At 38.9% G+C, this 126,475-nt stretch overlaps 2 protein-coding genes across 3 annotated transcripts; both read left to right on the forward strand.

The window, feature by feature from the left end:
• Positions 1-36,952: 36,952 nt before the first annotated feature.
• Positions 36,953-77,100, forward strand: LOC140242123 (uncharacterized). 2 transcript variants are annotated; one of them, XM_072321888.1, is made up of 5 exons: positions 36,953-37,092; positions 73,116-73,475; positions 74,022-74,491; positions 75,104-75,537; positions 76,048-77,100. In XM_072321888.1, the coding sequence occupies exons 2-5, from the start codon at positions 73,133-73,135 to the stop codon at positions 76,508-76,510; spliced, it is 1,710 nt and encodes a 569-aa protein (XP_072177989.1). In that variant the 5' UTR covers positions 36,953-37,092; positions 73,116-73,132; the 3' UTR covers positions 76,511-77,100. The 2 variants fall into 2 exon arrangements, with proteins under 2 accessions (XP_072177989.1, XP_072177991.1); XM_072321890.1 differs by lacking the exon at positions 36,953-37,092 and adding an exon at positions 58,271-58,286.
• Positions 77,101-99,075: 21,975 nt separating this feature from the next.
• LOC140242124 (uncharacterized) lies at positions 99,076-102,688 on the forward strand. The gene is made up of 4 exons (XM_072321891.1): positions 99,076-99,436; positions 99,927-100,396; positions 101,299-101,731; positions 102,218-102,688. Exons 1-4 carry the CDS (start codon positions 99,076-99,078, stop codon positions 102,682-102,684), a joined length of 1,731 nt encoding a protein of 576 aa, XP_072177992.1. The 3' UTR covers positions 102,685-102,688.
• Positions 102,689-126,475: the final 23,787 nt, after the last annotated feature.

The raw sequence follows: 126,475 nt of genomic DNA on the forward strand, positions 1-126,475 counted from the left end.
CATGTTATGATCTGCATACATATCGACAATGCATGCATAATTGTATACATACTGTACGTATCTATCCACCTACCTACCTACCGTACTATATACTTACACTTGCATGCATACATGCTTATTACATACATACTTGCATACATACACACACACACACACACATACAGATAAACAAGGTACATACGTACGTATATGCCCTTGTGCTATGGTCACATGCACCCCTTTGGTAGTTCAAGGCCGTGTATGAATTGCAATTGAGGAAACCCATGCAGCCAGCCCCACTCAAGGTTTGATGAGCTTTCAGGATTTCCATGGCCGCCGCAGACCACATGTCTGAAATTTCAAGCTTGCGCAAAATTGTGATTATGAAGTTGAAGCATTCCATGTTTCCATTTTTTTTTTCAGCTGTAGCTCTAATGAACTCGAACATCAGTGCTTGGAAACAAACTGATGGCTAAGAGTGCTAATTTCTCTACCAAACTGCTCAGTTATCATGGAATCTATCATATTCAAACTTATAGAATCTCTGCAGAAGTAACTTACTGGTCCTCATCTGGCCTACAGAGAAAACTCTAGCTGTCGCCTGATGAGGATCAGGCGCAGGGGTCGTGGAACGTTTTTCAGTAGGAGGAGGTGGAGAGGATGCAGGGGTTGTCAAGGTCAAGACAAAATTTTACTCTGAGTTTACAAGATTTCATAGTGCTCTATAAGTTCATAGTGATGTATTTTAAGTACAAATTACAATAAAGGGCACATTGATATACACTACAAATGCGTGCACAATTTATTTTCTTTTTTTTTTTTTTTTTTTGGTAAGATGTTAATGTGCGTTACAAAGTACTAGTATTTGACATTATTCTGAGTGGAACCATTACCTGACCTTTTTCAACCCTCACCCTAACCTTTCCATCAGGCGACAACATGTAGAATCTTTGCTATCAAACTGAAAGGTTTTTATCATAAACTAGCCTCTATTCACGCTTCATAGCAAACGGCAGAATGAACTCACCCAGGTCTCTCTGGCCTGGGGTCAGTGCAAATACAGTTTGCCAGTTATCATTTTTCTAGAGATATGACAATATATCTAGAGCTATTTGCCAGAGGCGTCCTTTTTTTTTTCTCTACCTTCCTTTCCAAGTTGATGATACTGCAAATAGGCTAAAGGTGTATCATCAACATCAATAGCGTGTAATCGGTATAATGCATTCTGTTATTGTTGGCGTTCACTATGCGACACTTTACAATCATTTACAAGAGTCAACTATTTACCCTCCCCCATTGGTCCGCAGCTCCCCACCCCCCCCCCAAAAAAAATCGTTTTGCGGCCCTGATTTAAAGTACATTCCACTCCATGTTCAAGTTGACTTTTATGGAGGGATTAAAATGTGACGACAGTGCAGTCAAAATCGAAGGTAGAACAAGACAATCGGGCTAAAGTTTTACAGGTTTAGCAAAAACAGTCGATCACAACACCAAGCAAATAAATTGAGGTGATAATTTTGTAGCCTCAGAATTATCCCAGTGACTGTCAAAATGTTTCATTTTCTATCCAAATAAGAATCAACTGAAAGATGCAAGAGGAATAATTTGTATCTTTCCTATTAAATTACTGGTGCATCTGCGCTCAAATAATTCCATGAGGAACGACGGCTTTTAGTGATTCAAAGACACCTTAATGTATAGCATGTCAGCTGTCAGATGAAGCAGAGTTCCTTCACAACTACCACCCCTTTGGAAATGGATATATTGCCCTTTTACGATTTTCTGGGATAGGCCTAAGTATGTATGCGGAACATGGTATTATTGTTACCATAAGTTCATTTACAGAACATACTAATCTATTCACAGCAAATGATGAAAGGCGATGGTTAAGGCTTCACATTAATAGCAAAAAGATGAAAGACACAAAGAGATAAATGAAATGCAAGTTCAAAAGAACATCGATTTTGAAACGAAATCATTACACACTGGCAATGATTGCAGTAATTCCAGTTATAATCGCCTTTTTTTTTTTTCCACCCAACGACCGCGCTCGCATGCGTGCGAGCGCACACACATATATATAGGCTACACACACAATTATTTCACACAATGAATCGACGCTCTTGCTGATCTAATGCCGACTGTTGCGACAAGGATTGTCGCCCCCGGCTCGGGGCGACAATCCTTGTAAGTAAGAAGGTGTTACATGATCCAAACCAATATATTCAAGGGATATAGGTTTGGTAGAACCCTACATGTCAAAACTTTCTCGTGAAGAAATTGTTAGTAGGGTTGGTCTTAGTCTGGTTTCCAGACCCTTTGCCAACTGGACTCCGCGGCGACGAAGTCGCCGCCCCGCGACGAAGTCGCCGCCTTTGCCGAAGGCAAAGGGTCTGGGCACATTCGCTTCAAGTGGGAGGAGCCTAAATTTACCCCCAGTGAGCGAGGGCGATCATTCTGTCATTACGTAATAAGGAAGAGGTCACGTTAGTGACCCCTGCATCCTCACCCAGAGGTCCCAAGGACACTCTCCATATACATTACATGCATGCATCCACTGTCCGTGGAGTATTTCCATGCACTGTTTACTGCATGGAAAGGTTTTCTGGTGCGATAATCCTGTTTCTGATAGGGCCTATTTAGTCACTATATCCACACTATGCACGGAGCTATACACCATGCCCAAGACACATGGCATCCAAAGAGCGAAAATTGAAGTCGAAAAAAGAAAGTGCAGCGGAGTATTGTGCAAAATTTTTTGTAAAAACTTTGTATGTGGAGATGAGTTGTGGGTGGGCGACCCATGTGATATATAATGCATTATTCTATGTACATGTATTTTTTATGTTCGTGTTTGCTGATGAATACGTTCAGTTGAGACCCTTCTTTCTATAACTTAATAGCAGCTAGTGAATAAAAAAGAAACAGATGATTAGCAACGTGCTCTTCCGATCAGTTCTTGTCTTCATAATATCGTGTCCCTCGATCTCGTGGAAACATTGCGGCAACTGACTAAACTTAAACACACATATGATAATCACCAAGATAATAACATCGGAATATGTATGAACCCACACAATAAAAATGAAGTACACTTGCATGTATACTCTCTAAAAAAATTCGAGTGAAAATTTTCACTCTAAAAAGAGTGAATACAAAAAAGAGTGAATTTCGAGTGAAATTGGAGTGAATTTTGAGGGAAAATGCTCATTTTCACTCATTTTGGAGTGACGTCAGGGATCACTCGAAGTGAATTTTGAGTGAAAATGCTCATTTTCACTCATTTTGAAGTGACGTCAGGGATCACTCGAAGATTCCAGACGTCACTCCAAAATGAGTGAAAATGAACATTTTCACTCAAAATTCACTCCAATTTCACTCGAAATTCACTCTTTTTTGTATTCACTCTTTTAAGAGTGAATATTTTCACTCGATTTTTTTTTAGAGAGTAGGTGAGGTGGGGTATTGTGGCCCCTCAACATAAGATGTCTTCATACACCATCTTCTATCCCTTGAAATAGCCCGCTTGATAGCAGTACAAGGTCACTTCTTACCACTATATGCTCCAACATCCATTCATTTAGCAATTATAGCATCTATAGGGGGACCAGTTTTTAAAAGAACGCGCGATAAGAGCCGCATCTATTCATTTCCAATTTATTTTTCATAAAGTCACGTGATGATAAAAACCTTGTCTGAAGTGGTTATGTATAATGAAACAAATAATTAAAAAAAAATATTTCTTTGACAGAAGGCCATTGTTTGAAGCATGATGCGCTTCGGGGCAATTATGCCCCCCCCCCCCCTTAAAAAGCTTTGTTTTGCTAAGAACATCCATGGGTATAATAATATGCAAGAAAGAATACTAATTATTTAGTTTAAGTCGCAATTAACATGGTTCATCGCTGGCATATCAAGTGGACGTATACAGTGCAATCATAATGAATTATCATTGCAGCTTGGTTTTGGATATTTTCAGCTGAAAGACTTCATTTCCCAAGGTCATCATGCAACAAAATTAACGGCCAAACGTTACAAACAATAATAGACTCTGACTTACAGTTTTTGTATTCACATAATTAAGATATGACAAGCTCTAGCATTTGATATAGATTTGTCCATGTAACTCATATATTTTTTCGGCTTATTGCAGATTTATCACTTGTATATAGGAAAGTATCGGTTTTGTGGAATATTTTGCCTCAATTCAAATTCTCAAAAGATGCTCATGTACTTTTTTTTCATTGTTTTTCATATGCTCAGAGACCCGTCCATATTAGTTAATCATAATAAACTTTCTATAAAAGAAACAGGTGCCAAGTTTATGGCAAATGATATGTTTAGAGACAATTATCACCACATCGTAAGACTATTAATTGTTTTTTTTTATTTCTATATACAAGAAGCAACGCAAGTTGGCTGCTTTTATTACCTCATTCAATGCAAAATGAAAATTGAGTGTAGATAAGTAGAGAACAGAAATAAGTTCGGTACTATATGGCACACCACAACCAATTATTAATTTTGGTCTCCATCCTGTAATTTTTGCTTTTTAATCCCTCGACGACAAACTTCTCCATTTCACCATATGCATGTCTTCAGTTGATATGCTCCTTGGACCTTATAGGATGTAAGCATGTAGGCCATATAGGTGGTATAACCAGGGAGGTGGGAAAACCGAGCACTTGTGTGACCTTTTGTAAATATTGATGTTGTTACATTCCTGATTCCGATAATTGAATGGTGAATGTGGCAAAGAATGGTTTATCTCGATGACGGTGTTGGCTATAGAGTATATGGGAAAGGTGGGATACGGAGGAAGAAGAGGAAATATTCGTTTTCTATCAATAATGCAATCCAAAATTCCAATTGTATTCCAGCGCTCTTCCCTTAAATTTCATTGCGTAATATTCTATAAAGTATCTTAACAATAACAACACTGCATTTCGCTGAAAAATAAAACATATTTTATTTTCGGAATTACGAATCCTATTTCATCACCAGATTGACGCGCCTTTGGAATAACGACCCTTCATTCATTTTGGGATAAACGAAACTTTGGAATAAAGAACCCAATTAAGTTTTTCGGAATAAGAAACATTATTCAATATCATCTGATGATATTGAATAATGTTCGTCATTCCGAAAAACATGATCTGATCAACAAACCTTCTGAAGAATTACGACTCTGCATTCATTTTGGGATTAATCATAACTTTTTGATTCACGAAACTTATTACATTTTAGCACTGACAAACTTTCGGAATAATGAACTTAATCATTCGCATTAGCGAACTTTGTTCTGAACGTAACGAATTATAACAATGAGAATTATACGTATGAAAGCATTGACAGAAATTTAAAGAATATAATATGTCCAATTCAGATACTTTTAGCTTGAATATTTTTATTTTTTATTTTTCCCGTGCACAGGTCATATTGAATCATAGCTCTTCTCCGAATATTAGCCTGCCTTATGCAATAATAATAGCTTGTCATCAACACTTTTACAGAGCATGTCGAAGCACTATACTTTTCAGATGGAGAAATTGTGTGTGTTTTTGTAATGTATCTCATCGTTCTGACTCTTAAGTATGAGTTTAACATTATACGAACAAATACAGCGGAAGGCGTTGTGCATCAATCAATATCGCCACAATCAAGTCTATTATACTTGCAGGGTTTTGTTGTTGTTGTTGTTGTTGTTGTTGTTGTTGTTGTTTTGCTTTTTTAGAGGGCCTCAATTTTTTCATCCACAAAGATGCCTGATTTTGAAACTCACAATTCCGGATACCTGATTTGGGAAACCTCTTTAGAGTTTTCATTGTTCGTCGAAAATGATCATTGATATCATGAGAACAATAATTATATCTCTCTAAGATTTATAATGTTTGTTTTTTGTTAAGTGCTGTCTGGGGCAAATTATTTGTATAGGGCCCCATTTTCTCTCTCTCTCTTCTTTCGTTCTTTAAAACAACAACAACAACAATAATGTCTACATGAATTGTTAACTTGTTTCTCTCTGAAAAAACCCAAACCATCCCCCCTTCCCCCCCCCCCCAAAAAAAAAAGCAGCAAATTAAAATACTTCACTGTTGATGCTGTTCATTTGGATATTTGAGCACCAATTCGCACATTGATGAATGTCGGAAAGATTTGGGACCTCAGATAATGTTCATTTACATTGAGCTGATGATTGCATTCCACGTCTATAGCACCTATAAAGGGACTGTACAGTACTGGTTGAGGTGGGCATTCATCTTTTGAACATTCCTAAGTGAGATAATGAAAAGCCTCTTATGAAATATGAAAGAGCATGTAATTTTAAGAAGGATTCAATGTTTATTTGATGAAAATTGGTTTTCAAATGGCTGAGATATCCAAAAAAAAAAGTGCTAATAATAAAAGGCGACATGCCACAACTTTATTAGGATCTCTTTGTTTCACCTTGTTTTTGGTTATCTCGGCCATTTCAAAACCGATTTTCATCGAATAAACTTTTGATACCCCTTAGAACTTAGAAGGTTTCTGAATATCTCGCAAAACGTTAAAAGCTATATCCTCACCACGACCAGAACTGTACACACCCTTTAAGATTAAATCATTGAAGTGAACTCAATATCACATATAGAAAAAAAAAATGTGTATCTGAAATTGCCAGTTTCTATCAAAATATGCATCCATTTTGTATTTTTTCATTAGTCAAAGATCCGTGAATTTTGCTTTATTTGTAGGATTCAGTATAGGCCTACTAGTAGTCAAATTAGACCGGTTTTTACATTCATACTTAAAGGCCTACTAAAAAAAGGTTAAAAAAAATGTTGCTAGTTTTCCCCAAGTCGAGCCTACAAAAGAAATCCATTAGACAACATAGTGGAAACGAGAAAACGACTCAGATGGTAATTGAGATACTTTGTAAAGGAAGGAAGGGAAATGTGGTTCGCAATTGTTAACTTTACTGATTGTATTGCACTATAGGCCCTACATTAGTTGAAAAAAAAAAAAACCCAGCACAAATGAAGAAACATACAAAAACAAATCTTCCTTGGACACCTATTCCTCATTGAGCTTACAACATAAGTAACAAGGATAATGTGATTTTTGATTTCGTCGATAGACACAATGACACAAAATGGTCTGCTTTAATTTTATTGGAAACATAGTTCACTTGACCATTGTGCGCATCTATAGTAGTAAACAGGAAAAAACGGGAGTAACAATCAAAAACATCGAAAACTTTTAGGAATACACATCATGGAGTACACACTGTCTACGATTGCCGATTCTTCCATCCGACCTTACTTTAGATCTTAGAAAAGTCCGAATGTTCGTGTGCAGAGAGGTGGAATATACGCCTCCCTGAATGTATACCATCACCCTCATCCTGCATACTACAGTATACAGCATCCACACCATTGGTACACACACGCCGCAAATGCCAACACACAGGTAGTAGGGAGAGTCCTCCCACCACCCGGCTCTGATAACACGCTGAGCAGGATAATTCGAATTTCGCGCTTCAGAGGACGGGAGCGCTGACAGATTTATGGATTCCGCCCAAAATCGGGCGGAATCCATTAACTCCAAGACGAATGCTTCCATACCCTCTGCGCGAGAAAATCAACTTAAACTATACTAGTTTTCGACGTTGAGGGCGTTAATATCATGGATAGCGAAATAGTATGGGCAGAGGGTCTGGAAGCCAGACTAGGTTGGTCTATAATCGAGTTATCTATGTTGAAGTGAGATTATTTGTGGTATAAATTGACAAATGGATTCGTTTGTGATTCGAATTGCCATTTGTAACGTTTTTGTTTATGTTACATCCAGAATGGGTCGCTTTATGAATGATTTGAATGAAATCAATTAATATCAAGGAAAACAATGAACATTGTTGAGGTGGTTTATTTGCATTATGAGGATTTGAGTGTTTGTTGGCGTTTGTTTACAATACGTACGTATTGGCGGTGTGCATATGACAAAGAATAGTGATATGGAAGTTATAGTTAAGACTGATGGAAGAATATGACTACAGTGAAAAAATGAACAAAGACAGATAACATTTGGGGAGGGTACCTCCCTCGTATGCCTTTTCTCTCGGTCTCTCTCTCCTAGCCCGCCTCACCGCTGAAATTGACACACCCATAAGTCAACGCTGCTGTGAACTCTATAAATACGTGCTCATACACGTTGAAGGCATTTTCATTGCCACAATAGTGCCTGCTGCTCAAAAAAGTTTGTTCGCACAAACATCAAAACACAAACACAAACAGACACACGTACGCATACAGACACACGTATACACACAGACAAACAAACCACTACCACTATACAACCACCACACATGCACAGTTTCTACATATTGTATCACAGTATTATACTCCAAACACAAACACACACACAAACACACACAGCTATACGGAAACTCATACACAAGTCACTTATTGTACGCACCTACAAATCATACACAGCACATACCATGCAGCTCCCAACAAACACAAACACACACACACACACACATCCACACACACACACACACACACACACACATACGCATAACTTACCAGTCATACCCATCCCACCAAAGCATAACACCAAAGCAACCACCCCTAGCCGGGGGCGACAATCTTTGACGAGGCGACAATCTTTGTCGCAACAATTTTTTTTTTTTTTTTTTTGCCATCATAGATTGTCGCCATCGAGGTCAAAAATTGGGAGCTGCACAAGCGTCACAGATTGTCGCCAGACGACAATCTCTGACGGGGCGACAATCCTTGGCGGAGTTGGCGTCAAGGATTGTCGCCCCGTCGCCCCGAGCCGGGGGCGACAATCCTTGTCGGGGCGACAATCCTTGTCGCAACAGCCGACCTTCCCCTTCTCAGTCCAGGGGCGATTGAGAGACAGTCTAGACACAGTCTGTTTCTTTTGACAAAAATAAAGGAGTAAGTCAAGCATGGAACTCTTATGTGTCTACAGTATGCGGCAGTGAAATGTGGGACAAGGGGAGGGTGATGAAGGATGGAGAGAGAGGGGAAGAGGGAGTTTGTGGTGATTTCGGTAACAAAAAAACAAAAACAAAAACCCACCTCAAAACTTTGCAAGGAAATTCGTCAGAAAGCTGAAACGATTGTATTGTTGGTCTGCTGTATTGCCGTTGCACTACTACGGGGCAGAGGGCAAGACGTGATTTTCCAACAATGGAGGCAGGGCGAGAGAATTCTCTTCATTTTCTTCACGCTTCCTTCAGGACCATAACTCAGGAACAGTCCTTTTGTTCTGTTTGTTTGCATCGAGTTTGACAAGGTCATTGTACTAGTGTTTTGTTCGCAATATGATTTGGGGCGAGACGTTTGCATTTATAGATTCATTATTTTCGTATGGTTGTGCATTCTGTCTGAACATCACCGTGGGTATCATCGACAGAACTTTGGAACTTTTGTTGTTGTTGTTGTAGAATCGACATTTTCATCATCATTTCATTTATTTTCACTTAATAAAACATGCATACATAAAATGTGACAATGGTATGACAAGTATAACATGACAATGTGACAAACAAACAAAGCAAACAAACAACCAAAGATATCAAGTGAAGGGGTTAGTGAGAAGGCAATGGGCCTCATTTAAAACTAACCCCGGGAAAGTAAATACAGCGTAAATACAGAGAAAAACGTTGGCACACACGCACACTCACACATACACACACATGCATATACAGACAAAAACATACACCAGCACATTAACAATACACAAGATGCCATTTTCACAAGCACACCCTATCTTGCTAGTCTCTTATAAATTCATAAAATGATATTGGTAACTTCCAGAATACCTTTCAAGTATAAAATACGCTTGAAAGCTTTCTTCAAACTTTGTACCGTTTTCTTCCATTTCACATCAGAGTGGATGGAATTCCAGATTAGAAGGCCTTGAAAAAATATTGACTTTTTGTAGGAGGATGTTCGAATCTGAGGTAAGTAAACATTTCTAAAATTTCTTGTGCCATAATTATGATTATCTTTGTTTAGTTTAGAATAACCAAGTAATTATACGGGTAAAATACCATTATAACATAAGAACATAATCACTGCACTCTGTAATAAATATATATCATACACAGTTAAAATAGACAAAGTAGGAAATATTGGCAAAGAAGGCGCGCTATACGGTCGGTGAATGCGAGACTATTCTAATAGCTCGCTTGTGCAGTTTAAACCGTCTCTGCATATTATACTCACTATAGATTTCCCCCATGCTAAAATACACTTGTGATAATTCAAATGTGGCTTCTCCAGTCTTTGTCTTCAATGGTGCAGTCTTGATGGCGGTGGGACCGATTGCAGCTTTAATGCTGTCGTACATGTCCCTTGTATTTCCGCTGACTGCAGCTGTCTGAATCCTGCGGCACAGGTTCAAAAAGTAGTCATTAGCACAACGGCGCGCAGTCTGTTGAACCTTGTTGCGAGCAGTTCTTAGGACATCGTGTGTGCTAGAGATGGGGTTCTGCTTGTAGGCCAGCAGGGCTTTCCTCTTGGCTTCAACATCTGATTGCATCACATCCCAGTGAGTTTCGTACCAGTCTTCGCTCCGACGTTCCTTCTTCCCGAACACAGAGAAGGCTGAGGAGTAGATAGTATCCCTAAGGTGGCACCATTTACTATCAATATCATTGTCATTTGGAATTGAAGTGATCATTTTCTCACTGAATGTGTCATGAAATCGTCGACATCTCTCGAGGTCGTTGATACAGCAGGTGTTGATGCGTGGGAGACCTTTGGTTTTGGTTCGATGTATTTTCTTTGTCATCAATCTCACTTTGCTACTGACGAGGGAGTGATCTGAGTCGCAGTCTGCGCTGTGATAGCTCCGTGTGTGGAGAACACTGCTAAGGTCTGTACGCTTGGTGATGACAAGATCAAGTTGGTGCCAGTGTTGAAAAAGGCCACGTACCCCAAGATATGCGTGATGCCAGTATCGTCACTGTCTACAAGAACAGGGGAGACCGCAGCGACTGCAACAACTATAGAGGCATCTCTCTCCTAAGTGTGTTGTGGGAAAAGTCTTCGCACGTGTAGTTCTGGCACGCCTGCAGTGTCTTGCCTCCCGGGTGTATCCAGAGTCACAGTGCGGCTTCAGGGCAGGCCGATCTACAGTAGACATGATCTTCTCACTACGCCAGCTGCAGGAGAAGTGCCGTGAGCAGCAAAAGCCGCTGTACATTGCCTTCATAGACCTGACGAAAGCCTTTGATTTGGTCAGCCGAAGTGGACTCTTTAGTCTCCTGCAGAAGATTGGATGCCCCCCGAGACTGCTCCAAATTATCATTTCCTTTCACGAGAACATGCAAAGTAGAGTCTGCTACAACGGGAGAACTTCTGATGCCTTCCCTGTGAACAGCGGTGTGAAGCAAGGCTGTGTCCTCGCACCGACACTTTTCGGAATCTTCTTCTCCATGCTCCTTCAGTACGCCTTTGTTGACTGCACAGAGGGAATCTACATCCGTACCAGAGCGGATGGGAAGCTATTCAACATCGCCCGACTGCATGCCAGAACCAAAGTTAGAGAGGTTCTTATCCAAGAAATGCTGTTTGCTGACGACGCTGCTCTGGTATCGCACACAGAAGCGGGATTGCAGAGGCTTGCTGATTGTCTGTCCCATGCCTGTAACGAATTTGGACTAACCATCAGCCTGAAAAAGACTAAGATCTTGACCCAAGGCACTGACTCTCCTCCAGACATCTCCATTAATGTCACACATCTGGAAGAAGTGGACTCTTTCACCTACCTTGGTTCAGCAATCTCCAGTTCCCTCTCCCTTGACAATGAGATAAGCAGTAGGATAGGGAAAGCTACTGCAGTCATGGCCAAACTGAACAGGCGCGTATGGAACAACAGTCAGCTGACCAAGAACACCAAGCTCTGCGTTTACCAAGCCTGCGTCCTCAGCACCCTGCTATACGGCTCTGAGTCCTGGGCAACATATGCTGGCCAGGAGAAGAGGCTCAACACCTTTCACCTCCGTTGCCTCAGACGACTCCTGCACATAAAATGGCAGGATAGGGTGACAAATGCAGAGGTCCTCCAGCGTGCCGGCATTCCCAGCATGTTTTCACTCCTCAGCCAGAGACGCCTGAAGTGGTTGGGTCATGTGCGTCGAATGGAACCAGGTCGCATCCCGAAGGACATGCTGTATGGAGAGCTAAGCGAGGGGTCTCGTCCCATGAGAAGGCCGCATCTCCGCTTCAAAGATGTGTGCAAACGTGACATGAAGACGATGGACATCAACACCAACACATGGGAAGGTGTAGCTGAAGATCGTCCGCTATGGAGAGGCACCGTCAGGGAGGGTGTTCAGAGAGCTGAAGCTGTAAGGCACGTACAGCAGACCGACAGGAGAGCTAAGAGAAAGGCACGGGCAGTCTTAGTATTGGCCCCAACAGACTTCATCTGCTGCAAGTGCTCTAAGGATTGCCACTCAAGAGTGGGGCTTTACAGCCACTCAAGGCAGTGCAAACTTCTTGCCTAGCTAGTGCTACGCCATCGTTTCTCGAGACGAATGGATGCCAACCAACCAACCAATTCAAATGTGGTAAAATAAGGGTGTTATATAATAGTAATAACAAAGATCTAGAGTATGACCGTAGTCTGTTTAAGATCCCGATACTTTTTGATATTTTGTTGCAGATGACACCAGTGTGTTCCTTCCAGGACAAACAGTCATCAATTTCAATCCCAAGAAATTTTACATGACAGGCACGTAATATTCTATTTTCATTAATATGAATCACAATTTCATATTTATTTATGAGCTTATTTGAATGCACCATATAATTTGTTTTATCTAAATTCAATGCCATTTATGTACTTGCAACCATTCCATAAGTTTACCTATCTCATGATTAAATGTATATTGTAAAATATCAGAATTACAGTGGGACAGAAACACACTTGTGTAATCAGCAAACTGATGAATAAATTCAAGCTTGTCTGAAATATTGTACATATCATTTACATATAATATGAATAATAATGGTCCAAGGATAGAACCCTAGGGCACTCTACACCTTATGGTTTTCTGTTCAGATTGTATATCATTTAACTGAACATGCATGCTTTCTGGCGATTAGATAACTTGTAAAACATTGTTACACCGCGAATTCCAGAATTATATAATTTTTTGTATCAATTGGTATGGTCCATCATATCAAAGGCCTTACTTAAATCAATAAATAAGCCAACCATTATTTCTTTTCTGTCAAAAACATCAACAACCTTATGTATGAATTCCAATAAAGTATGGGATGTGGAATGCCCACTTCTAAACCCATATTGATATGGCGATATTATATTACATTCGTTTAAAAAATTAGACAATCTGTTGTACACACATTTTTCTAAAACTTTGGAGAAAACAGGCAATATTGAAATGGGACGATAATTGGAAAGATCATCTTTCTTCCCTTTCTTATAAATAGGCACTAACCTGGCAATTTTTAATTTGTCTGAAACAACACCAGTAGATATAGACAAGTTATATATTTCTTTCAGTGGATAACAATTACATGAATTACTTTTTTTTTATCATATCAGCCTGTATTTCATCAAACCCAGAACTTTTACCATTTCAAAACAAGTTACACTCTCAATGATTTCTTTTGGAACAATGGGAGAAAAAGAAAAGCAGTGTGATCATTTATTATTACATATTTTTTGAAGTCATTCGAATGCTCAAATTGTGATGAAAGAGTAAAACCGATATCAGTGAAGTAATTGTTAAAAACATTACAAATATCATCAGTGGATTGCACTGGGTGATCATTCCACATTATCTTGGTAGGATAGGTACAATTACAATCCTTTTTGTGTAATAATTCATTGATAACATTCCACATTTTTTTCATGTTTCCATTAGCAGAAGTATATGTGTTCATATAATAATTCCTCTGGACAATCTTTACTTTATAATCAACAATGTTACGGTATGTTTTATATACACTCAGTCTATACTGGGTTCTGTTTTGTAAATATTTCCTATACAATACATGTTTCTTTTTGCACATCTTCTTACATTCCTTTGTAAACCATGGTTTATTCCTATGAACACTATCATATACAATTTTCTTCTTAGAGAAACATGAAGTATAAATACCCCAAAACCTTCTTTTTAGAAATAATTCATAAGCAATATTTGCATCCTGATTTGTCATCGTCAAATCAGCAACACTAACATCATGTACAAATTTCAACACATTTCTTTCATCATACTCCCGCACACTAAAATATGACTTCCCTTTGTCTTAATCTATAACATGATATTTTGTTATTAAAGATATTGGGAGATGATCACTAATATCCGTCAAAAATGTTCCAGAGTAAATATCATTAATATCGTTTGTGAAAACATTCTCTATAAGAGTTTGTGTAGTTTCCGTTATGCGAGTGGGACCGTAAATCAAAGGGGACAATGAGTATGTCATTAATACATCTAAAAGATCATTGACATTGTGGCAAGACAGAGCATTCAATAAATTCATGTTATTATCACCAACTGAATATAAGATCTTATTCTTTCTATTTGCAGCGTCTAAAATTGGCAAAAATTCATCAGAAAAGATTGCACAGAATAGGCAGGGGGCCGATATATCACTCCCAAATTATATGATATTTTTCGTTGAATGTACTATCTCATTAAAAATAGATTCTATAATATTTCTACTCACATCACATTCACGTCTTCTTTCAAAATGAACACTATCTGTTATATAAATGCCTACTCCACCACCTCTCCTACCTTCAGCTCTTCCATTTACAATGAAATTATAACCATCTATATCATGCAATATGTAGATGACCATGTTTCAGTTACACCAATAACAGTGAATTTCCTTTCAATACCATACAAAAACATATTCATATTATCAAAATTACCATCTATACTTCTACAATTTAAATGAACGCAAGGAAATTCATGAGCAGAAGAACTATTGACCTTGAATTGACTATCAAACTGATTATATTCATCTGGAGTAAAATAAGAAGACACAGGCCCATTTTCACACTCTGTATTATCTGTATGAGGAGATAATATTCTGAAAGACCATGAAAATCAGTACTGCTTAATGTATCTAAAATAGTAGCATGATAAGGCATCATATATCACATAAACAAGGGACAAGGTCACACAAGCAGACGAACACACACACCCACACACACACACACCTTACAGGGAGGGAACAGAAATACAATAAAAAGTCACTTATTCAAAAGAAAAAATGTTCACAAAAGATAATAAAATATGACGGAGTCCCTTTTTAAATCACGTAGTACATATGCGTAGAAGAAAAAAAAAATATTTACCACTATGTAAGATATTTGAGATCACTAAGGCAAGAGAAATATCTAGTTAGACATCTTAAGTGCTCCTTATTATCAATTAACTATTAGTCTCCCTTATACTGGCAAGCTGTGGATTGCCTTGCTAAGTAATGAATATTCATCGTTACAAGAACTCTTTAAGCTTGTGGATAGGCAGTAGTCCAGATTCTGGACGTTTTCTTTATCATTACGCATCCACGCGCGCTCCACAGCTTATCGCGCTATCCCCTGTAACCGCTCGATATCGATGAGGGCGCCAACAAACCTGTCCGAAAAAAACGTCCAGAATGGTTTGACAGTGCGTAGGGTCAAAAGTTCATATTAGGTATGCTGACGTAATGCCCTATCTCTCGCAAGCTCATTGCGTATGCATGAAAACTAAGGGATCGATCACAGAAAAGAGTTCTGTGGGATCGATCGATCTGCAGCCAGCTGTGTGCATTGCACCGTGAATACAGTGCGATCTGCAACAATTACTAATTATGTGCACAGAGATGCCTGCATTTTTGCACAACACACGATATCACAGTCAAAGAGCCAACTCTTTGATCACAATGCAATGCGGAACTCAGTACTTCAGTGATCCGTACCATGCATTGTTGCACAGCTGATTCGTGCAACGTTTTTGACTGGCTGAAAGTTTATATGGTTGCAGTCATCTAGGACCTACTTTCACGTTGTGTTTTGGACTTTGTTGTGCCCAGATTCGATGATGACTTGAATATTATTCTTGAGATTGGAAATGGCTAGCTACAAATCGCCAGCTCGCCGATATGATTTGTGATGTGCCACTTCTAACGTCCAAACACTACATAAAACTGCAAAGAACTCTGTGAAAGTCGTGAGGTGTGGACCTCAAGAAAAGTTGGAAGATTTGTTTGGCGATGTTATTGTTGGTAAAGGGGATCAATGTGTTTTTTGTTTGTTTGTTTTTTGGGGGATTGTGCCAATCATGTTCATTAAAGGAAATAATTTTGTCATTAATTATTCTTCATTAATAATATTGTATGATGAAATATTCAGAAATTAAAGAAATTCTTTAATTGACATAGGCACTTGTATGCACCTGATTTCAATATTATCTGGCCCACTAAGTAACAATGTAATTTTGGAATGTAAGCTCAAGGCTGTGAGATGTGGGTTCTATGAACCGTACTTAGCTATGGTATACAAGATATCAAGCATATTCAGTGGTGGGGAAAGTGAAGGGGATACATTACACAATTTGTAGTGCAAAGTTTTGAAGTACATGTAAGGAACCAGAAAATGCCTTTTTTTGTTTGTTCTTTTCCCCAAATGTTAGTAGAGAGCAGTCTAAATTTAAAGAATTGCGCTAAGTTTGCAGAGACTCCAACCCCAAGCACCTTCTGATCTGGAGATTCTCCCGCCCGAAACCCCTAGCAAACGGGAGACTCCAAGTTGATGTGTGCGAAGCGCGAATTTCCTAGGATTCTAGATGTTCTCTGGTGCTATCTAAGGCTTATTTTTTCAACATACGATAGAAATAAGTAAGAAATCCTTTCCACCGGGAGCCACAGAGCCAGGGCGGGAGAAATCAAATCTCAAACGGGAGAACGGGAGATTGTGCAAAAATGGGCTTTCGGCGGGAGATCTCCCGTCGAAAACGGGAGAGTTGGAGTCTCTGAGTTTGTAAAACTTTTATGATTTTATTACCACTTCATGTAGGGCCTACTGGGCAGTTAGACCGAAACTATTTGCTTTGATAATTTCTGTAACAGAGACAATCAGACCAATATCCCTGTTGTAAGAATACCCCGTCATTCAGTGTTTTGTCTGTTAGTCTTCACGATAATAAAGCTAAATTTAGTAAAGCAAGATGAAGACGCTTAAGGGCATTTTTGCTACAGAGATATTGGTAGATTGGTCTCTGCAATTACAGAAGTGATCAGTTTTGGTTGAACTGCCCTTCTGCATATGCATATATACATATATCCAATCATATCTTCCTTTTTTTTTGCAAACCATACCTGTATTTGCTCAAAATAGTAGCTCCATGTATATATACATTATTATATAAGTAGGCCTATTCATATCAAAAGACTGTATGACAGAGCAACTTGTTTGTTTCTAATTCACAAACATTTAAGGGGGATATCAGCATGAAATTATGCTTGGGAAATGTGTGGGCCATGCACACAACACACACAAACGCACACACGCATGTGCACACACACACACACACACACACACACACACTCACGTGTTAGCAATTTGATTAAACCCCCTATTACAATCCACATCAAAATTAAAACATTGTACATATACTTTGTACATACAGCTGTAATTACAATGTAGTAGACTTTACTTTTTTTTCCACGTTTATGGCGGCTGATTATTGGTAAATAAGTTAAGATTTGTTTTTCAGTGTTGAGGTGTGGTCAGGAAATACGTCAATTTATCACTGTTGTACTTTGAAATGTACAATGTACAGTGTACATGTACACTGTACATGTGCAATATATGTTCTGTTAAATACACTGTGTAGTCTTCATCATTTCATGTCCAGTAAGAGCAGACAGCAAAGTGAAAACAAATGGACTACAAGTAGTGTAATTTGAACATATAATTTGTACATTTTTTAATCACATTACTTCTTAAGCCTTCATTATAAAAATTTGGCCATGATGGTAAAACTGTTAACGTTGTACCAACTACCAAGGAAGTTTCAAAGCTAGCATCCCACTCCCAACTGCCAATAATGAGTTCAAAAAGTTGTCACTCTGGGAAGGACGTTCAAAATAATTCCTCAGGTGTATAAGTGCCTTTAAAGTTGGATACTCTGTGCCACCAAGTACTCATAAGGAACTGAAATTAAATGTTCTATAGTTTCTCCATGCTCTTGAAATTCCTTCATTATACACCGTTCTTTCATATGTACATGTACAAGTACTGTGATATCCAATACATTTACTATATATTCATGATAGTTCATGATCATTGTTCAATAACAGTGCATGATTTCAAACAAAATACATTGTAAACTGTTTGACTCTGAATTTTGATGTCAGAGAAATAATATTATATGTCACATTTCAGTCTCATTACCATGTGTAGTAGACTCTCATTACACATCAAAAACACAGGATTAACACAAAGTGGTTACAAGTTATGACAAAGAAATCTTCCTGGTCCCACTGTAGATTTTGTTTTTTCATTTGTTGTGTTTTACAACAATTCTTGGTAAAAAAAAATTGCTTCGAAGTTCAAAAAAAGAAAATAAATTCATTGCTACACAGTTCAACTACAGGTACAAATGTTCATGTGCATTAACAGAACTAGTTATATTTTTATCAAAATGGGCCAAAGAACATACTGTACTTCTCATGAATGATTTTGTATGTAAAGAAAGTATATGTAAACAAGTTCTTGGTAGTTGTACAACTCAAAAACATACCGTACACATGTGTACACTTGTATGTACATGTATGCATAGATAAATATGCAATGTACAATTACATGTGCAGATAAACGGCATAACAGTTCAATTTTCAAACACCCACCCAAACACCCAAAACACACAGCCCATCCCCACTTGGCATGGTCTGTATGTACATAATTATGTACATGTAATCCACTACATCACAAAAACACAACCTTGAACTAAAATATTTCAACTTTTCCATAATCTTATCACTTCTAATTACGATATGTACCCATCAACATGTCCAATGAAATTAAAATATTCATGCCTAAAAAACAAAGTACAGTATGAAAAGTAGGTGTGTACAAATGTACATTGCATTTGCTTCTATGAATAAGAGCAAGATACAGTACATGTAATTGCAGTGATAAAAAGAAAATTATTGTATATGTAGCGTGGAATTGCAAAAATTTAGGTGCACCAGAAACCAATGTACCAACCACTCACCATTACAAACCTTAAGGAGGAAAAACACCCACAGTGGATTCTTGTTTTAAAACAATCATATGAATTCTCTAAAGAACAATTTTCAAAGCCCAAAGGTACAAGCTACATGTACACGTGTATACGTAACATTTTTCAGTTTAAAAAACAAAAAAATCTTAGCTACGATGTACAACTGTACAGCTGTATATGATTCTTCATGTTACCAGTATATCTGATAAGGCCTGAAAATTGAGTGCTTTTAAAAAGTGGATATAATCGTCTAGATCACTTGGGCATCCAAACAAAACAGTACTGTGTACGCTGCTTACGTCAACACCCAGGCCAGACGCAATGCGAGCTATCAGAACTCTGATTTCACCATCTGTTGCCAACATGCTGTCAACCATTTCCTTTTGGATATCAGTTTCCGTGTTCCAGTGGTACACATTATAGACTTATTAACATACCTGTGGCAACCTTCTGGAAGCAGTGCCATAAAGGTCGCGTACACATTACTGCACAGTTTTCTCATCATCCTTTCACAACATGCACCATGAGTCTTCAAGTCATCTGCCAGCCACTTGAACATTGTATCTAAATCTCTTGCAGCAGACTTGACAACATGTTTTATATTTTGCTTGTCCGGCAACTGATTTACCCACACATAATTGCGAAGACCAAAGTTTTCGATGATACCGCTACGCACATCTCTGGTTGCAGTGGCTGTCAGGGCGACTGACGACTTGAGTTTCGATCGTTATTCACCCAATTTTCCCAATTGTCTCGATTGCTCCTCTGTGTAGAGGAGCAAAGTCGACGAGGCACAGGCTGTAGCTCACAGACTAAAGCTATGAAAAGGCAGTAGGCCTATATGTGTAATTGCATTTGTATGCGAGAAAGTTACAGTAGTTACTGTACTGTACAAAACAATTAAACCAGAGCAGTTACGGTGTTAACAATATATCACAATTACACAGGATTTAACTCTGTACACCTTGTAGGAACACTCATCACAAGATATAGTACTGTAGTAGAAGCCTGCCATGTGTTTACCCTACCCGGCCCAGAGGCCAGACATAAATAGTTTTACAATCATTTTTTGTTGTTCAACTGGGGGCCTACAGTTACAGTTTGTAATTCAAGACAAGAGACACGTAATGAAAGTTGCCTTGACGAATCATTTTTAGAAACTGGATAGATCTAAATTGATTAGCTTACCGCTAGGCCGCTTGAGTTTTTGACTTTGTCACGCAGGCCAAGCAAGATCCATAGCCCTGCTCATCTGGTCCGAAATTAATAAAGACTTCAAAGGCATGACAACAGGAGCCACGGCTTTCGGAGAGTCTGGTCCATCATGTAGATCTAGTTTGCGAAGAATATCAACGCATAACGGTGCAGCTTGGAAGTTGGAACACCACACTATTGCCGAAACCAGTCGGCAGGGAGATAAACAAATATAAAATCATGACCACGCACGGAGAGACGAGTACGTGTAGTAGGGACTTCTGAGTGGTTCTGCTGCTGCTCCCCGAAACCGTCAACGAATCCAAGCTTCTCAGTAGCACATTGCATTGAATGCTCTTCTCATTATCACAGTCAGAAAAGAGACGCAAATGTTGACATCCATTGATCATGTAAACAAGATTTGGAGGAAATACTTGAAATGCTGCACAGATTTTGGTCGGAAAACGCAAGACTCGGAATCAATACGAAAAGCACATTGCACAAGCTGTATGCTGTACACGCGATCCGGGGGATCCCCGATCGAGAAGTAAAAGCCACCTCGAAATTGACATGTATGATAGGTCACGATTCTCTAAATGAGCGAATATTTTTCTATACGAATTTATCAATTTTTAATTTTTAATTTTCAAATTATTATTTTTTTTTGTCGAAAATAGATCCAAAATGTTGATAATTATGATATTTATAATTTAATTTATAACAGTTATGGAAACGAGTAGAAGTTAGTCTTAATCTTACGCACGGTTTATGTACGTTCTAATTTCATTCTCCTCTTATGATCTCTAAGATATACTACTTGAGCAATTTTTAATAAAAAGAAAAATAATTTTGAAATGCCAGTAATATATGTTGAGATTAATACCAATATTGGTGTAAAATACGTATGTTATATTGCTAAGTGCAATGTACCTGTTTGCAATAAGACTACAAGATTAGAGATCGATCGACTTTTTTCGATCCCGCAAATTGCCTGCTGGATGCGATCTCATCGACCAATCAGGATGCTCGAAATGAATGAGCGGGTGGGGGTGGGGCCAATTTTTTCCGAAATATTTCGGGGAGACTTGGCAAACCAGACTGGACTGTTTTGGAGGTTGAGATGCGTGCGTGCGCGGCAAATTAATACAAGAGCGTACGGTGGAGCATACGCGTGCTGTAGCGGTGTGTGCGCGCGGTGAATGATCACACAAAACAGTCCAGGCAGTGGACTAGATAGGCAGCTGCTCAGCTACCTTAGAAGTAGCATCGGGTTCATCCCATGAGACCGACACCCACACGAGTCATATAACAGCCCACGAGTTCGACATTGAAAACAGGTCCATGAGTTATACAGCTCATGAGTCACACAGCCCATGAGTTCGACACTAGGTAAAACAGCCCACGAGTTCAACAGATCATACAACACGGGGTTTAATGTGTCGGTCTCGTGGGCCTTGTTTGCCTGGTGTCGAACTCATGGGCTGTATGACTCGTGAGCTGTACAAAGCATATCAAAAAAAAAAAAAAGGTAATCCAGCTTTGGAGGGTTGCCATTTCTAAATTGTCAGTTATGAAGAGCACAATGTTAATTGTAAGGAAAGGGGAACTCCTCTTTCCATTGATACCTAATTATGTTGACAATTATCATGCATGACTGAGCACATCGACTTTAAAGACAACAATAACAAATTGCACTTTTTCCAAGTTTGCGTGTTATTGTGAAGGAACAATGCATGTCTCACTGCATGGATGAGATCTGTCAATGAAAGTTGCCAAATAGACTAGCCTTTACGAATGCAGGTTTGTGTTTAGGACTTGTGTGTAGGGTTTGTGTTTAGGTTTTCTCCTAACATTTTATGGTCCATAACCTTTAACATGGCCTTTTGTCCGATAACTTGGTCGCTCCCACAGAGGCCAACCCACACAATCCATTTTTACACATTCAATACATAGCTCCCAGTGGCAAACCATGTCTTGAATGTGAAGAGAATAAAATGGATAATGGTTTCGGCTTAGTGGGAAGGACCAAGTTATCGACAACATGGCCATGTTGAAGGTTATGAACCATAAATCGTTAGAAGAAGCCATAAACATGGATCTGCAGTTGTGCAGGCTGGCCTGATGATTCGACCACTTTCATTGACAGATCTCATCCATGCAGTGAGACATGCATTGTTCCTTCACAATAACACGCAAACTTGGAAAAAGTGCAATTTGTCATTGTTGTCTTTAAAGACACCCAGTCGCGAGGATACATGGACATATTTCAGCCGCGGGCGGCAGCACGTTAACTCGCTTCCGAAGTTGCTACGAAGCGAAATGTGTGTGTGCGCAAGACATCCCTAAAGCAATGTATCGCGCTATAGTATCTCGTTTGCTCGCTTGATTGATCTGAGCGCGGGGAGTACGTTTTGTGTAATGTGAATTGAATGTACTAGTATGGTATACTGTATGTACTGTGTGATGCAATGTTCGCATGAGCTATAGTAGCTAGCTGCCTAGCCCCGGAGACCGCGCCGCTATGCGGCGGGGTCCTGGCGGCTACCTCGCAGTTTCGCTAAAGTGAGAACCACGAACAACTCCCTATTGCCACATACGGCGACTTCACGAATAAATTATGGGTAAATTTCTATTATAAACACAGTGACAATAAAAAATGAAGTACACATTACCCCATTGCCTTGGTTCTTTTCACCAATTTATCTGGAAACTGCAAAATTTTCCACATTTTTTAGGAGTAAGCGGCCTGCCCTAGTGGGAGAGCCGTGCTACCATTTTGAACGTGTATATCCATTAGTAAGCATCTGCGCATGTAGCGAGTAATACGTAGCCTTTTGTCAAGGCCCTCTCGCTGCGTGGTGTAGAGAGCCCAGCCGAGTAAGGTAGCGCGATTCGCTTCGCTCGTCCGTTCGCTCGTCCGTTACAGCGAGAGGGCCTTGCCAAAGGCTAGCATGCAACGTTAGTGAGCATCGGTGAGCTGAAGATAATTCGCCTTATAAGACAACATTTTCTGCATCATAAGCAATGAAATGCATCAAAAAGTCGCCGATTTGAATCATTTAGGTTTAATCGACCCATGTACGTATTCCTAGTAGTTTTTGTTGAAAAATTAAGGAAATATAGCGCCGCAACGGCACCCGTTTTGTACAACATTAAGATCTGAATGCGAAAACGGCGCAGCCCCAACGCTGCACGTTGGGGCTGGTCGCAGTTACTAGCTGCCTAGCTACGACGTGTACGCCTTCTCTTCATCGCACCGTCGATCGTCGTCACTCGTTAACTACACTGTAATCGTCAGATCAGATTATATATAGGTACAGGTAGGGTGGCCATCATGGACGATGACACATCGTCATGGGTAGCGGATATTACCGCCGAGTTGTCCATTCTGAACGCGGACGATTGGGTCGGAGACCCTGTGTCTTGTGTAGCCCTACTACATATCGACCACCCTTATTGAAACCGACCGCGTATAATTCGCGCACTGAACACTTAGTACGCACTTCTCTGCGCGCAAAGCACATAAAAATGGATTGGCTTTGAATGTAGGTGAGGATGGTGTGGGAAAACGCGATAATTCATTGTTCATTAATGGTTTTAATCAAGGACAAAATTTCGAATGAATATTTTCACCGAATCGTAATGACAGCACAATGTAATGTCTATGGAAGTTTCTAAAAGGCTTCTAAAAAGCTTCGTACAACACGGTGTTCAATACAACTCGGTTTGCGTGCATTGTCAATGCAAAAACAGCGGTCGATCCTATTAACGCGATTTACCGCGGGGAGCTGAAGCGAGGCCACGCAAGTTCGTCGGCGATATTTTTGCACTGAAACTTCGAATCGAAAACGGAACAACGGCATTTGATAGAGCTGGATTTTCTCAATCACGTAGGTCAAGTTTTTTTACGTGAATTTCAGTGTTAAATATTCTTATCAAGCAGATAAACATTAGGCGGTCGATTAGTAGTAGGTCCAACCATACTTGCCCTGGCGTGTGTAAATTCAGGACGGGGAAGCGACTGTGCCCGTGCAGGGCCAACGGCCACAGTTGCACTGCACAGTGTAACTGTGGCCGTGATAGAAGGGGGCCGTGCACCAACCGACATACCTTCAAGTCGAAGTAGGGCCTAAACTAGAATCTATTATTGTTAGATCTATCATCTTTGAACCTGGCTTTAGTTCCCCTGTTTAAACGTTAGAGTTCTACCAGATCTATTGGGTTAGACTACATGTATGATGGAGCTTGCGATAGATCTAACGTTATTCATTTTTTTAAAATTTATTTGCAAATCCTAAATCATATTCTTGGGGAATTTGCATAACATGACTGATATGAAAAACTTCTCATTTAATGGGACCAATGACATTAAACTGACCCAGCAAATGTCATTTCAATTACGGCATTATCATAATTTGACATAAACGAGAACGCGGAATTATACATAGAAAAATAGGCCTACTTGTCGATCAAACGCGAATGCCCTAAAGTTACTGATACTAGATTAGAAAAAGTCATTCCACTTCAATCACTGATTCATGTGTAGACTTCTACTTACACATTATCTGGATCTGGATTCCTTGAAGTTGTTGACTTGGCCAGCTGGGGTTGCTTGATTGGCGTAAGCCGTGGCAACACAATTCCACCGTGCATGTCGTAACACGAATTTGCACATTCTAAATAAAAATTCCTGCAAAACTGTTCATGCAACTCCAGCAAAGTGGAAAGCAAAATTTTCATCGGCACGCTGACGCTGAAGCCTCCCCCTCTGGTCTCTTACTTGTCCTCCAGCTAAGAACACGTCTCTCTGCGTTCTCCACTCGTCGATAGCGTCAAACAAGTAGATACGTTGCCTCGAGTTGGACGGCTGTTTGATCTCCATTGTGAGGTTTCATTACTAAACCAAAGCCAAGGCTAAGCCGAAACAGTACAGCACTTTTTATTGCAAACAGTACTCGCATACCACACACAATATTGATACTGACATACCGGTACCGACGACTTTCTATCAACTTTGTTATGTTACGATCCGGCCCAACGTACTGTAAGCTGTACGTATAACACATGCAGCTGACGCAGCAGACAACATTGCACGATTCGCGATGAGATCATAACAACCTGCCATATGGCCATATGCATTGCAACTTGCTATACATGAAGCTTAGAGTTTTAATATTTCTTCATCAAAGCATATTTATAAATACCAAATATTAAACAACGTAATATATGAATAATTTATGATATTGTTATATAATATTTTCAGACATTTTTAAATATTATTGCCTAGATTGCTGAAATTGGCACCATAGTGCATATAAACAGAGACTGGAGCCAGATACGTACGTACGTACACCCGACAGCTCTCACTACTTGTTGTGTCGCGGACCGGGAGAGATTTTCATGCGCATGGCTGTTGTGCGGTTTTGTGCATGCACCCATTCGGCCCCATTCGGTAGGTATTCGGGCGTCCATGTTGAAATTACAGTGGACAGCTCGCACGGCGCTCGTGCCCCATCAGGTTTTCGCTGGTGCGCTGCGTAGCGTCGTGTTCGGCATTCGGTACGTACGGGGATACAATAACGGGAGGAGCAGCTTGTCGTGCTTTTCTACTGAGCTGCGAATCGCCTGCGACGACCGGCTGCCTTTAAAGTCGATGTGCTCAGTCATGCATGATAGGCCCTATTTGTCAACATAATTAGGTATCAATGGAAAGAGGAAGAGTTCCCTTTCCTTACATCCAACATTGTGTTCTTCATAACTGACAATTTAAAAATTGTCAGTTATTTAGAAATTTTTAGATTTTTTTTTGATACGCTCTTTATAACTCGTGGGCTGTAAAACTCATGGGCTGTATGACTCGTAGGCTGTATGACTCGTTGGTGTCGGTCTCGTGACATGCACCCGTTACATCTAAGTCATTACAAGAAGAAGAAAAAGAAAAAGAAGAAGAAGAAGAAGAAAAGAAAAAAATAACAACGAACTTGGACCGTCGTGGGAATAAACAGGCTTTTGTACGTTTTGACGCCATGCGTGACAAAAGACCCGCAAGGTCCCTCATGCCCTATACCTCCCCTCGCTAACTTCCCCCAAACATTTATGCTCTATTTCACCTCCATACCTGTCTCTTCTGTCCTGCAAAGTCGTTTTAAAATCTAATGCATTTGCAATCAGTTACTGGTCCTTTCTCCAAAAGTGCAATCGAATTATGTTCATGTCATTATGGGCTTTATATTTAACGATCTTTGTTTCATAGACGGTTATCACGGAAGTGAGAACAGCATGTAACAATTTTGTTGACATTTGATATTTAAGGTCAGTATAATCCATTTTGTTTTTACGCGGTTGGTTGGCTTGTGGGACCCATGCTGCTCCAGTACGCCGTTGACTGCATGATAGCTTTTATTCATGTTCCATTTCATTTTTAGCTTTAATCATAAAAGACCAAGCAAAGAAGATAAACATATGAAAAGGGGTTATGTTTATTCAATCTTATCAGATTCTTCCTGAAAGTCGGGATTAAGGTACATTTAACAAGGATCATTGTTTAGTTACTGGAATCAATGCAGTTGTTTAATCCTGATTGGACCTCTATTTAAACGTTAACATTGCCAATAAGTTTCAGTTTCAGTTTCTGTTGGGCAAGATAGCTTCAAATTGATAAACCAGGAGTAAAAAGTGGGTATCTTATGGCGATGCTGGTGTATTTATGTTACGTAATGATACGGGCAGGATGAAACAGTAGTGCTCGCATACTATTAAAAAAAAGGCTTTGCTGGGTATAAGATGAGACCATGTCGTTGTCGTCATAGATGATGAGATCATTCTTCCTTATTTTATATCTGTTTTGATGAACATGTTAACGCGGAAGATATCTTTTACATGGTGATCTACCTTCGACGCTATTATTAAAAAAAAATTAACAATGCCAAAATTTGTCATTTTCATGAATGTTTCGCATTGAGTTCAAATTCTTAGACATGATAATTATATCATGGTTCCTCCTACCATTGCTTTTTCTATGTAACTTAATATCAATTGTAAACATGTACAATGATTATAATTGCATTAGATATGAAAATTTCATTCATTTATTCATTCATTCTCGTACCTTCTGAATATACCCCGTCTATTTCATAATCTGACTATCTTTATTTCATAGACGATTATCACGGAAGTGAGGAAGCCTGTAACATTTTTTGTTGACATTACATTTTGATATTTAAGGTCAGTATAGTCCATTTTGTTTTTACGCGGTTGATTGGCTTGTGGGACCCATGCTGCTCCAGTACGCCGTTGACTGCATGATAGTTTTTATTCATGTTCCATTTCATTTTTAGCTTTAATCATAAAAGATCAAGAAAGGAAAATAAACATGCGAAAAAGGGTCTGATGTTCATCCAATCTTTTCAGATTTTTCTTAAAAGTCGAAATTAAGGTAAATTTAGGGATCATATCTGTAGTTCAGTTCCTGGATTCAATGCAATTGTTTAATCCTGAGTGGACCTCTTTTTAAACGTTAACATTGATAATAAGTTTCAGTTTCAGTTTCAACTTATTTATTCATTCCACAGACACACACACACATTCACACACACAAATCAAATGGGTATTGTATGCAAATGTACCAACCTTTTATATTTAACGAGCTGCAAGAACGATAAAAAAAAATGAGTGATTTCTACCTTGATAGGCAAAGTCTTAAATGTTGATAGACAACGTCTTAAATGTGGAACACGCGGCCTTCCTTAGAGACCGGGAAGCACACAGAGAGATAATGACCTCGAGTAAACACTTGTATGTAAATACATGTATGCAAGTAGACTTTCAGCACACACAAAATTATTGAAAATACACAAGTAAAACAAACAAAGACGCCGACGGATATAATGTTTGTTCATGGTTGGACAATCGAATTTATATCATATCATAGTGAATGCACAAAATATGTAGGAGACGTTAATGCAATTTCATGTCATGATCTGATGACTGGCATTGGAAAAACTCCCCAAACATGCACTAACGAGTCAACAGAATTCCTTTTCACGGGATGTCCTGGGCATATATCTTAAGGCCTATTATCTTTCTCCCCCCCCCCCCACCCCTCTTTCACATACATCCGGGAAGAGCATAAAAATACGAGATAAAACTGTTACACTAGCCCTCTGAATTCCGTGAAAGTTTGTGCATGACAAAAATTTCAGTTCAATATTAATTAGTACTTTTTTTTTTCACTGGCAGGGAATGGAATTGTATATAGTGTGCCCGTATCACGATATGAACGATGTTCACTGAAACCTCCCCTGGGAGCTCATAATACGCAATGTCTACCTGAATGCGTCAGAAAAACTGTGTGTCTATATAGGTTGTTATCCATATTTTGTGTGTGTGTGTGTGTGTGTGTGTGTGCGCGCGTGTGTGTGTGTGTGTGCGTATGCGTGTGTGTTTGTGTGTGTGTGTGTAATTCAGAATCTTCTCTGCATAGATCTTTTTGTTCGATATGAAATATCATATTCTTGTGCTTGAACACCGAGATAAGAAGGAAGATCTGGAATTTTTATTAGAATGTTTTGGGATTGAATCCCATCACCCAGTGTGTTGCTGGGCAAGATGACTTCAAACTGATAAACCAGGAGTAAAAATTGGGTATCTTATGGCGATGCTGGTGTATTTATGTTACGGAATGATACGGGCCGGATGAAACAGTAGTGCTCGCATACTATTTAAAAATGGCTTTGCTGGGTATCAGATGAGACCATGTCGTTATCGTCATAGATGATATCATTTCTCCTTATTCAATATCTGTTTTGATGAACATTATCGCGGCAGATATCTTTTACGTGGTGATTACCTTCGACGCCATTATTAAGAAAGAATTAACAATGCCAAAATTTGTCTTTTTCATGAACGTTTCGTATTGAGTTAACCTGTTAGACATGATAATTATTTCATGGTTCCTAATACCATTGCTTTTTCTATGTAACTTAATATCAATTGTAAACATGTACAATGATTATAATTGCATTGGATATGAAAAAAAAAAATCATTAATTCATTCATTCATTCATTCATTCATGTACCTTCTGAATACCCCGTCTATTTCATAATATGACTATCTTTATTTCATAGACGGTTATCACGGAAGTGAGGAAAGCATGTAACATTTTTTGTCGACATTTGATATTTAAGGTCAGTATAATCCATTTTGTTTTTACGCGGTTGATTGGCTTGTGGGACCCATGCTGCTCCAGTACGCCATTGACTGCGTGATAGTTTTTATTCATGTTCCATTTCATGTTTGGCTTCAATCATAAAAGACCAAACAAAGAAGATAAACATGCGAAAAGGGATGTGATGTTTATTCAATTTTATCAGTTTCTTTTGTGAAGTCGAGATAAAGGTAAATTTAAGGATCATAGTTCATTTACTTCAATCAATGCAATTGTTAAACCCTGATTGAACCTCTTAAACGTTAGCATTGCCAATAAGTTTCAGTTTTAGGCTATTTATTCATTACACACACACACACACACACACACGCACACACACGCGCAATCAAATGGATATGCAAATGTAACAACTTGAAAATAAAGGTGCACAATGTACACCTATACCAACGTTATTATGAAATTGGATACTGCAAAAAAGTTAAGAAATCTATAATTAGGCCCTACCGGTTGCAAGATATAACGAGTGACATGTAGTGTTTAGTCATTGCTGCACGTCACGGATAGAAAATACATGCAAGGGAGACATAAACAAATTCACACACGTGTACACACATGCTAACACAAATGTCATACCTTCATCGTATTGCATAGCATTCAAACTAAAGACAGAGGAAAATGATATGTCTTCCTTAGTATGTAGCAATAAGAAGAGATATAAGCAGATTCAACGATTCATCCGTTGAACGAGACATTGGTAGTACACTTGGTTTGTGTGTTTATGATGTAAATTTATAGATTTTTTTTTTTAAATAGTCCTGGAACCATTCCCCAAAAATACCGCGTAAACGAAGTGAGTTAATTTTAGCTTAAAACATCAAATGCTTTTGATAGATGAAGAAACGGTCTGATTATAATGATTGTATGAAAACATGGTCTAAATTAACAAGGATAATAATCTCGAAGGCAAACACTACATGTCCACAAGATTCGTGTTTTTTAACCCATATCATTTAGAATTATTCGAATGATTGCAATTTATTAGCTTTTAAAAGCCTTTTGCAAATCAATATCTTCAGTTTCTTAGAAGCGCAGGTAAGTCATGAGTAATGCAGTTTGTCTAAAACTGAGTGTTTTTAATGTTTACACAAGAAAAAGGAACTATTATGTTAAAGCATAACAACAGCAAAATGATACCCTTCATCAATATCGTGATGACGCTTCTAAAGGCTTACAACAATGCTACCAGACAGTGATAGCTCACAATATCTATTAAAGGCCGTGTCACACCTTTCCGGGTAAGTCTTGCGTGCGACTTGCGAAGAACAATTTTTACTACCCGGAGGTCCCCACAGATGACCCGCACATGACAGTACCTAGCACGTATCTCACCCGTAGTCGCCCGGACGTGCGCACGCAAATCTTTTTACCCGCAACCATGTTTAGGCCCTGTCACACCTTTCCGGGCAAGCTACGCGGGATTGTTGCGTGTAGGGATTTTCCAGCATACCGGACAATTTCTGAGGGCGGGCAATGATTTGAGCGAGTTAGTGCATGTGTCTTACTTGCTGGACGCGTTCTACTACTTGAGGATATACTGTGTGACCTGTGTGCCAGGCGCGTGTGGGCTGACAACTCAGTGAAGGAATTCCTCTGAAGGAATGGCAGAAGTCCCACAGAATGTCACTATCTTGGCCGAATACAGGGAGTGCGAAGTACCTGCGTCCGGCGTTCTGCGTGGACCTCTCCGGGCATCCACGCGACTCACCCGGAAAAAGTTTTGGTCATGCTCAAAACTTGACTGCGGTCAAGGAGTAAGAAGAAGAAGAAGAAGAAGAAAAGAAGAAAAACAACAACAACGAACTGGGACCGTCGTGGGGATAAAAACGCTTTTGTACGTTTTGACGCCATGCATGACAAAAGACCCGCAAGGTCCCTCATGCCCTATACCTCCCCTCGCTAACTTCCCACAAATATTTATGCTCTATTTCACCTACATACCCGTCCTCTTCTGTCCTGCAAAGTCGTTATAAACTCTAATGCATTTGCAATCAATCACTGGTCCTTTCTCCATAGGTGCAATCGAATTATGTTCTTGTCGTTATGGGCTTTATATTTAACGATCTTTGTTTCATAGACGGTTATCACGGAAGTGAGAAAAGCATGTAACAATTTTGTTGACATTTGATATTTAAGGTCAGTATAATCTATTTTGTTTTTACGCGGTTGGTTGGCTTGTGGGACCCTGCTGCTCCAGTACGCCATTGACTGCATGATAGTTTTTATTCATGTTCCATTTCATTTTTAGCTTTAATCACAAAAGATCAAGAAAGGAAAATAAACATGCGAAAAAGGGTCTGATGTTTATTTATCCAATCTTTTCAGATTTTTCTTAAAAGTCGAAATTGAGGTAAATTTAGGGATCATATCTGTAGTTCAGTTCCTGGATTCAATGCAATTGTTTAATCCTGATTGGACCTCTATTTAAACGTTAACATTGATAATAAGTTTCAGTTTCAGTTTCAACTTATTTATTCATTCCACAGACACACACACACATTCACACACACAAATCAAATGGGTATTGTATGCAAATGTACCAACCTTTTACATTTAACGAGCTGCAAGAACGATAAAAAATGAGTGATTTCTACCTTGATAGGCAAAGTCTTAAATGTTGATAGACAACGTCTTAAATGTGGAACATGTGGCCTTCATTAGAGACTGGGAAGCACATAGAGAGATAATGACCTCGAGTAAACACTTGTGTGTAAATATGCAAGTAGACTTTGAGCACACACAAATTATTGAAAATACACAAGTGAAACATACAAAGACGCCGACGGATATAATGTTTGTTCATGGTTGGGCAATGGAATTGAAATCATATCATAAATTATAGTGAATGCACAAAATATGTAGGAGACGTTAATGCGATTTCATGTCATGATCTGATGATTGACATTGGAAAGGAACTCCCCAAACATGCACTAACGAGTCAACAGAATTCCTTTTCACGGGATGTCCTGGGCATATCTTCAGGCCTATTATCTCCCCCCCCCCCCTCCGACCCCTCTTTCACATACATCCGGGAAGAGCATAAAAATACGACACAAATTTGTTACACTAGCCCTCTGAATTCCGTGAAAGTTTGTGCATGAGAAAAATTTCAGTTCAATATCTTAATCAGTACTTTTTTTTCCACTGGCAGGGAATGGAATTGTATATAGTGTGCCCGTATCACGATATGAACGATGTTCACTGAAACCTCCCCTGGGAGCTCATAATACGCAATGTCTACCTGAATGCGTCAGAAAAACTGTGTGTCTATATAGGTTGTTATCCATACTTTGTGTGTGTGTGTGTGTGTGTGTGTGTGTGTATGTGTGTGTGTGTGTGTGTGTGTGTGCGCGCGCGCGCGCGCGTGTGTGTGTGTGTGTGTGTGTGTGTGTGTAATTCAGAATCTTCTCTGCATAGATTTTTTTTCGACATGAAATATCATATTCTTATGCTTGAACACCGAGATAAGAAGGAAGATCTGGGATTTTTATTAGAATGTTTTGGGATTGAATCCCATCACCCAGTGTGTTGCTGGGCAAGATGACTTCAAACTGATAAACCAGGAGTAAAAATTGGGAATCTTGTGGCGATGCTGGTGTACATGTATTTATGTTACGGAATGATACGGGCCGGATGAAACAGTAGTGCTCGCATACTATTTAAAAATGGCTTTGCTGGGTATAAGATGAGCCCATGTCGTTATCGTCATAGATGATATAATTTCTCCTTATTTAATATCTGTTTTGATGAACATGTTAAAGCGGCAGATATCTTTTACGTGGTGATTACCTTCGACGCTATTATTAAGAAAGAATTAACAATGCCAAAATTTGTCTTTCTCATGAACGTTTCGTATTGAGTTAAAACTGTTAGACATGATAATTATTTCATGGTTCCTAATACCATTGCTTTTTCTATGTAACTTAATATCAATTGCAAACATGTACAATGATTATAATTGCATTGGATATGAAAATTTCATTCATTTATTCATTCATTCTCGTACCTTCTGAATGTACCCCGTGTATTTCATAATCTGACTATCTTTATTTCATAGACGATTATCACGGAAGTGAGGAAGCCTGTAACATTTTTTGTTGACATTTGATATTTAAGGTCAGTATAATCCATTCTGTTTTTATGCGGTTGGTTGGCTTGCGGGATCCTGCTGCTCCAGTACGCCACTGACTGCATGATAGTTTTTATTCATGTTCCATTTCATTTTTAGCTTCAATCATATAAGGCCAAACAAAGAAGAGAAACATGCGAAAAGGAGTGTGCTATTTATTCAATTTTATCAGTTTCTTTTGTGAAGTAAAAAGTAAAAATAGATTTAAGGATTATAGTTTATTTACTTCAATCAATGCAATTGTTTAACCCTGATTTAACCTCTATTAAACGTTAGCATTGGCGATAAGTTTCAGTTTCAGTTTCAAGTTATTTATTCATTACACACACACAAACACAAACACACACACACATTCACACACACACACACACACACATATTCACACACACACACACACACACATTCACACATTCACACACACACACACACTCGCAATCAAATAGATAAGCAAATGTATCAACCTGAAAATAAACGGGTATAGCGTACACCTACATCCACGTAGTGAAATTGGATACTGCAAAAAAGTTAAGAAATTAAACTAAAGAAACCGAACCAAAGAAAGAGGAAAATGATTTGTCTTCCTTAGAAGTAGCAGTAAGAAAAAGATATAAGCAGATTCAACGATTGACCAGTTGAACGAGACATTAGTGGTACACTTTTTTGTTTGTGTATTTATGGTGTAAATTTGTATATACATTTTAATAGTCCTGGAACCATTCCCCAGGAATACCGAGTAAACAAAGTGAGGTAAGTTTAGCTTAAAACATCAAATACTCTTAAAAGATGAATTGAGAAACGTTCTTATTTCATGATTGCATGAAATCATGGTCTAAATTAACAAGGATATAATTACGAACGTAAACACTTCATCCCACAAGATTTCCTAATCCCTTATGATTTAGAGTTATTCTAATGATTGCAATTTATTAGCTTTAAAAAGTACCTAGCACGTCTCTCGCCGGTGGTTTCCGGGACGTGTGCACGCAAGTCCACTTTACCCGCAACCAAGATTTGAGCATGCGCCTGACACACATGCTACACGGAATACACGAGAAGAACGTAAGTAGCGCGGGTCCAGCAGGTAAGAAGCATGCAAAATTCGCCCAAATCCTTGTCCATCCGCAAAATTTGTCCTGCTTGCTGGAAGGTCCCCACAGCAACAATCCCGCGTAAGTTTGCTATAGGAAAGGCGTATAGGACTTGCGTGCGCAAGTCTGGGCAATTACGGGCGTGATACGTGCTAGTTGTGAGGGCCAGCTGCGGGAACCTCCGGGTAGCAAAAATTGTTCTTCGCAAGTCACACGCAAGACTTGCCCGAAAAGGTGAGGCAGGGCCTTTTCTTCCGTCGATGTGGGCCAATAAAACTCGCAATAAAACAATTGCAACTCAACATGAGTAACCAAGTGGTTAAATGTGCAGATAAGAGGATTGTTTGGAAAGGCAAAACCATGTTATAAGGCAGTGTTTTGTCTGGGTCTGTCTTAGACTGACTGAATTCCTAGTGATGGCTGATAATGGTTGCTATAAGATAGATAATAAAAGAGTTTATCACCTCATTTTGACATAAATATAATACTCAGGTGCTTTAGCTACAAGAGCTGTGATGCGTTTGTATTGATTATGATGGTGACTGATCCATTTAAAAGGGGTGGCTAGTAACTGATCAGTGGGAATCAGTGGGAATGCTGGGGGATGATTGTTCCAATCCCTGTGAGATTCATTTAAGAGTACATTTTATATATCTCCTGAAGAGATCCTTGCCATTTGATTGGTTGTTTGACATTGACCATTCGGTCCATTTCACTATGATGCCAATTGTGGCTCCATTTACAGTGCAATTTTGGATCCATACGATTTGCTCCATTGCACGCTCGCAGAGAGCCCGGCACACTGCGCGTGTTAAACGCGCTTGCGTTTGCAGTGTGTGTATGCGACAGCGCGCTATAAGTATTCAAAGCGCTCAGTGAGCACTCTCGCGATCTCAGATTTTCTCTTGTTTCTAAATTAATAAAACATCAGATGACAAGGATCTATTTTAGGCGTTATATAAAACAAATAATAAATGTTTTTCATTCTTGCGATGGACAGAATATTTCATTCGGTGAAAGATGAAATATACGCCTCGTTGAATGGATCATTTCATCTGTCACCTCATGAAATATACTGTCCATTGCACTCATATACATTCATTATTTGTATAATATTATCATAATTTATGATAATAATAATTAATCAATCTAATTATAATAATATGATAATATAATGTACTCTTAAATGAATCCCACAAGGATCGGAACAATCATCCCCCAGAATTCCCACTGATTCCCACTGATCAGATACTACACTAATTACCCAGTATCCCCTTTTGAGAGTTGTTGACAACGTTGAATGCTTAGTGCAGCTGTAGCACTCTTGTAGGATAAGAACAGACATCTAAGTTCGTTCGAAACTGAAACTAAAACGGCGTCATCTCACTCCTGAATAACATAATTTGGCAGATCCATGCGAGTCCCTGTTTAATCTTTTCTTTTTTGATAACAGAAATAAGAAGAAAAAAATGAAAGGATGCGCTGAACTCTTTTTTTTTCTTAGGTGTCAGCCGATTAACCCCGGAAGTGGTACGAGAAAATACCTGTTGATGTCTTTTTGTCTGCTTGTCAGCTGATAAAACCCGAAATTGGCACCAGAAACATTTTTCCCTACGCCCCACCCCCCCCCTTTTATACGGAATTCCTGGGTCTGCCCTGTTTTCATATCAAGTTCCCAACAATGATCGCAAATAAGAATGGAATATGCAATCAATTTAATTGACTGTTAGTCAACATATTCAATCCTTCAGAGATCAGCTAAAAGAGTGATATCTTTATCTCGCTCCTTTTCTTATCTTTTTTTTTCAACTTTTGTCGTAATACTGAACAGCTGGAAAGACAAATAATTACAGTTCAGCTAGTTTATATAGAAATGAAGGTCCTACTGAATAATGTTTATTCTTCTTCGTCTTATCGATAGCCTAGATTCTTGCAAATTTGGAGATGATCCCTAGCCAGTCATTTTGATGTCTAAATATTCAGGTCTGGAAGTCACTGGAAGTCTGGAATACCGAGTGGGTGTGACCCCAGAGTTCGCAAGCAATACTTAAAGTGCTGGCTGCAACAAGCGCAAGGCATTGTCTTCTCAGAACCCTGCTGGTGTGCTGTTCATCCACATACCCCCTTGCGCTACTCCGGAGCCCTGGACGGAACATCGGTAGTCGAGTGAAGCACTCACTGCCCCTTTTGACGTGTCTTAAAAAAGTGAGTCCTTTAGTATTATAGGCCTGATAAATCCCAGAATATAAAAAATCATAGTAAATGTGATCTGAATGTGTTGTTTCATATGAAAAAAAAAAATGACTGCCGCTTGGATTTTGCAGACTCGTGTTCTGGTAGAAACTCGAAACGTATTTTTGTTTTCATTTATTTTTCGTTAGTGTTTTCCAACCATTCCCCACCCTGCCTATGGTAAGCACATTTTCCGAATCTGTGAGAGCACTTGTATACAATTTACTATTCGCTTTCATAATGAAACAGTTCATGCTCTTTCACCGGGACAAACTCGTCAATAAGATAAGGATGTTCAGTAAATCTATATCTATGTGTACATATCTACATGATTTAAAATAGAATGGTATCATTTTCTGCAGTCAGAAATATTCCGGCCGTACTAAAATGTATAATCTCCATCTATACACACATCTAAAGAAACGAAAAGAAAATAATGGAGATAGAAGATAATCAACATAATGATACACTACATCTTTGTAGCTGGTCAGTTCTGCGGGCGTAGAGCGAGGTATACGAGCAAAATGCGTACATGCTGAGTGTTATAGTTACTGGCCCTCTTCAAATGCGAAACTCTCCAAATCCCTGACCGGCCGCAGAAATTGTCGTGCATGCTGGAAAACCACCAACACGCAACAAGCCCGCGTAGCTTGCCCAGAAACGTGTGGCGGAGCTTAAAGCCGTGTCACACCATAACGCGGGCTTGTGGCGAGGAGGTAGTTTCCAGCACGTAGAAGATTTTCAGCGGGCGAACAAGAATGTTTGCAATTTTCATTCATGCCTTGTCATACCGTACGGGGGAACTTCTGCGGCTTGACTTGCGGGGAAACAAATTTACTCCAAGGAGCTCTCCGCAGTTGGTCCGCACCTGACAGTATCTAGCGCGTAGTTGCCCGGAGGTGCTCACGCAAGTCCGATTTAACCGCAGCCAAGTTTTGAGCATGACAAAAACTTTTTCCGGGTGAGTCGCGGGAATGCCTGTAGAGGTCCACGCAGAACGCCAGTACGAGACCCTTAGCGGCAGTACTTCCCAGGCAATTCCCACGCAGGTACTTCGCAGTCCCGTATGCAGCCAAGATAATGAAATTCTGTGAGATTTCAGCCATTCCATTAGAGGAATTCCTTCACTAAGTTGTCAGCCCCCACGCGACTGGTACAAAGGTCACACAGTATACTCGCAAGTATAACGCGTCCAGCAAGTAAGACACATGCGCTGACTCAGGAATGTCCGGTATGCTAGAAAATCCCTACACGTAACAAGCCCGAGTAGCTTGCCCGGAAAGGTTTGACAGGGCCTAAACACGGTTGCGGGTAAAAAAATATGCGTGCGCACCTCCGGGCGACTACTTTTGAGATACATGCTAGGTACTGTCATGTGCGGATATCTACGGGGACCTCCGGGTAGTCAAAATTGTTCTTTGCAAGTCGCACGCAAGGCTGGTGTGACACGGCCTTTAAACTTAGCTACGGGTAAATAGGACTTGCGCGCGCACCTCCGGACAACTACGGGCGAGATACGTGCTAGGTACTGTCGTTGTCGGGCCATCTGCGGGGACCTCCGGGTAGCAAAAATTGTTCCCCGCAAGTCACTCGCAAGGCTTGCCCGGAAAGGTGTGACAGGGCCTTTATCCTATACCCTGCTAAAACAGTTTCCTCAAAATAATTCAAAGAAATATAACGAAGAATTTGGATTTCGTGTGCTTTAAAACAAAGGCAACAACCGCCAAGCTTAGATATTTTCCCTTTCTGTAGAGTACTAGAATTACATATTTTCACTCATCACTTTCTCTCTCTCTCTCTCCCCTCCCCATAAAGTATAAGAAAATCTGGAAATCTTCTGAGCATATTATCAAAGAACAAGAAATCCAAAACACATATCCCGAAAGTCCATATTCTCGAATGTATAGCATTAATAGATCAATTTGTGCTTGAAAGTACGAAAAATACAACAAAAAGTAGTTATACCCAAAATACCAAATCAAATGAGATTCAAGATGATTTCGCTTATCGGGAAAACAGAAAGAGTCATCAAATATATACAGGGCGTATAAAAAAAAAGGTAATCCAACTTTGGAGGGCTAGCTACGCTACCATTTCTTAATTATCAGCTATGAAGAGCAAAATGTTGGTTGTGAGGAAAGGGGACTCTTCTTCTTTCCGTTGATACCTAATTGTGTTGACAATTGTCATGCATGACTGAGCTCATGAACTTTAAAGACAACAGTGACAAATTGCACTTTTTCCAAGTTTACACGTTATCATAAAGGAACATTTGGGCCGGATGCATAAACGCTAGCAATTGCTTGTGCTAGCCTTTTACTCGAATCCGTATGCATAAAAACAAGCAATTGCTTGTGAGCAGAAGCTTTTGCTAGCAAGCACAAGCAATTGCTTGCTGCCCGCAAGCAATTGCTTTAGAGACCAATCATTTGCTTAATAACGTATGCATAAAACATACCTTTTACTGGTTCTTGTTATAAAATGGTTCAAGAATGGAAAGCCAATTGGAAGCGCTGAAATGAGTCACGTGTGCGTGCATTAATTTCTCACTAACATGCACGACCTGACGTCACAATGTTTACACTAGCAGTGCACACTCAATTGGAAGCGCTGAAATGAGTCACGTGTGCGTGCATTAATTTCTCACTAACATGCACGACCTGACGTCACAATGTTTACACTAGCAGTGCACACTCAATCAGTTGTTACAAGTGCGTCGCGCGCTACTATACGCGCTGTCAATCCTGTAAACAACTTCTAGTTCGGGCTTCCGGCCGGCCTTTCTTGTGTGTATAACATGTGTGGCGTACGTATACTCTTTTACGTACAGTACTTATATGTGCGGGATTTCCGAATGCGACGTACGTAAATGTTTGAGACGAACATCTACGGACATCTTGACTCTTGAGCGAGTGCTACATTAGTGTAGCTGACTGGTATTATAAAATGGGTTCAAGAATGTGGCCAATAGGAAGCGCTGAAATGAGTGACGTGTGCGTTGGTTATTTTAGTCCCATTGCACTGCGTGTTATCCTATTGCCGATCATCTGTGCGCACGGCGGCTCCTTTGAATTGCATGCATACGCGCTGTCAATCCTGTACAACTTCTAGTTCGGGCTGCCGGTGTAGCGGCAGATAGCGTTCCGCGGCGTTTTTTGTTCTAAAACAGTATCCGCCGGCAGATCGTGTCCTGACACTGGCGGATACTGTTCTGAAGCGCAGGTATCGTTAATATCGTTGCTTCTCACTGTGGTTTCTTCTTTTCGCTGCTTCTGCCAATGCGCCCCTGCTTGTTCGCTGCTTCCATTTCGAGTTTCACGTACAATACCTCTATATTTGCTGCTTCCGCCCCTCGCTGCTGCTGTTTCGCTGCCTCCACTTACACTCCAGACCGGTATTCCGTGGTTGATGTGGAGCAGCTAGCTCTGGTCCGCACGTATCTTTTTTTTTTTTTCGTAGCCATGCGAGAAATTATCTTATAAATATTCATTACGCAAGCAGGAAAAGCCTCGATTTTCGTCGAATACGTCTAGTTCTGCGCCGTATCCCTGTGTGTGTGTGTGTGTGTGTGTGTGTACGCGTGTACAAATCATTTGGCACTGTAGCTGTCTGCACCAACCGCGATCTGTTTTCTGGAAGTAAGAGTTCTCTTCCGCGGTTTGGGCAATGATGATTGTACCTCCATGGTAGAGCGATGGAGCTTCATACACGTGATACTGATATACGGGTGTGAAGTATAAGGCTATGAAGATATTGCTAAATTTGAAAATTTTCACTGACACGTTTAATAGAGGATTATAAATGTACTCCGGGGGGGGGGGGGGCATTTCATCAACGAGTTCGTCGGAGTTTTCACCGACAAATTTGCTATCAGCCAATCAGACGCAAGGATTTCATTAGCTTTTAACAGTTGTCAGATGTAAATGACAGGATATTGGCTCAGAATTGTGAAAGGTCAGGAGGGCAACACATTTTATTGATTTATCGTGGTTTTATTTTTGATATGCACAAAGATCAAAATATGTAGTTCACGTCAAAATGATGGATGAGTTAAATATGCCTTAACATACTAGGGAAAGCAGCTTTGAATTTTCTTTTAAAGGATACATGAGAACAAGATTGGCATGCAGCAACATGTTCAAATCGTCTTTGTTCGAATTATAAGATGATTTGTATTGACAAGATTCTGTTAGTGTCCCATGTATTTTTGCCTTTCATTTTTGTTTTTCTTTATTTTGGTCCTACGTTGCATCCGTGCTCCAGGCTTTACACCGTTGAGAATTTGGGATCTACGTGTAGGTTCCATCATATTTCTTATAGCGTTATACGTCATAGAACCAAACGCACAATGATTGACCGCTATGTTTTACATGCTTACATTAATTTACTGTGCTTCAAAGCCCGATTTTATGATTCACTATGTTTTTATTAGTGATGTACATTCTTCATTGAGAAATATGAAAATAAATTGAATTGAATTGAATTGAATTGAATTGAATTAATTAAAAATCACTTGGCATTTGAGACGTAATTCCAGTTTTTAAGTCATATACTAATCGATGCAACTACAATGTGTAAAATTCAAATGCACGTCTAATAGGTTACCCTTTTCACTAACAATCGATTTCTGGAGTTTAGTGAATGAAGATTTAATGAAGAGTAGAGTAGAGTTCCATTATTCATTTGTGTGCTCTTTCTTTACTAGAAAAAGACAGTCGCTGTACATTATACCAACAGAATATTTCATCTAACCTTCTAGCTTATATCAAATGGATAGATTGCTTAGTGTGGCGATAAAAGGTGCAATAAACAAAAGTGAGATTCACTACAATAAATGTTGTAGTCTTTAAATCGGGGATGAGAGTATTCCTTTTATTTTTTAATGATAATAATACAACAGTTATCACACTGGTGAGCGGCAGCGTGGTTAAACAACCAATGCGTTTACAATGTAATTTTGCTAATTACAGCAATTGTTATAGCTCCAGGGATTTTTTTTTTTATTATATCTTCATTTTTAGGAGATATTCATATTATGCTCATTAATATACACTTATTCATTATTGTAAATGTTTTTGTTGAGACTGTCATACTCCCGATCGGGCGTCGGCAGAGTTTAATAACATCTTACAAATCTTACAACCCTTCATAGTGGAACTGAGGATTAACAACTGGACTCACTTTCATGTGCACGTAATAATTTTGATGCAGCATTTTGCTTACTAAAATGGCTGCCGTAAAGCTCGCGCAACTATTGGTAGCAATACAGTAGCCACTTGGAACCTAATCCGCGCAGCGCGGAACTCTTTTGACAGTCCCTGACGAAGATCACGTGCACGCGGCAGGTTAAGCAACGCTATTACAACGTAGTAGCCTGTACGTACAAAATCCGCCGCTGTACAGTATCTGCCGTAACTAATCGCGGCAGATTTCAGCCCATGTCGGAACGATAACTGCCGATTGAAACGATAACTGCCGGCGGATACTGTTTTAGAACAAAAAACGCCGCGGAACGCTATCTGCCGCTACACCGGCCGCCCGGCCTTTCTTGTGCGTAACATGTGTGGCGTACGTATACTCTTATACGTACAGTACTTATATGTGCGGGATTTCCGAGTGCGACGTGCTTAAATGTTCGGGACGAACATCTTCGGACATCTTGACCTACAAAGGTACGTGAAAAATGCTGCTAGTTTTCGACCCATTTTATAAAACAAATGATGCACAGGATTATTTCGTGGCGTTAGTGGAGATGTAGCTCACTCTCGGGTATTTACAATGTAGTGCAACATGCACTCGGCTTCGCCTCGTGCATGTTTCACAATCGTAAATACCCTCGAGTGCGCTACATCTCCACTAACGCACTCTATCCTGTGCATCATTTGTATACTAGCAATTGCTTACGCTTTTCCAAGCTCTGTAAAATGAGCTTGAGCTTTTGCTTATCTGGAACGTTCCCTTTTAAGTATGATTTTCATATTCATGAAAGAAAGGCCACACTTGTGAAGGAGTGGTATAAATCTACAAGAAATTACTCATAAGTAGAGTAAGAAATTTTTCATTTCAACAACGGGAATGTCCAGTGGTTAGCATGCAAAATGTCATGAAAAACATGTAGGATGTCTGACTTCGGTGGAGAGCAAGGAGACCTATCTCCACGTGCGATCTGGCAGATCCGGGCAACTGCAAGCAGTGATGGGAATCAGCCAGTAATGCGTGTGTATGTGTAGTTGTGTGTGCGACTGTGTGTGCATTTATGAGTGTCGCTTCATAGCTCTTCTGCTATGTCAGGAAATGATTCCGCGCACACATGCCCTTTCAAATACCTGCTGCCACACTCGCCTTTGTTCTTTTGTTCGCACAGGCGTGACGTCCCATTTGTTGAAAACGCAAGCAATTGCTTGTGCGGGACAAGCAAAAGGCATAAGCACCAGCAAAAGGTTGTGCATATGGATTTAAGCAATTGCTTGAGCTAGACCTTTTGCTAGACGAGCTTGTGCTTTTGCTTAAAGCAATAACATTGCTTACAAGCAATTGGTTGTTTTATGCATTCGGCCCAATGCATGTCTCACTGCATGGATGAGATCTGTCAATGAAAGTTGCCAAATAGGCCAGCCTGTACGAATGCAGGTTTGTGTTTAGGATTTGTGTTCAGGGTTTGTGTTTAGGTTTTCTCCTAACCAAGGGCGCCGGAAGCGGGGGGGCAGGGGTGGCACTTGCCCCCCCAAACAAAATGTTGGGGGGGCAAAACGAGTTTTTGCCCCCCCAAAGTGCCCCCTGTAACAAATAATTAATCACTTATTTAAAGACCAAAATGAACAATAAAGGCATATTTCTTGTCTAAATGTTGTAATTTCATGACTGAAAATGCAAAATTTTCGCCCCTAACGGGGCGAAAATTATAATACACTAACAACATACATTATTGTATCTATACACTAATAGTAACTTAATTATGAGTAAAGTGTATAGATGGTAGCCTCGTGTCCTCGAGTGTGCCCGCTGAAACATACCTTAAGTAAATCTTACATTTTTCATTTTCTTCTTTGCTTTCCAGCAGTATAAGAATATTTTTTATTGTTCGAACGATGCGATCACGTTCAAGCTTTTAATGAGTACATTTCAGATAAATGGCAAAGTGAAAGTGGCTCGCTCGTTCTGCCCGTACTTATAGTAAAATGAAAAGTTTTCATAAGTTATTATCATAGTCCTTCGCAGTGATTCCTTTTACTATGTTTAATTCCTCAGAAATTTAATTCAAAATGCTCTATAAAAGCGACTTTTATACTCTGTTTTTACAAAAAGTCCCTACCGCGGGAGGGGGTATCCCCCTCCCACACCCTCCCCCCGCTCGGTCGCTTCGCTCCCTCACCGAGAATCTCACACCATCACATTATTATGTACTCCCATATGTTATGATCATAGTCCTTCCAACTGATTTTTTCAATATGTTAATTCCCTAGAAATTTGCTTTTAAATGCTCTATAAACGTGACTTTTATACTCTGTTTTTACAAAAAGTCCCTACCGTGGGAGGGGGTTTTCCCCCTCCCACACCCTCCCCCTCTCGGTCGCTTCGCTCCCTCGCCGAGGATCTCACACCATCACATTATTATGTACTCCCGTATGTAATAATCATAATCCTTCGCACTGATTATTTTGTACTATGTTTAATTCCTTAATTTTTTTTTATTTTAAATGGTCTATAAACGCGACTCTGTTTTACAAAAGCTCCCTACAGTGTTTGTGTGTGTGTGTGTGTAGGAGGGGGTATCCCCTTTCCACCCCCCCCCCCCCCCCGCTCGCTCGCTTCGCTCCCGCGCCGAGGATCTCACATCGTCACATAATGTGCCCCCGTCGAGATTTTGCCCCCCCAAAACCAGAAGTGTTCCGGCGCGCTTGCTCCTAACATTTTACCGTTCATAACCTTTAAAACGGCCGTTTGTCGCCCTCACAGAGGCCAACCCACACAGTCCATTTTTCTCTGTTCATATTCAGCATGTAGCTCCGGGTGACAAACTGTGTTTTAAAATATGAAGAGAGTGAAATAGATATTGATTTCGACTTAATGGGAAGGACCAAGTTGTCGACAACGTGGCCATGTTGAAGGTTATATGAACCATAAAACGTCAGAAGAAACCGTAAAACACGAATTTGCAGTCGTGCAGCCTGGCCCGATGATTTGACCACTTTCATACAGATCTCATCCATGCAGTCAGACATGCATTGTTCCTTCACAATAACACGCAAACTTGGAAAAAGTGCAATTTGTCATTGTTGTCTTTAAAGTTCATTTGCTCAGTCACGCATGACGTTTTTCAACATAATTAGGTATCAATGCCAAGAGGAAAATAAAAAATCAACTAGAAATGTCGCTATGGCGACTGGTATGCCTCCGCCTTAATCCATTGTTCTCCTAATAGGTCTATAGTACGTCTTGACAGTGTGTGATGACAGTTTCACATAACTGGTAAAATATCAAAAGGACAGGTTTGTCACAAATGTGTTGAATGCTCACTTTCCTTGAAATAGATTTAATTGGATGAATGGCTATATCGTCTCCGACTGCAGGTATTTTGAGGATTTTTACTGACTTTCGACCCTAGTATAAATTTTTGCATTGAGTAATTGTCAAGGTAGGGAGAAAAAAAAAGTGTAATTTCAGTATCAAATAGTAAATCAATAGCATTTTAATCTGGCCTTTCACTCTTAACCTTTGCCCCTATGGTCCTAGAATTCCCACGAGAATGACTGTCAAGTAGAACGTGCATGCATGATATAGTTTCATGATGATACCTTGAGTCACTTGCGAGATATGGAGGAAGAAGTGAAATTTAGCACTTTCACTTGAGCTTTGACCTTTTGGCAACAAATTTTCCAGAGAATCTCTGTTGGGTAATGGTCATGTATATTGAGTTTCAACAAATATGCTGCAGGCATTGCATAAATATGAGGGGAAATAGTGAAATTTTGAGGAGTTGACCTTATATATCTCTGACCCCCTGACCTTTGGAGAATCTTCATTTGGTAGTGCATGTATAGGAAAATACCTTCAGGCATTACATAGGTGTGGGGAAAATAATGAAATTTTGAGCATTTGGCATTGACATTTTGCCCTTTGACCTTGAGTGTGTGCACCCAAAAGTTGATAGGCACAACTTCGCCCACTCATACATATACATGCCAAGTTTCATTAGGATACCTCAAACGTTATTTTAGTTACGCTGTTCACAAAATATTATTGATTACGGACGGAAGAATCGACGGAAGGACGGAAGGACGGACGGACGGACGGACGGACGGACGGACGGACAACCCGAAAACATAATGCCTCCGGCGACACTAATGGCGGAGGCGTAGAAAAGTCATATGGATATAGCATACTCATACACAACGTTGCTTTGAAATCTGTGCTATATTGAAACGATGTATTGAGGGCATTCAGACGGGAAAAACATCCTATAACCGCGCAAGAACTCTCTCGTCTGAAGGGGGGGGGGGCAGTCTCACTTTTTGAACAATTCACAAAAATATGAGAGCGAACATTTTCCTACACTAGTGTGAGATGCCTCTATCTCTCTCAGAACCCTAGAGGACAAACATTGTATACCTCTCAGCCATCATGGCATTCCATCAAACCCTTGGCCCTCCTCTTCTCTGAAATGTAGATGGCTGGTTTGACATTACAGTCTCATTCATGTTCCCTATTAGTCCATGGGCCAGGCCAGATATTGGTACCATCTGAGGTGGCAAAACCTTTTTGGTGTCATTTTGTTTGTCGGGCATAGATATGCTTATCAAGCTATGATAGCATTTCCAAATGAGTAGCTTAGTCATAGTAAATGAATTTTTAACCAATTTGGTCTCGTTGTTATATCCCTATACTTCTGAATCGAAACTAACCGCCATACAAAGAAGAGCACTGTCTTCTGTATGTTCCATAGAGCTGTAAAATGCAGCTCTACATGCATGTTCACAGGTGTTCTGTTGTAAACGCGGTGCGCTTAGTCTTTATTCAAGGCAGCGAAGGGAATATCCAAAGGTTATGATGTCCACAGCGCTTAGTCTTTATTCTAGACGGCGAAGGGAATATCCAAAGCGTATGATACAGTGTATATCCTTTGATCTAAAAACAACAACAAAAAAAGCAATTCCTCGTGAATTTTACCGTATTTTTCAATCATTTATCATTTTCCGGTGAAAACGCTACGGTGAAAACGCTGATACCACGCCAATGTCGCTTTATTTCCCTCCGACAATATAAGATAATGCAAAAACAATGTACCGGTACACTACGATACATTATAATGAATGATATTGTAAATGAACAGAGTGATTTTTGTTTAAAACTGATGTATTTGTTGATAGGGTAGTATAAAAACAGTATATATAATCCCTTTTATGAGGAACTTTAGATATGATAACGGTAGATTGGTCTAGATAAAGAACTAAGCGCACCGCGTGACAGCTGTGGACATCATAACTCTTTGGATATTCCCTTCGCTGCCTTGAATAAAGACTAAGCGCACCGCGCTTACAACAGAACACCTGTGGACATACAGAAGGCAGTGCTCTTCTTTGTATAGCGGTTTAGTTTCGATTCAGAAGTATGGGGATATAAATACGAGACCAAATTGGTTAAAAATTCATTTATTATGACTAAGCTACTCATTTGGAAATGCTATCATAGCTTGATAAGCATATCTATGCCCGACAAACAAAATGACACCAAAAAGGTTGTGCCACCTCAGATGGTACCAACAACCCATTTTTCGGGTCTTGGCCCATGGACTATATAGGTTACGATCCCACCAGGTGTTGGTCTTGTCCATCCCCCGTGACACATAAACATAGTCACACACACACACACACACACACACGCACACGCACACACGCTTGTCAGCGCTTATGTCTACCCCAAGCTACGACTGTGAACTCATCGTCACCTTCGGGCACCTTTGCAATTTGATCATCTATCGCCGATGACTGCTTGAAACAATCTTCCTGTAATTATAATTAATCTGAACAGAAGGCTGCCATGACATGTCGTTATCCTTGGTAAGCTTACATCCAGTTTTGGATGGCAAACTAAGGGTGCGTTTATCAACTTTTTCTCGGCAGAAACAGGTTTTCCAAACAGCTTTCAAGGAATTTTTACGAGTTGATAAACGCAAAGCTGTTTTGAAAGCCCTTTCGGAAAGCCTTTTCGAAAGGGTGCGTTTATCAACTCTCCTTTTCTCGGCAGAAACAGGTTTTCCAAACAGCTTTCGAGGAATTTTTACGAGTTGATAAACGCAAAGCTGTTTTGAAAGCCCTTTCAGAAAGCCTTTTCGAAAGCCGCAAATTTGTGGCTTTCCAAACAGGTTTCCTAAACAGGTTTTCAGAAACCTGTTTGTAAAAGCCTTTTGAAGCTGATAAACGCAAAGCAGTTTTGAAACGGCTTTTGTATTGTACTGCAGTTACGAACAATGCACGCCTCATATGACCTCTTCTCCTCGGGTCGAATTGCGCAATGCAGCTGTGCAGTGACAGGCCAGTTTTTTTTTTTTTTTTCGATTCAATTCATTTATTTCATTCTTCTTTTTTCTTTTTCAACAAAAACATAACACAAGATAGATCAGGTTTTACATCATAAACAAAGAACATTTGTCTTAATTAATAAATGGTATCAATAAACATAGGAGCGCATACTGGCAAAAAAAAAAAAATAATACAAAGTCATGCTTCAGTTGAAAAAAAAAAGGAAGAAAGAATAGAGAGGTCCACTAAAAAGCAAAGCTTGTAGATTGTGAACCACTCATAAAACCTATGAATTACTTATTTACAAACACTTGTGACGAATGTGATATACGACAGGACGGGACAAAACAGAAGAAACATAACAACATGACACAACTTGCCAGAATAGATGATAAGTATGAAAAGAAAGAAAGAAAAAAAGAGAGAATGAGAGAATACCTACACGCTGAACAAGGGAAATGGAGCAGAGGATGGTAGAGAATGTGCTTCATAGAGTTGGTGCTGCATGCAGCTGAGCAAGGATTGTAATGGCTACTTCTTTACGTAATAATAGATTCAGTGTTTGAATGATTGGTGGGTGGATGATGAACCCTGAGGTTAACAAAAACTATAGCTGTTAATGGAAAAAAAAAACATATCAGGGAGGATTTAATAAAAAAAAAAAGTTTCAACTTGCGCTTAAAAGAATACAAAGATGGGGAATTTTTTATTTCACAGCTCAGTGAGTTCCAAAATCTAGGACCAGTGTATATAAATGTATTCTGAGCCAATAAAGTTCTCAGGAGGGGTAAATGAAACTCATTAGATTGTCTAGTGGGATAATCATGAGAAGACTGGTTCCGTGGGAACATTGAATGAAAAATACTGGGAATTGCATTTACATTGTAATTAAACATAAACTGACCAAGTTGAAAAAAATACAAATCTTTAATTTTCAAAATCTCATGTTTAATAAATAATGGCTCTGTATGGGAACGTGGCGGGACGCCACAAATAATACGAATAACCTTTTTTTTTGTAACAAAAGTAATTTATCTAGTAAGTTTTGATGGGCACTACCCCACGCTAGGAGTCCGTAATTAAGATAAGGTAAAATTAGAGAAAAATACAAGGTCAACAAAGAGGACAATGGAATATGAAACTTGAGTCTATTAATAATACCAATATTGCGTGAAATTATTGTACTAATGTTAGTAATATGCGGCCTCCACGAAAGTTTATCATCCACTGTGATACCAAGGAATTTTATATGAGAAACTCGTTCTAACAAAGTGTCATCAAAAACAATACCTGTGTCTAAATCTTCTAAAGAATTACTAAAAAGCATATACTTAGTTTTCTGAAGATTAAGAGATAATTTATTAGCTCTTATCCACTGAGTTACTTTTTTCAATTCGGAATTAACTATGCGTACAAGAGTATCTGGATTTTGGTGAGAAACGAAAATATTTGAATCGTCAGCAAAAAGTATAAATGAGAGTATGTCAGATGATCTGCAAAAGTCATTGATATAAATGATAAAAAGTAAGGGTCCTAATAAACTACCCCGTGGGACGCCGCATTTAATGAATTCTAAACTCGAGCTGTACTCGTTCAGGGATACATATTGTTGTCGGTTTTGTAGGTAACTCCTGAACCACTCCAAGGCCTTCCCGCGTATTCCATAATGAGACAGTTTATAAAGTAATATTTCATGATTAATTGCATCGAAGGCCTAGGAGAAGTCCAGGAAGATACCAATAAGATGAGAATGATTATCAATAGTGTGCGCAGCGTGGTCAATAAACTTTAAAAGAGCATGAATGGTGCTATGTTTCTGACGGAACCCAAATTGAGAATTTGTAAAAACATTATGCAAATTCAAAAAATTAATTGTTCTTGTAAATATCAATTTTTCCAATATTTTAGATAAAGATGAAAGCAAAGAAATAGGTCTATAATTACATATATCAGAATCATCTCCTTTTTCAGATAAAGGGAAAACCTTAGCTATTTTCATAAAATCAGGAAAAACACCACTTGATAAGGATTTATTGAAAATATATGAAAGTGGGTCAGCAATTGAAGATATAATCCCCTTTAAAATAAAATTACTGATATCGTCATAACCGGCACTTCGCTTGTTATTCATTGCGGTAACAATATCTATTATTTCATATTTTCTTATTGGAACAAAAAAATAGAACTGGAATTGGATTGACCTAAAAATTCAGAAAAAATGTATATTTGACTGCGGTATTTTTTCTGCCAAATTCTCTCCAATCATTGAAAAATAAGAGTTAAAAATATTGACTATATCATTAGGATCTTCAAAACTTTATTATCATGTCTTATTTTTATAATTTCTGATTTCTTTTTTGATATATTCATAGCCTGCTTCAACACCTTCCATGTCTTTTTCATATCATATTTATGTTTTTCTAACTGAATCATATAATATTTTCTCTTTTCCAACCGTATAATCTTCGTTAAAATATTTTTTATACGAAGTGTATTTATTTTTTAACTTCTCAGTTTTTTTCATTTTGAATTTATAATATAACCTATTTTTTCCTATTTATTGAACGAAGAAGAGATTTTGTAATCCATGGTAATTTGGAGGAAGTTTTATAATTAACTGACTTTTCTTTTAATCTGGGAATAGATTCATCTAAATGTATATCAATTATCCCTGAAAAATTCTCAAACGATACATTTATATCATCATTATCATAAACACTAGACCAATCAGCCCTGTCTAGGTTAGCACCAAGACTAGCCAAATTTTCTGGTGTAGCTCTACGTCTAGATGAAAAAGAATGAAACTTATCAACACAATGTTTAAAGTCAAAGCATGCTATAATGGGGAAATGATCAGCAATATCAGATAAAATTATGGAAGAATTTAAAATCTGCACGGAATTAGTAAAAAATATTATCAAGGAGGGTGGCGGAATGATTTGTAACACGAGTTGGCTTCGAAATTAATGGCAAAAAAGAAGCTGACAAAAACATTTCAAGAAATTCTTGAGATATAATTATTATCATCATTCTTATTCAAATCAATGTTAAAATCACCCATTATGAAAATATTTTTATTAATAAAATGTTTTTTTTTTAATAAGTTTGATATACAATCCAGAAAATCTTTAGGACTTGAACTTGGGGGTCTATAAACAATACCAATCATAATATTTTTACTTTGCGGAATGATTATATCCACAAACAGGGACTCTAAAATATCATTCATGATATTGAATTCATCACAAACACCATATTCAAATTTTTGAGATAAATATAACGCAACTCCGCCACCCGTCCTGTTCACTCTGTTATTAACAATAAAATCATAACCATTTAATGCATACGGCAAATTATCATCAGATGATAACCATGTTTCAGATAAACCTATTACTGAAATTTGATATTTATTTTGGTTATCTATCAATATCTGTAATTCATCAAAATGTTTATTAATACTCCTTATATTCAGATGTAACATAGAAAAAGTGCATTGTGAAAAACTCTTTGTAAAATCTTTGAATTGATCAACAGTGACATACTTAGGAGTTTGAGTTAAGTCATGTTCAAAATCAAAAGCATTATATAAATCTTTTGAAGATGCGTTAACATTGTTGGCAATAAAATTATCAAAAAAAAAAGCAGACGAATGTAACTTATTACGACTTAGTTCCGAAGGGAAGCGTCTAAACAAATCAAAGAGTTCATCATCATCAAGCGAATCAAATGCTGCATTGAGTCGATTAGCCATAAGGAGAGTCATAAAGTATATGAAGGCATGTCAACTGACGAGTTTGTAAAGGAATGAAATATAATGGCACAAGGGAAGCACTAACAGCCCCGGGTTCACGGATAGTACAGCGAGTAGGCAAATTCACATAGAGATAGATTTCTGGCAACATAAACAAAAACATAAAATACATAAACAGCATAGGAAAAGAACATAAATTACATAAACAATATAGGTAGAAAGCGTACACACAATCAGTCAAAGTCTGTAGGAGAACTTTGACTGGACCAGTACAAAGCATGTAAACGGACATAGAAATAGTTCCCGAATTTGAACAGATTTGCTGTTTGTAGGAAATAGTTATGAATATTGTCTGAAAAAATTATTGATTTATAGGATGAAAAAAAAAAAATCTGTAAATTCATTCTGTATATCCCACCCTCGCTCCCGATTCCACCCTCCCGGTGTTCAACGCACTGATTGCATGTGTATAAAAACTACAGTTTAATTTGTAATGATTGACAAGGTGGGAAAAATAGTGGAATTAAACGCACTCGCGTGTAAAAGGAGCAAAAATAATAAAACAAACAGAGTGTTTTGATGAGGAGGGTGAAGAAGGCGAAGGTGGGATAGACAAGTATTTCATAGGCATGTGTTGAAAAAATCAGCAAGAAAAATGCTAAGGCTGTTTAAGCACACATACAATTCAGTTTTTACTGGGTGGTTGGATTTTCGTGCAACCAAGGCAGGCTAACGACCGTCAAGTTACACCCGGCATTGGCTTACAAAATAAGAGAGAAAACAAATGCGTCATGTTACATGACAGGCAGAAAAATGAGAAAAAAAAATGTGAAAACAGTTCACGTGCACTGTTACAAAACAAGGAGGAGTATAATATACACAGGGATATACACAGGGGTATACAGGACTGGTCGGATCAGAATGTAGATTGAAATTGTAGCTAATTTGAAGGACTGGTAAGTAGCTGAGGTGACTGCCCTCGATTGGCGGGGGGGGGGGGTGGTAAAAAGAACCTACACTTAATGATCCTCTGGTCGTATTGTAGCTCGGGTTGAAACAAATATAATTTTCAAAGAATCTATGGACATTGTGAAAAAGAATACCACTGAAAACATTATGAGTATAACGACAAGTTGAATTCAAATTGGGATACAACTCATGTACCTATTATATCATTAAATGTGTCTTATATTATGTGAATACCAATACGTGAGTGGAACAGTTTCACGTTAATTTGCTGACATTACGCATGTCGGACAACACTGCTGAAATGAGTAAACATGAACGTACTATAGACTCAATGATGATAATGATAACCCTCGCAGGGGCAGACGGGGTAACAGCTGTATGCGAACTGAATGTCAGACTTACAAAAGGTGATAAGAAACAACAACAACAGATCATTCCATAGTCTCAGGAAAAGCGTTATTCGTACATTTGGATGCATAAATAAATAAACCGGTCTATTGTTCGGAAAAAGATGTACTGTATGTCCCACCTCCGCTCCCGATTCAACCGTCCTGGAGTTAAACGTACCGATTGCATGTATAACTTGTATTATTTGACAAAGTGGGGAAAAACAATCGCATACTAGGCGCTCACTTATGAAAAAAGAGCAAAAAAAAAAGAGCAAAAAACAATCAAACAAGCAAAAACCAAAGTGTTTGATGAGGAGCGTGAAGAGGGCGGAGGTGGGACAGACAATTATATCATAGGCATGAGTTGTTCAGTCAACATGTGAAACGCTGAGACTGTTTAAACACACATACAATTCAGCTCTTAAAAGACAGGGAAAATGAATTTGCGAACAACCAGAACAGACAAACGACATTCTCGGCCAAGTTTTACAGGGCAATGTCTTACAAAAGAATAGAAAAAACGTGAAAACAGTTCACGCGTCATGTTATATAACAAGTAGAAAAATGTGAATACAGTTCATGAGCAGAGCGCAATGTTACATAACAGGGAGGGGAATACAGGACGGATCAAAATGAAGATTGAACTTAGTTGATCTGGTTATAAGGTAAGTGGCTGAGGTGACTGCCCTCAATTGGTGGGGGGGGGGTGTAAGGAATGAGTAAAAAGAGGATACACATAATGACCCTCTGGTTTTATTATAGCTCTGGTTGAAACATATACACATGATTAAAAAATCCAAGGGCATTTTGAAAACGAATACCTCTGAAAACATTATAAGTATTGGGATGACGACAAGTTGAATCCAAATTGGGGTACATAATAATCCAATGTACATAGAATAAATAGCAAAGTCTTGCAACGTGTGAATACCAGTGCACGAATGAAACAGATTTAAGTTAATTTGCTGACATAACGCATGTCGGACAACTGCTGAAATGAGTGAACATGTACGTACTATACTGATAACCCTCGCAGGGGCAGACGGGGCAACAGCTGTATGCGAGCTGAATAATAATACTTACAAAAGGTGACACGGAACAAAAACAACAACAGATCATTCGAAAGTCTCAGGGGAAGCGTCAAATACCTTTGGATGCATGAATAAGCCGGTCTATTGTTCGGAAAAGGATGTACTGTATATCGTGCACCTCCTGAGTTAAACGCACTGATTGCATGTGTAACTTATATTGTTTGGCAAGGTGTGGAAAAACAGTGGACTTCTAAGCACTCATGTTTATAAAAAAAAAGGAGAGAAGAAGAATAAAAGTGTTTGATGAGGAGGGGGAAAAGGGCGGAGGTGGGATAGACAACTATTTCTTAGGCATGTGATGAAATATCAGCATGTAAAACGCCAAGGCTGTTTAAACACTCATACAATTCAGCTTTTAGGCTGCGTTCACATAGAAGTATGCTATTCGGGTATTCGGGCTCGTTTTTCGAGGGCACGCGAATAGCTTGAATCAAACGATAGGATTTCCTCACACCGGTTCACATAGGAGGGCACTATTCGAAAGTACCGAATAGCTGCGAAAAGTATAGCAAAGTGGGAATCGAACTTGTTCGATTTTCTTGCAGCGTATACCGTCTCTCGTTTATGAAATAATGACAATTTTGGTCTGGATTTGCCCTTTAGCAAAAATAAGCATGTAGACTGACATTCTGATGCAGTTTAGAAATTATTAATAAGATTTGCTAGGATGTAGGAGGAAGAAATCCTCACTGCATGGGATGGTGAGTTGACGGTGCGGGTGATGGTGTATTCGGGGCCCGAATAGCGAATACCGAATAGCGAATAGCGAATAGCGAATAGCGAATACTTCTATGTGAACGCAGCCTTAGGGATGAACAAAGAGAGCGTACACGTAATGACCCTCTGGTCTTATTGTAGTTTGGGTTGAAATAAGTACATATGATAAAAAAAATTAATGGCATTGTGAAAACAAATACAACTGAAAACATTATGAGTATTTGGAAAATTAAAAGTTGAATCAAATTGGGGGTACACATGTACAGCCATAAAATAGACGAATCTTATAGTGTGTGAATACCCGTGGGGGAGTGGAATGGGTTTCAAAAAAAACACCTTGACCTTCAATGGAAGGGTACAGACCCTGAAAAGCTGTACAAAGAATGAGTGCTATTTGGATTCCATAACGTCTTGACAAGAGTATGTTTAACACATTATGAGTAATAGGGCAAACGAAACGATCTAAGGAATACACACAGGTGGATATCAGTGAAGAGTGTATGGGACCAGTTCTATGCACTCTGTAAGCAATTTGGGACAAGAAGAAGAAATGCTGTACATCAAATACATGACTTTAGTTTCCGTTTTGGGGGAAAATTCACAAGAGGAGTAATCATACCAGCCCGAAATTCAACTAACATGAAATTGAACCTTACAAGGACAGTTGATATACAGTACGTACATTTCTATTTAATCATTTGCTAAACACGTTGGGTGAAAAGCCAGTTGGCAGTTGATTCGAAATGAGTATAAAATGATAATGGGTCATTAGAGCAAAATTCAGGGTTTTTTAATACTTTTGGTAGCATTATAAAAATAATAAACAACCACTAGATGTTCAAGGTAATTGCTATTTAAAGCAATATTGAGGTGAAAAAGGTGAAAAAACAACAACATACGACTTATACGAAATTTTGACATATGTGGAAAAAATACTGTAAAACCCCAAAGTGCCTTTAGTATCCTTCTTCAAGGGAGATACACAGCAGAAATGTACATACAAATCGTAAATTTAGCTGGTCACATAATTGACAAGGGATTTTAATAGCATAAAAGTAGATTTTTAACATAACACAAAATTTAATTACTTATGGGCAGATTAGAAAAAAGCAAACATACACTACTCGGTATTTGTTTGCATGGGGTAATTATAACTTTGAGCATAAGGCTGCGTTCACATAGAAGTATTCGCTATTCGCTATTCGCTATTCGGGCACCGAATACACCATCACCCGCACCGTCAACTCACCATCCCATGCAGTGAGGATTTCTTCCTCCTTTTATACATCCCAGCAAATCTTATCAACAATTTCTAAACTGCATCAGAATGTCAGTCTACATGCTTATTTTTGCTAAAGGGCAAATCCAGACCAAAGGTGTCATTATTTCATAAACGAGAGACGGTATACGCTGCAAGAAAATCGAACAAGTTCGATTCCCACTTTGCTATACTTTTCGCAGCTATTCGGTACTTTCGAATAGTGCCCTCCTATGTGAACCGGTGTGAGGAAATCCTATCTTTCGATTCAAGCTATTCGCGTGCCCTCGAAAAACGAGCCCGAATACCCGAATAGTATACTTCTATGTGAACGCAGCCTAAGGATTTCAGGAGGAATGTGACGGACATGCTACGTATCACGTCAGTGACTTTAGTGACAGTTTTGGAGTGAAACTTTGAACAGCAATTTATTGAATTCTTGATTCAGTCGATTTTGTAACTGACAGCAATATCATTTAATGCTAATACAAGGTGATTCAGTGTAAACAAAAAGGTGGCTTTTCATTGTACCTTGCTATGTAATTTAAGGGTAATTGCTATATAATTTAGGGGTAATTTAAGGGTAAGCCACATGGCAACTGATTAGAAGTGAAAGAACGGGTCATTGAAACAAACATTCAAAATCACCAACTACTTTGGCGGGAAACCAAAAGCAACAAGCAGCATACAGATACATGTAGCACTTATTGTACTGTTTGAAGTAATTATCAATTTCAACGTGAGATAGGAAAAATGTGAATGGAGCGGAAATATCATCAATTCATATTAAAGAGTAAAACAAATTCGAATAATACTAATCTTACATGTTATTCCTTCCAGTCAGTCCGACGGTCGGCGTTCCCTCCATTTCGTGCACTTTTCCTGGTTTGGAGGATGACTTTGGTTCCAGCTACCTTTATCCTGGTCGATAGGTCATTGTTTTTCCTGGGCCCCGTTGCAAGAAAGTTGCAATCAATTGCAAATAATTGCTAATTTTGAAACAACCATTCTGATTGGCTCAGGGTCTGCCCTATTAAGAAGACATGCATGCAACAATGATTTTGATTGGCCAGTGACAATCAGTTGCAAGTTGCGTTTAAACGCAAAGTTTCTAGCAACAGGGCCCTGATGTTGTATGCCATTGCTGCCAGTCTCCCTCTCTCGCGCTTCATCTTCGGGGGAAGACCTGTACGGATGGAAACTCGGCTGAAGGGCTTCGGGGCTGGAGACGCGTCACTACCAGGAGGTGGGGGTTGCTGGCCTTGGTCACGGCGTTGGCGGGGGCGATGCTCGTAGGCGTTCAAGAGCCTGTCTCTATCCGTCATGCGTGCGAATCTCATGATGAGTGCCGGTGGCTGGCGTCCAGAGTCTTGGCGTCCAGAGTCTTGCGGTCCACGATTAGCTGGTGGCAAGCGATGAGCATTGATGATGGGTATCGACGAGGCCTCCGTTGTGGAGATGTTCAGGAAGTTGGTAAGTACTTCAGTGATAACTTCATGAATGTTTTCGTTGTGTTTAGGTGGTACGCCATAGACAAGGAGATTTTGTTTTCTGTCATGTATTTCGCTCAAGGTAAGTTTTTCATTTAATTCCTCGATTTTGTTGTCGATGTAGATACGCAGCTGAGGAAGGGTATCCCTCTCCACTGTGCACAGCCGATCAGAAGCATCAGTTAGACCCGTTTCCAGGTCAGAAACCGTCTTTTTCGTGCTTGCAAGGTCGTTCTTGAGCGAAGCTATTTCGTTCACTACAGAGTCGAGTTTTGTGTTTACCTGACTCGTGAAGGAGCGAAACATGTCCTTAATTTCCCTCATGAATGAAAGAAGTTCAGGAGGCGCGGCAGCTGTAGCGATCGGCTGGTCGCTGGACTCGAGCAGAGACACATTGCTAGCCGTAGACGTAGTTGAAATGTTGGCGGGCGAGGCTCCGCCCATGGTGCTGCTCGTGGCGCCACCAATAGATCCGCTGGTCTGCATAGCTTCCTGTGTGCTTGAATTTCTAGCTGCACAACCACTGAGATTTGACGGTTCCTTTCTCGTATTAGATGACGGTTGTTTAGGTTTTCCACTTGTCTGAGAGCGGAAATTATATTCCCTTCTCCTTACATCCATAATGTGGAGAAATATGGAGAAATGTGGAGAAATATGGAGAAATGGAGAACATGCCGTCAATCTCTCGTTTGAGGCGAGACCCCAGCCGAATTTTTCCACAGTGGGGTGCGTTTATTTGTCGTTTGAGAGTTGGGAGTCGAAGTACTTGTCCATTGCAAATCAACTTTCTGCTCGGCGTGACAAACCTGGAGGCCAAGCCAGGGTTTGATGACTCCAGCAGCTGTCGTATTACGTAAGAGCATGATAAGGATATCTGCCTGTGGCAGACCATTCAAAGTGAACTCAATTTTCTCTATCCTTTCTAAAGTTTTCAATTTTATATTCTATTGAGAAATTCTATGGTCATCCATTTTACATTTCGAACGAAAAAAATTGACCCGTAAATAACGAAAATACAGGAATAAGAAGGAGAGCATTGCCAGTTTGCCGGTGCTATTTGGCAGTGAGTTACAACGGGGAGGTGAGACTACTCCCTGGTTACAATCAGCCTGCTGACTGGATCGCTGAGAAAGCAGCTGTCGTATTACGTAAGAGCATGATAAGGATATCTGCCTGTGGCAGACCATTCAAAGTGAACTCAATTTTCTCTATCCTTTCTAAAGTTTTCAATTTTATATTCTACTGAGAAATTCTATGGTCATCCATTTTACATTTCGAACGAAAAAAATTGACCCGTAAATAACGAAAATACAGGAATAAGAAGGAGAGCATTGCCAGTTTGCCGGTGCTGACAATGTGCTATTTGGCAGTGAGTTACAACGGGGAGGTGAGACTACCTCCCTGGTTACAATCAGCCTGCTGACTGGATCATTGAGAAAGAGAGAGAGAGGGAGAGAGAGAGAGAGAGAGAGAGAGAGGGAGAGCGAGGGGGAGAGAGGGAGGGAGAGGGGGGAGAGATGGGGGAGGAAGAAGGGGAGAGCAAAATGGAATGACAATAGTTCCGGTCACTACAGTACAGGCATGCTCTGTCTGCATACGCTGAATGTCTACACTCACACACACACACGCACACACACATGCACCATGGAGCTACATGGCCCATGCCAAAACCAAAACAATCTCCTCCTCTCGCGGTGCCCCCCCCCCCCCCCTCCTGTGGCGCTGTGGCGATGACTGATGCTTAGATTAGGCCAGGGTCAAGAAACAGGTGTTTTATATCTTTGACTTTAAGTCATTGATTGCCAAGATATTCACTGGCATTATTTACTGGGGTGTAGCCTCTTCAAACGAGAGATTTGCGTTATGAAATAGTTATCGTGTTCGCGAAGAGAGTTGATAAACGCAACTATTTTGGAAGCCGTTTCTAAAGGGCTTTGGAAAGGGCTTTTGAAAGCCGTTTAAACAGGGGAAAGTTGATAAACGCAGCCAAAGTCTCATGCCGCCACTCAGAAATATTTAAAGTATGTGCTAAACTGGAGCTGCCTCACAGATGGGAAGACAATTGATTCATGTGGCATTGCATAATGACTCGTCACTCTCAAAGGAAGATATGTCTTTGTGATGGTAATTGCTTTTCGCCGTCCCTTCTTACAAAACAAGCGGCACATTACTAGTACAGGGCTTTTGAAAGGGCTTTCGAAAAGGCTATGGAAAGGGCTTTCGAAAGAGCTTTGGAAAGGGCTTTCGAAAGCCGTTTAAACAGGGGAAAGTTGATAAACGCAGCCTAAGAGAGACCTGGCTCTTAGTGTGAGGTTATTCAAGAAGACTTTGTCTCTAAATTGGATCAGTCTTTCCACCTCCCTGATGGGATTCACTGAATTTTTACTTAAACAAATCACTTGAACACAAGCAATGAAAGAACTACACTTCAGTTATCACGAGAACGACAGCTTTAAATTTCGAATATACACAAGATACGTGTGTGAAAAAAAAAAAACACATTAAGGTATAATAAGAATAATGATAAAAGAGCTTTCACTGACAATGTGCCATAGGGCAAGGGCATTGTTGATGCTGTATCTTTTAGCACAAGACAATAACTGAATAATTTTCCTACATTGTTATGTTGTACTACTGACATCACATTTTCTAATAAATTTTCTCTTGGCATGCCAAGCACATTCATATACACCGTAGAGAGCAAATCATCCAGAGGGTTTAAAAGATATCAAGCTGGACTGATTTTCACATTGTGATGAGCATCGCGACAGATACAATTTTGTTTGGTACGTTCACATGCAAGACTCACCTGTTTTGGCATCAAGTGATATGCAAAAATCAATTTCGGAAAACCATTTATTTTGGGTGTGTATAAATGCGGCTAAAGTGAATGACAAACCACTTGGTGTAAAGGAAAGTGAATTTGCTCACTGGTTTTACGCAGTGGCCCCATATACATTCAGAAGATTTGGATACAAGTTAACTTTTTCCCATTGACCCGTTGAGGACGAGTCCCGAGTATACTCGGGCAGGTTTCTACGGGAAATGCGTGTTATAGAAAAATCAGCCCATCCCCCAACGGGTTAAGCAGGGCTCCGTCGCGACGGTGGCTGGTAATAGTGGTATTGATGCAAATATCCCATGAATGCTAGCATAGTGCTGTCCTACTGCCTGTCCTACTGCCTGTCCTACTGTCCTACTGCCCAGCGGCAAATGTTCAGGCTCTGCAATTTGCATAATCCATCTAGGATTTGTCAGAAATGACCATTCCATTAAGGAACTGAGGCTCTTGTGATTATATCTCTGGATTTAGTAATCATTTTCAGACACTAATCACAGACAATGGACATGATGCAGTCAAAATATGTCCCAAAAAAGCAGGTTGCCAGTTCCGATAAAGGGGTCTAGGGTGATTACTCCCTGGGAAATCATCCCCTGGGCAATTACCCCAGCCCCTTCCCCTGACCCCACTGAACCTAATTCTAACCCTAAACCAAACATTAACCCCAAACCTAACCCTAATATTTACTCTAACCCTATTACTAACCAGTATTTAGGCGGGGGGGGGGGGGAAGGGGTGTAACTGCCCTGATACACCGATAAAGCTATAGGAATAACATACATGAAAAAAAAAATAGGTTACACTAAATGTCTTTGCACATAGGCGGTGGTCCTGCTATTGAGTCCTAATTACCAAATGAGAATTATATTGTTTTATTTGAATGTCTTTGCATTTAGGCAGTGTTATCTCTAAGGAAGTTTTTAACTTCGCATATAACTATGTTGACAAGTCTATATTTATGTGCACTTGTACAATTCATACATAGATTATCTCTCTCTCTCTCTCTGTCACTCTCTCCAGCCCTCTCTTCCTATATCTATCTTTCTTTCCCTATGGAGAGATTGAAGCAAGCAGAGCTACAAAGATTTGATTTTGAACATCTCTGGAGCAAACACCTGCCTGGAGTGTGGGCAAATATATTTTCGAGTTGATGTTTACACATCTGTATATACCCTTCTGATTGGACGCTTACATCGCGCATGATAGGTCATATTCAGGGTTTGGAAGAATTTGCTTCTTTTTTTTGGGGGGGGGGGGGGTTGTTAATTCTCTCATTCTTTTTCTGGGAATGAAATTGAAATCTTGTGATTTGAAAGTCAGAAAAATGTCCTGGATGCGTGTAATTATAGCCTTTTCACTGTATGTGAAGAGAGATGTATTGTCATATTACAAATTCCTAGGCTCTATTATTGTTAGGCAATGGAGAACCTTTTTTGTTTTTGGTCCCATGGCCTGCCACATTCTCAACATTATTAGAATATAAACACCAAGCTAAATGTTGTCTTTTGACATGAAATTCAAGTTTGATTCAACTTCAATTTCATGTCCAATGAAAAATCTAGTGTCTACACTAGTTTTGCAATAATTTTCAGGCTGACTGTAAATTAAAAGCCACCTTTCTCATTTCCATCCGTCAAACAAAGTGACAAAAGTTATCTCATAAGTAGGTATATCAAGTGTCTGTGGATATCCATCTCAGGTTCAGATTCTGTACAACAAAGTGAAAAACCACATCTCGTGCCTACTGTTTAATGTCCATGGATGATATCTCACAATCTCGAAGACAAGCAAAGGGCGTTACAACAGAATTCTGAAAAGTCTTGTCATGCGTTACTGGTATCTTATGTGTACGATGAAGCATGAAATATACTGCGAAGCTACTCTTCCACGGAGCAGACATGTATCACAACCAATACCAAAATGTCTTGTTGCCGGAAAACACAACCTTTCAATCATGGCTTATTTTGAAACTGTTGCAAAGAACTACTTCCCGTGCTTGTCATAGCATGAAATATGTATGATCGACTCTGAAATCAACACATGATCACACACGCTAAGCCCCCGTTCCACTATCACGACCAGGATTCCGATTTATACCCATCTAGCAGATCGGGAGAGAGCGGCAAAAGCGTACGGGGATCGGAAGCATCGTAGCAGCAGCGTTTGGAGGACGGGGTTGGAGCAGGCAATTTTTCAGATCGTTTCTTCCCGATCTCCCCGATCAAAATTGACCTATTTTGAATGGTTTAACAGCCCCCATTCCACTATCACGATTTGGACCCCGATCTGTCCCGATCCAGCACATCGGGAGAGAGCGGCAACAGCGTACGGAGATCGGAAGCATCGTAGCAGCAGCGTGTGGAGGTCGGGGTTGGAGCGGGCATTTTTTCAGATTGCGAAGAAATTTTGAACCGGTTCAAAATTTCTTCCCGATCTCCCCGATCAAAACTGACATATTTTTAATCGTACGGCAAGCGGGGAGAGCGTAGTGACAGCGTAAACGCAGTGGGGAGAGCGTAGTGACGGCATAAACGCAGCGGGATGAGCGTAACAAGGTCTTTCTGAGCGCAGTAACATCGGCACAAGAACGGGAAGTAATTTTAGCTGTAATTTTCGAAGAAGAAGAAGAAGAGATGAAGAAAAAGAAGAGAAGAAAGCAGCGAAGCAGCTACCCAAAAGGCGAGGAAAGAGAGACTGCACATGATGCTGAAAGAGGAGGAGGAAGAGGACATAGCAGAATTTTGAAGAATATGAAATCATCTACAACTGGAGGAAGACGGACTATAAAAGCAAGGACGTCAAGAAAAAGCCTTGGAAAAATCAGCACGTCTTTGTTTATACAATGCATTGCTGCAAAAGAACCGTGAGTTGAGGAGCCTCTTCGAGGTCCACAGTATAGTTCTTCGGTTCTGCATGCTAATCAGTTGACTGACTGCAGACCGACGGTCGAATCGGGGTACATCGGGGCACATCGGGCACTTTTCAGCTCTCTGAACGGGGTAACAGCGTGATAAGATCGTATAGATCGTTCAGAGCGTAGATACAGCGTGCATCGATCGGATAACATCGCAACATCGCACTGACAGCGTAGCTACATCGTTCTAAAGCGTACCGGCAGCGGCAGAGATCGTAATGTCTCATTCCCGATCATCGTAGTAAGAGCGTAGCAATAGCACTTGGTAGTCGTAACTGCAGCGTACTTAGAGCGTTCTAACATCGTACTGTGTCCAAATCGGCTCAGGTTTTACCCGATCCTTCCTGACCAGAGAAAATTGTCAAATCGTAGCGAGAACGGCATAGTGGAACGGGGGCTTAAGGCAAGTGGAGAGAGCTTAGTGACAGTTTAAACATCGCGGGATGAGCGTAACACGGTTTTGAGCGGAGTAACATCGGCACAAGAACGGGAAGTAAACTAGACACCGACGACGTGGTCCCGCTGCTGCGCCGCTCTTCCCTGATCAAAGCACGACCTTCTCGCTTTAACGATGCTCTCACTACGTTCTCTACTCTCGTATCGAGTCCAGGCCTGATTGTATGGCGCTCTCAGTACGCTTCATTCCCACTTTAAATAGTTACGCTGTTTCCGCTTTACCTACGCTGTTTCCGCTTTGCTACGCTGTTCCACCGCTTTCGCAGACTCAATTACGTACGGCCTCTAAAAGGGACGCAACCGATCCCACTGGAAAATTCGCAGAGAAAATATCTGCCAGAAGAAAATCAAAGTGATCGAGAGGCAACACTGTTAAGGAGGAGGAGGTCTTTGTCGCTGAACCTGTCGAGGTTGAATATGAAAAAGAAGGAACGCAAATTTTCGAAGAAGAAGAAGAAGAAGAAGAGATGGAGACATAAAGACAAAGAAGAAAAGAAAGCAGCGAAGCCGCTATACCCACAAGACGAAGAAAGAGAGACTGCATGTGATGCTAACAGAGGAGGAAAAAGAGGACATGGTAGAATATTGAAGAGTATGAAATCATCTACAACAGGAAGAAGACGGACTATAAAAGCAAGGACATCAAGAAAAAGCCTTGGAAATATCAGCACGTCTTTGATTAATAATGAATTGCTGCAGAAGAACTGTGAGTCAAGGAGCCTCTCCAAGGTTCACAGTATCTCTTTGGTTCTGCATGCTAATAACTTGAGTGACTGAGGATCGACAGCCGAATCCAGGTACATCGGGCACATCTCACTGGCACTTTTCAGCTCTCTGGACGGGGGAACAGCGTGATAAGATCGTATAGATCGTTCAGAGCGTAAATACAGCGTGTATAGATCAGGGGCCCGTTGCATAAAAGTAACTATTATGGTAACTTTGCCATGCAATGGTAACTTCCATGGAATTTTTGACTTTGATTGGCTGTTGAGTATTGTTGCCATGGTAGTTACCATTGGATGGCAAAGATACCATAATAGTAACTTTTATGCAACGGGCCACTGATAACACTGGGAACATCGCACTGACAGCGTAGTTAATTACATCATTCTAAAGCGTAACTGCAGCGACAGAAATTGTAATGTCTCATTCCTGTTCATCGTAGTAAGAGCGTAGAAACTAGAAAGCACGACCGCGTTAGCCGTAAATACAGCGTTCTTAGAGCATTCTAACATCCTACTGTGTCCAGATCGGCTCATGTTTTACCCGATCCTTCCTGATCTGAGAAAATCTTCAAATCGTGGGGAGAACAATAAAGTGGAACAGGGGCTTCCAGTGTACTGCTCACAACGAAGCAACCAAACTATATCAGCCAATTGCAACATACATCATTCTAAAAGATGATATCAGGAGCCCAATAATAAAACCATAGTGCCATCATTTAACTGAAAAGCTGTGGTTCAATCCACCCTATATCAATTAAAATCAAAGATAGATTTCAAACCATTTACATACTATTACATCTCAGGTGGCTGTTAAACTCCGGCACCCAAAGCATAGCTGCACACATCTCATACACATGCAGTATATTTTTGCTTTGTTTTCAATTTCGTGAATTGTATCAAAGTCAACTGATATTCATCGAATTAACATCTTGCAAAAGTGTTGCCTCCAGTAATGCAAGTGCATTGCTTATCCATGGAAATTGCTACTTTTGTCAATATACGTGGACCTTGATCCTGAATTCAACCACTCACGAAATTGTCCTACAAGTCCTCATTGGTAAAATATACTAATGAAGTATTTATGATGCACACAGAATTCCTCAACTTAACACCCCCTTCCCACGGAAAAAAAGAGCAATAAATAAAGAGAGAAGAAGTATTAACAGCAACGTCTCACAGTCTCATCTAGACGATAAACAAACAGGCAAATTTCAGAAGTTTCAGCAATATGGGGCGTATTCTATCGCAAAATATTGTACTCTGAAGAATATAATATCTAATGAAGAGAAATGACAGAACCTGAATGAAAAGCAAGATGTGTAACACCTTTCTGCTTTGCTCATGTCCTCTCTATTTTATTTCAAAGCGATACTCTGGAATCCAGCTCCACCTAGTGTTTTGTCCCTTGCCTTTTGCTCCCGGCTTTTTTACACTATGCCCACATGGTAAAATGCGATGACAGCCAGTGATGACGATCAATCTAAAATGTGAGAGAAGAGAGGAGGGTTCACACATATTGGGCCACTACCCTCCGGCATCCCGATTCTTTTTGACTCCATGTGACGGGCTGAGATGTGATTAAAGACCTTACAGAGGAAATCCAGTCCAAAAATAAGTTAGTCTGATAAAAAAAAAGAATAAAATCTTACGAATTCAACGGTAAAAATTAGACTGAAATCGGATGAAAAATAACGAGGTTATGAAATTTTGAAGTTTTGCTTATTTCTGCAAAACAGTTCTTGTACAGTGGATATGAATATGCAATTGAGTGAGCTGACCATATCATACCCTCACAATTTTTCCATTGCTCGTGTAAAAGAAAAAAATGATGAAAATTCGATGTTTCTGTCATTGAAGTCTTAAACATGATGTTATTCCTAGTTGATAACTTCAGAATAGTGTTCGATTAGTTATATCACGATTTGAGCCTCGGGCATAATTGTGTTTGAATGAAAAAGTGGAAATTCCAAAATTTTATGTACAAACTATATGTCAAGTTGTGAGGGTATGATATGCTCACTTTCCCATTTGCATATTCATATTGACCGTTCAAGAACTGTTTCCTGAAAACTTCAAAATGTCATAACTTCCTTATTTTTCACCCGATTTCGATCAAAATTTTACCATTGAACTCGTAATGATTTACTCTTTCTTATCAGACTAACTTATATTTTGACTGGATTTTCCCTTTAATGGTATGTCAAAACTGGTGGCAGCCCAACAAATAGCAGCCACACAAGCTTTTTCAATAGCTGGTGCAAGCACCGGTTAAGGGTTGGGGATAGAAGTGTGCTCTTCACTATTATTGCATGGGGAGGGGGGGGGGGGGTGATCTGCGGCATATCAGTAGCATCCACGAATCAAATTGCCAATCATGCTCAGGACATTTTTGCAAGCAACTGGTGCATGGCATATATAGCGCAACAGTTGCACTGTGCTGGGGGGGGGGGGGCAATGAACCACATTCATAGGATTAGATATGAAGAGATTATTATAATGCCACATAGAAGTCTGGGGTAGGTGGAAGGGCATGTGAAAATGCAAGTTATGAATCACGAATGCCAATGACATATGGTTGATACATGACGTAGTTGTATGTACTCATTTGCATAATCTTCCTCCCGATTGACAATGGAACAATATGCCAATTTTGTAAAGGAATTTCAGACTTTGCAAGAAAGAAAAAAAAAAATCCAAAATAAAGATGCTACCTCCTGCAATGAAGGACTAAAATAAGGGTAAATATCATCATGAATTCTTTCAGAACTTCCCCTTTCTTGACTGACATGAAAATATGAGGATATGACTGACCAGATTATGCTTTGGTTAGGTGCTGACATTCATTAAATGTGGAATATAAGAACATTTTGAGCTTAGCTGTCTTAAAGACCAGGTCGCATTGGGATACCGTGGAGGAGGAAGGCTGGCCCGGCTCAAATATTTTCCGAAATCCGCATAACGAATTGTGTACAGCTTATCACCGATTTCTATTTGAGTGCATAGAACCAGACGAAAATTCAATTTTCTGCTATAAAAGTGCACAAAAAAAAAAAAATGTTTCCTGACTGAATAGCTTCAAACTAGTGATCAGTCAGCTATGTTAGGATTTGAAACTGGGGGATACAATGTAATTGCATTTGAACTTTAAACTGCAAATGTCGCTATTACAACTGGTATGCCTCCGCCATGATGCATAGTGCTCCCACTAAGTCTATAGTACGGCTTGGCAATGCGTGATGACAGTTTCACAAAATTGGCAAAAAATTAAATTGACATATTTGCCACAAATGTGGTGATTGTTCACTTTCCTTGAAGTGCATGTACATGTAGGTTTAATTGGATCAATGGGTATATTGTTTAAGAGAGCAGGTATTAGGGGATTTGAGGTTTGTAACTTGAGGTTTGTAACTTGACCTTTTTTCAATTCAATTCAATTCTTTTGTATGTACTGACTAATTTCCAAAGTAGTGGAGAAAAAGTGCAATTTCAGCACTAAATAGTAAAATTTTAGAATTTTAACCTGGCCTTTGACCCTTGAACTTTGACCCCATGATCCTAATATTACCCAGGGAATCACCGACAGGCAATACAGTAGCAGTACAGTAATGTACGAAGTTTCATGATGATACCATGAGTTCCTTCCCAGATATGGAGGAAGAAGTGAAATGTAGCCTTTTCACTTGACCTTTAACCTTTTGACCTTTGACCTTTTGGCCAAAAACTTTCCCAGAGAATTTCTATTTGGTAATAGATGTATACACTGAGTTTCAAGAAATATCCTGCAGGCATTGCATATAGATATGAGGGAATTAGTGAATCTTAAGGAGTTGGCCTTGACATTTTAACCCTTGACTTTTGACCCCATGACCCAATAATTCCCAAGAGAATCATTGTCAGGCAGTACATGCCCATATTCTAAGTTCCATGAGGATACCTTGGACCATTTCCGAGATATGGAAAAAAAAAGTGAAATTGTAGCACTTTCACATGACCTTTGACCTTTGACCTCACATCCCAAAACTTTTTTCTTAAAAAAACTTTCTCGGGTATTTCATGTATAACACTAACTTTCAAGAAAATACCTTCAGGCATAGCATAGATATGGGGGGGGGGGAAGTGAAAGTTTGAGCATTTGAACTTGAGCATGTGCACCCAAAAGTTGATAGGTACAACTTCGTCCACTCATGCATATATATATATATATATATATATTCCAAGTTTTATTAGGATACCTCAAACGGTTTTCTAGTTACGCTGTCCACAAAATTCATTACGGACGGACGGACGGACAGAAGGACGGACAACCCGAACACATAATGCCTCCGGCGACACTTCGTAGCGGAGGCATAAAGACACCTCTTTGAAGTAAAGTACACTAGGTCACCTTTCCATTATGTGGAATAAAAAAAAAGACAACAACAACATCAACAACAAAATCTTCGATGGTATCCTCTAGGAATTGCTTTTTTTTTTTCCATGGGAAGTACGCTGTACATTATACCGATATACGTTTATTGTCAAGAGATGGCAAGAGAGGGTATACCACAGAAGGCACGTTCGTTGTTAAGTATTGTCTGACGTGTTTGACTTTTCACACTGGCAACCTGTTTGTTAGTACAATGTATCAGAATATGTGGGTAGATGTACAGTTTTGTATCTCTCCCATTATGTAAACGAGGTGGCCTTGGGAAACCCCGCTGTTATCTGGCCATGTGCGAATCATGTGCAGTTTTCTTCACGAGAACAATGGTATTTGAACAAACCTGTTTTCTTTTTCTTCTTCTTTTTTATCTCGCACAGTCCTGAATTTGGGGAAGTTACAGACATTAAATGGTCAATTGCAATTGGGAATATGCGTGGGTGTGTGTTTGTGCAACCATTTGTTGTGAAAGAAAATCCCATCCCATCTTAGTCTTCACAAACTCGGACAAGAAGAAGAATTTGGTTGGATGTTATGTGTAATGATGTTTTACGGTGTGAAAGCCCCATAAGCAGTAAGGGGTGACAGCTACATTCGTAAATTAGACCAGGTGGTGATTTTATCGCCTCGTACCTCTCACATCAATTTTGCTTTGTATACAAAGATATACAGTTTTCTGTTTATCAATAACTCAGCAAACTTAAATCCCCACCTCTTTATAAAAAGTCGTTAGTGTTATAACTCTATATAGCCCCTAAAACAGAACTGCGCGATGTACCGATGTACAGATTCTCCCACTTGGGATTCATGTTCAACAAGACACTCTATTCAAATTTGCGTACAAGAGAATGTGACATTTTAGATTTGAGCACACGATATCATCACCTCATCAAATTCGCATATCATTTGATTTGGATTGTAAGCACCGCTCTGGGAAAATGTTAAACTGGAAAACTGCATTACGTCCCAATTTTTGTATAATATTTTATTATATGAATTAATGTTTGTTAAGTTGACTTCACTATGTTTATCAAAGTAAACTAAATCATAGGTTGGATTATCATTTTTTACGTACAAGCATTAATCAATGTCAATTACTCTTAAAACATGAGAACATTCTCAAGATTGACATGCAGAAAGGACTTACGTGGAACGGGTAATCCATTTGGTGTTCTTGGTCTAGTTTTGTTTTTATTTATTTTCCTTAAGGCTAGGAGGGAAAGAGACAGGAAGAAAATAAAAGAGAATAGAAGGAAGGAGTGCTTTACGTTCAGGCCGATTGCCATAAAATAATTTGAATTAATATTAACGCGTTAAGGCCCAATGCATGGTAGCTCTAATTGGTGTAAACCACATGGAATACGAAAGATTCAGTGGTTTTTGGTTACTTTTACAGAAAACAGTATGATCAGACCAATAGAATGACAGAGGTCTTGCCAAAGCAAATTTTTGAGTGTAGGTGTTTTAAACAAAATGATAGTTGTTACAGACTACACAACTGAAGTTATGATGCATCACCTCTTAACGTCCAGTTTTTGAGAAACGAATGTCATGAAAGTAATTGTTAGGATGATGATTAAAAGAAATATGCCCTTCTTCCCTATGCAAGTCATTATTGGTGTTGCTGAATTGCAACATTCAAACATCGGTGCTAGTGATGCAGCTAAGGCAGCAGAAAGGAAGCACAAACTCAAATGTACTAAGATTTACATTAAATTTACATTTGAGTATATGAATATAAGAACAACCCAAGTCCAATTTTTGGCCAAATTCAGTTTGACATGGGAAATTGTAGCTTATGCATGGACTCATCTTGTGTATAAATGATAAATCGTAATTACCCCCGGAAGTGCCTGAAATAAATGAGTTAAATCTTTTATGAATGTAAGAATGAAGGACTTGGGTCATTCTTACATTTATATTATAGCGCCCTCTCTCGTCCTTCTCTCATCTCTACAGCAGAATATCATGTATATAAAATCAAAGAATGACCCAAGTCCATATGAATCAAAGAATGACCCAAGTCCATATGAATCAAAAAATGACCGAAGTCCATATGAACCAAAGAACGACCCAAGTCCATCACACAAAATGGCCTCTCCACAATTAATGTTAATGTTAATTGTCTTAATAATATATGTTCTAATTTGTATATACAATGTTGCCTTCCCATCACAGTTAAATAGAATATTATTGGACAAACAAAAAAGATATGAATTTTTTAGCTCACCTGAGCCAAAGGCTCAAGTGAGCTATTGCGATCGCCCTTCGTCCGGCGTCCGTCGTGCGTCGTCCGTCGTCCGTCGTCCGTCGTGCGTCGTCCGTCGTCCGTCGTGCGTAAACTTTTTACATTTTCATCTTCTTCTTGAAAACCCCAAGACCGATTTTCATCAAACTTGGCAGGTAGCATCCCTAGGGGGTTAGGAACTCAATTTGTTAAAATGGGCACCATGCCCCATCCAGGGGGCCCCCAAGGGGGCCCAAACCACCCAAAATTAAGGAATCTGTAAAAATCTTCTTCTCTAGAACCAGAAGTGATAGAGCTAAGTTAATACTATGAGTTAGTACATTGATGACTATAGTTTCAAGTTTGTTCATGAATGGCAGAATCAGGGGTGCCCCCCTTGGGACCCAGGGGAGGGGGGTGGGGAGGGGTCTTAATGGGGCCTAAATTGTACATTTTCATCTTCTTCTTGAGAACCCCATGACCCATTTTCACCAAACTTGGCAGGTAGCATCCCTGGGGGGTTAGGATCTCATTTTGTTAAAATGGGCACCATGCCCCACCCAGGGGGCCCCAGGGGGCCCAACCCCCCCCCCCCCCCCAAAAAAAAAAATGAAGGAATCTTTAAAAATCTTCTCTAAGATAAGCTAAGATAATACTATGAGTGAGTACATTAATGACTGTAGTTTCAAGTTTGTTCATAGCAGATCCAGGGGTGCCCCTCTTGGGGGCAGGGGGGGGGGGGTGGGAAGGTCCAAATGGGGGCCTGAATTGTACATTTTCATCTTCTTCCTGAAAACCTCATGATGGATTTTCGTCAAACTTGGCAGGTAGCATCCCTAGGGGGTCAGGATCTCAATTTATCAAAGTGGGCACCATGCCCCACCCAGTGGGCCCCATGGGGCCCCAATGCCCCCAAATTAAGGAATCTTTAAAAATTTTGGCCCTTATTGTACATTTTCATGTTCTACTTGAGAATGCCTGGTCAAATTTTAATAAAGCTGTGAATAATTTACATTAGTGACTGCGTGAAAGGTGAACTTGCGATACTCAGGTGAGCGCTAGACCCGCGGGTCTCTTGTTTTTAGTTTACTCGAAATGGTCTTCCGTGGATTTTGGTCGTTCTTATATTCATATACTCATTTCTAACCAAGGGCTATGGATAGGAGAGAGGAATAAAATTTGCGAAGGTCGGATTAATGACTATCTATATACGTTTCTTCTCTTTGAGCTCAAATTGCCAACAAAATGGCTCCCGAAAGGAAGGGAAAACGTGATGTAAGCGAGCACGCACTTGTTGAGCGCTACCAGAATGATGCTCGAAGAGCAGTGGAGAAGTACCAAACTCTCCGTGACCTGGACATCTTTGTTCTGGACAATTCGATCCGGGAGAGCACCGTAGGGCAACTGAGGGGCCACACCCTGGAAAACAAGTGGAAGATTTACAACGAGGTGAAGAAGTGCGGCTTCAAGCACACCATCGTGGCCTCCTTCTCCCACATGACCCGCGTGGATGATGTCTTCATCATGCAGCTGAAGAAAAAGGGGGAGGATCCAGAGGGCCTCTGGGCTTTCTCGGAAATCACAGAAAGTACGTAAAATCTTTAGCTTCCTAAATATCAAACATCACAAAATCGTTTAAATAAAAATTCATCGCAATACAGAAGTGTTAAAGATACAAGCCGATCAATTCTAATTTCTACACGCCTTGAAAAAAAAAAAAGAGATCAAAGGCGAGGAAGCTGTTTCTGAAAGTGGGTTTGGTATCAAAATGACAGAGAACAAAAATGATCCATCACCCTGTATCAATATTGGTGTAAGAATTGGAGAGCCTTAACACGATGCTGATGTATCATTTCACGCCACCAGGAGTAACAACGACCATTTATCAATTTTATGAATACATGCAATCAGCTGTAATGGGTCAATCGATTGATATGACCAAATTTCTCGAAAACTAAGGGGGAGAGGAAGACATTTGTATTTTCAATAAGTTTGCGAAATGATAAATTGGTCAATTTTTGAAAAAGAGACATTGTTTACTACGTAATTGCTTATATGAACTCTCGAAAATTATATAAACACAAGTTACCAATTTGAAAGAGATCTCTCTTTGGTGTCGTGTCTTAACTAACAGGTACCAAGGGCAAGGTACCCGACTTCAAGAATGTACCGGTAGGTATCAGGAAACTAAAAGCAGCTGGCCTCTACAGCGTAATCTTTGAAGTCGATCTTGGTGATACAGTCTACGATTTCACCAAGTTTTCCGTAGATGACATGTGCCAGTTGCTCAGCAAATGGAACGACTGGTGTTTCGACAATCTCAGCCCGAAGGCCAAGGTGATGTTCAGCTTCCGCGACTTACCCGACGTCATGCCCGAAGACAGCGACCGAGTGTTCAAGGTCACCAATTTCCTGGCCAGGCTTCCGCCAAGTCGACGTCCCTTTGGTATGATGTTTGAGGAGCCAAGGGGAAAGTCCGTTCCGGAGGAGTGCGGCATGTGGGCCAAGTACATCCGGATGGTCATGGACGCCAATGACTGGAAAGGTCACTTGCTCGCTCACGTCCACGAGAAGTTTGGCCTCTGTGATATGACAGCGCTACAGGTGAGCTATAATTGTCAAGACATTTCCACTGTGAGGTAGCAAAATAAAGCGTATAGGGAACCGTGGAGGAGTCATAGAGAAAAGACTTCTTCTTTTTACTTAATGGCTATCACCCCACAAAACGTTCGACTAAAGGTTAAGATTAACGAATAGATAACTAATTATGAAGCTCAAGATGGATTAGAAACAACATAACAAAACACAACGACCTTGGACTATTTATTTATCATCACCTTTGATTTATATCATTGTCGTAGTCCATAATCTTAGTACTGTACTATGTTTGCCATTTGGAACAGATGTCTGGAAACGAATTGTCAATGGATAGAAATTACCTTACTTCCTATTCCCCATTTCGTCGCCATGACCTTCGTGTTGGAATGAAGTACGTTGTTACACCACAGTATTCTTACAACTCTATAAACAGGTCAAGTCTAAATTTTTTTATCAAATGATATCGAAAAAACAGCTTACGAATGATGATGAAAATGGCCAAGTGGCCTGAGTACGTATATAGGGTTGAACACAATCTAGCATGGTGAATCATCCTCATGTTTATAGAAGCGGTAAATGGCGATCTCTATCTTATTCCGTGAATTGTTTGCGTTTCAGGTTCTTATGGATGGCGCTGATGGCGTCTGGGCCAGTGTCTGTGCTGAGGGTGCCTCCATGGGTAACGCCCCGTCCTGCGTCACCCTCCTGAACCTCATCCGTCTCGGCAACAAGAAGGTATTGAAAAAATTTAACTGCACCTATCTGCGACAAGCCGCTATTAATGTGACCAAGATCACCACGGGAATGGATCCCCACATCAAACAACCAGTCTTTGGTGCTAGAGCTCTCGACTTCGTCTTCGATCTCAAGCCCGAGGAGTTCGACTTCGCAACCTTCTTCGGGGAGGAAGCTCCCGTTCGCATCACTACCATGGCCAGCAAGGAGATGATCCAACAGCGACTTGTCGATCTCTTTGGAAAGGATCCACAGTTCACCTTGGATCTGGCATACAAGATGAAGGATCTCATCCTTAAAGATCTTCGAAGTGGCAGGTGAGAAAATTATGTAGATTTGAAAAAAAAAAATCCTGCTCTGCTTCTTCTTCTTCTTCTTCTACTTCAGATCAATCCCCCCCCCCTCATTTTTTTTGGTTTTTTTTTTTGTTGAAAACACCTGCAGCTAAACTAGATTCGCGGGCTCGCCAAATGAAAATGTCACAACATTAACATCAGATTAAAGGCGATAAATAATGTTCGGAAATGCATCCCTTTATTTTTACGTTACTGCTGAAAAGGACAACCACCTATTGTTGCTGGCATTGTTATTAAAAACCTAATGTGCTGAACAATCAATTGCAATTGCATTTTTATCGTCATTCTTACCATGTAAACAAGATATAAACGTAGCGCGGAAGGACTGGAATGTATATAGGTCTTATTCCATACATTTGCAAATTTGCATAGCTTTTGAATGAAGTGTAACAAAGCTGACCTTGACTCAGCGGATGTCGTCCTACTTTATTCATATCATGGTTTTTATCATTCTACTTTGCAATGCATCAGGAAGGAGGAATACATGAGCATGGTGGGGCTGGCCTTGCTACTCGATCGAGCCGGCGGGAAGTTGAACGCCCAAATGCGAGATGCTATTGATAACTTCAAGCTGAAGGCACCACATGCCCAATCCTTGATGGCAGAAATTCGCAAGACGTGGGACGAGTGGGACTTGAAGGAAGCGAAGAAGGGGGACAACCTGCTCGAGTTCGACTCCTTCTACAACGGCTTCATGGCGCCCTACTTCTCCTGCTACCGCTGCTGGGACACCAAGAAAGCGCTTTCGGCCATCGATATGGACAACGATGGCGCGGTGGATTGGAACGAGTTCGAGACTTACCTGAAGTGGGCGCTTCATCAATATCCAAACATCAAGGATGCAGACGAGCTCCTGGATGTTGCCTTCCGGAAGGGAATCATCCCAGCGATGCAGGATGAGTACAGAAAGAGCCTTAAGGCTTTGAAGAAGTAAAGTCATGGATGTTCAATAAACAGCAAGCAACGATTTATTTTCTTTCAATTAAGTTACTCTTGCGGTAAATAGAAGCTTACGACAATCACAAACTAAATAGAACATTTCAATCATAAGTCGTGGTTTATTTGGAGTCTCTCTTTCCCCGCTATTGGTTCTTCTTTAATGTTTATATTAGTGTGGATGTACAATCAGCGCGATAGTAGGTGAGGTGAGATGTGTCTGCTTCTAACGACTCATTATGCTTAGACTTATCTGTAAGCTGCTGGTTTTGTGTAAACATTCTTAGCAAAGGAATGAACGTGATACGATGTTATGATGCAGCAAAGCGTGAATTTTTGCTAAAGCAAACAAAGATGTCCGTCTATATACGAAACTATATCTTCTATGATGGAGCCCTGTACACAGCTTTGGATTAGATATTATCTAAACAGGGCTTGGAAAAATGGCACCATAAGGAAAGGTTCGACATTAGCGGTGGCCTAGGGCCAATAGAAATCGATGTCGGGCCACCTTGTACGATTTTGATATCTGTTTTTCATTAGCGCATTTATGACCAAGGTAATTATGAATGTGAAGTGATAATAAAATAATAATTTGATGAAGTTTATCGGAAGGGCATTTATACTTGTGATAGAAAATTAAATGCGAAGAGACAAAAGATACACAGTGGCATAATAATGTAATTGCAATATAGGTCCACACACAAAATAAAGAAACAAAAATGATGGTTTATTTTGTGTCGCTGGTTTATTTCGGCCCGTTACATTTTTTTTTTTTCTTCTCCGGTCCGCCAAAGCAAAACGTTAGCATTTAGCTCTGCATATAAGGATTGTAAATTCATATACAATGCCATTTACAGCGCAGCGTTGAGCATCGCAAACATTATTTTAATGCCTTCGTATTATAATATGTCTGCATGAGGTGCGCGTGCCAAGTACTATTTTCTTGCAAAGGGATATTTCAAATGCTTCGATTTTGCTTATTTACCGTAACCTCGTGTCTTAGATGATTCTATTCAAGTTTGAAGGAGAGTTGAAGGCAAGGTTATCACACGCATGGATTACAACGTAGTAGGCCTAACTTAGGGGAGTTGGGTGTCATTAAAAATCGTGTTTATGCTTTGTGTAATCGTTGCTTTTGTCATGGTCAACGGTTTGTAGAGTCGTCCTTACATAAGAAATATAATCTGTACTACTTTAAGATTTTAAATTATCTAACTTTCTATCCACGAATTGTTCTTGGTTTTTTTTTTTGTTGATAAGTAGGTAGGCTACTGTGTTTAACAAGCAGAAAGCGATTACTTAAAAAAAAAAAGCTGGCGAAAAGTAGGACGTATCCCATGCACATATTCACCTTGGTAATCACTAGCATGATGTGTGGTAAATGGTACTACAAGTAATATGGATTTACGAATATTTACAGTGCTTCATTGCCTGCGAATATGTTTACGTGAGGTTTGTAATTATGCAAATCATATTTTCTTGCACTAGGATGTACACTTAACGCAGCAAGCAAAATACGTACAAAGTTCTAGATCGACGTCTAAAGCCCTATTTAACAAACCTTACCCTGACAACGTCGGGACAACGTCCGAAGAACAAAATTTCTCGACTCGGGCAATACAACCGCAGGAGAGAGCGAGGGGATACGTTTTAACAGAAACACACTAAAAAAAACTTCCTCGGGGAGGTTTCCATAGCAACTTGCCTGTTCATGCGCCAAGGGGGTGTGGTTACAACCCATGCACGTGATTAGTCTTGTTTCCAGGCCATTTGTAAACTATACTCCTTTAACAAAATGCGCCCTCCGCGGCGACGAGCTGCCTTCGCCGAAGTCCTGCAAGACCATCCAGCTGAACCTGCTACAGTCCGACCTCTCCTATCCGGACATGTCACGACCGGCGCTCATCCGGATAAAGGATTTGGCCGAATATGGGAGAATCAATGTTTAATACACGCAGCTGCCTACCCAATGGTATAGCTACATGTACATGTTTCAATTTTGCGTGAACATTTCACGTCCTTGTCAGCGTGGTCTGCGTTCAGAATTGTCTGATAATTTTGCTCAGTGAACGATCATCTGTACCCTGGTGCCTTGGTATAGTAAAAAGTTTTCTGTTCATGCTTTTGTGGTGATTTAGGGGTAGTGACTGTCTAATTACATATTATTTAGATGTAAATTAGATGTGAATGTATGTTGAATATGCTAGGAATAATATGTAATTCATTTGAGTTTGTGTAGGAGTCTTGTTTCAGTCTGAAATCCCCCTTTCCCCCGTAATTATTAGATTGGAAAAAAAAAAATCACGCCGAGATTATACACTCAGCACACACACACAAAAAAAAAACGTAAACACTCTTTCTTGTTCATTTTTCTCATAGATTTTTTGGCTAATATTAATGTTTTATATACCATGTTAAAGGCAATTAAATCGGATATCAACCTAGTAGGTCAACAAAAAGGGAAACTTTACGCATGAGTGAACACATTCGTTTTTCTCTTCCAAGATACAAAAGTAAAAATTGCAAAAATGGACAAGTTGTTATGAAAGCGTATGTGCTCTTTCATATAACAATGAGAACAAAAGACAAATTCAACACAATGAGAAATGCAAATCAATTTAAAAAAAATCAACCTATGATCGCTATAATGTCTCTATTACACTCCAAAGATAAAGAAAGGGTAAAAATAATGGAAGAAAATGAAGAATCTTCTGTCAAATCCATATTCAAAAGACATAAGAGAAGAAGCAATGGTAACAAATATGGTAGAAATTTGAAATATTATTCCAAATAAAGATAATTTGAAATGATATTTGGTTCTTGTATTTGTCTCGTGAATTCTTAGATTCCTTAATAAAGAAATTAATTAAAGAAATTCTGTCCATTTTATCACCTTTGCGGCTATACCCTATGTCACGTAAAGTTTGAGTCGACAGAAAATTTTCATGTTCCCCCTTCAGTTTCCCCACTATGTTTCTGTTTGAGAATATAAGGAGAAACAAGAGAATGAAAACTTATTTCTGCTATTTCATTCATGTCTCTCATTGCGTTTAATTGGTCTTTTCATTTCATTTCATTTTATTTCATTTCCGGCGAAAGTATACAATATGACATTTGCATTTATATAAACAAAGTGAAGTACAATGTGACTTTTGCATATTCAAATGAGATTTAAACGCACGTAATTTGTTTACAATGACACAAATACTTTAGATGAAGAAATGCATGGACAAACTGTAACAGAATTGTAACAAAGAAAAAAAAGTCGGAAATGGAGGGGACTGTTAGAGAGTCTAGCTTGTAGAAAGCAGTCCTCTCGTGAGTAGTAAAGTGTAGTAATAATCAAACGAAACGATAAGACATATTCTTCGGGGAAACAGAACATAAAACAAATACGGACACAAACTTACACACAGACAGAAACAAACCAGCTCTCTAACATACGCATTAAAAGAATAAACAGGAGGACAAAGATCAGAAAAGGGACAGGAAGAGGGGGACAGGGAAAGAAGCAAAGGAGGAAGAGTTCAAGGGTCGATGCCTTGTGGTAAATAACAGTGGTAAATTATATTCATTAGATTGTCTAGTGGGATATGAATGTACAGTTTTATTTTGAATAAACATGGAATCAAACACAAAAGGAAGGACGTGATTTATTAGTTTGCACATAAACTGTCCGAAATTTAAACAATACACATTCTTGATTTCTGAAATATCATTTTGATGAAACAAGTCATCAGTATGACATCTCCACGATTCTCTACAAATAATGCGAAGAGCCTTTATCTGCAATAATAATATTCTTTCTAGATACGAGGAATAAGTGTTACCCCATGCGAGAATGCCATAATTCAAATAGGGTAAGATTAAAGATGAGTATAACATTACCAAAACATTCTTGGGAAAACAAAATTTAACTTTATTGATTACGCCGATATTTCTAGAGATTGTACGGGTAACACAGAATCAATATGCAAATTCCACTTCGGCTTATTATCAAGAAACAAACCTAAATATCTAATTGAGGAAACTTGTTCTACGGCTATATTATCCAGGAAAATGTTCTGGGGTAAATTTCCCAAAGAATTACTAAAAAACATACACTTAGTTTTTTGAAAATTAATTGACAATTTGTTAGCTCTTATCCGGTAAAGTAATTTATTTAACTCGATATTCAAAGCATCAATCAATAACTCAGGATAGGAACTAGAAAAAAACCCACACATTTGAATCATCAGCAAATAATAAAAAGGAAAGGATATTGATGAATTTTCTATAATTATCATTGATATAGAGAACAAATAACAGTGGACCAAGTAAATTTCCTGGCGGTACACCACAGTGATATCGTGCATTACAAATGTATGGTCATTGATATCAACAAATTGTCTGCGATTGGCAAGGTAATTCCTGAACCACTCCAAGGTCTTTTGTTATCATTGCTATCTTGAAGGGCATTTGCAAATTAGTATCAATATGTTCATTTCTGCTATTTTTACTTTGTGCCTTGGACGACAGAAACGAACGTGTTCACTCATGCGTATAGTTTCCCGTAGTATAAACCCACCAGGTTGATAGCCAATTAAATAACCTTTAATACGGTATATGACACAATGATTTTTACCAAAATCGTCTTTGAATATTATGAACTTGACAAAGTGGGGGTTTTTTTTATTGAATGTATATCAGGATAAAGGGAGGCCAGATAGGAGAGGTCGGACTCTACTTCTTATTTGTTGTTCGAGGTCTGCTAGTCTGGAAGCCAGACTAGCATGTGATCGGCGAGTGGCGTGTCATTCTGTTTGGACGATAGCGCATGCGTGTTGAGTATGTTAACGCGCGAGAGTTTTAACAGAAGAGTGGTCGGGGTAATGGTAGGGTGTGTCCGAGTTATTGTTTTAGCTGACTAAGGTAGAAATTTGCAAAAATTACCCCGGCAACGTCCCAGTCAAATTTTGCTGGGATCGTTTTAACAGGCCGTGTAAATAAAAAAAAAAAAAATGCAAAGGCGTTTGCTGCGTCAACTCTGGTTTGAAAAGCTCTGTTAAAACGGAGCTTGAGATACCTGTTTCCCGTTTGTTTGATACATTATATAAGTGTTTTGTCACTGCAGTTACTTTTTTCTCCATCGCAGTCGGAAAGGGGGGTTCCCATGCACCCCAAACATATATTTTTTTAATCTACTTCATCTAGACCAATTTTGTGCGTAGATTTCAAAAATGTAATGTTAACAGGTCAAAGCGTGTCCCATAGTGGTCAAAAATCCGTTTCCATGGTAACACATGGTGAAAATGTCAGTATCTCATAAAAATACATGTAACCTTTGATAAAATTGTTCAATTATCATGGCTTTGGTATCAAATTAAAGAAAATTAAATTATCTATATGATGATACCAATTATGTAGGGGGTTATGCAAATCTTCATATTAATTTTGAGGCTAGAATTCAATTTTTTCACATTTTTTAGCAAAAATGCATTTTTACCATAATACTAATCTATCTCTAAATCATACCAAAACACATTCAAGTTGTTTGAATATTCTTCAAAATTATACCAAATATGTATGTAATAAAATGTGAAAATTTCATAGATATTGCTCAAATAACAAGAAAGTTACGGCCATCCAAAGTTGACATTGACACCTGTCAAGAATTGGTCAAGAATTTCCAGATGGATGATGATGCGCGCCCTCTATTGTGGAGAAATAAGCAAGCTTGCTTGTGATAGGACAAAAGTTTTGGTGAGAAGCTTTATTGTTTGGATCAGACCGGGATCAGTCAAAGAAATCTGCCATAAATCAAACCTCTGACCCTTGTATCTGATTGCATTTTGTGTCATATTATTGTTTTTAAAACCATTTTGCAACATACATTTATATTTGCCTGAAAGCAAAGTACAAAAAAAAAACTTCATCTATTGAAGCTTTTCCACTACAAGTTTATGTTCAGTGAACTTCAGTCTCACATGTTTAAAAATGTGTTAGGATTTAGATATGACATGAAATCAGAACTTGTTGATGTGCTGTGTTGAATTGAGTTGAATTCACTAATATTTAAAGAGAACATCTTTGAATAGATTGTTATTTGTATAGTTACTTTGCTGAGTGTGAAAGTAACAGATTACAAGATTAGTTTGATGGAATGATGCTGTCTGTAACATAATACTAGTTTTGGTGTAAACCTTAGTTCTGTATACTCCACATAATTTTGTATTCATTACAATAGATCTGTAATGTTAGAGTCTAGTTCTATGTAATTAATTGATGGTGAAAACTAAAAGTAAACAGAAGCACCAAAATTTTATCTAAATTTGCAATATTTCACGAGGTATATTTTCATGCCTCTGCACTGAAGGTGGCGGATCGGGGGGGGGGGGGGGGATTGGGGCACATCCAACAGGATTGGCATTTACTGTACATCCTCTCACTAAATAGATATTTTGAAGCAATGCTTCTCCTATCATTTCCACGACATTTATTGATATAAAAGTCGGTATTTGCGTTCATAGTATCCGTGTGATGTACGGGGCTTGAGCGGCGGTGTTTATTTTGGACACTTCCCAGGGGATTGCTTTTGAATGTTGACCCTTTTAACAATATAGATAATGTAAAGCATTTTTACTTTTTGTGATTATATTGCATTTCATACAAACAAAAGGGCAATCGCTGTACAACCGTAACGACAATGTGAAGGCATGGTAAATTGAAACATATTTGTGCTACATGCTGGTGCATGTTTCCTATTTGCCCTGGGGGTTGGATGGTTATGAACAAATCCCACTCGGTTGCCATTGAATGTGCACCCCTTTGACTATGGTGATTGTAAAGCAGTGTCTCTATACCATTTAAAAATCATGAAAAGTAAACTGTCTTTATTTACCACTCGGCAACGACTTTACATGCATGTACAAGTGAGTTTACTGTGGCATATAATGTATGTTTTGCTAATCTGTTTTGGGACCACGACGGTCAGGGCAGGGGTGATCTGGGCACTTCCCAAGGGCTTGACAAAATAGATATTGTAAAGCAACGTCTCCTATATCACCTTAATTGCATTTTACAAAAGCGTATGTGCTACACAGGCGGAAGGGCTTTTCAGAAGCATGTAACCATGGAACATTTTTCGCGGTTGTACAGTGTATAGTGCATGTTTTTCATTGCCTTTAGGATTAGTTTGAGCACCTCCCACAAGGTGGTCTCTGCAAGTGAACCCTTTGGACTGCATAGATATTATGGATCAATGTTGTTATTTTATCTCTACCCCGGCAGTTTTTTATAGAAAAAAAAAAGTGTCTTGATATGGCAGGAATCCAATTCAATAGAATTCAATTCAATTTCTATTTCATTTTTCGACAAGAACAGATAGACATCACTTTCTTTGTAACAGAAAATGAGGTGCGTAAAATTATGTCGAATGAGAAGAATGTACAATGATTATAGCACCATATACATAATCACAAAACTCAAGTGATAGTCCTAAAACTCAAGGAACGACCTTTTTTTTTTGAGACATGCGCTTTTGGAACGACTGTATATACTATAACTGCGTTGATATTTGCGTTACAAAGGTCATGTATAGAGGCAATTAATGTGCACACTTCCCATATAGTAGGCTCCCTTCGAATGATAACCACTTTAACTATGTCAATGTAAGTAAAAATTACAGAGCAATACATCGTCTGTTGACTCCATTGAATTTCATTAAATAAAAGTTTCTGGGCTAGAGGACCAGAAGGACTGTTAAAGGCCTGTATCCATAGAACATATTCATGTATTTGCGCTGGTACATGATTATTGCATGTCTTAGACTGTCTTTGGGTGGGGTAATTTTGGGCACCCTCCACGTGGTTGTCTTCGTATGTGAACCATTTTCACCTTATACCAAGATATTGTAGAACAACAATTGTTCGAAAACTTCCACTGAATTTTAATGGAAATGAAATGAATAGGACGTTATGCACAGAGGTTTTTTTTTTTTTTTTTCGCTTCAAACAGCTGTATTCACGTGTATATATGTTTTGAACCGGGCCGTGAGGGTACAAGGATAAATTCGGGTACCTCCCTGCATGCGAGTCACTTTGACTGTGCACCACTTTTTAAAGATGTACACATTGTAGAAAAATGTCTCCGCTGTCAATGCCAATTGTATTTCATGGAAATAACAAAGTCTTAGCTAGACGGCGAAACGACTTTAGAATAAAATCTTGTACGCTTAGAACAACGGAAATCGTGTTGGTTGATGCATGTTTTGTAAATTAATGGTCGTGGGATAATATGCTCGATTGGGGTAACTTTGGGCACTACCCACAGGGTTTCCTTTGACTGTGCCATCTTCAATATCTCAAAACCCTCAAGGATGCAAGAGCTTAATCATCAAGATTCGAACAAACCACCCTCCAAATAGAGTTCATTCATTACAAAATTACCGTAGACAAATTATAGATGTTGACACCTTTTTAATTTCGTACTTTGATTCTACGTAATATTAATGGATAAGCTATCATTATCTGTCTGATTACAAACTCTAATCTTATAATAATAATTCATGCTAGTTTACTAATGCTGTAAAGTTTGTTTTTGGTTAAGAGAAACTGAAATATCATATTTGAACACTCTTGATATGCTCATATCGGGCACTTTGATGCATCAGAATATTCCGTTGGCTCGGAACCCTTTGCATATTATGCAAATGAGGCCCAGACTATGTACATGGTGAAATGTTTGCATCGCACTAGTGACATTGTAAACGTAAGTTTCAACACTTTCGGTGTTCCAATCTGAAAACTAGAAACCTAATTTTCATGAAAACACTGTATTTTTATCATAATGGGAGCTAATTTGCATATTATGGAAATTTAGCCACTTTGCCCCACTGGATTTCTTGGGAATTTTAGTATGGTGTTTAGGAGCTCATAACAAGTATAGCACTGCAGTGGAATTCCTACTGTTGCAATTAGTGTTTGGTGAAACCCTATTTTGACTGGACTAATGTGATCTATGACAAAATGTGTATCCGGTGTCTGTTAACAGTGCGTCATTTCTTTCAGAAGTAGAGTATTTGTTGTAGTAGTCCATCGAGTATAATGAGCTCGCTCTGGTATCGTACAGCAGTTCATGCAGGACCCGTTTCACCAACATTGATTTCAGTGAGATCAGTGCCACTAGTGTTTTCAGTTTCACTTAGCAAGTCCTCGTGACTGAAACATACCAATCAGAAAAGTGAGATAGCGAGACTGAAACCAGTGAAGTGAAACTGAAACCAATGAAACGTTTGTTGAAACACCCTACAGGACTGCAAGAAAGGAAAAGGCATGAACTAGCCATTTTTATTGGGATTGGGGCGGAGGTAGAGGAGGGTCTCATTTTATGAGAAATTGACTTAATCTATGGTCTGTGCCTAATTGACTTGAACGAAATGTCAGCTTGTGTCACATGCAAAACAAAAAACAAAAAAAAAATCCAGCTACTGGGATGGAATATACAATATAATACACCACTAATAATGAAAATTGTGATTTCTGGACAGCTGTGTTATAATGGCTACAGGCAAGTTTGAGTGTAACCATGGTAGCTATGGTCTCTAACAGGTTAGGTCTCAACTCCAGTCAATTAAATAGCTATGAATATGCATACTTATGTAAATTTAAAATGGTGTTTAACGTTGAGAAGGTGTTGCATTTTTTTGTTTGAGAAAAACATTGTTTTTAGCATAAAGTTTCCATAAAAATGACCTAATTTGGGCTCAGATTTTTTGAAAAAGAGGTCACAAATGTGCCCAATTTTGTGTGAAGAAAGGCAGGAAATAAGAAATACATACACAAGAAACTTATCTCATGATTAAAGGGACTGTACAGTACTGGTTGAGGTAGGGATTCATGTTTTGAACATTCCTAAGTGAGGTAATGAAAAGCCTCCTAGGAACAGGTTATAAAAGAGAATGGAATTTTAAAAAGGATTCAACGTTTATTTGATGAAAATTGGTTTTCAAATGGCTGAGATATCAAAAAAAGTGCTGATAATAAAAGGCGACATGCCACAACTTTATTAGGATCTCTTTGTTTCACCTTGTCATTGGATATCTCAGCCATTTCAAAACCGATTTTCATCTAATAAACTTTTGATACCCCTTAGAACTGCATGCTCTTTGACATCTTACAGAATGGTTTCTGAATATCTCGCCAAACGTTAAAAGTTAAATCTTCACCTCGACCAGAACTGTACACACCCTTTAATGTCAGTTGTATAATGAACACTCGGGTATCCTAAAATTCCCATTCATTTATCTGGTTAAGGTGGCCATGTTGATGATGTTATTTTGGCATGTTCCGAAGCAGAACTGGGTAAATCTTAGTGGTAAGTTTGTTAAGACATATATGTATACTTTCAAATACAAAACTTGTTTGTTATACGATAGTTGCCAGTTGACCCCAAAATTCAGCCTCAATTCCCTGGCCTATAGACTTACAGTTGAAATCAACTACTAGTGTATAATCAATTTTAAACAGGGCCCCAGTATTACGAAATCCTATTGTTCGATTCAAGCTATTCGCATGCCCTCGATCGAAAACGTGCACCGTATGCCCGAATAGTATACTAGTACTGTACTGTTCTGCTATGTGAACTAATGATTTTTTTTCCTACTCGCGCCCCCCCCCCCCCCAGCAGCGCGCTGCAAAAACTACTACCCTGACCTCAAAATTGATATGAAGATTAGTATAAATTCCGTGTGATGGTTGGTAATCATTCAAAGAATTTGATACTCTTCATTCAAATTTGACATTCAAATCATGATAAGTGAACAATTGTATCAAATATTACATTTTAAGGAGATTCTGACATTTCCATCATGCGTTGCCTTGGTAACAGATTTTTTTTTTTTTTTGCCACCATGGGACACTCTTTGACCTGTTAATGCATTTTTTTTTAAAATTCTACCCACAATACTGGTCTAGATGACCCACTTTATCACATCCAACTTCATTCTCATGCTTTCGGAACCAAAATATGATGACTGAAATGTTTAAATGAGATTATTCAACAATAGAGGGCGTACATCACACTCCCACCTGCATATTCTTGACATGCTTGAATGTCAACTTTGGATGGCCGTAACTTTCTTATTATTTGTGCAATATCTATGAAATTTTCACATTGTATTGCATACATGTTTAGTATAACTTTGAAGAATATTCACACAAATTGAATATGTTTTGGTATGATTTAGAGATAGATAAGTTTTATGGTAAAATTGCATTTTTGCTAAAAAAATGTCAAAAAATTGAATTCTAGCCTCAAAATTAATATGAAGATTGGTATAACCCCCTACATAATTGGTATCATCATATAGATAATTTAATTTTCTTTAATTTGACACCAAAGCCATGATAATTGAACAATCTTATCAAAGGTTACATGTATTTTTATGAGATACTGACATTTTCACCATGCGTTACCATGGAAACGGATTTTTGACCACTATGGGACACGCTTTGACCTGTTAACATTGCATTTTTGAAATCTACGCACAAAACTGGTCTAGATGAAGTAGATTAAAAAAATATATGTTTGGGGTGCATGGGAACCCCTTCCTCCTACTAGACTAGTTGACTTGTACTGAATCAAAATGAATGTAATGAAGCATATGGAAACCGTGCTGTCCAGAGTATAATAGTGTGTCAGCATAATTGTCTGTGTTACATAATATTGTATAATCCTGAGCAAGTTGAAATAAATAAATAGATAACAAACAAGCAGATATGTCATTCTTGTCCGTTGCTGAATATTCTCCAACATCTTGTATGTGAAGTTAAATAATATGTCTATGGTAGACTGTGTGTGTGTCTTTGAACAATGTGTGTATGTAAAGGAATGCATTTCAGTTTGTGATTCCGAAAAAAAAATTAAAGCTTCAAAATTCCTCCCAATGAATCACTAGCCGCATTCACAAAGTAGCAGGTTATCGATCGCTTGGAAACTCGAGTTTTTTCTGCAACCGTTCACACGTACAGAAATGATCCTCTTAATTGCCGATCGATTAAATCAATTAAGCTATAGTTCTTTCGCCTCACATTGGTGTGGAGAGCACGCTGTTGTGACCTGTACTTTGAATGATGGGATATAAAAATTCGAGTTTATTTGGTCGACCGTTCACACTTCACCGCGGGGTAAATTAGCGCGCTAATTCAGAAATAAGAGAAACATTTCTTGGGTTTAGCACTGCGCTGCTGTTTGCGCTAATTTGTGAATTGTTTTGCGTCCACATGTGCAAAAACTCGGGTTTGCGAGCGGGTTACAAATCTCGAGTTTTGTAACCCGCTGATTTGTATGATATCCCCTACTATTCATAATCTTCCCTGGACGTGAGTATAGCGTACAATAATGGTGGTGATGATGATGATAATGATAACAATAATATCAATGATAATAATAATGATAATAATAATAATAATAATAATAATAATAATAATAATAATGATAATGATAATGATAATAATGATAATAATAATAATAATAATAATAATAATAATGATAATAATGATGATAATAATGATAATAATAATAATAATAATAATAATAATAATAATAACAATAATAATAATAGCAATAATCTTCAACGATAGCCTTTTCAATATTGCCACTATTGTGCCTGAAATCCCTGCATTTGCAGGTACCCCGATACTGTATTTCCAGGTCTCCATTAATACGCGCGTGTGGAGGGAATTACTACTTTGAGGAGTAATGCACCAGACAGGATTCAAGCCTTAACGACTACACCACGGTCACCACGTTAAGCAGATTATTATATTTCTAAATCCTATGTGCGATTCTTTAGAATTTTATCTATTTATTATTTTTTTTTTGATAAAATTGTTTCACAGTAGCGTATTTACAATTACCCAACGAGGAATGATGTAAATGAAATTGTATAAGAAAGAATGTACACATCCCTGTGGCGATGTCATAAAGAATGATAACAATAGTAGGCCTACTAATAAAACTGAATGTAACACACACGTTATCATGAATATTTCAACAGCAGATTATTTTTTTCCCAAAAGAAAAGACCCCAAAAAGAAATCACAATATACAAGGTTTTGTGTCTATTGCTGTTACGTTTTTTTTTTATGCCTCCGCCACGAAGTGGTGCCGGAGGCATTATGTTTTCGGGTTGTCCGTCCGTCCGTCCGTAATGAATTTTGTGGACAAGGTAACTATCAAAACCTGTTGAGGTATCCTAATGAAACTTGGCATGTATGTGTATTAGGGGGTGAAGTTGTGCCTATCAACTTTTGGGTGCACATGCTCAAGGTCAAAGGTCAAAAGGTCAAGGTCAAATACATAAAATTTCACTATTTCCACCATATCTATTGAATGCCTGAAGATATTTTCTTGAAACTTAGTGTATACATGTATTACCCAATTAAGATTCTCTGGTGAAAGTTTGCATCATGAAGTCAAAGGTCAAAGGTCAAAAGGTCAGGGTCAAATACATGAAATTTCACTATTTTCGCCATATCTATTGAATGCCTGAAGATATTTTCTTGAAACTTAGTGTATACATGTATTACCCAATTAAGATTCTCTGGTGAAAGTTTGGGTCATGAGGTCAAAGGTCAAAGGTCAAAAGGTCAAGTAAAAATATCAAAACTTCTTTTTTTTCTCCGTGCCTTGGAAAATTGTTCAAGTTATCTTCATGGAACATAGTATATACATGTACTGACTGGAAGTGATTATCTAGAGAATGTAGGGTTCACGGGGTCAAAGGTCAGGGATCAAAGGTCAAGTGCAACACTTCAAAATTTTACTATTTCCCTCATATTTATGCAATGCCAGCAGGGTTATTATTTTTTTACACTTGGTGTATGCATGTGTAACCTAATAGAAATTCTCTGGAAAGTTTTTTTTTTCTTCTTTTTTTGCCTCAAAGGTCAAAAGGTCAAAGATCAAGTGAAAGTGCTGTACTAACTTTTTCCTCCATATCTCGAAGTGGCTCAAGTTATCTTGAAACTTAGTACATATATTATGCATGTTCTACCTAAAAGTGATTATCTTATGAATTTTAGGGTCAAGGGCCAGATGAAAATGGTAACAATTTACTATTCAATTCAGAAATTGCACTTTTTCTCCACACCTGTACCTTGAAAATTACTCAATGCCTAAATGTATGAATGGGTCAAAGTCGAGTTAAAGTCCTTAAATCCCTGGATACATGCTCTCCTATTCATCCAATTAAACGTAGGTCAAGGAAGGTGAACATTCAACACATTTGTGACAAACTTGTCATTTCAATATTTTGCCAATTTTGTGAAAATGTAATCACACATTGTCCACATGTACTATCTAGACCTATTGGGAAAATCATGCATTATGGCGGAGGCATACCAGTCGCCAAAGCGACATTTCTAGTTTTTTTTTTGGTTTCGTTGTTTGTTTTTTTCTCACCTGAGGAAAAAAAAAAGTCTCAAGTGAGCTACTACGATTATTCATCGCCCAACTTTCGCCGTGCGTCGTGCTAAACCTTTTCTCCTTTTTTTACGTTTTTTACGGTGACCTGGTGGCGATTCGAGTCTCCCAAGTCGCGCGCGGCTCCAGATGCCTCCGCGATTTCGCGGAGACCCATTGGCGACCTACCGGAGACGTCGTGGCGACGTCTCTGAGCAAATAAATTTATCATCTTATTTGGAGACATCTCTGAAGTTGTTGAGAACGCAACAAGCCTTTTCTTCATATGTGTGTGTGCAGTGTGTGTGTGTGTGTGTGTGTGTGTGTGTGTGTGTTGGTCTTTCGAGTCGCACGTTAAGTCTTATCCAGTGAGATAGACTCTACCAATAGGTTGCTGTCAGGCGGATGTGCTGGCAAGCACGATTAAGAATTATATGAAGAATCATTATGTCACGGCAGATCAATTCAAACCAACATACCTGTTCCCATGGTAAATTACCGGTTTTATTTTTTTCTGTTCACACACAAAGTCGTACTAGGAAGTGTCTCATACCATACCTGGAGCTTTGGAGATGATCCCTGAATGCTGATACATTGTATCAAAAGAAGGTTCACACTTACTAGTAATTGGCATCTGGGGAGTGGTAGGAGGACGCTCTTAAAGGCGCTTGCTCCAACCGGGGCCACGCATTGCCTCCTCAGACCTGCTGGTGTGCGGTTCATTTACTCGCTCTTCAACTGGACGGAAGTCGTCGTCGAGTGAAGCACTCACTTCGTCTTTTTTCTAAGTAAGTCCTGTATAACTGGTAAGACAAATTTCAGTGCATAAAGCTATGTATGACCAAGGAGGTTCAAGAGATGGAGTTCCAATTGACTGTGATAATTCAAATAGTTGTAAATTTTCTATTGATTTACAATGAGAATTCCACAGGTGTTATTGTGCCTTTGATGATCGGGGTTCAATTCCGCCTTCTTACTGAGCAATCTGAAGATTCGTTTTGAACGTTAATGTAATGTTGGTTATATTTTACTCGTTTGTCTATTAAATAAAAACAAATATCACTTAATGACAAAACATATAAAACAAAAGTCAATACCGTCCAGAAATATGTGCAAAAGTATAAATCAGAGCTCCATCATGTGATAGGGTTTAAACTATACCCTCCTGGAAAGCCGATTTTATCATACCTTTCCGCATGATTCAGACAAATAAAACTGGATTTGGAAAATTTGTCAAGTACAATTTTTTATTGCAAGATAAATAAGATTGGAGCCGAAGTATGTCTAATCGAGTAATTTTCATTTCTATTTATCATTTTTGCTAAATTTCTATTCGCCCATCCCTATATGTCTTTACCATTATGATAACACCTATCTTTTATGAGTAGGGATGGTGAAAAGCAATAAGCATAAAAAAGACATAGTTTCCTTATTCAAGTAATTAGCGATTATGCAATGAGACACGAGTTGATTGTCTTCGTATCTGTGCGGCGGATCCAGTTTGGCACATGCTTTTAATATTTTCGAGTGGCGGCATCGAACATGGATTCTAAGGAATGACAGTTGTGACTCCATTCTTTTGAACCTCCTTGGTCTGACAAGGGAGGTGTTCATAGAGAGGTGTTATCAAAATAGTCGAAAAAAGTACACGTTCTGAAAAAAGTGAGTAAAGAGGCTTTATATTTTGAGGTCTTTTTAACTGCTTAATCTCACCAGGCTGTGGGCTGCAATTAATGGTACAGACAAAAATCAAGATGTGAAACTCTATAGCAACCTCACTAAAGAGATCATCAGATCAAATCGAAATTTTGCACTTTCCATCAGCATATTCTTTTCATGACTAATGCTAACTCTCAAAGCAGCATCTTTTCCACTATTTATGAGAGTTGAAAGAGGAGAGTGTGTATACGGGTTTGTAAGAAATGAAAATCACTCTATCCTACAAAAATGTGTTCTACTAAAATGCTAAAAATCATTAAAAATGATCTTGAAGAAGAAATCTTCTTTCAAAAAAAAAAAGTCGACAACTTAAAATTGACTAGGTTGACCCGTTTCACCTACTTTGAGCCCTCAAATGTAATCAGGGTGTGCGAGTTTTTTGTTGGTTTTGTGATGTAAGTCACCTATACTATTATCTTTCTATGACATATTTGACGGAATTTGTGCTTTGTGGTGTTTTTTACAATGGTTTAAAAAAATTGATTTTATTGAAAAAGGTATAAACTTAATTGTACAAGTGCGAACAGCCTATTATCAGATAGTCACACTCTATTAAAACCCTTTTCGATAGTCACACATTATCAAAACCCTTTTTGATAGTCACACTCTATTAAAACCCTCATGAATATTGAATTGTGACATTACTGGTAGCTATCTGCGATTGTCCTGAAAACTGCTGAAGCAGGGCGAGGGTGTGCATTTTTATATGATTCCTCAATCATTCCTCATTGTTACGCCTTACCTGCCTTTGAATGATCATGATTTTGAATGGACATGCTTCATGATCTTCTGCGGTTAATGCTCCGAATAGTGGCACCAGTAATATCCAACCAACTCAATATAAGTTTTACAAAATGATAACAAAAGAATGGGGACAAAATACATCGACATTGTGGAACGTGGCTTCATTGTCATAATGTCCGGGTAAAGTGCTGTGTGTGTGTGGGTGTGTGTGTGTGTGTGTGTATGTGTGTGTGCGCGCGCGCGTGTGTGTGTGTGTGTATGTTTGTGTGCTCTTGCCTATGGAGTCATAGGGATGGGGAGGGCGTGGCTTGTGATAGCATGGGGTGACACATTTTGCTCCTGAGACAATTACTCCAAGATCTAGGATGAGAATAAGGGTTGTGACATAATTTTAGGTTTAGTTTGATGTGAAGATATGCTTGTGGGTAGAATTTATGCTTGGATTAGTGTGCAGATGTTTCATGAGAGCAATTGTCGCAGGAGCAAATGTCATGGAACCATTGCAGAGAGTGTTAGGAAATACAATGAATGCTGTGACTGTGTTCTGATTAGCTGAGAGGAAATATGTCAGAAAAAATATCCGGAAAACACTTCATGAAATGCCCACCTGAACAGCCTAAAACATCTGAGCTAAATACTTTAGCTAAATGATTACATTCTTTGTATTATTAAAAACAGACGAGACACAAAGTATTTCCTTGAGCTTTGTTGTCATTTCCCCTTTCCTATTCATACTTCTATTCGCTTTACAAAGTTTGAAAGATTTGGTTAGAGTGAAGAAAAATATATCTTTATATTTTAATAGATCTTGCTTTGCTGTTCATCATCTTCCATTAATTGTCTTCCTATTCGTCTTTCTACCTCTGACTTTTTATTTCCGGGTTATTCATATTCTTTGCTCTCCTCTCATAAACATGACTTGCACACTCGAAAGCACACTTTCATTTTTGTTAAAGGACGTGCACGTATATTAGGGGCGCTTTTAAAGAGCATTAAACTATAATCAAATCATTGTGAAATAAACATTGACTTGAATTCACGTTAGCTCAGTTCCACGCGGCGGATGAAATATCTTTATGTCCTGCGTATATTTCAGTTCGAGTGTGTCGAAAGGCACGTCTTACTGGATTTTCAACATTATACCAAACCAAACAGAATTACCTCAGAAGTGTTTCTAGTTTTCCCACTTTTTCAAATGTATTGGAAACTAATTGTGTATAATTGCTAACTTTTCTTCTTCTGAATTATCTTTCTACTTTTAATCAAATATTCCGTTGGCGGTGTGTTATTTGTCCTCCCTAAAATGTAATTTCTTAACCAAAACTATTACACGATTATCTATTTAGCTTTTCCTTTGTATGGTAAATTGATACAAAAAAATCTCTTCCCAACTCAACTGTTGCAAATCAACATAATAATTACAAAAAAAAAATCCTAGTAAATTCATATGTATAAAATAAGCGCTTTCAAATCTCTTCCTCTTAATGGCAAAGGGGACATAGATTATCATTTACAAATTTAAATTTGTATAAGTAATGATTTGTAGGCACTATTCCACGCAATAATCTAAATTGAATATCTCTCAAAACAGAACTCAAGGACCATGATACTTCTCGCTCTAATAAAAAAAAAAAGATTGATACCTTCGCTTCTTCACCGATTCAGCATAGGGCCAAGATATCTGTGGAGGTAATATTATCCAGCAGAAGGATTTTCCTCACATTTCTCATAAAAGTAATTTCATCAACGCTTGTATCATTCTCTACATCTATGTTCTCTGTATTCCCTTTCCACCCAGCTGGAAGTGCTTCATAATTATATTCTTCGAATACTCAAAACATCTGAATAATTAAGTCCGTTCTTGTAATAATCCATATATGGATATAACTCTGCATTCATATCCACTATGTGTTCCAATCTGAAACACTTTTTTGAAAAACACGTTGTGGCGGGTATTGATCGCTGACAAAGCCTATCGATCGAAAATAGCTATTTAAAAGACGTGATCGATATATACCAGGCTCCGTAAGAATACTAAAAATGTATGTCGCCAAAACAAAGCTGGATAAAGGAATTTGATTTGCAAAGCGGTGCGACCAACCTTGAGTTTTTGTTGAGGAGTTTTGTGCGGGCCTCGATGGTTCTTACCTTATGAACAAACCAGAGAGAACCGTGGTCCAGACGTATCGACTTCTCGAACATTCATAAGACGTATGGATTAACTAGACGTATTGATCTGAGTCCAGACGCAACACGCCTTTATTCAATAATCGTATGGGAGCATTAAGTCCAAGGAGATTCACGAGAATGGAGTCACAACTCACGACGGTCCCATTTTCTTTGAATCCATGTTCGATGCCGCCACACGAAAATGTTTAAAGCAAACAGGATCTGCCACTCAGATAGGAAGACAACTGACTCGCGTCTCATTGCATAATCACCAGCCACGGTTAACTCAGGACATCTCTTTTAATAATAATAATAATAATAATAATAGCTGGTTTTTATATAGCGCATTTCACACACTTCAGGGTTTCAATGCGCTTTACAGACTATTATTACCCCGGTCACTGGATACATTATTTCCAACCAGCACTAACAGTGCTCATTCTCCACTCCCTGGGGAGCATTCCAGCCAGTCGCAGCCATTTTTACAGGCGCGCACATGCTGATCAACCAACATAAGCTTTCTCATCCTACCGGGTACCCATTTATACTCCTGGGTGGAGAGCAGCAATGTGGATAAAGTGCCTTGCTGAAGGGCAAACGTGTCGGGCTTGGCATGGGCTCGAACCCACGAACCATACCACGCTCATGTCGTTCACAGACGAGCGCTCTTATCCACTCAGCCACGACACCTCCACAGGTAATTTAATGGTAATTACTTTTCGCCATATCTACATAGGTGAGATTGATAGGTGATTATTCATAATAATGGTAAAGAAATGGGATGCGCGAATCGAAATTGCACAAAAAATGATTAAATAACAATGACAATTCCCCGACTGGACATGCCTGGACACTAATCTGATTCATCTCTTAAAAAAGAATTGTACTTGAAGATTATTCCATATCAGTTGAATCAGTGGGAATCAGTGGGAATCCTACGGAAAGGAGGGTACAGGTTTAAACACATTCACATGATACAGCTCTGATTCACTTTTTTTGCACTTGTTTGGTATTCCATCTCATTTGATAAATAAAAAAGCAAAATATATAGCCGAGTATACATTACATTAACGTTTAAAACGAAATTTCAGATTGCTCAGCAAGACGGCGGCATGATCGAACCCCAATCATCAAAGGCACATAAACACCTGAGGAATTCTTTTGTTCATCAATGGAAAACTAATAATTGTTTTAATAATTACAGCCAGGTGGAGCTCCATCTCTTGAACCGCCTTAATTGTTCAGACGTCGCGCTCGCTTAGAATCTCTCCGTTGCGCAGTACGAACTTGGTGCGGGCTTTGCGCTTGGTGTTTATACTCTGTGCTTATACTCTGGGATATTATCTGTAGTGGAAGTCACGCCCTAGAAGCCCCGCCTATTTATGCGACGTATGGATATGTAACAGCTTTCAGACCAAACAAACAAACAAACAAACAAAAAAACCCCAAACAAAAAGGTCATATGGGTATAGCATAATCGTCCGAAACGATGCTCAAAACATCATTCAAAGGTACTATATATCATTGGGAGCACTGATCTAAAAAATGTTCTAGACATCACATCTGATGCATATGTGCACGTCAGTTGTATCACAAAGCATCCCACCATGGAAAAATTTCGCAATACAGCCTAAAATATAAATAGACATCACTTTTTGTCATTAAACCATACAAAAGACGATTTAGTCTAGAAAATTTTTTATTGTAAATATTGTTCCCATTTTATATATTTAACTTTACTTAATATTAATTATGCTGATTCAGTTTTTCACATTGGTTGTTTATATTCCTAACTCACATTTTGGAACTATTCTGAAGCACTAAAGCTGGATTTTTGTTTCATCTGCAAATGGTAAATAATGCCCTTAATTTAAAAAAAAGTGTTAATTGAAAACTGATGTATCAATATGCGAATATTCAGACAGGAAGAAAAAAACCTTGCTGTTATCCATACATCATAAGCCATACGTCGTATAGCGATACGAGAACTCTCTCATCTGAAAGGGTGGTGAGGCCCACATTCGCTTTGAGGAAACCAAAATTCATAAAGTTGACAGTGTAAGAGGTGGGAAGAGCAGCTATATAGAAACAGTACAAAAGGTAAAAGGCGATCAACAACTTAGGCAGTGTGAATATAATATTAATAAATTCAAACTTTAAGGTGATTAGGCGATGACTGCTACCAAATTCAGCAGGAAAAATGTCACGCCAAATTATCAAACACAAAGTTACATAACAATCAGCCTTCTCCGAAAATCCATTTACAAGCATGAGCTTTGTTTTTACCGGCAGAAATATCTTCCTTCATGGAAAGTTGGATGAATTTCAGTGTAGACTTAGACACAAACATACGTACACAAACATACACTTTTTTCTTGTTGTCAAAAATCTTTATTTATTTTTATTTTTTTGCATACAATCACCTTGAATGTATGCATATAATATACATACACACATAATTATGCGGCATAATTGCGATTGACAATTGGACAGGTGCTGTTTTGGCCTCCATAATCCCCCCCCCCCCAAGCGTCTGAGCAAGTAAATATTGAGCACATTGTTCCACGTGATGTCTGTTATTTAGGGGGAAATATGAAAACGTCTGGGAGATCGTTACCTATTTGTTATAGTACTACATTGATATTTTACTGGAAAATCAGGGGGAAAGAGATAATCACTTCCTACGCTCTAACAGAATATTTCTTATTCTAAATAGTTATGGATTTATGTTCACCTATTCCCCGTTTTGCCTTATACTCACTAATTCATCTCTTGCCCCCACCCCCAATTAACTACTTTGACAAGGCAGGGGAATGTTGTACAGCATTTGACATGTTCATGCAATGATGACAACCAGTGGACAATTTTGAAATAACAGACAAGAATAACGTCGTTTCGGCAGTTGAAGAGAAAGAGGTCGAATCAGAAACACTATTTTGTGCTCTCTTGGAATAAAGAGAAATATTGTGTGTGTGTGTGTGTGTGAGAGAGAGAGAGAGAGAGAGACTGTGATATAGATGGATAAATAAGAGAAGGATCATGATAGGGGAAGAGAGAGGCGTAAAGGAGATGAAAAAGATATATGTCGGAAAGATATTCAATTCAATTCAAATCAAACTTATTTATATTTTGGACAGAACATAATATCAATGACGCTCACTTCCCTCATTTTGTGACAAAGGATAGAACTTCAGTTATCAGTCACTATTCAAACTACCTGTTTGTCAGAAGAGAAGTAGTCCTATGTCCGTGGATCAGTGATCCAAGAGTGGTACAAATGAGGGGGTCAACAATTACTCCGAGTCGATCACTGCATTTCGAGCAAGAATCTTGATGACTATGCTCCAAATCCGAGGTCCTCTTATTCTACCAAATCTCTTTTTCAAGCCTTGGGGCTGGGATGGGAGGACTTTATGTGGGCTTTGCAGATGTTGACTTAATGGCTTCTATATCTTTCCTCTCTTTGAGATCAAATTGCCTAGAAGAATGGCTTCTGGAAAGAAGCGAAAGCTTGATGCCAACCAGCATACGCTTGCACGGAAACACGCACTTGTTGAGCGCTACGAGAACGATGCTCGAAGAGCCGTGGAGAAGTACCAGACTCTCCGTGACCTGGACATCTTTGTTCTGGACAATTCGATCCGGGAGAGCACCGTAGGGCAACTGAGGGGCCACACCCTGGAAAACAAGTGGAAGATTTACAACGAGGTGAAGAAGTGCGGCTTCAAGCACACCATCGTGGCCTCCTTCTCCCACATGACCCGCGTGGATGATGTCTTCATCATGCAGCTGAAGGAAAAGGGGGAGGATCCAGAGGGCCTCTGGGCTTTCTCAGAAATCACAGAAAGTACGTAATATCTTTAGCTTCCAAAATTTCTAAAACATCTGTAAAACCGTTGTTAAAAAATGCTCCTCATTACAGAAGTGTTAAAGATACAGATCGATAAATTCTAATTTCGACATGCCTTGTAAAAGACAACAAGGGCCAGAAAGCTGTTTGTTACAGTGCGTTAGGTATCAAAACGACAGAGGACAAAAGAGATCCACCACAGTTTCTCAATATTGGTGTAGCAATACAGTGCTGATGTATCATTTCACGCCACCAGGAGTAAAAATGACCATTTATCAATATTAGGAAAACATGCAATCAGCTTTAATGGGTAAATCAATATAGATATGACCACATTTCTCTATGGGAAGAGGAAGAACTAGTCACTTTAAAAAAAAAGAGACATTGTTTACTATGTAATTGCTTGTATCAACTCTCGAAAAATACATAAACACAAGTTTCCAATTTGAAAGTAGTGCTCACTTTGGTGTCATGTCTTAATTAACAGGTACCAAGGGCAAGGTACCCGACTTCGAGAATGTACCGGTAGGTATCAGAAAACTAAAACCAGCGGGCCTCTACAGCGTTATCTTTGAAGTCGATCTTGGTGATACGGTATACGACTTCACCAAGTTTTCCATAGATGACATGTGTCAGTTGCTCAGCAAATGGAACGACTGGTGTTTCGACAATCTCAGCCCGAAGGCAAAGGTGATGTTCAGCTTCCGCGACTTACCCGACGTCATGCCCGAAGACAGCGACCGAGTGTTCAAGGTCACCAATTTCCTGGCCAGGCTTCCGCCAAATCGGCGTCCCTTTGGTATGATGTTTGAGGAGCCAAGGGGAAAGTCCGTACCGGAGGAGTGCGGCATGTGGGCCAAGTACATCCGGTTGATCATGGACGCCAATGACTGGAAAGGTCACTTGCTCGCTCACGTCCACGAGAAGTTTGGCCTCTGTGATATGACAGCACTACAGGTAAGTCAACATTGTCCAGACATTTCCACCGTGAGGTAGCAGAGTAAAACGTAGTGAACCGCGGAGGATCCGTTGAGAAAAGACCTACTCATTAAACCTAGCAACACATCCACTTGCCCCCTCCCCCTAAAACAACAACGAAAAAACTTCAAGTAATGGTTAAGGTTGGCGAGTAGGTTGGGTAATATGAAGCTAAAAGTGGAATGAAAAAAACAAAACAACGGGGTCATCCCACAAGACCGACACCCATGAGTCATACAGCCCACGAGTCCTACAGTCCTCGAGGTCGACACTAGGCAAATGCAGCCCCTGAGACCGACAGAAGGTAAAAACAACCCACGAGTTCGACAGATACAACACGGGGTTTAATGTGTCGGTTTCGTGGGCTTTGTTTGCTTAGTGTCAAACTCATGGGCTGTGTGACTCGTGGGATGTATAACTCGTAGGCTGTATGACTCGTAGGTGTTGGTCTCATGACGTGCACCCGAAAACGGCATCATAAGCACAACGACCTTGGTCACAAAAAAAAATTATTTCCTCGCCGTTGAGTAACGTTTATAATATCGTTGTATTCCATAACCTTAGTACTGTGTTTAACGGTTCGCCGTTTGGCACAGATGTCTGGACACGAATCGTCCTAATGGATAGAAATTACCAACCCTCCTCCTCCCCCCCCCCCCCACCCCATTGTGTCGCCATGACCTTCGTATTGGAATGAAGTACGCTGCTTCACGCGTGTATTCTGACAAATCTCACGAAAGTTTACGAGTGATGATGAAAAAAAAAGCCAAGTACCTGAGCACACTAGGTTTAAAAACAATCTAGCATGGTGAATCGTCCTCATGTGTAAAGAAGCGGTAAATGGTGGGTTTATCTTATTCCGTGAATTATTTGCGTTTCAGATTCTGATGGATGGCGCTGATGGCGTCTGGGCCAGTGTCTGTGCTGAGGGTGCATCCATGGGTAACGCCCCGTCCTGCGTAACCCTCCTGAACCTCATCCGTCTCGGCAACAAGAAGGTATTGAAAAAATTTAACTGCACCTACCTGCGACAAGCCGCCATTAATGTGACCAGGATCACCACGGGAATGGATCCCCACATCAAACAACCAGTCTTTGGTGCTAGAGCTGTAGACTTTGTCTTCGATCTCAAGCCCGAGGAGTTCGACTTCGCAACCTTCTTTGGTGAGGAAGCTCCCGTTCGCATCACGACTATGGCCAGCAAGGAGATGATCCAAAAGCGACTTGTCGATCTCTTTGGAAAGGACCCACAGTTTACCTTGGATCTGGCATACAAAATGAAGGAGCTCATCCTTAAAGATCTTCGGAGTGGCAGGTGAGAAAATTGTGTTGATTTTTTTTTTAATCCTGCTCTGCTTCTTCTACTTCTGTTTCAGATCAAAAACTGCAGCTAAACTAGATTCGTGAACTCGCCATATGAAAATGTCACATTATTAACATCAAATTAAAATCGATAAATCACGTTCTGAAATGCATCCCTTTGTTTTACTTTACTCATGTTACTACTGAAAAGGACAACTTCATATTGTCGCTGGCATAGTTATCAAAAACCTTGTGTTTTGCCTAAGTCCGAAAGATCTGAACAATCAACTGCAATCTCATTTTATCTTCATTATTCATACCATTATGTAAACAAGATATCAACGTAGCGCGGTAGGACTTAAATGTATGTCTTACTCCATACATTTGCAAATTTGCATAGCTTTTGAATGAAGTGTAACAACGCTGAACTTGACACAGTGGATGTCGTCGCACTTTATGCATATCATGGTTTCTATCATTCCACTTTGCAATGCATCGGGAAGGAGGAATACATGAGCATGGTGGGGTTGGCCTTGCTGCTCGATCGAGCCGGCGGGAAGTTGAACGTCCGAATGCGAGATGCCATCGATAACTTCAAACTGAAGACGCCTCACGCCCAGTCCTTGCTGGCAGAAATTCGCAAGACATGGGACGAGTGGGACTTAAAGGACAGGAAGAAGAGGGACAACATGCTCGAGTTCGACTCCTTCTACAACGGCTTCATGGCGCCCTACTTCTCCTGCTACCGCTGCTGGGACACCAAGAAAGCGCTTTCAGCCATCGATATGGACAACGATGGCGCCGTGGATTGGAACGAGTTCGAGACCTACCTGAAGTGGGCGCTTCATCAATATCCCAACATCAAGGATGCAGACGAGCTCCTGGATGTTGCCTTCAGGAAGGGAATCATCCCAGCGATGCGGGATGAGTACATAAAGAAATTTCCCTTTTGGTGGAGGAAATAAACTCGCAGAAATTAGACAGACAGAAAGCAATACTTTATTTTCTTTCAATTAAGTTCCTTTTACGGTAAATATAAACGTATACGGCAATTACAAGCAAAGATTTTAAATCTTAACTCACGGTTCATTTGGGGTCTTTTCGTGTCCGTTCTGGTTAATCTTATGTTCATTTTGTTAATCATATCATCAGCGCGATAGTACATAAGATGAGATGTGATATGCCTGCTTCTATGGACTCATGATTGCCTACACTTAGGTTTGAGCTTCTGGTTTTGCGTAAATGTTTCGCAAAGGAATCAACGTGATAGGATATTAGAATGCTGTGTGCGTGACTCTGTGTGAACTAACAAAGATTTACATCTATATATGGAATGTTGACCATAGTTACTAGAAAGTGAACACAAACAGATTATTTAAGAAGTTTCTTAGGGTTTTTACATTCAACTTCTAATGACAAACAGCAAAGAGGGGCTTTTCCCGCTCAAACTTGACTAACAAATTCTCTAAGATGGAGCCCCGCAGACAGTTTTATCTGATAGATTATGATCTATGAAGCCATACTGTAAACAAGACTTGGTTAATGGCATCACAACGTAAAAACGGCCCAGGGCCATAGAAATCGATGTCGGACCACCAATGTGCAAAAATGATTACTCTTGATGGGGCAATTTGGCAACTAAGATTCTAGTGTATACAGAACCACTTATAGCAATCACTTTAAAGCCCTTAAGATTTCATGAAGAATCAGCGAATTATCACAAAGACATAGTAACCCTACATTATGCATTTTTCGAGTCTTATTTATTGTTGGGATCACCAGCATCACACTGTGAGCATGGATTTCTGTGCATCAACTTCGCAGAGATTTGTGTGATTAAAAAAAAAAAAAAATGTTTTCCTTGGTGAAGTCATGTCTGTTTCCATATGTTGCGTATGTCCTTACGATTATAAACATTATGTACCATGCTCTTTCATTGATTGTCATTGCCTTTTCACTCACAGGTGATTGTGTTCAACAAACAAACTAACAATGGCTACCAAAAAAAAAAAAACAAGTAAAAAGTAGGACAACTCTTCAAACACATAGCTTAGGAAATCATCTTAACGATGAGTGGTACATAGTATACTAAGACAAGATGGACCTACGGGTACATGTATTAACAGCGCAGTGTTGATTCTCAATAGAGTCGCTTGACCGGACGGGTGTTGACTGCCTGTGTTGACTGCGAGAGGTGCATTTTCATTTCATTTCATTTCATTTCATTCATTTATTTAAGCACGGCAACATACTTCAGTCCGAAGACTGTTCTTCCGCAGGTCCGTGCGGATAAAATACAACATAGACAAATAGATATACAGAAATGAAAAAGAAAAAACAAAACTCATACATAAAAAAACATTATGTATTATGTAAAAATCATATTTTCTTGTAAGAGGATTTTTTTTTTTTTTTTTACGACACACAGTAAGCAAAACCCGTTTACAAATTTACAGAGTGAGGTCTGAGAAACCTGTATCACCTTTGTTGGATTTTTTTTTCCCCGGTGGACTTATTTTCTCCTTCTCAAAGGATGTTAAATTCCAGTGAACTTGTACTCAATCAAAAGTAATTCAAAAAAAAAAAACAGTTTGAAGTATGCCGTGCTGTCCAGAGATATGAGTGTGTCATTATAGAATCTGTATCACGTTGTTAGTTTTGATCCTTAGCAAGTTTAAATAAACAAATAACAAACAAGCAGAGATTTCGTATTTGTATTTATTCTATAACATATCTTGCATGTGACTAGACATGATATTTGCCTCCTTTCGTTTGTGTGTGTTTTTGTGTGTGCGTGTGTGTGCGTATGTATGTGTGTGTTTTTGTGTTGGTAAAAAAGGGGGGTGACTCCACTAAACCGACACCCACCAGTCATACCGTCCACGAGTTCGACACTGAAAACAGGTCCATGAGTCATACGTCATACAGTTCACGAGTCATACAGCCCATAAGTTCGACACAAGGTAAAAACAGCAGTTCGACAGATAAAACACGGCGCTTAATGTGTCGGTCTCATGGGCCTTGTTAGCTTAGTGTCGAACTGATGGGCTGTATGACTTGTGAGATGTATGACTCGTGGGCTATATGATTTGTGAATGTCGGTCTCGTGACGTGCAACCCCAAAAAATGCATGTCGACGTGTGATTGGGAAATCTGAATGACGCCAAACAAGAACTTCAATCTTGAAGGAACTCCTGCCAGAGAGCCACTATTCATAATGTCCTCGTTGTGAGTATAACGGAACAGTAATGTGGTCATATTTTTCAACCATTATAGCCTCTTCATTGTTGCCACTATTCTGCCTCTACACCCTGTATTGGCAGCTACCCCGATATGCCAGGTCTCCTTTCAAAGGCTTTACGAGAAGCATTTCGTGTAAACCATCTTGCTTAATAGGAACAACGCATTAGCCAGGATTCGAAAACAGGACATTCGATAAATATCAAGTCTTAAATGACAACACCACTGTATAACCATGTGAAGTAGATTAGTCAATTTCTAAATCCTGAAATGTCCAGTAGCGATGTTTTTTTGTTTTTTGTTTGTTTTGTTTGTTTGTTTTTGTTTGTTTGTTTTTTGTTTGTTTGTTTGTTTGTTTGTTTTTTTGTTTGGGGGGAGGGGTTCGGTGAAGTTCGGAAGTCCCAGTTTAACTGCTCAAAAGGACACAATTATAGTCATATTGCCCGGAAGAAGGTTACCACTGGTAAGTGACCGTACGACGGTAATCTTAAAATAATTTCCTTCTGTTTCATAGTAGCGTAGTTACACGTACCCTCGGAGGAATGCAATGTACATGTTAATTAATCAAACAAGTAATTAACGAGGAATAGAATCCACAAATCCCCTGGCGATGCCAGAAAGAATAATGACAACAATGATACTAACTTAGCTGAATAAAATACATATTTTGTCATAAATATTTTAACAGCAGATTACTTTTTTTCCCCAAAAAAGAGAAGACCCCTTTAAAAAAATTATAACATAAAAGTGAGTTTTGTGTTTTTTGTTCTTATTGTTGTTGTTACAGTTTTGTTTTGTTTTTGCTCACCTGAGGAAAAAAAAAAGCCTGAAGTGAGCTATTACGATTATTCATCGCCCAGCGTCCATCGTGCGTCGTGCTAAACTTTTTTAAAAACTTTTTCCACTTCTTCTTGAAAACGCCATGACGGATTTTCAGAAAACTTGACAAACTTATGGTAATAGTCTGCGAGAATGTATGGAAGGCAAACCTGCGATAGGGCGGTGAGATAGCTCAGTTGTTAGCGCGTCTACCTCACAATCCAAAGGACAATGGTTCGATTACCGGGTCCCACTGAGCAATGTTGTGTGTAATCATACCGTCACCTCTATATAGTAAGAGGCAAAACACTCGGTTGCTCGGATAGGACATAAAATGGAGGTCCCGTGTGTGAAAAAGCTACAACAACTCATGAACGTAAAAGATCCCGCTTCATTTATTCATCGCAAAGAGCGGAGTGTTTAGTCCGGTCAAGTGGTCCCGCCTTGCATCCGGCTAGACTCCATGGAAGACCAGGGCGCGGTTTTATCAAAAGATATAATCGATTTAAAATTTCCTTCACACACAGGCTACCATAGACCATTATGATTGAAATCAACTATATAATCAATTATAACTATCCGTAAAACAGGGTCTAGTTATTGCAGCTGAATATGAGCTATCCAGCCATCTTCTCAGATGGAAATGAAGCAAACAAACAACAAACTGCCATACTGAGGTGCGGGCGAGATCCCCTGGTCTCTTATTGGTCTCGTTAGGTCGATGTAATGCACTTTTACTAAATTGTCAAGGCTATGTACGCCTACCTGGGATAGAGGTCAAAGTGCACTCACATCATATTGCATGAAACCAGGGAGGTTTCCTCTCACCTCCCTGATAAAACCAAAAGGTCCTTCTGTGTAGCTCGATCTGGAAGGTAACCTAATTCGAAAACCAAAAGGAGCACATAATTGTGGTGTACGACAGGGCCGCAGGCAATGGTAATTAATTTTCTTCAAACACTTAACAGTTTTTTTTTTTATATATTTTTTTATATTGGGGGGATTCAAAAGTAAAAAAAGAATAAAAATAAAGTGGGCCTTTCGAGACAGAGAGGGTAATGAGTCTCGAAGGATCTATTTACTTATTTATTTATTCATTTTGATGGGGGGGGGGGGAGGGGACGCGCAAACGCGGGATCAAAGAGTGTTTGAGGGTGTGTTCCCCCTCCAAGAGAGGTTTTGCATTATAGAATTTAAAGCTAGAGTGCACCTTGATCGAATGGCATTATTTTTTATTTTTCGATTTTTTTATTGTTTGTTATTCAAATTTGCAAAGGAAAAGAACACTAAAAAATTACTGTTCTTTAATTTTCCAAGTGATTTCTCAATCATAATCGTTTATATATATATATATATATTGAAAATCTAATATCTGTATGAAACATTCGACTGTGCCAGGAGAGAGTGTGGGAAGTGGGTTTCCCCAATCCCAGACGATCCACGATTTCCAAGATTTGATATGGTGCATACTTTGGGTGAAAGATTTGAACAGTTATCGATGGAAAACAGTAAGACGATACGTTGGTTGTTCATCCAAGTTGTACCCCGGTTTACAGTCATGCGATCTGCACACATCGTGTCAAAACGATCAGACATATATGGAAGTCATCATGGAAATTGAAATGAGACACGCAACTCGACGGTGATAACATCGAAGAACTTTTAAGCCCTGCCGACAAATATCCAGATAGACCGAAAACAAGTGAACATATTTTCAAAATGAAAAGAGTAGAAACATGCGGAAACGAAGTGATATTTGTTCGCTTTTGCTTGCACATATATGACTACAGTGTAAGTCAACTTCGGGATACATTTGATGCGATTTTCTGTAATGAATAGGACATACGACATAAACTACATGGTGACAATGGCGAGTCAATCCTGGATGTTGGTCACTATCAAATTTGGTTTATGGTGCTATATGTGATCTATGCAAAGTTACACCGAGTGCTTCCAGCCGTTAACAGTAAGATGCTTGGGGACTTCTTTTTTCTTTAGCCAATTAAACGGTGAGTAATAAGAATTTTCCATGTACTCTATCCATATCTTGGGTCAATTACACTCAGCTGTTAAGATTTGCTATCTGGTAATTCGCTAGGGTAAAATATTGATTGCATGGCCTTCTGAAACAACAGTGCCAACGCTGCAAGGAAGGTTTACATGAGATGACTGAGTTTACGTCATTATTATCATGTTTGATATTTTCTACCTTTTTTCTATATTATAATGGACCGTTTTCAGTAATACCTACGATAGGAGGATCATCTTTTACGCGGTTACTATTCTAACAGACCTTATAGTTCAAAACAATCAGCAATACAGTGTACTAAATTATTGTTTATTACGAACAAATTCATGGAACACTTCCTAGTGCTTAATTTTCTTCCACATTCAATATACTTTGTGCATTTTTTTTTTTTTTTTGGTCTAACTATCGCTTTCCCCTTATCAGTTGATCCGTCAAAATGATTGCATATAAAACTGTATGAACTGTAACATTTCATCCATTTGTTATTTTTTTATTTCTGTTATGAAGAGTGGAATGACACTGACAGTAAACACACAATCGTACAGAGTTGTAGTGGGAGTGAGAAAACGTTCCCAGACTCTTCTCAACCGTTTGCGTGCTTCGATTGCCGATTAGCACAAGGGTTGATATTTGAGAGTTATGTTAAATAATTCCGTTGCTCTGTGGTTGGTTTTACCCTGGTAGGAACATTATGAAGTCAGTTGTGCCGATTAAATGCTGAGATTGCTAGGAACTTAATGATACCTCACAGCAAAAATGTCCATTGCCGCGCAATGCGATTGTATCTCCCGGCACTAGCAGCAGCTTTTGCTTCATCTTCACGTTTAAGCGAGGGACAAAAATCCCTTCCCCTTCTGAATATTGTGAAGACTAGACGCAGCTTCACAAAACAATATTTATGTATATAGATTAGAGTATAATGCATCTGTATACAAAATTCAAAAGTACTATCGGAAGATATGTCACCTGCATGCAGAGTGGCTACTGGATAGCCGCCAATGCCCAAGTCACACAGTTGCTCAAACAATGCTCTGCGTCTGGCGTTGCATAGTAAAAAGTGTAATTTTTAGAAGGACTTTTAGAGCGACTGTGTGACTGGGGCTTAAAATGTGAGAATTTTGACCATGTATAAGGAACACCAGGAGGAGCGTCAAAAACTGTGGAAGAGGAAACTATGATGTACACTATTTATAATCTTGAAGAAATCAGTCTAAATTGTGACTGTCAAGTGCATGCAAGACAGCAACCAATATGCGACATTTGACCTGTAAAAGATGGAACACTGGGGAAGCATCATAATAAAATTAGGAAGAGTAAAGTACATGTATGGTACTCCTTACAAATCTAAATGGAATCAACTGAAAAAAAAAGAAGGTGATTGCCGGAGAGGAAGCAAGACAAAAATTAAAATGTGATATTTTCCCCTGTAAAAAAAAAAAAGTGGATCCATAAGAGCATTACATTAAGTATAGACACATCCCAAATCTTTCGAGTTGTAGCTCATATCATGGTAGTCATTCATACCAAATTTGAACAAAATCCGTCAAGAAATGTAGTCTATAGAGCGCACACAAACCATCGAATAACAATATGACCTTTGACTCTATAAAAGGCGGAACACTGGGGGCAGCAGATCCAAAATCTATAGGCTTGTAGATTATATCATGGTAGACCTTCATACCAAATTTGAACAAAATCTGTCAAGAAATGTAACCTATGGAGGGCACACAACCCATCCACCAACAGCATGACCTTTGACCCTATAAAAGACGGAACACAGGGGGCAGCACATCCAAACTCTATAGGCTTGTAGATTAGAGTACATCATGATAAATCTTCATACCAAATTTGAACAAAATCCGTTAACAAATGTGACCTCCAGAGCGTACACAATCTATGCACAAAATAATGTTATGGCATTTTACCCTATAAAAGACGGAACGCTGGAGGCAGCATCACCCAAAGTTGCAGGTGTGGAGATCGTATAGTAGAGGTCATATTTCTTAATTGATTTTTTAAATCTTTTTAAAATGAGAAATTGCACATTCAAGAATCGTAAAACTTTTTTTAGGGACACTTTTGAAAATGATGCACATTGGGGGTTTTCCAAAATAAATCTTGCAGTGTTGATTAGTTCTACGTAAGATGAATACACAGATACAGACAGTTATCCTTTCATAAGGGGGTATCATCATCACCTTAATATTGTTTACAAAGTACTGTGAAAGACTGTGATTTATGAAACAGATTAACTTTATGTATTTTGAACTGTTTCAGTGGTAGCCAAAACAAAGAAATACATTATAATACCACAATCATTCAAAGTTGTGTGATAATGACTACTTTATTATTCATGAATTCAACTACTTTGTACTAAGATTTAGTATCGCAAAAACATGCATAATAAGAAAACAAAGTGTAGTTAAGCAGAGTTCGGGGGTGGGGGGAGGGTAGAGGGGGGAAGATTGAGGGGTTTGACAGAATAGACCAACATAAACCAGCAGAGCTTGTATGGGATGAATACTTCCCATTGACTTGTGTGCATTACATGCATACTCTATAGGGCTCACACGGGTAAATTTCCCCATGGAGACGTGTGTTAAAACTCAAAATGAAAAAAAAAGAAGAAAATCTGGGAAAATGAGGTGTTTCATCTTCACTAACCTGGATAAGTGAGATATACCCTTTTATCCATCAAATTTCCAAGGGGGGGGGTGGGGGGTTCTTCAGGTCAAACTCTGTCCAAGGGTTCGCAAAGCCAGACTTCGAGTTCTTTTCACTCAAAAAAAAATCACCTGTTTTCTGTACGTGCACCCAATGAAATATAGTCCCTTCAAATTCCATGAGAAATGCTTTCATCTTCCAACCAAAATGCAGTTTGTAGGGGAATTCATACTCAATATCTGCAGCTATTCAGTCTTTCGCCAAACTGCATTTCTGATTTTTAATTAATTTTATTCTTCATTTGTTTTTGTGAAGGGGGCAAGGACATTCCATTTTATTTACAGGTGTGAGCCCTATAAACCTCCATACAAAATTTCAAAGAAATCCATCAAGGTTTGTGGCCGCTAGAGTGCACACAAGAATGTGACACTGCGGCGGCGTACCGCTGCTGCAGCTGCATGCTGAATCCAAAGTATCCTCCGGCTTACAGGCCGGGGGTGCAATTAACGTGGGAAACACAATGTGGGAAGTCCTATACAGTCATGTTGGGCTTGGGTTAGGCTTTGCAAATACTAGCATATCAACTGAAATTGTTATGCAGGACTAACATTCAATTCTGTTTCATATGATATGTACAAAAAGAAAATTGCAACAGAAATTGAAAAGCTCTATGAAATATCATTGACAATGCTGCAGAAGAGCGTAAATTTCTTAAATAACTCTTTGCATCATAAAGATGATCACAGTCGGCGACAGTTGATGGCGCTGCTAAAGCTACAAATAATCCCTGACGAAATATGAGGGATACAATAAGTACGCAATGACAAACGCGAATAATTATGAAAGGAAAAGGGGTAGCTGTAATAATATCAAAAGCTATATATGCAGACACAGCTACAGGACATTACATTGTACATCTGAATGGACATAGTTCTAACTGCAACGGGACTCACGAGAGAATGTTGAAATAAAGGTTTTCCCCGCTCCTTTTTTTTTATTTTTGCCATTCGGTTTCTTGTTAAAAGCATTCAAATTCACGAAAGTTGTGATCGCTTAGGTAAATCTTCATTCAAATCCGTTTTCGTTCATTCATATTATTCGTTATTTGTGCAATAAGCATGTCAAAGGTTTCTAACAAAAATATACTAGGAGCATATCATGATATAAGATTAGAGCATTCAAATTCATTCTGGCTCATTCAAATTTCTTATCCTTGCAAAAAAAAATGTTAAATGACTCTTCCGAACTTCCGAATAAAAACATGCATTTTCAGGAATGAGCTTTCAAATTAACTTTTCTTGCATTCGAATTTGTTTTCGTGCAAAAAATAGCCACAAATTGGTAACATATCAATAACTGAATTCGTGATATGGTGCCAATTTTAGGGCAACTTCAGCCTTCAAGATAAGAATTACGGGATTTTGGCCAGTTATCGATTATTACCAAGAATATCTAAGATAAAAAGCAAGACGATGACCTTATAGATAAAAAATTTGAACACTCGTGGATCGAAATGATCGTTTGCACTTACACTGACAAAATATTAGGAACTTTATTTAATATATTTGCCAAAAAAGATTTTTATCGATTAGTCTTAAAATCATTCAAATCACTTTAAATGAATGGCTCATTTGCCCAAAGCCTCGCTCCATTTTTTAAACTGTCATTTCGTTCCATCATGCAAAGATAACATTTGAAATGCTATCAGAATTTCGGCGCAAAATTAATGCACGAATTCACGATGATTTTCTACACCGAACTTATGCTGGAATTCCCCTAGTAGTTTGCACAAAATTACCGCTCGAAGTCACCGCCCAATTAATTTATGCACAAGACTAACGTTCAAATTCCCTGTGTATTTTTGCAGAAAACTAACGCTCGAACTCATAGCAGAATTTCTGCAAAAAAAAAAAAACAAACAACAAAAACTAACGCTCGAATTTACAGCTGAATTTCTCCACACAGCGTATGCTCGAATTCCCAGTGAATTTCTGATATTAGATATTCGAATTAGTGATACTGTACATAATTCAATTTGTGATAAGTGTAATTCGAACTTTTAAATATCACAAATAAGATAAGACAGTGGAAATTCGAGATATCACAAACTCAAATTTGTGATATCAAGAATTCGATTAGTAATATCACGAATTTTCTTTGGTTTATCACGTAAAGCCTATTTTCATATTTAAAAAAAAAATTGAATTTGTAATAACACAATAATTCATTCAGTGATATCTCAAAATGTAATTCGTGATATCAGACAATTTAAAAGGTAAAACAGCTTGCCGTATGCATGAAATTTGAAACCGTATACCGTAGTAGGCCTACTTAAACGATTTTGCAAGAAAGAACGCTAATTTGAATGCTGATAAAGAGAAATCGTCTGCCCTTAAGCAAAATTACATTGTCGATAAATGAATTGCGATGTTCGTGAATTAACTCGAGTGTCTCCAGATAAATACCAACCACTGGATTTAAAATTTGAAAGACCGACATCAATCAATAGACGATAGTGTCTGAATTCGAATGCGTCTAAATGAATTTGAGTGACACAAATATGAATTGAACGGGAAAACCTATAGTGGGCCCTAACTGAAGCTTAGTACCCCTGTGCTTTGATAGTAAAATAACGAATAGAATGTTGGACGCTTCTGACGTAGACGAAGAATGTTATGGAATTGAACAGTTTCAAAGTAGCTGTTTCAGAGTTTCAAATTTGTTTTGTCATAACCATTAGAAAATTACTTACGATTGAGCTGTCTGGTAATATCATTTAGCTGTTTAGGTCTATTCACAATCTTTTGATCTCTTTAAGCACAAAAATATCACAGAAAATATCAGGTTCTGGCAGATAATACCGCAACGATAACATCCTTTTCGTTAAATGTCTAAACCCTCCGTGGTTACTGCAAATAAAGGAATATGAATAAAAAGCAGGGAATTGAACTCCTGCACATTCCAGGCAGGGGCAATGGAACTTCTTTGTTTGTCTGTTTGTTTGTTTGTTTGTTTGTTTGTTTGTTTTGTGGGGGTGCGGGCCATTGGGCATGAAAGATCAATGAAGATAATACACCAACTATATACAACCCTTTTCCTCTAAGTCCTAAGCCACTTCATGTTATTGCAAATAAAAGAATACGAATGAAAAATGAATGGAACCTACCCACATTCAATGTAGGAGCCACGGACCTTTTTTTTTTTTTTTTTTTTTCGGGGGGGGGGGGTGGGGGCAAGGTTCACTGTATATGCAATACAGGGTGGCCCAGAAAGAACGGAACGCCTAAGATCTTTAATTTCAGCAATATCGTTGCAAATGTGTCATTATTTTGCGTACTGTTGGAAAGGCCATTCCTTTTCCAAGAGAATGACTCCCAGCTCTTTAATTTCAGTTAATGCGTTACGATTTTAGGACCATTTTTGTCAACCCTTGCAATTTTCAAAATGTGATCATTTTGCACTCTCAGAGACACCGAAATCAGCGAGAATTCGGCTTGCCATAGAAGCAGTAACGTTCACAACGTGTGGAATGTGGCTGTCATTGTCCGTTACCATTGTGAATGAGACGACCCGACGACAATAACACTGTCCGCCCCACATTCCGCACATTGCGAACGCTACTGGTTCTACGGTAAGCCGAATTCTCACTGGTTTCTGTATCTATGAGAGTGTAAAATGATCACATTTTGAAAATTGCAAGGGTTGACAAAAATGGGCCTTAAATCGTAACGCATTAACTGAAATTAAAGAGCTTGGTGTCATTCTATTGGAAAAAGAATGGCCTTTCTAATAGTATGCAACATGATGACATATTTGCAACGATATTGCTGAAATTAAAGATCTTAGGCGTTCCGTTCTTTTTGGGCCACCCTGTATAATCATGCTTAGGTCTACTCAATTAGGACTGTGACTTGCATTTTCCCTCGCCGTGTCTTTTGTTAGTCACATTAATATCACAGAAACATGCAAGTTATGCTGAGTCGAGAGGAAGGTGCATTCCAATGTCTTTTGTTAAACATTTCAGTACTTTAGCAATGATTGACAGATGAGGTCATCTTGGGAATATTGGTTTGGAAGGATCTTTTGTCGGCGTTCCCAAGTAAGAAAAATAGAAGAAAAAATGTTTGGAATGTTTCTAGATATTTGTTTCACCGCAAAAGTGATTTTGAGGGTATCATGAATCAACACAAATCAACATGCATTTGGATTTCAGGGGGCTTTTAAAGTCGAATTACGAAATAGCTTGTACCATTCCTGGAGCTTTGGAGACGATCCCTGAATGGTGATACTCCCACCTTCAAAAGAGGGTTCCCGCCTAATTGCATCTGGGGAGAGGTAGGTGGACGCTTGTAAAAGCGCTGGCTCCAACCGGGGGCACGCATTGCCTCCTCAGACCTGCTGGTGTGCGGTTCATCAAATCGCTGTTCTACTGGACGGAAGTCGTCGTCGAGTGAAGCACTCACTTCGTCTTTTGTCTAAAGCATCCTCTATAACTGGTAGGACAAATTTCGGAATTTCAGTGTATAAAGCCATAAATGTATGATCTGATAGTGTAGTTTGACTGAATGAGAACTGCTTGGAGTTTGCAGATTCGTATCCTTGGCGACACTTCATGTTTCTGAGGGACATACATGCATGTGTGTGTGTGTGTGTGTGTGTGTGTGTTTTCCATTCGTTTATGTTACCCAAACATTTCCCCATGGCCTCTGGCAAACACTTTTCCCGATTATTGCCTTTAATTGATAGGAAAGTCAATAACGTAAATTCTATTTCATCGAGGTACAAGCCGTAAGTTACTACAAATTTGATCACGTTCCTCGCAACCTCTGAAAGATATAGCCAAAAGAGCACGAAAACCCATGGAGGACTTCTTACAGACGGTTGTTGGGAAAACTCTCCAATATAATGGTCTCTCAATAAACCAGATTGTAATTAGCTCATGTACACAACAGGCGTTTTCACATCAGCCCGATAAAAATCCAAGCTCGAGATATTTTTCGCGATTACGAATTAGCGTGCTTTTACATTTCTTATTCACATCAGCCCCAAGAGAATTAGCCCGATTTTTTTTTTTTTTCGAGCAAATTCGACAGCGGAGTATGTGCAAACAGCATCAGTAATGTGTGTGCCCTCTCAAAAATTCCTCATGATTTATGTGCAGTTTGCCTCGATCGATCTCGTCACACACGCTTGGCATGATGGGATTCATCGCGCTACTTTCTCGAGTCGTTTTCACATTATCAAATAGCGCGCTACTATCCCGCTATTTCAGAAATTTCCCGAGTTGACTCGAGAAATTTTCTCGATCAGAGCGATACAATTAGCGCGCTAATTTGTGTTCACATTATCAAATAGCGTGCTATTTCGCTATCGGGATAATTTCCCAAGTCAGAAAATAGCGCGCTATTTCGAAACTTCGGGCTGATGTGAAAACGCCTATTGGTACAAATGACCATGGAGCTACTCAGCTCCATGAAATGACCTTTTTTTTTTCCTCAGTTGGTCAGGCACTTTCCTCGTTATCATTAGCTCGAAAAAAATGCGGACTAATTCTCTTCGGGCTGATGTGAATAAGAAATGAAATAGCGCTCTAATTCGCAATCACGAAAAATATTTCGAGCTTGGATTTTTATCGGGCTGATGTGAAAACGCCTAGTGTGGCATATAAAAGCTTGCCCACCGTAACAATTTATGGAACTCTGTTCGAACAAAGAATGAACTTGTGTTTACACCAGGTGACCAGAATGGCCCATCAGTTGACATTTTAGCAGACATTCATTTCATTGTTTTGTATTGAATACATCAACAATCAGTTTCTTTTGATATTGCCAAATACCAGGCTTGCTGTCAGGTGGATACGCTGACAAGCACCATTTAGATAAGGATCACATGAATAATCATCATATCACAGATGCTTATCTCAGTGAATTAGCAAACCAACATGTCTGTTGGTACAAACAGGGAGGTGCTAGAGAAGGAGTAGTCTAGCGGGCGACGTATTTTTAGCCTGAATCAGTCACTGATCAGTGGAATCAGTCTTTGATTGGCAGTCAATAGAGGGCGCGACGATGTGGAAGTCAAGTTGACTAAAAATACGTCTAGTAAGAAACCTCCGAATAGAGGCGTGGAACCGGGCGTGGCATGACAGTTGCCAGTCTTCAATATCGAAGTTTCATTGGCTGAGCATCAATGTCAATCAAAATACATTACAGAACCCAAAGGAATCCTAGTCTACTCTCCTAGGTATAATACATTATTGTCTTTTAGGGAAAATAGAATTTCCCTGTCTCTTTCACATTGATAGTGTTTTGCCATTCATTCCCATTCATTTTGAGGTGTATAATATCTTCTCTTACTTCAAATAAGAGAATGATAGAAGTCAATGCGACTACATGCATTTGAAAATTCACGAGGGTTCTGCATATGGAAACTACTCCAAAATTACTGCCGAATGCAAACCTCTCACTGTTGTTGCTAGTCTACGAGATATTCACTGTCATTATCGGTTTTGAAAGTGTGATTTAAGAATTTTTCCCATTGGCAATTTTCATGTTAAAATACTTTATATTTTCATATTAAATCTCCTACGATATTTGCTAAATATCAATTAAATCTGCCGTCAAGATAACTAATCACTATTGCCAAGCACCATCTACATTAAACAGGCATTTCGTGGGTGATCACACTGTCATAGGAAAATCCGTCCGTGGTACATTTCCTGTGAAAAGGGAAAGAGAGGATCTGCGACACAAAAGGATTCCTGCTAAGCCAAAGTGCCATGGGAATATGGTGCATTCTTTGCAATCATGAAATTACGAGACGCCAGTCTCACAGAAGACTTAATTATACAAGTACTGATTAACATTTACAACTCAAATGTAGATAAGGACATCTCTCCTGGCAATTCGAAATGCTTGCCTATGTAGAAAATGTGAAGCTGAAAAAATGAAATAGCATTAACGAGCTATCCTATGTGAATGGTGTAAACACACACACACGCACATAATGAGCAAAAACACGATATGTTACGAAACTAGAGCACAACGCACAAAATCTGTGACCACGTCAAAAGCGCCAGAAAAGACCCATGCATGGTTCAAATGAAATGTCTGGTACCATTTTCATGAGAAACATCTCGTTTAGAGGAAAGCCATGAATTGTTGATAACGTATTATATACAAATTAGTTTAGGTCTGTCAGAGATAAACACTGTCTGCCTTTTATGCCAAGATTCCAGAACTGGGAATTAAGAATTGTGTTTCTTGATGTACTTTCCGAAGTTGTTCGAAAGATCGTTGATCCGAAGACGAAATAGGGTTCGTAATTCCGAAGATGAAGTAAACTAAACTGTCTTTAGTGACAAAGGTTATGTCGATATAACAAGGAAGGATAGGATATTACGCAGTGAAAATTAAACAAAAACATGGTCAAGTACCCAACACTTACACGCACACACATACACACACGCACATGTATTTAAAAACATACAAACGCTACCGATACACAAAAACACTGGCGAACCGGAATACAATCGTATTTTGTAAATTGTATTATAAATAAAAATTAGGTATTTTTATCCTCTCCTCTGTATACCCATCATCAGGATGAGCCATTTGTGGAAACAATTATTGCATTAAGAGGCCACCTAAAACAAAATAAAACACACACAAACACACACACACACACACACATAGAAATGCTGCTATGACGACTGGTATGTTTGCGCCATAATGCATGGTTCACCTTGTAAGTTTAGAGTACATGTACAATGTCTTGACGTGTGATGACAGTTTCACATAATACCTATCAGAAAACATTCAAATGACAGGTTTGTCACAAATGTGCTGAATGCTCACTTTCGTTGAAATAGCTTTGATTGGATGAATGGCTATTACTGTCTAAAAGCGCGTGTATTAGAAGATTCGAGGATTTTTACTTAACTTTTGACCCTTTCATATAAGTTAAGGGAAAGAGTGAAATTTAGCGCTTTCACTACACCTTGAACCTTTTGACCTTTGACCTCATGGCCAGGTACTTCCAACAGAATCTCTTTGGGTAATACTTGCATACATTAAGTTTCAAGAAAAATCCTGTAAGCATCGCATCTGGGGTGATAAGAGGAAAATAGTGAAATTTAGAGTATTTGACCTTGACCTCTGACCGATGACCCCTACATTCCCTACATAATCACTGCCAGTCAGTGCATGCATAAGTTCCATGAAGATATCTTGAACCATTTGTGAGATATGGAGAGAAAGTGAAATCTAAGTTAACATTTTCACTTGAACCTTGACCTTTGACCTCAAGACACAAAACTCTCTGGAGATTCTTCATTTGGTCGTAGTTCATGTATACACGAAATTTCAAGAAGTACCTTCAGGCATTGCATAGATATGGGGGAAATACTGTAGTTAATTTTTTGGCATTTGACCTTTTTGACCTTTTACCTTGAGCACGTGTGCCCAAAAGTTGACAGTTGATAGGCATAACGTCACCAACTCATACATATACATGGCTGCCAAGTTTCATTAAAGGCATAATTTACCATTTGCAGATGAAACAATAACTTAGCATTAGTGCTTAAAATAGTTCTAAAATGTGAGTTAGGGATTGAAACAACAACAGTAAAAATTTGAATCAGTAAAATCAGAGTTAAGTATTGTTAAATATACAAAACGTGAACAGTAGTTATAATAAGATTGTTTCCGGACTTTAGGAGAAATTTCGCGAGGAAATAATGTTTCCCAGAATATGGCGAACTAAAGGAGTATTGTCATAGCTCCAAGGATGTACGGTTTTGATAGGTAATAACAAGAAATAATCTCCATTCGATAAATCATTTCATCAACCCTCAGAATTGACATTTCCCATTGGGTAGCAGAAGGACAGCTTTAGACTTTCGAGAGCAGGCCGGCACGGATGAAGAAAGCAGTTTCGCCCTTTATATTGGTGCACTAACATTTGTATCTGATTTCCACTCTTCCTAATGAGCGATGGTAACAAAGGAACCTCGAATTAACATGAAATTTAAGTTTCGGATCTGACGTCACCGTTTTCACCTTTTTCGTGTCTCATGTATTTGATTCCTCTAACCCATAACACATGTCTCTTGGTGGAAACTTCGTGATGTCCCACATTGAGAACGTGCAATAATTAACTGGTATGCAAGTTATATTACTTGAGCATTATTCTAGACCAAATCAATGTCGTAAAATCATACTTTTGGGATCTTACCCTGTTTGAACTCAAACCCTTCACATGAGGCTGACAAAATCAGTTTCATCCAGAATATTGCTATAATAAAGGGTTTATAGACTCTTTCGATATACCTAAAATGAAATAAGGCTCATAATTCATATAGTTTATTTGTTGATCTGAAATGATAAATGGGTTGATATTCCGAAGGTGTGATGGCCTGAAATGAAATTGCGTTTGTTTTTAAGAAGGTTCGTTAACACGAAAATGAAACAAGGTCCGGTTTTCCAGTGATTCGTTTATTCAAAATGTAATAAGGTTTGTTAAAATCTGCATGAATTAAGCTTCGTCAATCCAACAATGAAGGTTCGTTTATCCGAATACTATATCCATTTGTGGAGAAGCTGTTACTGTCGAGAAGAGGGAGGGCCATTGTTTCTGTAGATTAGTTATTTGAGGGTGGGAGGGGGCTGATAATGATCAAAGGTGTATACAGTAGTCTTTCAGAGGGTATCATCAGTACACACATGCGTGACTTTTTTTTTTTTTTTTTGGGGGGGGAAGAGCCCTTAGGTGGCCTCTTGTAATATTTGTTTCTATAATAATACGTCATGCATGGTCATCATAATGATGCCATAGATGACTATAGGAGCATACGGCGGAGAGGGATAAATTATTGTTCATGTTTCCATGAAAAATGCAATTTGCAAATTGTACGATTGTATTCCAGTTCGCCAGTGAGTGTTTCGGGGAGTTTGTGTATTTTCCATCTCTCTCCCCCCCCCCCCCCCCCCCCCCTCTCTCTCCTCTCTCTGTTCTTGTTCAATTTTCATTGCGTAATAGGACTATCACACCTTTTATGTTCAAATTAATTCGAATTTTATTTCATTTTTCGAAAAGAACATGAACATTAACTTTTTGGTAACAGAGAATAAGGTTGCATAATCAAAACAAAGTAAATTGAGAAAATATAATTGCGGAACCTTGGAGTAACCATAAGAAATTATTACAGTTTTTTGTGTTTTGTCTCTAAAACAAGTTCACTTCATTTTCGGAATTTGAATTTTATTTCGTTTTCGAATTAACGATCCTTCGAATACCTTCGACAAAGAAAATGAAAGAACACAGTATTAATAAAATTATGTCGAGAAAGACGGGAAAAGTTTATTTCTGACAGATCTAAACAAATTAGTGCCTCTACGTAATCCACAATAGCTTTCCTCTAAACGATATATTTCTGGTGAAAAAGGTGCCAAACGCTTCAGTTGAGCCACACGGATCTTGAAGGGTGCTTTGGACTCAGTCATAGATTTTGCGTGTTGCGCCCCATTTTCCCAACATGTCGGTTTTTTTTTTGTGTGCATCATCCACAAACTTGTTGGTGCTACTCAATTGAGCTTCACGTTTTTCTGCATAAGCATGCATTCCGAATGGACACACAAAAAAAGATGTCCTCATCTCCATAATTATTTGCGTATAGAGAATGTCCATCAGCATCGACTTCCCTTCACTATAACTGTACCGCCATCTGTTAGACTGACGTCTCTTAATTACGTATTGCAAAGAATGCACTGTGTTTCCCCTGGCCTTTGGTTTTGCAGGAATCCTTTTGTGTCGCAGATCTTCTCTTTCCCCTTTCACAGGAAATGTACCACGGACGGATTTTCCTATAACAGAGTAATCACCCACGAAATGTCTGTTTAATGTAGATGGTGCTTGGCAATAGTGATTAGTTGTCTTGACGGCAGATTTAATTGATATTTAGCAAATATCTTAGGAGATTCGATATGAAAAAATAAAGTATTTTAAAGTGAAAAACATACCAGTGGAAAAAAATTCATAAATCACACTTTCAAAACCGACAATGAGAGTGAATATCTCGTAGACTAGCAACAACAGTGAGAGGTTTGCATTCGGCAGTAATTTTGGAGTAGTTTCCATGTGCAGAACCCTCGTGAATTTTCAAATGCATGTAGTCGCATTGACTTCTATCATTCTCTTATTTGAAGTAAGAGAAGATATTATACACCTCAAAATGAATGGGAAGGAATGGCAAAATACTATTAATATGAAAGAGACAGGGAAATTCTATTTTCCCTAAAAGACAATAATGTATTATACCTAGGAGAGTAGACTAGGATTCCTTTGGGTTCTGTAATGTATTTTGATTGACATTGATGCTCAGCCAATGAAACTTCGATATTGAAGACTGGCAACTGTCATGCCACGCCCGGTTCCACGCCTCTATTCGGAGGTTTCTTACTAGACGTATTTTTAGTCAACTTGACTTCCACATCGTCGCGCCCTCTATTGACTGCCAATCAAAGACTGATTCAGGCTAAAAATACGTCGCCCGCTAGACTAGAGAAGGAGAGGCAACTACTGCTCTCCTTTGAAATCATGCGCGGCACCGCCGAGAAGTTATGCGTTCAACTACAGGTGTTACCCATGTGCCTTGACAAAAGAGAGCATCAATAATCGGGACTAGCGCTCTCACATCTAGAAATATTTGCTCCTACTGCAATTCGCTCTCTCTTTCAATGTGATGGCAACAATGAATTTGTGTACCTTGTATTGGAGCAGCGAATCAAAATGCAGTGTAAAACTCACAATTTTAACAGCAAATAGTTTAAAAACACGCTGGAACACGCTTTAACGGAATACTTTATTTGAAAGATCAAATTATCCTTTATTAAAAGATAGAAAATTAACATGCGGAAATGTGCGCATTATAGAAAAATATTAGGTTTTTAAGAGGGCCTTATTTTCATTTCATTTCGATTTGCGAATAACGAAGAAACTAGAAATACATGTTAATAATATTGAATTCTTTCCTAAACTATTCTAAATCAATTCGAGTATTTCATTTGAAATTTTGCGGTGAAATAAAGCTTGTAATTCAACGAAAGGTGAAATGCGTTCTTCGTCTCCGAACTTCGTCTTGCAACTAGAGCGGTGCCGAGCATGACTTCAAAGCGTAGTGGAATGCTAGACATCCCATTGTAACGCCTTGAACCCAAACATGTGTTTGCATGAATTACGAAGAGTTGCCACTCCATCTCTGTAACACCTCCCTGGTACAAATGATTTTTTTCTGCTCATGCACAGAGTGGAATTACGAACTGGTCTATCGTCTTTGACCAGCTACTGTCTCTGTGTGGAATTTTTTCTTTTATGATTTGAGTATACTCTTGCACTATGGACTTGATGTCCTGTTTTGATACAGTTTAAAGGGAGGATATAGTTTTGCTGTGGTGAGGATTCAACTTTTAACATTTTGCGAGATATAAAGTAGTTCGTTACTTAGAAACCACTTTAAAAAAGTTAAAGAGCATGCAACTCTACGATGAACTCAAAATCTATTTGATGAAAATTGATTTAGAAATGGCTGAGACATTATTATTATTATCATTATTATTATTATTATTATTATTATTATCATTTATTCGGCAATTCAACATACAATACAAGAGGACATAAATTACAAACAGAAAATTGTATTACATGATATAAAAACTGTGGTGATTCCAGGTGACATCCAAAATCAAAGCAAAACAAAGCGATGATAGTAAAAGATGAGTGCTATCATTCATTAGGATCGCTTTATTTAGGATATCTCAGATATTTCAAAACCAATTTTCATCAAGTAAACTCTGTATTCCTCGTAGAATTATGCTTTCACATGTTTCATTAGATATTTCTTCTCTCCAAAAATCATCAAAAATGTTGGAAACCTGAAGCCCCATCTAAATCAAAACTGTACCATCCCTTTAATAGGGACAAGCTGCTCAAACTGTTTTACTGAAAATAGACTAAACCTATGAGTCTAAGGAGATCTATATGTTATATTTTCTATGTTGCATTTGGCGGAATTTGACTCTTGTGGGTTTTTTATGGTTTAAAGAATGAAAAATTGATCGCATTAATTCAAGTAAACAAAATCACACTCTGGGAACAATCCATCTTACGCGCGAGCTACTTTAAGCCACTCGTGTTTGTCCATCCTTTTTCCTCTTTTCCATAGTTAAATTCTGCAGAACTCTCATAAATGACGAATTTTGAAATTACTGATAGCTATCTGCAATTTCATGAAAACTGTTGAAGCAGGGCATAGGCGTGCATTTTTATATCATTTCTCAAATGGTCGGTTGTAACACCTACATATCATTAAATGATTTTATGATTGTGAATGGACATGCTTCACGATAGTCTGCTCTTAATGCTCCGTAGTGTCAGCGGTAATTTTTTGGCCGAGGACCGTTCTTGTTTTCCCGAGGGCGGGACGTTTCTCGGATTTGATTATGCACAGAAATATAATCTCGCCTCACAATACGGACAAAGAGTGCCAATACAATATCTTTGAGGTCAAGGATAAAGCATAATTCAGGCAAGATGGATAGTGCTAACTTTCCAGAATTAATAGAAAATTCAATATGTCGGCACGCCACTTTGCAAAAACAGGCTTTGAGGTCAGGTGCACTGGGTCAACCTTAATTGTGTGTGGAACAAAAAGAGAGTTTACAACAACATCCCAACCACAGCATTCTGGGAAGGGATAATCGAACTACATGTATTCAGCTAGAACTGGGTTAGACAACCTAATCATTCGATTAATGACTGCGAACGAGCTTCAAAGTTACTGAAAACTGTGTTTCCCGTATCTGCAGGGATTTCTTCTGAAGTGATGCGGAAAGGAGCCTACCCGCTGTTTTAAAGACACTCATAGACAGCAGAGTAAATAGATTCAATGCACACCCATTTTTTTTTCCATCCGTGTTTTATGTGTCTCGCTAAACAATACTCAGAAAGGTCTGGGGATTTATTTCCTTTTCGCAGATCTGCGTTGGCGTCGCTTTGATACGAACGACATGCAGGGATTTTTCATTTTTATATTTATGCGGTCGACTTTGCACAATGGCTACCTCAATGTAGGCACCTATGAATGAAGCTGTATCGATGGTTAGGTGGCTATTGATGGCTAGGCTCCACATGCGAGTTCCTCTTATTCGTAGCGAAATTCATTTTCCAATTGCGGGGTTGGAATGGGAGGACATGTCTGTGCTTTGTAGATGTTGACTTAATGGACCGTATGCATAAACCTGGCAATTGCAAATGCAAACATTAAATCATTTTTAGATTATTTTTCGGATTTGATGGAGAACCCAATTTTTATTTTAAAAAAGAGATTTTAGTATAGATTTATTAAAACAAAATAATACGTCACAAGATTTTTTTGAAAATATTTTTATCTGCTTCTTTTTTGCCTTTGATATCCAAACCCACACGTATAGTTAATGAATCCGCTGCCCTTATTGATAATATTTTTTTAATATTCTTCCTCCTCCCGATTCCCTTATACTATACTTTCAGATATTACAGACCATTTCCCCATTTCTACTAGTTTCTCTTTAAATGATATTATTGATAATAGATATGGTTGTTTTTAAAGACGAAGAATCACACATGAAAATATAGCCAGTCTAGGTGCCAGTTTAGACACGACAGACTGGTCTTGTATCTTTGATACAAATGATGTTAATTTGTCTTTTGAATATTTCATGCAGATTTTTCTTCGACTTTTGGATATCCATATTCCAAAACGTAGACAAAAACCATCTAATTGTAAAAAAAAAAAAAAATACCCAGGCTCCCACGGATCTCTAAATCACTCTTGCGTTCAATATACAGAAAGAATAATTTATATCATTAATTCAAAATGAAACCTACTGAGCAATCAAAACTTATATAGATTAGTTATAAAAATATTTTGACGAAAATTATACGCATAGAAAAGAAAAAATATTACACTAAGCAGTTACAATTTTATAGGCATGATATGCAAAACACATGGAAAGTTTTAAAGCAGGCAATGAATATATCAAACGATAAATCTAATATTACCAAAATTAGATTTGATGATGAAATCATCGAAGATTCTCATCAAATTTGTAATATTTTGAATAATCATTTTTCTTCCATCGGGGAAAATCTTGCAAGCAATATTCCTCCTTCAACGAAACATTTTTCTGAATTTTTAGGTCCACCAAATTCTAGTTCAATGTTCCTTACTGCAACATATAATCAGGAGATAATCAATATCGTTTCTGATTTTAGTTCTAAAAAAAAAAGAGCTGGACACGATGACATCAGTAACTTTCTTCTGAAGGGGTTGATATCTTCAATTGCGGATCCTTTAGCTCACATATTCAATTTATCTCTTTCTAATGGCATTGTCCCCGAAAGTGTGAAAATAGGAAAAGTCATTCCCTTGTTTAAAAAAGGTGACAAATTAGATGTCAATGATTACCGACCGATTTCTTTGTTATGTACATTGTCCAAAACTCTTGAAAAAATTGTTTATAAAAGAACTATTACTTTTTTAAACTTCATTAATATACTTCCAAATTCTCAGTTCGGATTTAAGGAAAAACATAGCACTACACATGCATTATTAAGTTTTGTGGAAAAAGTGGCACATGCTATTGACAGATCTTCACATCTAATAGGTTTGTTCCTGGACTTCTCCAAGGCCTTCGACACCATTAACCATGACATTTTACTTAATAAATTACATCATTACGGAGTGCGTGGGAAGGCCTTGGAGTGGTTTAGGAGCTACCTCATGATCATGAAGCGATATGTCTTTTTAAATGGTTGTAATTCACAAATGTTAAATATCAAATATGGGGTCCCACAAGGAAGTTTATTAGGTCCGCTTTTGTTTCTCGTTTACATAAATGATTTTTGTAGGTCATCAGATGTTCTTTCCTTCATTCTCTTTGCGGATGACTCAAATTTATTTTTTTTTC

This window comes from Diadema setosum, chromosome 18, assembly GCF_964275005.1.
Source record: "Diadema setosum chromosome 18, eeDiaSeto1, whole genome shotgun sequence".
Taxonomy (NCBI): Eukaryota; Metazoa; Echinodermata; class Echinoidea; order Diadematoida; family Diadematidae; genus Diadema; species Diadema setosum.

Excerpts from the sequence above, each read along its gene's own strand:
- LOC140242123 (XM_072321888.1), top strand. The coding sequence starts at position 73,133 with ATGGCTCCCGAAAGGAAGGGAAAACGTGATGTAAGCGAGCACGCACTT. Across the intron at positions 73,476-74,021 it reads TTTCTCGGAAATCACAGAAA|GTACCAAGGGCAAGGTACCC; the intron begins GTACGTAAAATC and ends CTTAACTAACAG. Across the intron at positions 75,538-76,047 it reads AAAGATCTTCGAAGTGGCAG|GAAGGAGGAATACATGAGCA; the intron begins GTGAGAAAATTA and ends GCAATGCATCAG.
- LOC140242124 (XM_072321891.1), top strand. The coding sequence starts at position 99,076 with ATGGCTTCTGGAAAGAAGCGAAAGCTTGATGCCAACCAGCATACGCTT. Across the intron at positions 99,437-99,926 it reads TTTCTCAGAAATCACAGAAA|GTACCAAGGGCAAGGTACCC; the intron begins GTACGTAATATC and ends CTTAATTAACAG. Across the intron at positions 100,397-101,298 it reads GTGATATGACAGCACTACAG|ATTCTGATGGATGGCGCTGA; the intron begins GTAAGTCAACAT and ends TTTGCGTTTCAG.